At 44.2% G+C, this 140,018-nt stretch overlaps 3 protein-coding genes across 8 annotated transcripts; 2 read left to right on the top strand and 1 right to left on the bottom strand.

Moving 5' to 3' along the window:
* Window positions 1-29,524: 29,524 nt before the first annotated feature.
* Window positions 29,525-37,613, top strand: LOC143021296 (uncharacterized). Its single transcript, XM_076178705.1, has 4 exons — window positions 29,525-31,116; window positions 36,549-36,563; window positions 36,971-37,084; window positions 37,469-37,613. Exons 1-4 carry the CDS (start codon window positions 29,525-29,527, stop codon window positions 37,611-37,613), a joined length of 1,866 nt encoding a protein of 621 aa, XP_076034820.1.
* A 10,684-nt stretch (window positions 37,614-48,297) lies between these two features.
* Window positions 48,298-62,980, top strand: pen-2 (presenilin enhancer, gamma-secretase subunit). Its single transcript, XM_076177791.1, has 3 exons — window positions 48,298-48,452; window positions 56,294-56,398; window positions 61,844-62,980. The coding sequence occupies exons 1-3, from the start codon at window positions 48,392-48,394 to the stop codon at window positions 61,981-61,983; spliced, it is 306 nt and encodes a 101-aa protein (XP_076033906.1). The 5' UTR covers window positions 48,298-48,391; the 3' UTR covers window positions 61,984-62,980.
* A 7,985-nt stretch (window positions 62,981-70,965) lies between these two features.
* Window positions 70,966-109,491, bottom strand: LOC143020898 (RNA polymerase II-associated protein 1). 6 transcript variants are annotated; one of them, XM_076177786.1, is made up of 13 exons: window positions 109,106-109,302; window positions 108,719-108,879; window positions 102,546-102,712; window positions 92,868-92,981; window positions 90,328-90,461; window positions 85,638-85,821; window positions 85,035-85,519; window positions 82,938-83,100; window positions 80,696-80,853; window positions 79,812-80,000; window positions 78,342-78,448; window positions 77,298-77,541; window positions 70,966-73,184 (listed from the first exon to the last, which is right to left on the bottom strand). In XM_076177786.1, the coding sequence occupies exons 3-13, from the start codon at window positions 102,703-102,705 to the stop codon at window positions 71,031-71,033; spliced, it is 4,092 nt and encodes a 1,363-aa protein (XP_076033901.1). In that variant the 5' UTR covers window positions 102,706-102,712; window positions 108,719-108,879; window positions 109,106-109,302; the 3' UTR covers window positions 70,966-71,030. The 6 variants fall into 6 exon arrangements, with proteins under 6 accessions (XP_076033901.1, XP_076033902.1, XP_076033904.1 ...); XM_076177787.1 differs by lacking the exons at window positions 108,719-108,879; window positions 109,106-109,302 and adding an exon at window positions 109,363-109,491; XM_076177789.1 differs by lacking the exons at window positions 108,719-108,879; window positions 109,106-109,302 and adding an exon at window positions 109,395-109,478.
* Between the last annotated feature and the right edge of the window lie 30,527 nt (window positions 109,492-140,018).

Below are 140,018 nucleotides of genomic sequence, written 5' to 3'. Positions count from 1 at the left end.
CGGGCAGTCAGGGGGACGGTATCCCTTTTAGAGGCATAAACGTCATTTGGGTGACCTTTGGGTGGCTCTGACTTGGACACCCTTGGTGTGAGGATTCCGCTGTCTACGGTGGTGTGGATCCTGTGCCACTGTGTACTTGTGGCGCAAGTTTGGATGAAATCGGTGAGCTTCGGATTTCCCCCCAAAATGCATGGGGCCCCCCCTTTGATGTTTTTTTGGTTTTGGGTCATTTTGGTGACCTCGGCCGATTTGCTTGCTATTGGAGCCACAGGTCCGGGGCGGCCTGGGATGCCCTTTAGTGCAATGGCCGGGCAGTCAGGGGGACGGTATCCCTTTTAGAGGCATAAACGTCATTTGGGTGACCTTTGGGTGGCTCTGACTTGGACACCCTTGGTGTGAGGATTCCGCTGTCTACGGTGGTGTGGATCCTGTGCCACTGTGTACTTGTGGCGCAAGTTTGGATGAAATCGGTGAGCTTCGGATTTCCCCCCAAAATGCATGGGGCCCCCCCTATGATTTTTTTTTCGTTTTGGGTCATTTTGGTGACCTCGGCCGATTTGCTTGCTATTGGAGCCACAGGTCCGGGGCGGCCTGGGATGCCCTTTAGTGCAATGGCCGGGCAGTCAGGGGGACGGTATCCGTTTTAGAGGCATAAACGTCATTTGGGTGACCTTTGGGTGGCTCTGACTTGGACACCCTTGGTGTGAGGATTCCGCTGTCTACGGTGGTGTGGATCCTGTGCCACTGTGTACTTGTGGCGCAAGTTTGGATGAAATCGGTGAGCTTCGGATTTCCCCCCAAAATGCATGGGGCCCCCCCTTTGATTTTTTTTGGGTTTTGGGTCATTTTGGTGACCTCGGCCGATTTGCTTGCTATTGGAGCCACAGGTCCGGGGCGGCCTGGGATGCCCTTTAGTGCAATGGCCGGGCAGTCAGGGGGACGGTATCCCTTTTAGAGGCATAAACGTCATTTGGGTGACCTTTGGGTGGCTCTGACTTGGACACCCTTGGTGTGAGGATTCCGCTGTCTACGGTGGTGTGGATCCTGTGCCACTGTGTACTTGTGGCGCAAGTTTGGATGAAATCGGTGAGCTTCGGATTTCCCCCCAAAATGCATGGGGCCCCCCCTTTGATTTTTTTTGGGTTTTGGGTCATTTTGGTGACCTCGGCCGATTTGCTTGCTATTGGAGCCACAGGTCCGGGGCGGCATGGGATGCCCTTTAGTGCAATGGCCGGGCAGTCAGGGGGACGGTATCCCTTTTAGAGGCATAAACGTCATTTGGGTGACCTTTGGGTGGCTCTGACTTGGACACCCTTGGTGTGAGGATTCCGCTGTCTACGGTGGTGTGGATCCTGTGCCACTGTGTACTTGTGGCGCAAGTTTGGATGAAATCGGTGAGCTTCGGATTTCCCCCCAAAATGCATGGGGCCCCCCCTTTGATGTTTTTTTGGTTTTGGGTCATTTTGGTGACCTCGGCCGATTTGCTTGCTATTGGAGCCACAGGTCCGGGGCGGCCTGGGATGCCCTTTAGTGCAATGGCCGGGCAGTCAGGGGGACGGTATCCCTTTTAGAGGCATAAACGTCATTTGGGTGACCTTTGGGTGGCTCTGACTTGGACACCCTTGGTGTGAGGATTCCGCTGTCTACGGTGGTGTGGATCCTGTGCCACTGTGTACTTGTGGCGCAAGTTTGGATGAAATCGGTGAGCTTCGGATTTCCCCCCAAAATGCATGGGGCCCCCCCTTTGATGTTTTTTTGTGTTTGGGTCATTTTGGTGACCTCGGCCGATTTGCTTGCTATTGGAGCCACAGGTCCGGGGCGGCCTGGGATGCCCTTTAGTGCAATGGCCGGGCAGTCAGGGGGACGGTATCCCTTTTAGAGGCATAAACGTCATTTGGGTGACCTTTGGGTGGCTCTGACTTGGACACCCTTGGTGTGAGGATTCCGCTGTCTACGGTGGTGTGGATCCTGTGCCACTGTGTACTTGTGGCGCAAGTTTGGATGAAATCGGTGAGCTTCGGATTTCCCCCCAAAATGCATGGGGCCCCCCCTTTGATGTTTTTTTTGTGTTTGGGTCATTTTGGTGACCTCGGCCGATTTGCTTGCTATTGGAGCCACAGGTCCGGGGCGGCCTGGGATGCCCTTTAGTGCAATGGCCGGGCAGTCAGGGGGACGGTATCCCTTTTAGAGGCATAAACGTCATTTGGGTGACCTTTGGGTGGCTCTGACTTGGACACCCTTGGTGTGAGGATTCCGCTGTCTACGGTGGTGTGGATCCTGTGCCACTGTGTACTTGTGGCGCAAGTTTGGATGAAATCGGTGAGCTTCGGATTTCCCCCCAAAATGCATGGGGCCCCCCCTTTGATGTTTTTTTGTGTTTGGGTCATTTTGGTGACCTCGGCCGATTTGCTTGCTATTGGAGCCACAGGTCCGGGGCGGCCTGGGATGCCCTTTAGTGCAATGGCCGGGCAGTCAGGGGGACGGTATCCCTTTTAGAGGCATAAACGTCATTTGGGTGACCTTTGGGTGGCTCTGACTTGGACAACCCTTGGTGTGAGGATTCCGCTGTCTACGGTGGTGTGGATCCTGTGCCACTGTGTACTTGTGGCGCAAGTTTGGATGAAATCGGTGAGCTTCGGATTTCCCCCCAAAAATGCATGGGGCCCCCCCTTTGATGTTTTTTTTGGTTTTGGGTCATTTTGGTGACCTCGGCCGATTTGCTTGCTATTGGAGCCACAGGTCCGGGGCGGCCTGGGATGCCCTTTAGTGCAATGGCCGGGCAGTCAGGGGGACGGTATCCCTTTTAGAGGCATAAACGTCATTTGGGTGACCTTTGGGTGGCTCTGACTTGGACACCCTTGGTGTGAGGATTCCGCTGTCTACGGTGGTGTGGATCCTGTGCCACTGTGTACTTGTGGCGCAAGTTTGGATGAAATCGGTGAGCTTCGGATTTCCCCCCAAAATGCATGGGGCCCCCCCTTTGATGTTTTTTTGGTTTTGGGTCATTTTGGTGACCTCGGCCGATTTGCTTGCTATTGGAGCCACAGGTCCGGGGCGGCCTGGGATGCCCTTTAGTGCAATGGCCGGGCAGTCAGGGGGACGGTATCCCTTTTAGAGGCATAAACGTCATTTGGGTGACCTTTGGGTGGCTCTGACTTGGACACCCTTGGTGTGAGGATTCCGCTGTCTACGGTGGTGTGGATCCTGTGCCACTGTGTACTTGTGGCGCAAGTTTGGATGAAATCGGTGAGCTTCGGATTTCCCCCCAAAATGCATGGGGCCCCCCCTTTGATGTTTTTTTGTGTTTGGGTCATTTTGGTGACCTCGGCCGATTTGCTTGCTATTGGAGCCACAGGTCCGGGGCGGCCTGGGATGCCCTTTAGTGCAATGGCCGGGCAGTCAGGGGGACGGTATCCCTTTTAGAGGCATAAACGTCATTTGGGTGACCTTTGGGTGGCTCTGACTTGGACACCCTTGGTGTGAGGATTCCGCTGTCTACGGTGGTGTGGATCCTGTGCCACTGTGTACTTGTGGCGCAAGTTTGGATGAAATCGGTGAGCTTCGGATTTCCCCCCAAAATGCATGGGGCCCCCCTTTGATGTTTTTTTGGTTTTGGGTCATTTTGGTGACCTCGGCCGATTTGCTTGCTATTGGAGCCACAGGTCCGGGGCGGCCTGGGATGCCCTTTAGTGCAATGGCCGGGCAGTCAGGGGGACGGTATCCCTTTTAGAGGCATAAACGTCATTTGGGTGACCTTTGGGTGGCTCTGACTTGGACACCCTTGGTGTGAGGATTCCGCTGTCTACGGTGGTGTGGATCCTGTGCCACTGTGTACTTGTGGCGCAAGTTTGGATGAAATCGGTGAGCTTCGGATTTCCCCCCAAAATGCATGGGGCCCCCCCTTTGATGTTTTTTTTGTGTTTGGGTCATTTTGGTGACCTCGGCCGATTTGCTTGCTATTGGAGCCACAGGTCCGGGGCGGCCTGGGATGCCCTTTAGTGCAATGGCCGGGCAGTCAGGGGGACGGTATCCCTTTTAGAGGCATAAACGTCATTTGGGTGACCTTTGGGTGGCTCTGACTTGGACACCCTTGGTGTGAGGATTCCGCTGTCTACGGTGGTGTGGATCCTGTGCCACTGTGTACTTGTGGCGCAAGTTTGGATGAAATCGGTGAGCTTCGGATTTCCCCCCAAAATGCATGGGGCCCCCCCTTTGATGTTTTTTTGGTTTTGGGTCATTTTGGTGACCTCGGCCGATTTGCTTGCTATTGGAGCCACAGGTCCGGGGCGGCCTGGGATGCCCTTTAGTGCAATGGCCGGGCAGTCAGGGGGACGGTATCCCTTTTAGAGGCATAAACGTCATTTGGGTGACCTTTGGGTGGCTCTGACTTGGACACCCTTGGTGTGAGGATTCCGCTGTCTACGGTGGTGTGGATCCTGTGCCACTGTGTACTTGTGGCGCAAGTTTGGATGAAATCGGTGAGCTTCGGATTTCCCCCCAAAATGCATGGGGCCCCCCCTTTGATGTTTTTTTGGTTTTGGGTCATTTTGGTGACCTCGGCCGATTTGCTTGCTATTGGAGCCACAGGTCCGGGGCGGCCTGGGATGCCCTTTAGTGCAATGGCCGGGCAGTCAGGGGGACGGTATCCCTTTTAGAGGCATAAACGTCATTTGGGTGACCTTTGGGTGGCTCTGACTTGGACACCCTTGGTGTGAGGATTCCGCTGTCTACGGTGGTGTGGATCCTGTGCCACTGTGTACTTGTGGCGCAAGTTTGGATGAAATCGGTGAGCTTCGGATTTCCCCCCAAAATGCATGGGGCCCCCCCTTTGATGTTTTTTTGGGTTTGGGTCATTTTGGTGACCTCGGCCGATTTGCTTGCTATTGGAGCCACAGGTCCGGGGCGGCCTGGGATGCCCTTTAGTGCAATGGCCGGGCAGTCAGGGGGACGGTATCCCTTTTAGAGGCATAAACGTCATTTGGGTGACCTTTGGGTGGCTCTGACTTGGACACCCTTGGTGTGAGGATTCCGCTGTCTACGGTGGTGTGGATCCTGTGCCACTGTGTACTTGTGGCGCAAGTTTGGATGAAATCGGTGAGCTTCGGATTTCCCCCCAAAATGCATGGGGCCCCCCCTTTGATGTTTTTTTGGTTTTGGGTCATTTTGGTGACCTCGGCCGATTTGCTTGCTATTGGAGCCACAGGTCCGGGGCGGCCTGGGATGCCCTTTAGTGCAATGGCCGGGCAGTCAGGGGGACGGTATCCCTTTTAGAGGCATAAACGTCATTTGGGTGACCTTTGGGTGGCTCTGACTTGGACACCCTTGGTGTGAGGATTCCGCTGTCTACGGTGGTGTGGATCCTGTGCCACTGTGTACTTGTGGCGCAAGTTTGGATGAAATCGGTGAGCTTCGGATTTCCCCCCAAAATGCATGGGGCCCCCCCTTTGATGTTTTTTTGGTTTTGGGTCATTTTGGTGACCTCGGCCGATTTGCTTGCTATTGGAGCCACAGGTCCGGGGCGGCCTGGGATGCCCTTTAGTGCAATGGCCGGGCAGTCAGGGGGACGGTATCCCTTTTAGAGGCATAAACGTCATTTGGGTGACCTTTGGGTGGCTCTGACTTGGACACCCTTGGTGTGAGGATTCCGCTGTCTACGGTGGTGTGGATCCTGTGCCACTGTGTACTTGTGGCGCAAGTTTGGATGAAATCGGTGAGCTTCGGATTTCCCCCCAAAATGCATGGGGCCCCCCCTTTGATGTTTTTTTGGTTTTGGGTCATTTTGGTGACCTCGGCCGATTTGCTTGCTATTGGAGCCACAGGTCCGGGGCGGCCTGGGATGCCCTTTAGTGCAATGGCCGGGCAGTCAGGGGGACGGTATCCCTTTTAGAGGCATAAACGTCATTTGGGTGACCTTTGGGTGGCTCTGACTTGGACACCCTTGGTGTGAGGATTCCGCTGTCTACGGTGGTGTGGATCCTGTGCCACTGTGTACTTGTGGCGCAAGTTTGGATGAAATCGGTGAGCTTCGGATTTCCCCCCAAAATGCATGGGGCCCCCCCTTTGATGTTTTTTTGGTTTTGGGTCATTTTGGTGACCTCGGCCGATTTGCTTGCTATTGGAGCCACAGGTCCGGGGCGGCCTGGGAAGCCCTTTAGTGCAATGGCCGGGCAGTCAGGGGGACGGTATCCCTTTTAGAGGCATAAACGTCATTTGGGTGACCTTTGGGTGGCTCTGACTTGGACACCCTTGGTGTGAGGATTCCGCTGTCTACGGTGGTGTGGATCCTGTGCCACTGTGTACTTGTGGCGCAAGTTTGGATGAAATCGGTGAGCTTCGGATTTCCCCCCAAAATGCATGGGGCCCCCCCTTTGATGTTTTTTTGGTTTTGGGTCATTTTGGTGACCTCGGCCGATTTACTTCCTATTGGAGCCACAGGTCCGGGGCGGCCTGGGATGCCCTTTAGTGCAATGGCCGGGCAGTCAGGGGGACGGTATCCCTTTTAGAGGCATAAACGTCATTTGGGTGACCTTTGGGTGGCTCTGACTTGGACACCCTTGGTGTGAGGATTCCGCTGTCTACGGTGGTGTGGATCCTGTGCCACTGTGTACTTGTGGCGCAAGTTTGGATGAAATCGGTGAGCTTCGGATTTCCCCCCAAAATGCATGGGGCCCCCCCTTTGATGTTTTTTTGGTTTTGGGTCATTTTGGTGACCTCGGCCGATTTGCTTGCTATTGGAGCCACAGGTCCGGGGCGGCCTGGGATGCCCTTTAGTGCAATGGCCGGGCAGTCAGGGGGACGGTATCCCTTTTAGAGGCATAAACGTCATTTGGGTGACCTTTGGGTGGCTCTGACTTGGACACCCTTGGTGTGAGGATTCCGCTGTCTACGGTGGTGTGGATCCTGTGCCACTGTGTACTTGTGGCGCAAGTTTGGATGAAATCGGTGAGCTTCGGATTTCCCCCCAAAATGCATGGGGCCCCCCCTTTGATGTTTTTTTGTGTTTGGGTCATTTTGGTGACCTCGGCCGATTTGCTTGCTATTGGAGCCACAGGTCCGGGGCGGCCTGGGATGCCCTTTAGTGCAATGGCCGGGCAGTCAGGGGGACGGTATCCCTTTTAGAGGCATAAACGTCATTTGGGTGACCTTTGGGTGGCTCTGACTTGGACACCCTTGGTGTGAGGATTCCGCTGTCTACGGTGGTGTGGATCCTGTGCCACTGTGTACTTGTGGCGCAAGTTTGGATGAAATCGGTGAGCTTCGGATTTCCCCCCAAAATGCATGGGGCCCCCCCTTTGATGTTTTTTTGGTTTTGGGTCATTTTGGTGACCTCGGCCGATTTGCTTGCTATTGGAGCCACAGGTCCGGGGCGGCCTGGGATGCCCTTTAGTGCAATGGCCGGGCAGTCAGGGGGACGGTATCCCTTTTAGAGGCATAAACGTCATTTGGGTGACCTTTGGGTGGCTCTGACTTGGACACCCTTGGTGTGAGGATTCCGCTGTCTACGGTGGTGTGGATCCTGTGCCACTGTGTACTTGTGGCGCAAGTTTGGATGAAATCGGTGAGCTTCGGATTTCCCCCCAAAATGCATGGGGCCCCCCCTTTGATGTTTTTTTGTGTTTGGGTCATTTTGGTGACCTCGGCCGATTTGCTTGCTATTGGAGCCACAGGTCCGGGGCGGCCTGGGATGCCCTTTAGTGCAATGGCCGGGCAGTCAGGGGGACGGTATCCCTTTTAGAGGCATAAACGTCATTTGGGTGACCTTTGGGTGGCTCTGACTTGGACACCCTTGGTGTGAGGATTCCGCTGTCTACGGTGGTGTGGATCCTGTGCCACTGTGTACTTGTGGCGCAAGTTTGGATGAAATCGGTGAGCTTCGGATTTCCCCCCAAAATGCATGGGGCCCCCCCTTTGATGTTTTTTTGTGTTTGGGTCATTTTGGTGACCTCGGCCGATTTGCTTGCTATTGGAGCCACAGGTCCGGGGCGGCCTGGGATGCCATCTGGTGCAATGGCCGGGCAGTCAGGGGGACGGTATCCCTTTTAGAGGCATAAACGTCATTTGGGTGACCTTTGGGTGGCTCTGACTTGGACACCCTTGGTGTGAGGATTCCGCTGTCTACGGTGGTGTGGATCCTGTGCCACTGTGTACTTGTGGCGCAAGTTTGGATGAAATCGGTGAGCTTCGGATTTCCCCCCAAAATGCATGGGGCCCCCCCTTTGATGTTTTTTTGGTTTTGGGTCATTTTGGTGACCTCGGCCGATTTGCTTGCTATTGGAGCCACAGGTCCGGGGCGGCCTGGGATGCCCTTTAGTGCAATGGCCGGGCAGTCAGGGGGACGGTATCCCTTTTAGAGGCATAAACGTCATTTGGGTGACCTTTGGGTGGCTCTGACTTGGACACCCTTGGTGTGAGGATTCCGCTGTCTACGGTGGTGTGGATCCTGTGCCACTGTGTACTTGTGGCGCAAGTTTGGATGAAATCGGTGAGCTTCGGATTTCCCCCCAAAATGCATGGGGCCCCCCCTTTGATGTTTTTTTGGTTTTGGGTCATTTTGGTGACCTCGGCCGATTTGCTTGCTATTGGAGCCACAGGTCCGGGGCGGCCTGGGATGCCCTTTAGTGCAATGGCCGGGCAGTCAGGGGGACGGTATCCCTTTTAGAGGCATAAACGTCATTTGGGTGACCTTTGGGTGGCTCTGACTTGGACACCCTTGGTGTGAGGATTCCGCTGTCTACGGTGGTGTGGATCCTGTGCCACTGTGTACTTGTGGCGCAAGTTTGGATGAAATCGGTGAGCTTCGGATTTCCCCCCAAAATGCATGGGGCCCCCCCTTTGATGTTTTTTTGGTTTTGGGTCATTTTGGTGACCTCGGCCGATTTGCTTGCTAATGGAGCCACAGGTCCGGGGCGGCCTGGGATGCCCTTTAGTGCAATGGCCGGGCAGTCAGGGGGACGGTATCCCTTTTAGAGGCATAAACGTCATTTGGGTGACCTTTGGGTGGCTCTGACTTGGACACCCTTGGTGTGAGGATTCCGCTGTCTACGGTGGTGTGGATCCTGTGCCACTGTGTACTTGTGGCGCAAGTTTGGATGAAATCGGTGAGCTTCGGATTTCCCCCCAAAATGCATGGGGCCCCCCCTTTGATGTTTTTTTGGTTTTGGGTCATTTTGGTGACCTCGGCCGATTTGCTTGCTATTGGAGCCACAGGTCCGGGGCGGCCTGGGATGCCCTTTAGTGCAATGGCCGGGCAGTCAGGGGGACGGTATCCCTTTTAGAGGCATAAACGTCATTTGGGTGACCTTTGGGTGGCTCTGACTTGGACACCCTTGGTGTGAGGATTCCGCTGTCTACGGTGGTGTGGATCCTGTGCCACTGTGTACTTGTGGCGCAAGTTTGGATGAAATCGGTGAGCTTCGGATTTCCCCCCAAAATGCATGGGGCCCCCCCTTTGATGTTTTTTTGGTTTTGGGTCATTTTGGTGACCTCGGCCGATTTGCTTGCTATTGGAGCCACAGGTCCGGGGCGGCCTGGGATGCCCTTTAGTGCAATGGCCGGGCAGTCAGGGGGACGGTATCCCTTTTAGAGGCATAAACGTCATTTGGGTGACCTTTGGGTGGCTCTGACTTGGACACCCTTGGTGTGAGGATTCCGCTGTCTACGGTGGTGTGGATCCTGTGCCACTGTGTACTTGTGGCGCAAGTTTGGATGAAATCGGTGAGCTTCGGATTTCCCCCCAAAATGCATGGGGCCCCCCCTTTGATGTTTTTTTGGTTTTGGGTCATTTTGGTGACCTCGGCCGATTTGCTTGCTATTGGAGCCACAGGTCCGGGGCGGCCTGGGATGCCCTTTAGTGCAATGGCCGGGCAGTCAGGGGGACGGTATCCCTTTTAGAGGCATAAACGTCATTTGGGTGACCTTTGGGTGGCTCTGACTTGGACACCCTTGGTGTGAGGATTCCGCTGTCTACGGTGGTGTGGATCCTGTGCCACTGTGTACTTGTGGCGCAAGTTTGGATGAAATCGGTGAGCTTCGGATTTCCCCCCAAAATGCATGGGGCCCCCCCTTTGATGTTTTTTTGGTTTTGGGTCATTTTGGTGACCTCGGCCGATTTGCTTGCTATTGGAGCCACAGGTCCGGGGCGGCCTGGGATGCCCTTTAGTGCAATGGCCGGGCAGTCAGGGGGACGGTATCCCTTTTAGAGGCATAAACGTCATTTGGGTGACCTTTGGGTGGCTCTGACTTGGACACCCTTGGTGTGAGGATTCCGCTGTCTACGGTGGTGTGGATCCTGTGCCACTGTGTACTTGTGGCGCAAGTTTGGATGAAATCGGTGAGCTTCGGATTTCCCCCCAAAATGCATGGGGCCCCCCCTTTGATGTTTTTTTGGTTTTGGGTCATTTTGGTGACCTCGGCCGATTTGCTTGCTATTGGAGCCACAGGTCCGGGGCGGCCTGGGATGCCCTTTAGTGCAATGGCCGGGCAGTCAGGGGGACGGTATCCCTTTTAGAGGCATAAACGTCATTTGGGTGACCTTTGGGTGGCTCTGACTTGGACACCCTTGGTGTGAGGATTCCGCTGTCTACGGTGGTGTGGATCCTGTGCCACTGTGTACTTGTGGCGCAAGTTTGGATGAAATCGGTGAGCTTCGGATTTCCCCCCAAAATGCATGGGGCCCCCCCTTTGATGTTTTTTTGGTTTTGGGTCATTTTGGTGACCTCGGCCGATTTGCTTGCTATTGGAGCCACAGGTCCGGGGCGGCCTGGGATGCCCTTTAGTGCAATGGCCGGGCAGTCAGGGGGACGGTATCCCTTTTAGAGGCATAAACGTCATTTGGGTGACCTTTGGGTGGCTCTGACTTGGACACCCTTGGTGTGAGGATTCCGCTGTCTACGGTGGTGTGGATCCTGTGCCACTGTGTACTTGTGGCGCAAGTTTGGATGAAATCGGTGAGCTTCGGATTTCCCCCCAAAATGCATGGGGCCCCCCCTTTGATGTTTTTTTGGTTTTGGGTCATTTTGGTGACCTCGGCCGATTTGCTTGCTATTGGAGCCACAGGTCCGGGGCGGCCTGGGATGCCCTTTAGTGCAATGGCCGGGCAGTCAGGGGGACGGTATCCCTTTTAGAGGCATAAACGTCATTTGGGTGACCTTTGGGTGGCTCTGACTTGGACACCCTTGGTGTGAGGATTCCGCTGTCTACGGTGGTGTGGATCCTGTGCCACTGTGTACTTGTGGCGCAAGTTTGGATGAAATCGGTGAGCTTCGGATTTCCCCCCAAAATGCATGGGCCCCCCTTTGATGTTTTTTTGGTTTTGGGTCATTTTGGTGACCTCGGCCGATTTGCTTGCTATTGGAGCCACAGGTCCGGGGCGGCCTGGGATGCCCTTTAGTGCAATGGCCGGGCAGTCAGGGGGACGGTATCCCTTTTAGAGGCATAAACGTCATTTGGGTGACCTTTGGGTGGCTCTGACTTGGACACCCTTGGTGTGAGGATTCCGCTGTCTACGGTGGTGTGGATCCTGTGCCACTGTGTACTTGTGGCGCAAGTTTGGATGAAATCGGTGAGCTTCGGATTTCCCCCCAAAATGCATGGGGCCCCCCCTTTGATGTTTTTTTGGTTTTGGGTCATTTTGGTGACCTCGGCCGATTTGCTTGCTATTGGAGCCACAGGTCCGGGGCGGCCTGGGATGCCCTTTAGTGCAATGGCCGGGCAGTCAGGGGGACGGTATCCCTTTTAGAGGCATAAACGTCATTTGGGTGACCTTTGGGTGGCTCTGACTTGGACACCCTTGGTGTGAGGATTCCGCTGTCTACGGTGGTGTGGATCCTGTGCCACTGTGTACTTGTGGCGCAAGTTTGGATGAAATCGGTGAGCTTCGGATTTCCCCCCAAAATGCATGGGGCCCCCCCTTTGATGTTTTTTTGGTTTTGGGTCATTTTGGTGACCTCGGCCGATTTGCTTGCTATTGGAGCCACAGGTCCGGGGCGGCCTGGGATGCCCTTTAGTGCAATGGCCGGGCAGTCAGGGGGACGGTATCCCTTTTAGAGGCATAAACGTCATTTGGGTGACCTTTGGGTGGCTCTGACTTGGACACCCTTGGTGTGAGGATTCCGCTGTCTACGGTGGTGTGGATCCTGTGCCACTGTGTACTTGTGGCGCAAGTTTGGATGAAATCGGTGAGCTTCGGATTTCCCCCCAAAATGCATGGGGCCCCCCCTTTGATGTTTTTTTGGTTTTGGGTCATTTTGGTGACCTCGGCCGATTTGCTTGCTATTGGAGCCACAGGTCCGGGGCGGCCTGGGATGCCCTTTAGTGCAATGGCCGGGCAGTCAGGGGGACGGTATCCCTTTTAGAGGCATAAACGTCATTTGGGTGACCTTTGGGTGGCTCTGACTTGGACACCCTTGGTGTGAGGATTCCGCTGTCTACGGTGGTGTGGATCCTGTGCCACTGTGTACTTGTGGCGCAAGTTTGGATGAAATCGGTGAGCTTCGGATTTCCCCCCAAAATGCATGGGGCCCCCCCTTTGATGTTTTTTTGGTTTTGGGTCATTTTGGTGACCTCGGCCGATTTGCTTGCTATTGGAGCCACAGGTCCGGGGCGGCCTGGGATGCCCTTTAGTGCAATGGCCGGGCAGTCAGGGGGACGGTATCCCTTTTAGAGGCATAAACGTCATTTGGGTGACCTTTGGGTGGCTCTGACTTGGACACCCTTGGTGTGAGGATTCCGCTGTCTACGGTGGTGTGGATCCTGTGCCACTGTGTACTTGTGGCGCAAGTTTGGATGAAATCGGTGAGCTTCGGATTTCCCCCCAAAATGCATGGGGCCCCCCCTTTGATGTTTTTTTGGTTTTGGGTCATTTTGGTGACCTCGGCCGATTTGCTTGCTATTGGAGCCACAGGTCCGGGGCGGCCTGGGATGCCCTTTAGTGCAATGGCCGGGCAGTCAGGGGGACGGTATCCCTTTTAGAGGCATAAACGTCATTTGGGTGACCTTTGGGTGGCTCTGACTTGGACACCCTTGGTGTGAGGATTCCGCTGTCTACGGTGGTGTGGATCCTGTGCCACTGTGTACTTGTGGCGCAAGTTTGGATGAAATCGGTGAGCTTCGGATTTCCCCCCAAAATGCATGGGGCCCCCCCTTTGATGTTTTTTTGGTTTTGGGTCATTTTGGTGACCTCGGCCGATTTGCTTGCTATTGGAGCCACAGGTCCGGGGCGGCCTGGGATGCCCTTTAGTGCAATGGCCGGGCAGTCAGGGGGACGGTATCCCTTTTAGAGGCATAAACGTCATTTGGGTGACCTTTGGGTGGCTCTGACTTGGACACCCTTGGTGTGAGGATTCCGCTGTCTACGGTGGTGTGGATCCTGTGCCACTGTGTACTTGTGGCGCAAGTTTGGATGAAATCGGTGAGCTTCGGATTTCCCCCCAAAATGCATGGGGCCCCCCCTTTGATGTTTTTTTGGTTTTGGGTCATTTTGGTGACCTCGGCCGATTTGCTTGCTATTGGAGCCACAGGTCCGGGGCGGCCTGGGATGCCCTTTAGTGCAATGGCCGGGCAGTCAGGGGGACGGTATCCCTTTTAGAGGCATAAACGTCATTTGGGTGACCTTTGGGTGGCTCTGACTTGGACACCCTTGGTGTGAGGATTCCGCTGTCTACGGTGGTGTGGATCCTGTGCCACTGTGTACTTGTGGCGCAAGTTTGGATGAAATCGGTGAGCTTCGGATTTCCCCCCAAAATGCATGGGGCCCCCCCTTTGATGTTTTTTTGGTTTTGGGTCATTTTGGTGACCTCGGCCGATTTGCTTGCTATTGGAGCCACAGGTCCGGGGCGGCCTGGGATGCCCTTTAGTGCAATGGCCGGGCAGTCAGGGGGACGGTATCCCTTTTAGAGGCATAAACGTCATTTGGGTGACCTTTGGGTGGCTCTGACTTGGACACCCTTGGTGTGAGGATTCCGCTGTCTACGGTGGTGTGGATCCTGTGCCACTGTGTACTTGTGGCGCAAGTTTGGATGAAATCGGTGAGCTTCGGATTTCCCCCCAAAATGCATGGGGCCCCCCCTTTGATGTTTTTTTGGTTTTGGGTCATTTTGGTGACCTCGGCCGATTTGCTTGCTATTGGAGCCACAGGTCCGGGGCGGCCTGGGATGCCCTTTAGTGCAATGGCCGGGCAGTCAGGGGGACGGTATCCCTTTTAGAGGCATAAACGTCATTTGGGTGACCTTTGGGTGGCTCTGACTTGGACACCCTTGGTGTGAGGATTCCGCTGTCTACGGTGGTGTGGATCCTGTGCCACTGTGTACTTGTGGCGCAAGTTTGGATGAAATCGGTGAGCTTCGGATTTCCCCCCAAAATGCATGGGGCCCCCCCTTTGATGTTTTTTTGGTTTTGGGTCATTTTGGTGACCTCGGCCGATTTGCTTGCTATTGGAGCCACAGGTCCGGGGCGGCCTGGGATGCCCTTTAGTGCAATGGCCGGGCAGTCAGGGGGACGGTATCCCTTTTAGAGGCATAAACGTCATTTGGGTGACCTTTGGGTGGCTCTGACTTGGACACCCTTGGTGTGAGGATTCCGCTGTCTACGGTGGTGTGGATCCTGTGCCACTGTGTACTTGTGGCGCAAGTTTGGATGAAATCGGTGAGCTTCGGATTTCCCCCCAAAATGCATGGGGCCCCCCCTTTGATGTTTTTTTGGTTTTGGGTCATTTTGGTGACCTCGGCCGATTTGCTTGCTATTGGAGCCACAGGTCCGGGGCGGCCTGGGATGCCCTTTAGTGCAATGGCCGGGCAGTCAGGGGGACGGTATCCCTTTTAGAGGCATAAACGTCATTTGGGTGACCTTTGGGTGGCTCTGACTTGGACACCCTTGGTGTGAGGATTCCGCTGTCTACGGTGGTGTGGATCCTGTGCCACTGTGTACTTGTGGCGCAAGTTTGGATGAAATCGGTGAGCTTCGGATTTCCCCCCAAAATGCATGGGGCCCCCCCTTTGATGTTTTTTTGGTTTTGGGTCATTTTGGTGACCTCGGCCGATTTGCTTGCTATTGGAGCCACAGGTCCGGGGCGGCCTGGGATGCCCTTTAGTGCAATGGCCGGGCAGTCAGGGGGACGGTATCCCTTTTAGAGGCATAAACGTCATTTGGGTGACCTTTGGGTGGCTCTGACTTGGACACCCTTGGTGTGAGGATTCCGCTGTCTACGGTGGTGTGGATCCTGTGCCACTGTGTACTTGTGGCGCAAGTTTGGATGAAATCGGTGAGCTTCGGATTTCCCCCCAAAATGCATGGGGCCCCCCCTTTGATGTTTTTTTGGTTTTGGGTCATTTTGGTGACCTCGGCCGATTTGCTTGCTATTGGAGCCACAGGTCCGGGGCGGCCTGGGATGCCCTTTAGTGCAATGGCCGGGCAGTCAGGGGGACGGTATCCCTTTTAGAGGCATAAACGTCATTTGGGTGACCTTTGGGTGGCTCTGACTTGGACACCCTTGGTGTGAGGATTCCGCTGTCTACGGTGGTGTGGATCCTGTGCCACTGTGTACTTGTGGCGCAAGTTTGGATGAAATCGGTGAGCTTCGGATTTCCCCCCAAAATGCATGGGGCCCCCCCTTTGATGTTTTTTTGGTTTTGGGTCATTTTGGTGACCTCGGCCGATTTGCTTGCTATTGGAGCCACAGGTCCGGGGCGGCCTGGGATGCCCTTTAGTGCAATGGCCGGGCAGTCAGGGGGACGGTATCCCTTTTAGAGGCATAAACGTCATTTGGGTGACCTTTGGGTGGCTCTGACTTGGACACCCTTGGTGTGAGGATTCCGCTGTCTACGGTGGTGTGGATCCTGTGCCACTGTGTACTTGTGGCGCAAGTTTGGATGAAATCGGTGAGCTTCGGATTTCCCCCCAAAATGCATGGGGCCCCCCCTTTGATGTTTTTTTGGTTTTGGGTCATTTTGGTGACCTCGGCCGATTTGCTTGCTATTGGAGCCACAGGTCCGGGGCGGCCTGGGATGCCCTTTAGTGCAATGGCCGGGCAGTCAGGGGGACGGTATCCCTTTTAGAGGCATAAACGTCATTTGGGTGACCTTTGGGTGGCTCTGACTTGGACACCCTTGGTGTGAGGATTCCGCTGTCTACGGTGGTGTGGATCCTGTGCCACTGTGTACTTGTGGCGCAAGTTTGGATGAAATCGGTGAGCTTCGGATTTCCCCCCAAAATGCATGGGGCCCCCCCTTTGATGTTTTTTTGGTTTTGGGTCATTTTGGTGACCTCGGCCGATTTGCTTGCTATTGGAGCCACAGGTCCGGGGCGGCCTGGGATGCCCTTTAGTGCAATGGCCGGGCAGTCAGGGGGACGGTATCCCTTTTAGAGGCATAAACGTCATTTGGGTGACCTTTGGGTGGCTCTGACTTGGACACCCTTGGTGTGAGGATTCCGCTGTCTACGGTGGTGTGGATCCTGTGCCACTGTGTACTTGTGGCGCAAGTTTGGATGAAATCGGTGAGCTTCGGATTTCCCCCCAAAATGCATGGGGCCCCCCCTTTGATGTTTTTTTGGTTTTGGGTCATTTTGGTGACCTCGGCCGATTTGCTTGCTATTGGAGCCACAGGTCCGGGGCGGCCTGGGATGCCCTTTAGTGCAATGGCCGGGCAGTCAGGGGGACGGTATCCCTTTTAGAGGCATAAACGTCATTTGGGTGACCTTTGGGTGGCTCTGACTTGGACACCCTTGGTGTGAGGATTCCGCTGTCTACGGTGGTGTGGATCCTGTGCCACTGTGTACTTGTGGCGCAAGTTTGGATGAAATCGGTGAGCTTCGGATTTCCCCCCAAAATGCATGGGGCCCCCCCTTTGATGTTTTTTTGGTTTTGGGTCATTTTGGTGACCTCGGCCGATTTGCTTGCTATTGGAGCCACAGGTCCGGGGCGGCCTGGGATGCCCTTTAGTGCAATGGCCGGGCAGTCAGGGGGACGGTATCCCTTTTAGAGGCATAAACGTCATTTGGGTGACCTTTGGGTGGCTCTGACTTGGACACCCTTGGTGTGAGGATTCCGCTGTCTACGGTGGTGTGGATCCTGTGCCACTGTGTACTTGTGGCGCAAGTTTGGATGAAATCGGTGAGCTTCGGATTTCCCCCCAAAATGCATGGGGCCCCCCCTTTGATGTTTTTTTGGTTTTGGGTCATTTTGGTGACCTCGGCCGATTTGCTTGCTATTGGAGCCACAGGTCCGGGGCGGCCTGGGATGCCCTTTAGTGCAATGGCCGGGCAGTCAGGGGGACGGTATCCCTTTTAGAGGCATAAACGTCATTTGGGTGACCTTTGGGTGGCTCTGACTTGGACACCCTTGGTGTGAGGATTCCGCTGTCTACGGTGGTGTGGATCCTGTGCCACTGTGTACTTGTGGCGCAAGTTTGGATGAAATCGGTGAGCTTCGGATTTCCCCCCAAAATGCATGGGGCCCCCCCTTTGATGTTTTTTTGGGTTTTGGGTCATTTTGGTGACCTCGGCCGATTTGCTTGCTATTGGAGCCACATGTCCGGTGCGGCCTGGGATGCCCTTTAGTGCAATGGCCGGGCAGTCAGGGGGACGGTATCCCTTTTAGAGGCATAAACGTCATTTGGGTGACCTTTGGGTGGCTCTGACTTGGACACCCTTGGTGTGAGGATTCCGCTGTCTACGGTGGTGTGGATCCTGTGCCACTGTGTACTTGTGGCGCAAGTTTGGATGAAATCGGTGAGCTTCGGATTTCCCCCCAAAATGCATGGGGCCCCCCCTTTGATGTTTTTTTGGTTTTGGGTCATTTTGGTGACCTCGGCCGATTTGCTTGCTATTGGAGCCACAGGTCCGGGGCGGCCTGGGATGCCCTTTAGTGCAATGGCCGGGCAGTCAGGGGGACGGTATCCCTTTTAGAGGCATAAACGTCATTTGGGTGACCTTTGGGTGGCTCTGACTTGGACACCCTTGGTGTGAGGATTCCGCTGTCTACGGTGGTGTGGATCCTGTGCCACTGTGTACTTGTGGCGCAAGTTTGGATGAAATCGGTGAGCTTCGGATTTCCCCCCAAAATGCATGGGGCCCCCCCTTTGATGTTTTTTTTGTGTTTGGGTCATTTTGGTGACCTCGGCCGATTTGCTTGCTATTGGAGCCACAGGTCCGGGGCGGCCTGGGATGCCCTTTAGTGCAATGGCCGGGCAGTCAGGGGGACGGTATCCCTTTTAGAGGCATAAACGTCATTTGGGTGACCTTTGGGTGGCTCTGACTTGGACACCCTTGGTGTGAGGATTCCGCTGTCTACGGTGGTGTGGATCCTGTGCCACTGTGTACTTGTGGCGCAAGTTTGGATGAAATCGGTGAGCTTCGGATTTCCCCCCAAAATGCATGGGGCCCCCCCTTTGATGTTTTTTTGGTTTTGGGTCATTTTGGTGACCTCGGCCGATTTGCTTGCTATTGGAGCCACAGGTCCGGGGCGGCCTGGGATGCCCTTTAGTGCAATGGCCGGGCAGTCAGGGGGACGGTATCCCTTTTAGAGGCATAAACGTCATTTGGGTGACCTTTGGGTGGCTCTGACTTGGACACCCTTGGTGTGAGGATTCCGCTGTCTACGGTGGTGTGGATCCTGTGCCACTGTGTACTTGTGGCGCAAGTTTGGATGAAATCGGTGAGCTTCGGATTTCCCCCCAAAATGCATGGGGCCCCCCCTTTGATGTTTTTTTGGTTTTGGGTCATTTTGGTGACCTCGGCCGATTTGCTTGCTATTGGAGCCACAGGTCCGGGGCGGCCTGGGATGCCCTTGAGTGCAATGGCCGGGCAGTCAGGGGGACGGTATCCCTTTTAGAGGCATAAACGTCATTTGGGTGACCTTTGGGTGGCTCTGACTTGGACACCCTTGGTGTGAGGATTCCGCTGTCTACGGTGGTGTGGATCCTGTGCCACTGTGTACTTGTGGCGCAAGTTTGGATGAAATCGGTGAGCTTCGGATTTCCCCCCAAAATGCATGGGGCCCCCCCTTTGATGTTTTTTTGGTTTTGGGTCATTTTGGTGACCTCGGCCGATTTGCTTGCTATTGGAGCCACAGGTCCGGGGCGGCCTGGGATGCCCTTTAGTGCAATGGCCGGGCAGTCAGGGGGACGGTATCCCTTTTAGAGGCATAAACGTCATTTGGGTGACCTTTGGGTGGCTCTGACTTGGACACCCTTGGTGTGAGGATTCCGCTGTCTACGGTGGTGTGGATCCTGTGCCACTGTGTACTTGTGGCGCAAGTTTGGATGAAATCGGTGAGCTTCGGATTTCCCCCCAAAAATGCATGGGGCCCCCCCTTTGATGTTTTTTTGTGTTTGGGTCATTTTGGTGACCTCGGCCGATTTGCTTGCTATTGGAGCCACAGGTCCGGGGCGGCCTGGGATGCCCTTTAGTGCAATGGCCGGGCAGTCAGGGGGACGGTATCCCTTTTAGAGGCATAAACGTCATTTGGGTGACCTTTGGGTGGCTCTGACTTGGACACCCTTGGTGTGAGGATTCCGCTGTCTACGGTGGTGTGGATCCTGTGCCACTGTGTACTTGTGGCGCAAGTTTGGATGAAATCGGTGAGCTTCGGATTTCCCCCCAAAATGCATGGGGCCCCCCCTTTGATGTTTTTTTGTGTTTGGGTCATTTTGGTGACCTCGGCCGATTTGCTTGCTATTGGAGCCACAGGTCCGGGGCGGCCTGGGATGCCCTTTAGTGCAATGGCCGGGCAGTCAGGGGGACGGTATCCCTTTTAGAGGCATAAACGTCATTTGGGTGACCTTTGGGTGGCTCTGACTTGGACACCCTTGGTGTGAGGATTCCGCTGTCTACGGTGGTGTGGATCCTGTGCCACTGTGTACTTGTGGCGCAAGTTTGGATGAAATCGGTGAGCTTCGGATTTCCCCCCAAAATGCATGGGGCCCCCCCTTTGATGTTTTTTTGGTTTTGGGTCATTTTGGTGACCTCGGCCGATTTGCTTGCTATTGGAGCCACAGGTCCGGGGCGGCCTGGGATGCCCTTTAGTGCAATGGCCGGGCAGTCAGGGGGACGGTATCCCTTTTAGAGGCATAAACGTCATTTGGGTGACCTTTGGGTGGCTCTGACTTGGACACCCTTGGTGTGAGGATTCCGCTGTCTACGGTGGTGTGGATCCTGTGCCACTGTGTACTTGTGGCGCAAGTTTGGATGAAATCGGTGAGCTTCGGATTTCCCCCCAAAATGCATGGGGCCCCCCCTTTGATGTTTTTTTGTGTTTGGGTCATTTTGGTGACCTCGGCCGATTTGCTTGCTATTGGAGCCACAGGTCCGGGGCGGCCTGGGATGCCCTTTAGTGCAATGGCCGGGCAGTCAGGGGGACGGTATCCCTTTTAGAGGCATAAACGTCATTTGGGTGACCTTTGGGTGGCTCTGACTTGGACACCCTTGGTGTGAGGATTCCGCTGTCTACGGTGGTGTGGATCCTGTGCCACTGTGTACTTGTGGCGCAAGTTTGGATGAAATCGGTGAGCTTCGGATTTCCCCCCAAAATGCATGGGGCCCCCCCTTTGATGTTTTTTTGTGTTTGGGTCATTTTGGTGACCTCGGCCGATTTGCTTGCTATTGGAGCCACAGGTCCGGGGCGGCCTGGGATGCCCTTTAGTGCAATGGCCGGGCAGTCAGGGGGACGGTATCCCTTTTAGAGGCATAAACGTCATTTGGGTGACCTTTGGGTGGCTCTGACTTGGACACCCTTGGTGTGAGGATTCCGCTGTCTACGGTGGTGTGGATCCTGTGCCACTGTGTACTTGTGGCGCAAGTTTGGATGAAATCGGTGAGCTTCGGATTTCCCCCCAAAATGCATGGGGCCCCCCCTTTGATGTTTTTTTGGTTTTGGGTCATTTTGGTGACCTCGGCCGATTAGCTTGCTATTGGAGCCACAGGTCCGGGGCGGCCTGGGATGCCCTTTAGTGCAATGGCCGGGCAGTCAGGGGGACGGTATCCCTTTTAGAGGCATAAACGTCATTTGGGTGACCTTTGGGTGGCTCTGACTTGGACACCCTTGGTGTGAGGATTCCGCTGTCTACGGTGGTGTGGATCCTGTGCCACTGTGTACTTGTGGCGCAAGTTTGGATGAAATCGGTGAGCTTCGGATTTCCCCCCAAAATGCATGGGGCCCCCCCTTTGATGTTTTTTTGGTTTTGGGTCATTTTGGTGACCTCGGCCGATTTGCTTGCTATTGGAGCCACAGGTCCGGGGCGGCCTGGGATGCCCTTTAGTGCAATGGCCGGGCAGTCAGGGGGACGGTATCCCTTTTAGAGGCATAAACGTCATTTGGGTGACCTTTGGGTGGCTCTGACTTGGACACCCTTGGTGTGAGGATTCCGCTGTCTACGGTGGTGTGGATCCTGTGCCACTGTGTACTTGTGGCGCAAGTTTGGATGAAATCGGTGAGCTTCGGATTTCCCCCCAAAATGCATGGGGCCCCCCCTTTGATGTTTTTTTGGTTTTGGGTCATTTTGGTGACCTCGGCCGATTTGCTTGCTATTGGAGCCACAGGTCCGGGGCGGCCTGGGATGCCCTTTAGTGCAATGGCCGGGCAGTCAGGGGGACGGTATCCCTTTTAGAGGCATAAACGTCATTTGGGTGACCTTTGGGTGGCTCTGACTTGGACACCCTTGGTGTGAGGATTCCGCTGTCTACGGTGGTGTGGATCCTGTGCCACTGTGTACTTGTGGCGCAAGTTTGGATGAAATCGGTGAGCTTCGGATTTCCCCCCAAAATGCATGGGGCCCCCCCTTTGATGTTTTTTTGGTTTTGGGTCATTTTGGTGACCTCGGCCGATTTGCTTGCTATTGGAGCCACAGGTCCGGGGCGGCCTGGGATGCCCTTTAGTGCAATGGCCGGGCAGTCAGGGGGACGGTATCCCTTTTAGAGGCATAAACGTCATTTGGGTGACCTTTGGGTGGCTCTGACTTGGACACCCTTGGTGTGAGGATTCCGCTGTCTACGGTGGTGTGGATCCTGTGCCACTGTGTACTTGTGGCGCAAGTTTGGATGAAATCGGTGAGCTTCGGATTTCCCCCCAAAAATGCATGGGGCCCCCCCTTTGATGTTTTTTTGGTTTTGGGTCATTTTGGTGACCTCGGCCGATTTGCTTGCTATTGGAGCCACAGGTCCGGGGCGGCCTGGGATGCCCTTTAGTGCAATGGCCGGGCAGTCAGGGGGACGGTATCCCTTTTAGAGGCATAAACGTCATTTGGGTGACCTTTGGGTGGCTCTGACTTGGACACCCTTGGTGTGAGGATTCCGCTGTCTACGGTGGTGTGGATCCTGTGCCACTGTGTACTTGTGGCGCAAGTTTGGATGAAATCGGTGAGCTTCGGATTTCCCCCCAAAATGCATGGGGCCCCCCCTTTGATGTTTTTTTGGTTTTGGGTCATTTTGGTGACCTCGGCCGATTTGCTTGCTATTGGAGCCACAGGTCCGGGGCGGCCTGGGATGCCCTTTAGTGCAATGGCCGGGCAGTCAGGGGGACGGTATCCCTTTTAGAGGCATAAACGTCATTTGGGTGACCTTTGGGTGGCTCTGACTTGGACACCCTTGGTGTGAGGATTCCGCTGTCTACGGTGGTGTGGATCCTGTGCCACTGTGTACTTGTGGCGCAAGTTTGGATGAAATCGGTGAGCTTCGGATTTCCCCCCAAAATGCATGGGGCCCCCCCTTTGATGTTTTTTTGGTTTTGGGTCATTTTGGTGACCTCGGCCGATTTGCTTGCTATTGGAGCCACAGGTCCGGGGCGGCCTGGGATGCCCTTTAGTGCAATGGCCGGGCAGTCAGGGGGACGGTATCCCTTTTAGAGGCATAAACGTCATTTGGGTGACCTTTGGGTGGCTCTGACTTGGACACCCTTGGTGTGAGGATTCCGCTGTCTACGGTGGTGTGGATCCTGTGCCACTGTGTACTTGTGGCGCAAGTTTGGATGAAATCGGTGAGCTTCGGATTTCCCCCCAAAATGCATGGGGCCCCCCCTTTGATGTTTTTTTGGTTTTGGGTCATTTTGGTGACCTCGGCCGATTTGCTTGCTATTGGAGCCACAGGTCCGGGGCGGCCTGGGATGCCCTTTAGTGCAATGGCCGGGCAGTCAGGGGGACGGTATCCCTTTTAGAGGCATAAACGTCATTTGGGTGACCTTTGGGTGGCTCTGACTTGGACACCCTTGGTGTGAGGATTCCGCTGTCTACGGTGGTGTGGATCCTGTGCCACTGTGTACTTGTGGCGCAAGTTTGGATGAAATCGGTGAGCTTCGGATTTCCCCCCAAAATGCATGGGGCCCCCCCTTTGATGTTTTTTTGGTTTTGGGTCATTTTTGTGACCTCGGCCGATTTGCTTGCTATTGGAGCCACAGGTCCGGGGCGGCCTGGGATGCCCTTTAGTGCAATGGCCGGGCAGTCAGGGGGACGGTATCCCTTTTAGAGGCATAAACGTCATTTGGGTGACCTTTGGGTGGCTCTGACTTGGACACCCTTGGTGTGAGGATTCCGCTGTCTACGGTGGTGTGGATCCTGTGCCACTGTGTACTTGTGGCGCAAGTTTGGATGAAATCGGTGAGCTTCGGATTTCCCCCCAAAATGCATGGGGCCCCCCCTTTGATGTTTTTTTGTGTTTGGGTCATTTTGGTGACCTCGGCCGATTTGCTTGCTATTGGAGCCACAGGTCCGGGGCGGCCTGGGATGCCCTTTAGTGCAATGGCCGGGCAGTCAGGGGGACGGTATCCCTTTTAGAGGCATAAACGTCATTTGGGTGACCTTTGGGTGGCTCTGACTTGGACACCCTTGGTGTGAGGATTCCGCTGTCTACGGTGGTGTGGATCCTGTGCCACTGTGTACTTGTGGCGCAAGTTTGGATGAAATCGGTGAGCTTCGGATTTCCCCCCAAAATGCATGGGGCCCCCCCTTTGATGTTTTTTTGTGTTTGGGTCATTTTGGTGACCTCGGCCGATTTGCTTGCTATTGGAGCCACAGGTCCGGGGCGGCCTGGGATGCCCTTTAGTGCAATGGCCGGGCAGTCAGGGGGACGGTATCCCTTTTAGAGGCATAAACGTCATTTGGGTGACCTTTGGGTGGCTCTGACTTGGACACCCTTGGTGTGAGGATTCCGCTGTCTACGGTGGTGTGGATCCTGTGCCACTGTGTACTTGTGGCGCAAGTTTGGATGAAATCGGTGAGCTTCGGATTTCCCCCCAAAATGCATGGGGCCCCCCCCTTTGATGTTTTTTTGGTTTTGGGTCATTTTGGTGACCTCGGCCGATTTGCTTGCTATTGGAGCCACAGGTCCGGGGCGGCCTGGGATGCCCTTTAGTGCAATGGCCGGGCAGTCAGGGGGACGGTATCCCTTTTAGAGGCATAAACGTCATTTGGGTGACCTTTGGGTGGCTCTGACTTGGACACCCTTGGTGTGAGGATTCCGCTGTCTACGGTGGTGTGGATCCTGTGCCACTGTGTACTTGTGGCGCAAGTTTGGATGAAATCGGTGAGCTTCGGATTTCCCCCCAAAATGCATGGGGCCCCCCCTTTGATGTTTTTTTGGTTTTGGGTCATTTTGGTGACCTCGGCCGATTTGCTTGCTATTGGAGCCACAGGTCCGGGGCGGCCTGGGATGCCCTTTAGTGCAATGGCCGGGCAGTCAGGGGGACGGTATCCCTTTTAGAGGCATAAACGTCATTTGGGTGACCTTTGGGTGGCTCTGACTTGGACACCCTTGGTGTGAGGATTCCGCTGTCTACGGTGGTGTGGATCCTGTGCCACTGTGTACTTGTGGCGCAAGTTTGGATGAAATCGGTGAGCTTCGGATTTCCCCCCAAAATGCATGGGGCCCCCCCTTTGATGTTTTTTTGGTTTTGGGTCATTTTGGTGACCTCGGCCGATTTGCTTGCTATTGGAGCCACAGGTCCGGGGCGGCCTGGGATGCCCTTTAGTGCAATGGCCGGGCAGTCAGGGGGACGGTATCCCTTTTAGAGGCATAAACGTCATTTGGGTGACCTTTGGGTGGCTCTGACTTGGACACCCTTGGTGTGAGGATTCCGCTGTCTACGGTGGTGTGGATCCTGTGCCACTGTGTACTTGTGGCGCAAGTTTGGATGAAATCGGTGAGCTTCGGATTTCCCCCCAAAATGCATGGGGCCCCCCCTTTGATGTTTTTTTGGTTTTGGGTCATTTTGGTGACCTCGGCCGATTTGCTTGCTATTGGAGCCACAGGTCCGGGGCGGCCTGGGATGCCCTTTAGTGCAATGGCCGGGCAGTCAGGGGGACGGTATCCCTTTTAGAGGCATAAACGTCATTTGGGTGACCTTTGGGTGGCTCTGACTTGGACACCCTTGGTGTGAGGATTCCGCTGTCTACGGTGGTGTGGATCCTGTGCCACTGTGTACTTGTGGCGCAAGTTTGGATGAAATCGGTGAGCTTCGGATTTCCCCCCAAAATGCATGGGGCCCCCCCTTTGATGTTTTTTTGGTTTTGGGTCATTTTGGTGACCTCGGCCGATTTGCTTGCTATTGGAGCCACAGGTCCGGGGCGGCCTGGGATGCCCTTTAGTGCAATGGCCGGGCAGTCAGGGGGACGGTATCCCTTTTAGAGGCATAAACGTCATTTGGGTGACCTTTGGGTGGCTCTGACTTGGACACCCTTGGTGTGAGGATTCCGCTGTCTACGGTGGTGTGGATCCTGTGCCACTGTGTACTTGTGGCGCAAGTTTGGATGAAATCGGTGAGCTTCGGATTTCCCCCCAAAATGCATGGGGCCCCCCCTTTGATGTTTTTTTGGTTTTGGGTCATTTTGGTGACCTCGGCCGATTTGCTTGCTATTGGAGCCACAGGTCCGGGGCGGCCTGGGATGCCCTTTAGTGCAATGGCCGGGCAGTCAGGGGGACGGTATCCCTTTTAGAGGCATAAACGTCATTTGGGTGACCTTTGGGTGGCTCTGACTTGGACACCCTTGGTGTGAGGATTCCGCTGTCTACGGTGGTGTGGATCCTGTGCCACTGTGTACTTGTGGCGCAAGTTTGGATGAAATCGGTGAGCTTCGGATTTCCCCCCAAAATGCATGGGGCCCCCCCTTTGATGTTTTTTTGGTTTTGGGTCATTTTGGTGACCTCGGCCGATTTGCTTGCTATTGGAGCCACAGGTCCGGGGCGGCCTGGGATGCCCTTTAGTGCAATGGCCGGGCAGTCAGGGGGACGGTATCCCTTTTAGAGGCATAAACGTCATTTGGGTGACCTTTGGGTGGCTCTGACGGGGACAGCCTTGGTGTGAGGTTTCCGCTGTGTGCGGTGAGGTGCACCCTATGACTGTGTTTACTTGTGGCGCAAGTTTGTTTGAAATGGGTGAGCTTCGGATTTCCCCCCAAAATGCATGGGGCCCCCCCTTTGATGTTTTTTTGGTTTTGGGTCATTTTGGTGACCTCGGCCGATTTGCTTGCTATTGGAGCCACAGGTCCGGGGCGGCCTGGGATGCCCTTTAGTGCAATGGCCGGGCAGTCAGGGGGACGGTATCCCTTTTAGAGGCATAAACGTCATTTGGGTGACCTTTGGGTGGCTCTGACTTGGACACCCTTGGTGTGAGGATTCCGCTGTCTACGGTGGTGTGGATCCTGTGCCACTGTGTACTTGTGGCGCAAGTTTGGATGAAATCGGTGAGCTTCGGATTTCCCCCCAAAATGCATGGGGCCCCCCTTTGATGTTTTTTTGGTTTTGGGTCATTTTGGTGACCTCGGCCGATTTGCTTGCTATTGGAGCCACAGGTCCGGGGCGGCCTGGGATGCCCTTTAGTGCAATGGCCGGGCAGTCAGGGGGACGGTATCCCTTTTAGAGGCATAAACGTCATTTGGGTGACCTTTGGGTGGCTCTGACTTGGACACCCTTGGTGTGAGGATTCCGCTGTCTACGGTGGTGTGGATCCTGTGCCACTGTGTACTTGTGGCGCAAGTTTGGATGAAATCGGTGAGCTTCGGATTTCCCCCCAAAATGCATGGGGCCCCCCCTTTGATGTTTTTTTGGTTTTGGGTCATTTTGGTGACCTCGGCCGATTTGCTTGCTATTGGAGCCACAGGTCCGGGGCGGCCTGGGATGCCCTTTAGTGCAATGGCCGGGCAGTCAGGGGGACGGTATCCCTTTTAGAGGCATAAACGTCATTTGGGTGACCTTTGGGTGGCTCTGACTTGGACACCCTTGGTGTGAGGATTCCGCTGTCTACGGTGGTGTGGATCCTGTGCCACTGTGTACTTGTGGCGCAAGTTTGGATGAAATCGGTGAGCTTCGGATTTCCCCCCAAAATGCATGGGGCCCCCCCTTTGATGTTTTTTTGGTTTTGGGTCATTTTGGTGACCTCGGCCGATTTGCTTGCTATTGGAGCCACAGGTCCGGGGCGGCCTGGGATGCCCTTTAGTGCAATGGCCGGGCAGTCAGGGGGACGGTATCCCTTTTAGAGGCATAAACGTCATTTGGGTGACCTTTGGGTGGCTCTGACTTGGACACCCTTGGTGTGAGGATTCCGCTGTCTACGGTGGTGTGGATCCTGTGCCACTGTGTACTTGTGGCGCAAGTTTGGATGAAATCGGTGAGCTTCGGATTTCCCCCCAAAATGCATGGGGCCCCCCCTTTGATGTTTTTTTGTGTTTGGGTCATTTTGGTGACCTCGGCCGATTTGCTTGCTATTGGAGCCACAGGTCCGGGGCGGCCTGGGATGCCCTTTAGTGCAATGGCCGGGCAGTCAGGGGGACGGTATCCCTTTTAGAGGCATAAACGTCATTTGGGTGACCTTTGGGTGGCTCTGACTTGGACACCCTTGGTGTGAGGATTCCGCTGTCTACGGTGGTGTGGATCCTGTGCCACTGTGTACTTGTGGCGCAAGTTTGGATGAAATCGGTGAGCTTCGGATTTCCCCCCAAAATGCATGGGGCCCCCCCTTTGATGTTTTTTTGGTTTTGGGTCATTTTGGTGCCCTCGGCCGATTTGCTTGCTATTGGAGCCACAGGTCCGGGGCGGCCTGGGATGCCCTTTAGTGCAATGGCCGGGCAGTCAGGGGGACGGTATCCCTTTTAGAGGCATAAACGTCATTTGGGTGACCTTTGGGTGGCTCTGACTTGGACACCCTTGGTGTGAGGATTCCGCTGTCTACGGTGGTGTGGATCCTGTGCCACTGTGTACTTGTGGCGCAAGTTTGGATGAAATCGGTGAGCTTCGGATTTCCCCCCAAAATGCATGGGGCCCCCCCTTTGATGTTTTTTTGTGTTTGGGTCATTTTGGTGACCTCGGCCGATTTGCTTGCTATTGGAGCCACAGGTCCGGGGCGGCCTGGGATGCCCTTTAGTGCAATGGCCGGGCAGTCAGGGGGACGGTATCCCTTTTAGAGGCATAAACGTCATTTGGGTGACCTTTGGGTGGCTCTGACTTGGACACCCTTGGTGTGAGGATTCCGCTGTCTACGGTGGTGTGGATCCTGTGCCACTGTGTACTTGTGGCGCAAGTTTGGATGAAATCGGTGAGCTTCGGATTTCCCCCCAAAATGCATGGGGCCACCCCTTTGATTTTTTTTGGTTTTTGGGTCATTTTGGTGACCTCGGCCGATTTGCTTGCTATTGGAGCCACAGGTCCGGGGCGGCCTGGGATGCCCTTTAGTGCAATGGCCGGGCAGTCAGGGGGACGGTATCCCTTTTAGAGGCATAAACGTCATTTGGGTGACCTTTGGGTGGCTCTGACTTGGACACCCTTGGTGTGAGGATTCCGCTGTCTACGGTGGTGTGGATCCTGTGCCACTGTGTACTTGTGGCGCAAGTTTGGATGAAATCGGTGAGCTTCGGATTTCCCCCCAAAATGCATGGGGCCCCCCCTTTGATGTTTTTTTGGTTTTGGGTCATTTTGGTGACCTCGGCCGATTTGCTTGCTATTGGAGCCACAGGTCCGGGGCGGCCTGGGATGCCCTTTAGTGCAATGGCCGGGCAGTCAGGGGGACGGTATCCCTTTTAGAGGCATAAACGTCATTTGGGTGACCTTTGGGTGGCTCTGACTTGGACACCCTTGGTGTGAGGATTCCGCTGTCTACGGTGGTGTGGATCCTGTGCCACTGTGTACTTGTGGCGCAAGTTTGGATGAAATCGGTGAGCTTCGGATTTCCCCCCAAAATGCATGGGGCCCCCCCCTTTGATGTTTTTTTGGTTTTGGGTCATTTTGGTGACCTCGGCCGATTTGCTTGCTATTGGAGCCACAGGTCCGGGGCGGCCTGGGATGCCCTTTAGTGCAATGGCCGGGCAGTCAGGGGGACGGTATCCCTTTTAGAGGCATAAACGTCATTTGGCACCACTTGGCGACATGGTATACTTAAAAAGTTTTATAAAATGGGTGTAAGGGGAAATATGTTGAGATTTTTAAGTTTCTTTTTATCTAATCGGTATCTCAAAGTACGAGTGGGAAACACTTTATCATCTTCCTTTTGTCAAGAGGAAGGGTCCCACAAGGTAGCGTTTTAAGCGTTACTTGTTTTGCTGTTGCTATCAATGGAATAATGAACACACTTGGCCCCCGAGTTAAAGGGTCATTATATGTTGATGACTTTGTCATATATGTTTCATCATATGATGCCCTTTCTGCATGTCATGACCTACAAAGATCTATAAATAATACATCAAAATGGGCTTTGAATAATGGTCTTAAATTTTCTACCACCAAGACTGTGGCAGTACGTTTTACCAGAGGTAGACGTCAGGAGGAAGTTCCAAATCTGATTTTAAATGGAGAAATTTTACCTTATGAGGATGAAGTTAAATTTTCAGGGTTAACATTTGACAAAAAACTAACTTGGGAAAGTCATATAGATAACCTGAAGCGAAAAGTAAGAAAATCTTTGGATATTTTGAAAGTTGTGTCCAGTTTTGATTGGGGGGCAGATAAAAAATCATTACTGCATCTTTATGATGCTTTATGTCGCTCTAAGTTGGATTATGATTGCCAAATATATTCTTCAGCATGTAAAACAAGACTGAAGGAACTGGATGTTATTCACAATATGGGTTTAAGGATCTGCTCTGGAGCATTCAGAACATCTCCTGTGGAGAGTATTTATGTAGACTGTCATCAGCTTCCTTTAGACCTTCGTCGGGAGGAGCTAGGTCTACGATATCTAGTAAGAATTAAAAGTTCTCCAGAGAATCCAACCTTCAAACTGATAAATCAGAACCTGTCAGTAAACTATAGAGCTAATACAAAGCCTCTCCATGTTCGTTCTAAAGATCAACTGGGAAATAGCAGTTTGCTTGATGAACATATTTTACCTGTTAAATATCCAGACAACCCTCCATGGCTGGTACCAGAAGTTGAACGCTGCTCAGTTAATATTGTCAAAAAGAATTCTCCTCCAGAAGTGGTTCGAGCAAAGTTCTTAGAACATGACCGACAGCATGTCAAAGATTTTAAAAATTTTACCGATGGCTCTAGATCGAATGAAGGTGTTGGTTGTGCAGTTGTCACCAGAGACCACTCGAGATTGGGACGGCTGTCCAATGCAGCGTCGTCATTCACAGCTGAACTAACAGGAATTGTCCATGCCTTAAAAGAAGCTTCATTAACCAAAGCTAAGAAATTTGTTATATACACAGATTCAAAAAGTGCCATAGATGTTGTATGCCAGTTCAATACTTCCCACCCGCTAGGACAAAAAGCACAAGAGTGGCTACAATTCATTCACTCCCGTCATAAATCTGTATGTTTTTGCTGGATCCCTTCCCATGTGGGAATAAGAGGGAATGAAATGGCTGATGAAGAAGCTAAGGAAGCTAGTAAGAAAAGCAGAATTGATGTGCGAAAATTGCCCCATTCTGATCTGTATAAACCTATCAAGTCTTACATCAGACAGAAGTGGCAGGACCGTTGGTCTGATCCTCTTCTTGCCACTAACAGGAAATATAAAAGCATTAGGCCTAACACATCATACTGGCCTTCTGTGTTCCATGCTGATAGGAGAACTGAAATAGTCCTAAGTAGGTTGAGAATGGGTCATACCCATCTGACACATAAGTTCCTGTTAGAAGGATCAGATGCACCCGAGTGTGATTGTGGCAGTCCTCTGACAATTGGTCACATTCTGATGCACTGTCAGTTGTATGCTAGAGCTCGACGTAAATATGGACTTGCTGGCAAACCCATGCCAAATCTTTTAGGGGATGACGCAGATGTAGCTGGACTTGTTAAATTTTTAAAAGAAATTAATTTGTTTTATAAGCTCTGACTTTTATGTAAATATTATCTAGATCTTACTTTATTTTATGTATTCGTTAATTCATTATCATCATATATATGAATTTAATTTTTTCAAATTTGTAAATTCATTTTGGTTTTTATCCATTCAAATTTTTAAATTCATTTTGGTTTTTATTCATTCAAATTTTTAAATTCATTTTGGTTTTTATTCATTCAAATTTTTAAATTCATTTTGATTTTTATTCATATGCATAGTCTTACTATGCAACTTATCTTTATTTTAAATTCATTCCATTAACATCTCATTAATTTCAATTTTCATAAATTCATTGTGGCGCTGAATGATCATTTTGGTCCCAGTGCCTGGCCGTCGGCCAAAAACTCATAAATCAAACAATCAATCAATCCATGGGCAGTTCTCTATAGCACTTGTACTCAGCGGTGCTCGTCCTCAGACCCATGCAGTTACTTTGCGGTCGGGCACGCCTCGGAGCCTGAGCGCCGACCCAGCCTAGGTCGACACTCGCACTAACCAGGATAAAATCCAGCAACCCACTCGAGCTTCATTCACTTCCTCATTACCATAGTCCAAGTAACATACATGCCTTGTTACATTAGTAAACCCCCCCCCCCCCGGGAGTTTTGACGCGCTACGACCGACAACGACTAGCAGCTGCACCCTACACACCACTAACGTCACCCCGACGAGGAGGTTATCGCTTCCACTGACGTCCCTCATGACCGCTTCCTCACTCGACGTACCCCCTGGGGCTAGGGGGTGTAGTAGAGAATATAGCCCCCGCCACGTCGGCTGCGTGTCGTAAGAGGCGACTAATGCCGGTCCCCGGGCGGGGCTCTTGTTTCCCCACACAGGGCTTCCTCTTAACCAAAGTTGTGTGTTTTGACGTTTATGCCTGTGGCCGGGATAGGGTGTGCCTGACTGGTGTGGGATTGCAGTGGAGGGTATCCCAGGCCTTGCCGGACCTGTGGGTGTGGTAGCGGAAAATCGGTGGTGACCAAAATGACCCAAAAGGTCAGCGATTTGGTCCAAAGTTGCGCCACAAGTAGAGGGTGGGATAGGGTGCACACCAGCGTGGGCAGCACAATCGTGAGACCAAGGGTGTGGCCGGGAGAGCCCTCCAAAGTTGGGCCTTTTGACGTTTATGCCTGTGGCAGGGATACCGTGTGCCTGACTGGTGTGCCATTGCAGTGGAGGGCATCCCAGGCCTTGTCGGACCTGTGGGGGTGGTAGCTGGAAAATCGGTGGAGATGACCAAAATGACCCATAACCGAAAAAAACTCAAAGGGGGTACCCCATGGAATTTGGGGTGAAATCCGAAGGTCAGCGATTTGGTCCAAACTTGCGCCACAAGTAGAGGGTGGGATAGGGTGCACACCAGCGTGGGCAGCACAATCGTGAGACCAAGGGTGTGGCCGGGAGAGCCCTCCAAAGTTGGGCCTTTTGACGTTTATGCCTGTGGCAGGGATACCGTGTGCCTGACTGGTGTGCCATTGCAGTGGAGGGCATCCCAGGCCTTGCCGGACCTGTGGGTGTGGTAGCTGCAAAATCGGTGGAGGTGACCAAAATGACCCAAAACCGAAAAAAAACTGGGGTGAAATCCGAACGTGAGCGATTTGGTCCACAGTTGCGCCACAAGTAGAGGGTGGGATAGGGTGCACACCAGCGTGGGCAGCACAATCGTGAGACCAAGGGTGTGGCCGAGAGAGCCCTCCAAAGTTGGACCTTTTGACGTTTATGCCTGTGGCAGGGATACCGTGTGCCTGACTGGTGTGCCATTGCAGTGGAGGGCATCCCAGGCCTTGCCGGACCTGTGGGGGTGGTAGCTGGAAAATCGGTGGTGACCAAAATGACCCAAAACCGAAGAAAAAACTGCAAGGGGACCCCATGGAATTTGGGGTGAAATCCGAAGGTCAGCGATTTGGTCCAAAGTTGCGCCACAAGTAGAGGGTGGGATAGGGTGCACACCAGCGTCGGCAGCACAATCGTGAGACCAAGGGTGTGGCCGGGAGAGCCCTCCAAAGTTGGGCCTTTTGACGTTTATGCCTGTGGCAGGGATACCGTGTGCCTGACTGGTGTGCCATTGCAGTGGAGGGCATCCCAGGCCTTGCCGGACCTGTGGGTGTCATAGCGGGTAAATCGGTGGAGGTGACCAAAATGACCCATAACCGAAAAAAAAACTGAAAGGGGGTACCCCATGGAATTTGGGGTGAAATCCGAACGTGAGCGATTTGGTCCAAAGTTGCGCCACAAGTAGAGGGTGGGATAGGGTGCACACCAGCGTGGGCAGCACAATCGTGAGACCAAGGGTGTGGCCGGGAGAGCCCTCCAAAGTTGGACCTTTTGACGTTTATGCCTGTGGCAGGGATACCGTGTGCCTGACTGGTGTGCCATTGCAGTGGAGGGCATCCCAGGCCTTGCCGGACCTGTGGGGGTGGTAGCTGGAAAATCGGTGGTGACCAAAATGACCCAAAACCGAAGAAAAAACTGCAAGGGGGTACACCATGGAATTTTTTGTGAAATCCGAACGTGAGCGATTTGGTCCAAAGTTGCGCCACAAGTAGAGGGTGGGATAGGGTGCACACCAGCGTGGGCAGCACAATCGTGAGACCAAGGGTGTGGCCGGGAGAGCCCTCCAAAGTTGTGTGTTTTGACGTTTATGCCTGTGACCGGGATACCGTGTGCCTGACTGGTGTGCCATTGCAGTGGAGGGCATCCCAGGCCTTGCCGGACCTGTGGGTGTGGTAGCTGCAAAATCGGTGGTGACCAAAATGACCCAAAACCGAAAATAAAATGCAAGGAGGTACCCCATGGAATTTGGGGTGAAATCCGAAGGTCAGCGATTTGGTCCAAAGTTGCGCCACAAGTAGAGGGTGGGATAGGGTGCACACCAGCGTGGGCAGCACAATCGTGAGACCAAGGGTGTGGCCGGGAGAGCCCTCCAAAGTTGGGCCTTTTGACGTTTATGCCTGTGGCAGGGATACCGTGTGCCTGACTGGTGTGCCATTGCAGTGGAGGGCATCCCAGGCCTTGCCGGACCTGTGGGTGTGGTAGCTGCAAAATCGGTGGAGGTGACCAAAATGACCCATAACCGAAAAAAACTCAAAGGGGGTACCCCATGGAATTTGGGGTGAAATCCGAAGGTCAGCGATTTGGTCCAAACTTGCGCCACAAGTAGAGGGTGGGATAGGGTGCACACCAGCGTGGGCAGCACAATCGTGAGACCAAGGGTGTGGCCGGGAGAGCCCTCCAAAGTTGGGCCTTTTGACGTTTATGCCTGTGGCAGGGATACCGTGTGCCTGACTGGTGTGCCATTGCAGTGGAGGGCATCCCAGGCCTTGCCGGACCTGTGGGTGTGGTAGCTGCAAAATCGGTGGAGGTGACCAAAATGACCCATAACCGAAAAAAACTCAAAGGGGGTACCCCATGGAATTTGGGGTGAAATCCGAAGGTCAGCGATTTGGTCCAAAGTTGCGCCACAAGTAGAGGGTGGGATAGGGTGCACACCAGCGTGGGCAGCACAATCGTGAGACCAAGGGTGTGTCCGGGAGAGCCCTCCAAAGTTGGGCCTTTTGACGTTTATGCCTGTGGCAGGGATACCGTGTGCCTGACTGGTGTGCCATTGCAGTGGAGGGCATCCCAGGCCTTGCCGGACCTGTGGGTGTGGTAGCGGGTAAATCGGTGGAGGTGACCAAAATGCCCCAAAACCGAAAAAAAACTGCAAGGGGACCCCATGGAATTTGGGGTGAAATCCGAAGGTCAGCGATTTGGTCCAAAGTTGCGCCACAAGTAGAGGGTGGGATAGGGTGCACACCAGCGTCGGCAGCACAATCGTGAGACCAAGGGTGTGGCCGGGAGAGCCCTCCAAAGTTGGGCCTTTTGACGTTTATGCCTGTGGCAGGGATACCGTGTGCCTGACTGGTGTGCCATTGCAGTGGAGGGCATCCCAGGCCTTGTCGGACCTGTGGGTGTCATAGCGGGTAAATCGGTGGTGACCAAAATGACCCAAAACCGAAAAAAACTGCAAGGGGGTACCCCCATGGAATTTGGGGTGAAATCCGAAGGTCAGCGATTTGGTCCAAACTTGCGCCACAAGTAGAGGGTGGGATAGGGTGCACACCAGCGTGGGCAGCACAATCGTGAGACCAAGGGTGTGGCCGGGAGAGCCCTCCAAAGTTGGGCCTTTTGACGTTTATGCCTGTGGCAGGGATACCGTGTGCCTGACTGGTGTGCCATTGCAGTGGAGGGCATCCCAGGCCTTGTCGGACCTGTGGGTGTCATAGCGGGTAAATCGGTGGTGACCAAAATGACCCAAAACCGAAAAAAACTGCAAGGGGGTACCCCATGGAATTTTTTGTGAAATCCGAACGTGAGCGATTTGGTCCAAAGTTGCGCCACAAGTAGAGGGTGGGATAGGGTGCACACCAGCGTGGGCAGCACAATCGTGAGACCAAGGGTGTGGCCGGGAGAGCCCTCCAAAGTTGGGCCTTTTGACGTTTATGCCTGTGGCAGGGATACCGTGTGCCTGACTGGTGTGCCATTGCAGTGGAGGGCATCCCAGGCCTTGCCGGACCTGTGGGTGTGGTAGCGGGTAAATCGGTGGAGGTGACCAAAATGACCCAAAACCGAAAAAAAATGCAAGGGGGTACCCCATGGAATTTGGGGTGAAATCCGAAGGTCAGCGATTTGGTCCAAACTTGCGCCACAAGTAGAGGGTGGGATAGGGTGCACACCAGCGTGGGCAGCACAATCGTGAGACCAAGGGTGTGGCCGGGAGAGCCCTCCAAAGTTGGGCCTTTTGACGTTTATGCCTGTGGCAGGGATACCGTGTGCCTGACTGGTGTGCCATTGCAGTGGAGGGCATCCCAGGCCTTGTCGGACCTGTGGGTGTCATAGCGGGTAAATCGGTGGTGACCAAAATGACCCAAAACCGAAAAAAAATGCAAGGGGGTACCCCATGGAATTTGGGGTGAAATCCGAAGGTCAGCGATTTGGTCCAAACTTGCGCCACAAGTAGAGGGTGGGATAGTGTGCACACCAGCGTCGGCAGCACAATCGTGAGACCAAGGGTGTGGCCGGGAGAGCCCTCCAAATTTGGGTCTTAATATCGCTCTTCATTATATTCATGCAGTTCCCTAACCACAATACCACATTCAGCTTTTTCACCCACAACAGACCCATGACACAAAATAATATTTATTACATTACATTTTGTCTACACTGAAATTTTACAAAGAAAGGAATATGTGACGTAATTGTGAGCTATCATATTCACATTTGTTGTAATCTAACTGTTCTATTTCAATATCAACAGGTTCATTGTTCCGAGGTCAGACGTGCTCTTTTGTCAAATCAGGGACAATAGTTTGTTACATCATAATTCTTTATCATTCTACATATTTTTTGGCGTAAGCGTTTATTGGAGTACGATTTCTTCACCATTATTTATCTTATCTACAATTTTTTTAAGATGATCGTCACGTCTGATAGATCTTATTACAGCAGTCCTTGTTAACTCTGATTCTATCATAAACACTTGGTAGATTCAGTTCCATTTTCATGATTTCTATTCTCATAGTTCTTAGACATCCTAATATTATTCTCATGCCTCGTTTTGTACTACCTCTAATGATTTGATACAAGATGCATGATAAGACACTAATGCAGTATTGTCGTAATTGAACAAAACAGAACGTTAGAGAACTTACCTGTTTGAGTTCTCTAACAAATCGTTAGAACTGAATATAAGCTTGAGGCTTCGATGGCTGTAGATCCTTGCCGAGGTTTTATTGTCCTTCTGGTGACAGGGTTAAAGCTTGTCACTGGTACCAGGGTTGAAGCTAGTCTGACGTACCGGGACTGAAAGTTAGTCTTGTTCGGCAGGAGTTCTAACGAGCCTTCAAAAAACGGTTTCGAAGCCACGGGACAACTGATACTTCAAGTAAGTTCTCAAGTTCCCGATTTGTTAATCAAATTACAACATAGGCTTAAATAATTAATAAAGAGGGAGGGGAGTTTAATAATATCAATTAAAATTACGATAGTGTGGTACGAAGTTACAGGAAAGATTCCCGATTCGAAAATTAAACAAGCTTTCGGGAAATTGCCGTAGCTCAAGGTAAACAATGCCATTCCCGTAACAACAATTACCACAGCCTCCCCAACAACAAAAAGAAAGTGTTTAAAAAATACAACACTTTCGAACAAAATTTATAACAAGTTCTTGCTTGCTAGGAACAATACTAGGTCTCTAGAGGCCAGTGCAGTCCCACGAGTTGGCCTCACAGAGGCAGGTTCCAGAGAGGCACAATCGTCTTGTAAAGAGTTAACCTCCTCTGCATCTGAGACCTCTTCAAAGGGTTCAGACTCTCTTGCCTGAACATTAGGAACCCCAGGGGATTCATCCTCAAGACGAACTCAACTCAGCATGGAGCTCTAGAGGGATTAAAAGTTTGATGTTCACTTTAATAGAGTTTCCATCAGGCTTAACGACAGAGACTGTACGTATCACGTTGTCTTGGTCAGGAAAGGTTTCCACAATACGAACTAAGGGCCAGAAGGGCCTGGTCTTGAAGGGGGGGTTTCAAAAAGGCAATATCTCCCTTTTCCCAGCTTCTAGAACTGTGATATGCAGCTCTATCCCTTTCCCTTAAGCTGACCAAGTACTCTGTCAACCATCGTTTCTTGAACTCTTCATAAAAATAATCCCTACAGTCCATAACCAAGTTGAGAAGAGAAGGGTAGTCTTCTCCTGATTCCCATTCAGGGACTTGTTCCAAGTCTCCAAACATCAAGGAAGGAATGGTCCTTCCAATAAGAAAATGATTTGGGGTAATAACATCTACCTCATTTTCACAAGAACGATAAGTTAGTGGTCTATTGTTCAAAAATTTTTGAACATCAGACAAAAGAGTGGTAATTTCTGCCAGGGAAGGAACAGACCTACCCAATACCTTATACAAACATTGTTTCACTGTCTGTATTAACCTTTCCCAAGTGGCACCATACCAAGCAGCATAAACAGGAATGGTTCTATGCTTAACAGGGGAAGTTTTAAATTTCTCTTCAAATTCAGAAGATAAAAGTTGTTCAATAACACTTACTGCTTGAACAAAAGATTTAGCGTTGTCAGAATAAACAGCAGAAGGAATTCCATACCTGTTAGCAAACCTAACAAAAGCCAAAATAAACTCAGGAGTGGACATAGTATTCACAACTTCTAAATGAACTGCTCTAGTATTGAAACATGTAAAGATAAGAATGTATATTTTAACCTTCTCTCCATTCCTGTCTCTAACCCATAAATGTCCAGTGTAGTCTACACCAGTATGGGCAAAGGGCACACTTAGATTCACCCTAGAGGCAGGTAAAGAGGAAGGAGAAGGATAATTAACTGCACGGGAATTGTATTTCCTACAAACTATACAATCCTTCAAAATGCTTAAAACAGCTTGTCTGGCCTTAAGTATCCAGAATCCGTGCATACGAAGGAAATTAAGTGTGGCTTGTAGTCCCATGTGCATAACTTGACAATGAGCAAAGAAAATTAGGATCTTAGTTAAATGATGAGATTTGGACAAGAGAAGGGGATTGACAACCTCATATTTGAGGTTAATATTATTGTCAATTCTGCCCTTGGACCTAATCAAACCATTCTTGTCCAAGAACAAGTTCATTTGACTTACCAAAGGAGGTACGTCATTAGTGTTGGAATTCTGCAAATAAGCCAATTCAGCAGGAAAGGAATCCCTTTGCATAATACTCAAATAATAAGATGCTGCCTTAACAGGGTCAGCAATTGACTTCTTGAACAGAAGGACAGCCTTAAAAATCAAAGTGTGATGAAGAAGTTTACTATAGGAAGAAAACTTAGAGACATCTATTAGAGGAGGAGTGTCAACTTGTACAACAGCAGCATTGACAATGTCTCCCTTGAAACAGGAGGGAATACATCCCAAGTGACCCTTTGGCCAAGTATGAGGAGGCCACAACAACCATTCAGGTCCATGAACCCACCAATTAAATTTTTCCTTGAACACCTTAGCACTACAAGGTCTAGTTAGGAAATCAGCCATATTATGTTCAGAAGGAACATAAGTAAAGGAAATGGGTGTGAACTTGGCCTTGAAAATTTCCAAAAGATTGGAAATTTCCTTCAATCTATTATTGACAAATATATTTTTCTTAGGAGCCTTGTTGGTCAGGATCCAAGAAAGGGCAACTTGACTATCAACAAAAAGAACCACTGATTCAACCAGTGGGGCAGACACCAGTCCTTCCTCAAAAATAGTGTTGAGGCATTTCAAAGATAGAAAAGTTGCCATAAGCTCCAAAGACGGTAAAGTTCTCTGTTTAATAGGAGCCATCTTGACCTTGGCAAACAGAAGAGAGGTATTAGACTCCTTTAATTCTCTTCCTTCTTGCCCTACATATATGGCACATCCATAGGCTTCCTTGGAAGCATCAGCAAATACAAACAATTTAATGGGAAATTCTGTACAAAAGGTTTTCCTTTTAAAGGATAGGTTATTAACCTCCCTAAAATTTTCACATAACTTGTTCCATCTAACAAGTAACTCTCTATCCAATTTCCCATCCCAATCCACCATCTTTTGGCACATCTCTCTAATAAGGATTTTTCCATGCAAGAGCACAGGAGAGAAAAATCCTAAAGGATCAAATACAGAAGACAAGGAAGACAAAACTTGTCTTTTGGTCGATGCATTTTGGTCAAGGGAAACATCCTTGATTCTCAAAGTATCATGATCCTTATAAATATAACCCAAGACTTTAACCTCCTCTTTATTGCAAACTACTTCTTGATCAAGAACAGAAAGAACAGAAGTCGAATTGGATGTCCACTCCCTGAGAGGTAAACCTCCATTGAGCATGATCTCATTAATCTTCTCGACCATTGCAGGGAGGGAACAAAGCTCGTTAGTAGTGTAGACCAAATTGTCTACATAAAATTTATCCTTTATTAAGGAGGCAGTTAGAGAGTCAGGCTGCAAAGAAAGATGGTGTTGGATAATGAAATTTAGAATGAAGCCAAAAATTATAGTATTATACCTGAAGGGTATATACTGGTCATTAATCCTCCTGAAAAAAAACAGAATCCGTTACGATCAGCCTCATCCTTCAAACGGATCTGCAAGAAGGCTTTCATAACATCAGCCAAAATTACATGATTATTGGTCCTGAAATACAACAAGAGAGAGAGAAGGTTGTTCATCAAGTCAACTCCCGGGAATGCAGCTTCATTTAAGGAAGGAGCTTTTCCTACTTTGAGAGAACAATTGAAAACTGGCCTTATTCTAGAAGTGGAAAGATCATCATCCTTCAACACATGTCTATGGGGTATAAAGATTTGTCCAGGGACTCTTTTAGTTACAGGCTCAATAATACCCAAGGCTTCCTGCTGGTCAAACACAGCTTCATAATCCTCTCTAAGCCCCTTTTGCTCAAGTTTGTCATAAACCCTTTGAGCTACAGCTAGAGATATCTTAAGGTTAGAGGGAACAAGATCCACCAAATCCTTTTTCCACGGGATCTTCACATAGTAATGTCCATTCTTGAAGGAAATGGACTGTTTAAATTCATCAATGTGTAAATTATCAATATCCAGGGTCTGTTCCTCTTTAATACCGATGGACTCTAAAGAATAGAAATTGTCAAGACCATACTCAACATTAGAATTAATAAAAACTTCCTGCAAAGGATCAAATTGAGAACTTACAGGTTCTAAACAGAAGTTGACAAGAAACCTTTCTTTGCCTAACCTTTTGGGAGGAAAATATTTAACAGCCTTACAAGACTGAGTAAGGGAAGTGCCTTTCTCAGTTTTCTTTAGAGAAACTCCATTGGTCTTGAAAGAAGAATTATAGAAAACAAGTGAATCTCCATGATATTCCTCTAAGCTATTATAAGAATCCACTCCAAGGTCAGAGTCTGGTTTTATCATCAAAGGCCTCTCCTTGCATTTGAAACTATCAACATCTTGGATTTCATTAGAGGGCATTTCAGGAATCCCCCTTATCATTCTCTTTAAGTAGAAAGGCTTCTCACTAGGAGGGATATATTGAGCCCCAGTCCCGTATGGAATGTAACCATTAGCAAGTTTGATAACCTTGCATGACGGGCTACCATACAAGGGGGCACTTTCTATTGAAAAGTTTGAGAAGTTTTGAAGAATATCATTCCCCAGAATCCCTAAAACGTTCAGTTGGTCTCCCTTCACCTTTGGAAAACTTGGCGAGACAAAAAATTGGTGATTATTCATACTAAGTAGTATAGAAGATAAGGAAGGAATTTGTAAGGACAAGTTGAATCCTTCAATGGCAAAGAACAAACTAAACAAATTCATCCCTGAAGGGAGTTTTAAGTTAGCAGTGTAGTTAAAACCTCTTTTATTCATTAGAGGTAAACCAAAGGAAGAAACTAACTTGTCCATAGGAGGACTTAAACAAGGTCCAACTTTGTCCTCTACAAATTCCTTATTAATGATAGAAAACTGTGCTCCAGTGTCCAACAAAAAGAGACATTGGGCAGTTCTCTTTCCTCTGCTAATAGGAAGGGAGACCAAAGGAACAATGGAATCTGTTGAATTATGAAAATTAAACACTTTCCCTTCAGAAAGTGGTGTCTTATAAGTCATAGGACACATGGCTCCATGGTGCTCGGGTTTGTTGCAAACAAAACATTTATAAGGCAGAGCAGCCTTTAACCCAGGGCATTCCAAAGAACCATGTCCATGATTTAGGCATCTATTGCACAGTCCTGAGATGCTCTAACTTTCCTGTGCTCAAGGGATTTATATGAAGTACACTTCGAACTAGCATGGTCGGAAGCGGGGCAAAATTTACATCTACTAATAGACTTCTTAATGGGATTAGAATTGGCCTTAAAGGAGCCATCAACTCCCTTACTGGAATCAACTGGTTTTCTCAAGGAAAGTTCCTTGAAAGGAAGGGAGCTGGTAGCAAGGCTTCTTTTAGGTTTGACTCCAAGATCATCTGATCCCATTTTGAGTCTAACCAAAACTGACTGGTAAACTTCCTTGATTTGGTTAAAATTGGGGTGATTAGAATTAGTCACCTGAGACAATTCAATAAGAAAAAATTTAGGCAATTTAATTAAAATTAATTTACTTATTAAGAGGAGGCCCTCGCTTCCTGGCCTAGTGAAATCTACCCCAATTCCCTTAAGGTCTTGTAGCTTGGAATCTACAGACCTAATGTAACTTTCAAGGTCTCCCAAGAGTGAGACCTCCGGTGCATTGATAATGGAAATCAACACCTTATCAAGAATTTCTTCCTTGTTGAAATATAACTCAAGAAGAAGGAAAGCAGTCAAAACTTGAATCATCCACTGGTAAGTTCTCTACTAAATGGAAAGCCTCCCCTCTGAGGTATCCCTTCAAATAAATTAACTTCTGACTATTAGTCAGATTGGGGATACCAGCTAAGGCATTCAGAAAACCCTTTTTAAAGTTTAAATAAGCAAAGGGATTGCAAGAATTATTCTCGAAATATTGAAGAATAATAGGAGGAAGAGGAAGTTTTACAGAAATATCAGTGGACGTGTTTAGATTTTCACCTTTTAGAGATTCAAAAACTCCCCTTAACTCTTGTCTCCGTTCCTTATACGGAGACAATTGGAGAAGAACGGACAGGCTGTCTCCATATCCCTGTCCCTTTCTTCTTCGGGGAGCAAGGCGTTAATTTCCTCGTCCAGATCTTGAATTTTTGAGAGGAAATCCTCAATCGGAATTAACACATCAAGGACAGAAATAGATAAAGAATCAGAATTCTCTTGAAGAGCCTTGAAGTCCTTCGAGATAAGCCCCTTTTTATGAGCTCTCTGTCTTCGGAGTTTTTGCAAAACTTCCGAAGCGGACCAAGGTCTAAATATACAGGTCAGACCGTTTGAATTCTTCTGCGCAGCTTCTGACGTCATTAGGCTGGGTCCATTTTCTCTTTGTGAAACACTGAAGAAAACTGTGAAACGCCAAGACAGGAACTATAATATTTTATATATTATATATCATATATATTATATATTCATATATATAGACAGGAACTATAATATTTTATATAATATTTGTCAGAATATAACTAATTGCGTGGAGCGGTGCGAGCGAAGGCAACGTCTTTCCCAAACGACGCACCAGCTTCAACTGACAGCTATAGGACCCGCCAACCCCACTTTGAACAGCCAGGTGACGTTCACGGGCCCGCTGCGCCAACTCCCTCGAAATTCGGTCGGAAGTGGTTAGACCTTATATTCTTAGATCTTGGCCATAACGACGCCAACCCAACAATTCGTTACAAATACACGAGCATAATAGTCGTGCCAAAAAACCGTCTTATGGACTAAGCACAACGAAGATAGAAATTAAGTAAAATAATTTTTATTTAAATACTAGCTTAAACCGGATAAAGGCAACAAATCAAAGAAACCACGACAATACAACAATAGTGGCCACCAAGAATAGAGAACTATTCGGAAATTTCCGAATGTTCACGAGAAAAACAAGGTACCAAAGCCGGCAAAATTTCCCGAAAGTTAACAAGGTCCTCAAACGAGGAAATTAATAAAAACCGAACAAACTCGGTATAAGAACAGGAAACCTGACCTCGTACACACACACTATCGTAACCTTAATGAAATATGTTTACATAGCGGCTTACGACACAAAAGGGGAAATAAGTTAAAAGTCGAAATCGACTACTAAAGTTAAATTTAAATTTTAAGTAAATTCTCAAATTCAGAGATGAAAAAACTAAAGCCGAGAATTCAGATTAGTTAGCAAAAACTATAGTATCATAAGACTGATCGGAATTCTCGATTTGTTAGAGAAAAAACCTATGCCATAATTAATTTATCACAAAAGCGAACGGTAGAGAACTTACCTGTTTGAGTTCTCTAACAAATCGTTAGAATAGAATATAAGTTGAGGCTTCGATGGCTGTAGATCCTTGCTGAGGTTTATTGTCCTTCAGGTGACAGGGTTAAGGCTTGTCACTGGTACCAGGGTTGAAGCTAGTCTGACGTATCGGGACTAAAAAATGTCTTGTTCAGCAGGCGTTTTTAATGAGCCTTCGAAACGGTTTCGAAGCCACGGGACAACTGATACTTAAAGCAAGTTCTCAAGTTCCCGATTTGTTAATCAAATTATAACATAGGTTTGGATAAATAATAAAGAGGAAGGGGAGTTTAATATTAATTAAAATTACAATAGTGTGGTACGAAGTTACAGGAAAGATTCCCAATTCGAAAATTAAACGAGCTTTCGGGAAATTGCCGTAGCTCAAGGTAAACAATGCCATTCCCGTAACAACAATTACCACAGCATAAACCTAAACTATTTTTAGAGTGCAGGCTATCTTTTACACAGCCTAATCACAATCCAATCTACCCTGTCAGACAGACTACTAAATTTGACTACGTTACCAGCAACCTCTCGGTTGATCAAGAATCCTACTCCACTGGATCTATAGTAGAACAGGTGGTGACCATCTTGTAATTGTATCAGGTTTTCTTCCGTTCTTCGGGCTTCGCTCAGTCCTACGATGTCCCACTTGATGTTGTCTAGTTCTTACATTAAACTCTCCAGCCTGTGGTCTTCTGAGAGACTTCTTACGTTGTAATTATAGATTTTCTTTATGTTGTTTAATGTCCAAGACTTGGATCTGCTTGGACAGTGCTTACCCACATTCAGGGGCGGATCCAGGATAAAATTTTGGGAGGGGGGCTAACCTGAATTCCTTCCTCTGAGTAGTCTGGTGTATCAGAAGTTTGAGGTATACTTAACTTAATAGTGTTTTTTTCAGATTTTTCTGTATTTTAGACATATATAATAGAATGTATATTCGTTTTACATTGTTACACGCTTGTGCTAGTCAGTGATAAGGCCAGTGGCGGCGCCAGGGGGGGCTTGGGGGGGGTTTAGCCCCCCAAAAAAGTGGCCAGCCCCCCCATTAACCCCCCCAACTGAAATGAGCAAATTGAAAAATTAAAACACTCATTGAAATAATTTTATTAAGTGGAATTTTTAATTGCCAGGGCTAAAGATTTGTCAGCCATCAGTGCTAGCCCTACCATTAACCCCCTCCCCTTCTGAAATGAGGATAATACATGTGTATTATCATATTACTATTAGCCCCCCAAAAAAATTTGCTCAGCCCCCCCCCCCCCTTAGCCTCCCCAACTAAAAATTCCTGGCGCCGCCGCTGGATAAGGCACTGGCATGCGTATACTCTCGCATAGAGAGAAATTATTACAGGATCCGTGTGTAGTGTTAGTGCACATGGACTCATGGAAGTAATAAAAAATAAAAGTAGCTTTAAAAAACATAAATACAAACAAAAACGTGTATGAACTTCTGAACCTGTTAATAAAAGTATCTAAATTACATATAACACACAGCATTGTTCATGGGATCTCACATGATGGGTCCACATCAAACGTATCAAATTTTCGTCCGATTTCGATCCTTCCGGTATTGTCTAAAGTACTTGATACCGTTATTCTAGAGCAATTGGTAGATTACCTTGAGTACCATGGGATCATTTTCGATAATCAATTTGGATTCCGTGAAAACCACTCAACATATATGCCTGTTGCTCTCTTACATGAATATATTGCAACTCGACTGATAAAAAATATGTGCCGCAGTTTTTCTAGACATTAAAAAGGCTTTTGACACAGTTGATCATAGTATTCTATTGATGAAAATGGCTGAGTACGGAATAAGAGACTTTGAACTTCAGATGTTTCAGTCATATTTATCTAATCGTAATCAAATTCTCTTATTAACGGTGTTAAATCGAGATTAATGGGTGTAAGTATGGGGGTACCTCAAGGTAGTATTCTAGGTCCTATTTTGTTTTTTATTTACATTAACGATATCTATAAAGCCTGTGGTATTCCTGAATACTTACTGTTTGCAGATGATACTTCTTGATTGATTGCTTCAACAACACAAAACAATCATATAGGTGACAATACAGGTATGTTAAACAGCCAACGAACGTGGTATATCTTCTTTCTATCCCTTTTCAGCGCAACTGAGACACAACTATGGCAACCCTACAACACGCGCAGCTCTAAACAAATAAATGGAATTAAACAAATGCCAAACGCAGGACAATGGGACCTTTGGCAGTGAGAGATATGATACCAGACACCGCCAGATCTTGTAATTCTTGCCGGAAAATAATTACTTTTTTGGACAAGTATTATAGACTTACAGAGGTATATCGTTGTACATTATTGTGTCTGAAATTTAAGTGAATTAATTTAATGGTTGCAAACGGCATATAGCATTGTTTGAGCCTCTATTTATAATTACAGATAATATTCGTAAAACAGCCTATAATTGTATCAAACCAAGCAATTTGTCATTTTCTACCGACTTCAATGGACATATACTGATATATACTTTCAACTGAATGCACTAAGCAATAGGCAAATCTATGTAATGTATAGAAAATATATTTTTGTATCGAAGACTTACTTTTTCCGGTACGATAACTAAAGCCCCCTCCACACGTACCATCACGCATCAGCGACTTGATGCAGTAGTCGTGTTGAAAACTTGTTAATAGCTTACGGACGGGCTGCATCACTGCGAATACCTTGCGCGAACAACCAGATCTCAGTCATAATTTGGCTTTCACGGAATGAGGATGTCTGCCGGCGCTCTACTCATTTAATCATTAAACCACCACAGCTTTGGAGTGTATACATTTTTCGTGCCAACATCAGACTTCTTTGATGCAATGATGGCAGTCATTTCCGAAACTGTGTTTTCAGGGTATAAAGTTTTTTGGTAATGTCTTCATTCCGCACATTACATTTTGTTAAAGAAAAGAAGTCAGCTTTCGATGTTTGTACTTTTTATATTTCTCATCTTATATTCTTTGCACTTGATATTCCAAATGGCTGGGTACTGCTTTAGTAGCTTAATGTAATGTAAGATAATAGTCTTCGTCCACTCGAAAGGCTTTGCGGAAGTTGCTTGTGCCATTGTATGAAACTAGAAGAGCGAAGCAGAGCGCGTGCTTTTTCTTCCTTTAACTGTTGACACACTGCGCAACGATTAGAAATCGGTACGCCCATGACTGCTTTCATGATGGTGCGACGTTTTTCAACTCATCGCTTCAATACATCGCGCATCAAATACTCGTACGTCCGCCACCACTGTTGTTATATTTTATCTCGCTGATTATCTTCATATACAGGACGTGACAGTGATATCCATTATTTTTCGACACTCTTAGATAAATTCCACAAACCGAAATCGACATCCTCTAATTTTTACTGCTTACACTTACTTCAGTAAAAATAATTACCTATTTTTAGTTTTATCTTATAATTAAATTAACAAAGCCTTATCACACACCAGTAAGTAAAATTTATAACATTAAGAGTCATGCTTTTAATTCTAAAAACACTTATGCAGCCATTTATGTCGTATTTTTTTTTTAATATCGGTTTCAAAATTAGCTAAGTCACCCCTTTGCCTCATGGAATGTGAGACAATTGAAAATTCTAGTGCTAATAGGAAACTACAAGCCTGACTGCGAAAGGTCCCATTCCGCCCAAATACCGCACACATGCTGTCAGTTTATTTAACCCCCGGACCTGGCAAAACATCAGAAAGTACTAAAATCGATTAAATGACATCCTTACAATGATTCATGGAAGAACAAATTTATTTTGGGGGGGCTTGAGCCCCCCCCCCCCCCGGATCCGCGCCTGCTCACATTCGGTGGCACACTGCCCGTAAGCACGAAATACAGTTTTCCATACAGATGCATAGATACCTGGATTAGCTTACAATGCCATAAATATAATAAGTGGAAATCCATGTAAGGTTCCAACTTAATCTTTAGAGTTTAGGCTAAGTAGTAAGTTGGAACTGTACATGGATTTCAGGTTAAATATGGAAAATACACGGGGTCCATCGAGCATCACTACTTTCCTGTATACTACAATTATATAGGTAAATGCTTGCATGTGAAAAGAAGAAAACAACAGTTGTACCTGAATCGTAATCTGTGCGGAATTATGGATTCAGTTGTTTTCCACTTCGGATGTAAACATTAGCAAGCTGTCAAGTGAAGTAAACAGAAAGCTACGTTGTACTTCAACATGAATATAGAAAGGCTTCCTAGTGACCAGAAACTTGTTCTGTGTCGAAAATATTACATGGGTAAGTTTAAGTTGTGTATAGGATTGCTTATTAGTCGATATATGTGTACACAAATCTGAAACATGAAAGCTGCAAAATCACACGACCTCAAGGTGAGTCAATGGATGGGCACGGTACTCCTTCAGCTACTTACTTACTTAGTGAAGTTCAGAGGTCAGTTCTCACAGCCATAGTGATCTACCGCTGCTGCCAGTTCTGCTGTCTCTCCTCACAAGGGCTAGTCGGTCTGTTATTGTGTTTGATGAGAACCTACTGATGGCGGTTTAGCTAGGTCAACATGAAAATGGAATTCCTAATAATTGACTGGGGACTCGTCTGGCACCTTCCGTAGAAACCTGTCCAGCACATGCTTGAAGCTGTCCACCGAGCATTTGGTTCTCTCTCTCACTTCTTTTGGGAGGGCGTTGACAAAATTTTGATCCTCGTGACCTAGGCTGGATGCCAGTAAGGTCCTAAGCTTCTCTGGGGCTCTTGGTGGGAGAGTTTGTCTCGCACACTTGCACCCGAGCCTTACGCTGTGATACGGCTTGATTGTCGAGGGCATAACAGTCTGCAAATTTCTTGTGACACGAGACAAATTTAACAAAGAAATAGATATAATAGAATTAGGAGAGGTCTTAACTGATAAAGTTCTCATTAAATGCTCAAAGTAAAATTTTGGTATTTATTCAGTTTTGTTCCTGGACGCAGTATAGCAATAGAAAATTAAATATTAATTTGTGAATTATAATACATGAATGTAATATGCAATTTTCTTGGTGGAAATAAAAAAAAATACCATGCTACAAGCAAATATACTAACGAACAAAGTCGCTAGCATAGGATCGGGACGCCATTTTCTCTGTTAAGTGTTTGTCATCTGCCCGGTCTAGTTAAATGTCAGTTACAAGGTGTATAGCCTCGGTACTTCTGGCAGTACCTCGCGAGGTACATATTCTTGAAGGAATGCTATGGAGCTGAAATCCATGCATTCCTTCAAGTTGCAAGAACCCTATATACCCCGCAATCTGAGAGAGTGATTGAACAGCCTGCCAACGTCTCTCATGACAACAATGATGAGGACAATCTGGATGACCTATAAATTGCAGGTACTGATTCATTAAACACAGGTTAGGTTAGGTTAGATGAATTTATCATCCTTTCATTTCTTCGATGTCAGCATCTATCATAACAAACATGGCATACCATTCGTCCGGCACGACTTCGTTACTTACGAAATCTATTTTAGGAACTTTATTGTTTTTTATTTCTGCCAAGAAAATTGCATATTACGTTGATACATTATAATTTAGAAAACTAAACTTTTACATGTAAAGTTCTCAAAATCAGTACCACTCTTGTATCATCATTATTGTATATTTTTATAATTGTTACTTCCTTTTTGTTATAACTATTACTAGATTTTTATTTACTACAGGTTCTTTCAATTTATTATTCTTTGTACATAATGAGTTATGTCAAAGATTATTATTTGTAGTAGTATGCTATACTTACAATTTTAGTACAGTGTATTTTTATAACTATAAGATTGTAAAATAGATAAATAAGTAAAATAAAAGATAATAATTCAACCAAGACATCCCAATATTTTAAAGTATTTACATGGTTTTCATATGGTCATTAGATCTGGAAAAGGATTCTGTAGACCTGTAGTATCTCCATTTCAGTATACTATGTCAAAATGTCCCCATATAAGTGATTAATTTGACAATGTTTTAGTCACGGGGGATACCTTACCAAGTATTTGGTGAAATTCTAGAATCGCATGAACATGGATATTTAAGATGAAACTTTGTCCAATAGCTCCTACACTGACCTAACCTAACGTGGTTCTATTCCAGTATCACACAAATAACAATTTTCTCTTCTTTCTGTTTTGCATCTAAAAGATCAATCTTTTTCTATGGAATAGTTATGATAGGTTAGAGTTGCTTAGGTTTGGAGCTGTTGGACAACGTAAGTTTTATGTTAAGTATCTGTGCGCCTTGCTGTGGATGTGCTGTGTCTTGCGACACTGCCTCTGACCCAGGGCAGTGGACAAGATACAGGGATGACCAGTCATCCAGGAGGTGCCAAGATAAGAGAGAGGGTGGAGGGGAGTGGAGTGTATTAGGGATGGAATGGGTGGGAATGGTTTTTATGCCTTTTTCTTTTTGGTTACCTCCCTTGTAAGGGGGAAAAAGCCTTTGGTATATGTATGTATGTATCTGTGCTTGCATGATTCTGGAATTTTACTCCCAACCTAATGTATACTAACCTAACTTAGTCATTCCATAAAATAAATAGATTTTGCAAATGCAAAAAATTAAAAAAGATTAAATGTGTGCTTGTGTGATACTGGAATAGAACCAATTTCCAGTTCAGTAATGAATTGATTTCCATGGTAAAAGTTTGGAAAATATCCTGAATCTTGTCAGGTGATAACATATACATTTATACTTGGTTAGCAATATTACTGAGCGAGTGAAAGTAGACTTTCAACATCTATATTTCTATGGCTTTGTTTTCTTACAATTTGATACTGAACCAATTTCCATGGTAAAAGTATAGGTACTTATAAAGATATATGCTAGTCTCGTAGATGCAGTTCTTACCTATATCATCCAATAGCTTTTATCATCCTGAGTATACTGAACTCCATAGATATCTACTGGAAATTAATAGTAACATCAGTAGTGATTTTTTAATATGGAGTGTCTTTTTGGGCAGGGGGCTGTGGTGCAGAGTAGCATACATGCAGGCAAAAAGAGTCATTAAGGAGTGGGTGAAATGGTCAAAGATATGAGGGAAATTACTTTTCAGTATTTTGGCAGAAATTTATTCACCAGTGCCCACAAAAAAAGAAACATTCATCCATGCTTTCTTCACCCAGGCTCTATCCCTCACAGGGTGACTAGTGTTGTCACCCATGTGCAGTATCTCCCCTCAGTGCTTTGAGTGATGAGGAAGCTGGGAATGAATAGAAAGTGATGGGACTTTTTTTCTGGGAAACATCTTTGTAATTACTACATTAGGTTAGTTAGATTAGGTGCAGGTATTTACCTAATTGTAGTATACAGGAAGGAGCAACACTATTGTGTCCCGTCTCCTACTCTCTCTCTCTCTCTCTCTCCTCTCTCTCTCTCTCTCTCTCTCTCTCTCTCTCTCTCTCTCTCTCTCTCTCTCTCTCTCTCTCTCTCTCTCTCTCTCTCTCTCTCTCCCTCTCTCTCTGTTGGCATTGCTTGTGAGATGAAGTGTGAAGGGCATGTGTTTTTCATGGTTTTGGCATAGAATTGTGTTCTTGTCATTTTCATATGTTCTGTTGGAAGCATTTTGGTTTCTAGTGCAGTGGTTTTGGTGCATCCTTTTATTACTCTCAGTGCTCCATTCTTTAGTATTAGTAAATTTTGTATGTTTGCTTAGCTAATTGTTGGAAACCATGCTATAAAGGCATATTCAAGAATGGTGCTTATGAACTCTTTACAGATGTTTAGTAGAGTTTCTTTTTGTTTCCCAAAGTCTCTGCTGGTGATGGTTTTGAGTAGGTTTGTTTTCTTGTTGATCCTCACTGAGAGGTCCATAATATGTGGACTGATTGTCTGATTGGTATCAAGTGTTATACCTAGAATTTTTGGGTTCCTTTTCAGTGGAAGGATTTGTCCATTCAACTTCTCTCTTTTTCAGTCTTTCTTTTCTCATGTGTCCTGTTTTTTCTTTTGTCATTCCTCTCTTTTCTATCTTCATTTATCTCTTGTTTTATCCTCTCTCTCTCTCTCTCTCTCTCTCTCTCTCTCTCTCTCTCTCTCTCTCTCTCTCTCTCAAAAATACCTATACTTGTAAAATTCTTATGAAGATCTATTCAGTATTTTATGTACAGGTATTTGCAGTAAAAAATTTATAACAAATTGTACTAAAAATTAGAAGTGGATGGTAAATGAAGAGTTTGTAAGGAGTTATAGTTTATGATAGGGACACATTTGCCATTTATGGAAAGTTTTTGTTTTGGGGTATTGGCTGCATGTTATTGTGGCAAAGTAGCATGCAGTTAATACTTATGGGTCTATATGGGGCACCCCTATGGACCAGAGCCACACATAATTTTGTCTGTGAAAGAGGAAACTCTGTTCATAGAGAAATGATGACACGTTTATACTACGACTGCCCCTCCGTTATGCTGTCCCCCAACCCCTTGTTACTGTCCTGTACCATTTCTCTGAGTATTCATTTCCTTTTTTTGCCTACCCTGTGGTGGGGGAAGAGAATGCTACCACCAAGTCTTTCCACTTGAGTCATAAGAGGTGACAAAAAACAGGACAGGGGATGGGATTAGGAGTCCCACTACCTGTAGCCCCAAAGGGGACATTCCTAAAAAAAAGTAAAGGCATAAGAGGGTCTGGGAGTTTTCCAACCAGTACCCTAAGGTTTGGGTCTTCTAATGTGTGTGGATGTGATACAGATGAGAGTAAAAGGGAAGAGATAGGCAGTATGTTTGTGAGAAGAAAGATGGATGTGCTGGCTTTGAGTGAAACTAAAATGAAAGGAAAGGGCGAGTGTGAGTTTGGGAGTGTAGCTGGGAGGTACTCAGGAGTGAAGAGGGGACAAGGGAGAGAAGGGGTGGCTATACTAGTAAGTGAAGAGATAAGTAAGCATGTAGTGAGGTGGAAGGAGGTTTCATCAAGGTTGATATGGATGAAGGTGAAGCTGGGAAGGGAGATGTGGGTTTTTGTAAGTGCGTATGGGCCTGGTAGTGAGAAGAGCGTAGAGGAAAGGGAGGCTTTTTGGGTAGATATAAATTAATGCATAGAGGGATTAGGGAGAAATTTCAATATAGTTGTATTTGGAGACCTTAATGCTAGGGTAGGAAATGAACTAATAGATGGAGTGATTGGGAAGTATGGAGTTCCAGGTAAAAATCGTAGTGGAGAATTGATGGTGGAGATATGTCTTGAAAGAGAGTTGACGATAGCAAATACAGTGTTTAGGAAGAAAGTCAAGCATAAGTGCACATGGGAGAGGGTGGTGGATGGAAGGGTGGCAGATATATCGTTAATGGACTATATAGTGGTGACCAGGAGTATGGTAGGAAGAGTTAAGGATGTACATGTTCTAAGGGGAGAGAGTTGGGGAATATCAGATCATTTTCTGGTGGAAGGTAAATTGAGAGTGAAGAATAGGTGGAGAAAGAGGAAAAGGGCAGAAGGTAGGGAGGTACTTAGAGTGAACTGCTTAAATCAGAGAAAAGGAGAATGAGTATAAGAAGAAGCTGAGAGAGGAGTAGGAGGGAGTGAAGGATAGAGTAGAACTAGGATTGGAGGAGGAAGGGGATTGTTTAAGAAGGAAGTCATAAGTTGTGCAAAGATGGTGTGTGGAACAAGGAGGGCAGGAGGAAATAGAAGGAAGGGTAGTGAGTGGTGACATGAGGAAGCAAAGAAGGATGTAGAAGAGAAGCAGGCATTCATAGATTGACTATAAATTAGGATGAGGGAATAGTATGAGAGGTACAAAGTAAAGAGAAGAGAAGTTAAGCAGAAGATAAAGGAAGCAAAGAGGAGAGCAGATGTGAAATGGGGTAAGAGTATGACAGAAATTTTTTGAAAGTAATAAAATGATGTTTTGGAAGGAAATTAAAAGAGGAAGAGGAGGCGAATCAAGTAGAGAAGAAAAGGTAAAAGGTGCAGATGGAGAGATGATAATGGAAGAGAAGGCAGTGAGAGGAAGGTGGGGAGAGTATTTTAGGGAGTTGCTAAATGTGAAGGAGGATAGGGAGGGAAAGGTAGTTGCAGTGGGAAATGCTAAGAAAATGAGCATGATGAGTGAGAAAAATGGAGGAGAAATAGGGAAGGATGAAGTGAAAGCAGCTGTTAAGATGATGAGAGCAGGTAAGGCACCTGGTCTGGATGGATGCCATTCAGAAAGTCTGTAGAAAGGAGGTACAGTGATGGTGGACTGGCTGGTGAGGTTATTTAATGTTTGTTTAAGAGAGGGTAGACTGCCAGAGGACTGGAGGAGTGCCTGTATGGTTCCGCTTTACAAGGGAAAGGGGGACAAGTGTGAGTGTAGTAGTTTCAGAGGGATCAGCTTGTTGAGTGTAGTTGGGAAGGCTTATGGGTGGGTCTTGATTGAGAGGATTAGGAGAGGAACAGAGGGAGTAATTGATGAGGAACAGTGTGGTTTTAGGATAGGTAGGGGTCATGTAGATCAGATTTTTGTGGTAAGACAGATATGTGAGAAAGCTATAGGAAAAGGTAAGGATGTTTTTTAGGCTCTTATGGATCTGGAAATGGCTTACGACAGGATAGGCAGGAAGGCACTGTGGGAGGTACTGCAGATATATGGGATAGGAGGAAAGCTGTTAAGAGCAATCAAGAGTTTTTACGAGAGTAGTAGAGCTTGTGTTAGGATTAGAAATGGAGAGAGTGAATGGTTTGAGGTAAAGGTGGAGCTTCGTCAGGGATGTGTTATGTCGCCCTGGCTGTTCAATCTATACATGGATGGGGTGGTGTGAGAGGTTAACCACTTCCATACGGTGACGCCTACGTAGGCTGCATGAGGAGCAAGTGGGTACTCGATGATGCCGACGTCACCATCTTGATTATATTTATTGTAGTTGTACCTACGTAATTTCGATTCTCTCTAAACTGGCTTCATCAATTTTCTATGGTTATCAAAATACACGGGTGAAAGAGAACGAACGATTGAGCACTGACTTTATTTTTTATAATGCGATTATTATGACACAACATCGCATGTCGGGCAGCTAATGCTGCCAGATGTGCGATGTGCCCTGGAGTGAAGAGGATGCAAGGGTAGTGGGACAGGGGTTGGAGATGATTAAAGAAAATGGAGAAAAATGGGAAATAAGCCAGTTGTTGTTTGCTGACGACACTGCACTTGTAGCAGGATCAGAGGGATTGAGGAAGTTAGTGACAGAGTTTGAGAAGGTGTGTGAAAGAAGGAAGCTGAAGATAAATGTGGGCAAAAGTAAGGTGATGAAATGTACAAGGGGAGAGAGTGACAGCAGGCTGGATGTGAGCATTAAGGGTGAAAGACTGGAGGAAATGGATAGTTTTAGATACTTGGGTGCAAATGTGATAGGAAAGGGAGGAGTGGGGGGTAGAGGTAGAATGTTGATTGAGAGAAGCGAGTAAATGCCTTGGTGGATTAAAAAGTGTAATGAGGAAATGAGGAGGAGAACGGATTGAAAGGGAGCTGGGAAATAGGGTTGATGAAAGAATATTAGGATGGTTTGGACACATGGAAAGAATGAGTGAAGAAAGATTAGTAAAAGAAGTGTGGAAGGCAGTGGTGGAAGGAGTGAATATGAGGGGGCATCCTAGGATGAGATGGATGGATGGGGTGAAAGGGGCATTACAAAAGAGGAATGTCTGTTGAGGAAGGATGGGAAAGGACAGAAGATAGGGGTGAATGGAGAAGGGTTGTGTATGGATGATGCTGTTATGCATGAGGGGGAGTGGGTGGGGGATGGGGGGTGAGGAAGTATGTATGAGAAAAAATTTGACGCAGCCCGAAGGGACTTCTCCCCGTCTTCTTTTCTGCATGAGGGGACGGAGAGGGGGGGGGGGGTCGCCGAATTTATGAAGCGGCCTTGCTGTGGATGTGCTGTGTCTTGTGACACTGCTTCTGACCCATGGCAGGGATGACCCATCATCCAGGAGGTGCCAAGATAAGGGAGAGAGGAGAGTGTAATATGTAGGGAATGGAATGGGTGGGAGTGGTTTCTATGCCTTTTTATTTTTGGCTACCCCCTGTGTAAGGGGGGAAAAGCTGTTGGTACATGATTATATATATGTATGTATATTTATGAATGTAATAAAATCCTTTATTATGATCTTTTCTTGCAGCTGGTTTTGCTCTCCTACCATTCATGTGGACCATCAACTTCATCTGGTTCTTCAGGGATGCATTTCTTGCCCCAAGCTTCAGTGAACAGAAACGTATTAGGTGTTGTGAGTATCAGTTAGTTCATGCAAATATAATGCTGGATGCTTTGTTTTAGAGTTGTCCTTTAGAATTTTTCTATCATAGTATTGGATAAAGAAGGGGTAGCAGTAAACTACAGTTGTCAGTCCTTTGCTGTGAAAATGCCATACTGAATTGTGTTGGCTTTGACCCAACCAGTATGATGAATTGACAGGGAGGAACCCTCCATATTTGAGGTGCTGAGAGGGGAGGGATGTTAAGTGCAAATGACTGTGTGTTGTGACTTGGCAAAAAAAAAAATATATATATATATATATACAGTACTACCTCTCATTAACGGACGTTAGTTAGCTGTGTTTTCGGTGTTTTTGGTGCTGTTGTTTAGTGCTGTGCAACCACTATGCCACCCAAAAACCACTCCAAATCAACGGATTATTCACATCAACAGACACCGTTACCCCCCTTTAGTCCGTTAATGAGAGGTAGTACTGTATATATAGTCAACTCTCAATTAATGCGAGGGTTACGTTCCTGGAGACCGTGTTAATCAAAATTGCATTAGTTGGACACTGGGAAAGTCTTGTCTATTTTGGGATTTTGTTTCTCTGAACTTGAACAAACACATTATTAATACATTTGTAGGTTACAGAAACAACAAAAACACACATTCTTTGTATTTATTTGTAGTACACAGTTATTTATTCTGTGTGTGCACATGAACAAACAAAATTAGTGTACCATTAATTGTGGGTTGGTGACACCGTCTTCTTTTTTCTTTTGGTGTAGAACAGAAAATGAGAGTTTACAATCTCTAAATTATTCATTTCTCTGTAACAATTTTTCAAGCTTTTATGACTTATAATCACAGTCCATACATTTGAAAATTAGTGTACCATTAATTGTGGGTTGGTGACAATGTTTTCTTTTTTGTTTTGGTGTAGAAACTGAGATCAAAACAGAGCGCGGGAGACTGACCGCACAGAGGCCCTTTCTTTCAGTGCTCTAATCGCCAAATTCAAATCGTGTTAAATCGAAATTGTCGTGTTATTTAAAAAATCCTTAAAAATTAATTTGTGTCTTTCTTGATTTTCTTTCCGTGTCCTCTTGTATTTCTACTATCCCATTTTATTAGATCCTCTCTATCAATAGTTTCTATGCATTTCATGATTCTATAAATAGTTATCAAGTCTCCTCTCTCTCTTCTTTGTTCTAATGTCTGTAGCTCAAGTTTTGCTAGTCTCTCTTCATATGATAGTTCTGAGAGTGTTGGTGCCAATTTTGTAATTGCTCTTTGTATTCTTTCAAGTTTTGTTATACATTTTTTGTACTTGGTGACCACATCGTCGCTGCATATTCCAATCTTGGTCTTATCAAAGTCATTAGTATTTTCTTCACCATTTCTTCGTCCAGGTATGTAAATGCCACTTTGATTGTTCTTGTTAAATTATAAGTTTCTCCAAAAATCTTGTTCATATGTTTCTCAGGGGACATATTATTCATAATAGTAACTCCCAGGTCCTTCTCATTTTCTACTTTTTTATTTCTTCTTCACCCAATTTATATGATCCCACCATTCTTTTTTTTTTTTTTTTTTTTTTTTTGCTTCTTCCAAATTCCATTATACTACACTTCTTAATATTGAATTCCATCTCCCACTTCCTACTCCATTCCCATACTTTATTGAGCTCACTCTGTAGCGACTCACAATCTTCTTCAGCGTTGACTTTTTTCAACAATTTTGTATCAGCAAAGAAGTTCATACTGTATAACTTTCAATTCCTTTATCCATATCATTAATATATATAGCAAACATTATTGGGGCCAGAACTGTTCCTTGTGGAACATCACTTATCACTTCATCCCAATTAGAGTGTTTGTCTCTTATCACCACTCATTTTTCTTTCATGCAAGAAGTCTTCCATCCACTTTAGCAGTTTGTCCCATATTCCTCCTGCAGTTTCTAATTTCTTAAGCAACTTCTTATGTGGCACCTTATCAAAAGCTTTTTTCAGGTCTAGAAATGCACAATCAGCCCATCCATCTCTCTCTTGTATTACATCTAGTAGCCTTGAATAGAAACACATTAAGTTTGTGACACATGATCCTTGTCTAAATCCAAATTGCCTTGGAGTTAGTACGTTGTTTTTTTCCAAATCCCTTACCCATCTAATTTTGATAATTCTTTCACAAATTTTAGCTATCGTACTTGTAAGAGAGACCGGTCTATAGTAGGGTCTTCCTTGTTTCCCCCTTTATATATTGATACTATATTTGCTCTTTTCCAATATTCTGGAACATTTCCTTCTTTCAATGAATTGTTTATTAGACTATTTTGTCTGTTTGTTCATTCCTGCATTCTCTCAAAATCCAGTTTGCCATTTCATCTGGACCATGTGATTTTCTGACATCGAGATTACTCAAGTGTTTCATTATTTCATTCCTTGATACTTCTATCTCTTTCATAGGGGGGACTTTCTCCTCCCATTCGATATCTCTAGGTTGTATGTTCTCCCTTGTAAACACCGATTTAAAATGCTTGTTCATAATTTCTGCCATTTCTATTTCCTCTGTGTAATCAACTCCTCCTTGTCGTAGTTTCTCTAATTCTTGTTTGTTTTTCAGTTTGTTGTTTACAAATCTGTAAAATAGTTTTGATTGATCTTTACATTTTTCTATAACATCTTTTTCGTATTCTCTCCTTTCTTCTGTGCACGCTTGTACATATTCATTTCTATAGTATATATTTTCCATTTTCAGGTCTTTTGTCTTTTTTCCATTTTATCCAAGCTTTATCCCTTTTGTCTTTTAACTCCCTACATTTTTTTTTGTACCAGTACTTTACATACTCTTTTTCTTGCTCTTGTCTTGGAACATACTCTTCCACTCCTTTATAAATTTTTGTCAAAATATTTAATTTCTCTTCTACTGTTGTTTCCTCCCTGTGTATTCTTTCTCAGCTTTTTGAAAGAATTCTCTTATTTTATAAAATTTTTGTTTTTCCATACATCAATCTTCGCTTTCTATATATATATACAGTATATATATATATATATATGTATATATATATATATATATATATATATTTTTTTTAATGTATTTTTCCTCATTTAGTTCCAGTTCAACCAATATGTGGTCACTTTTCTTATTGGTGTCTTATATTCAATCTTGTCCACTATTTCGGGTTTTGATGTGAGTATTAGGTCCAGTCTCGATGGTTCTTCCTCATTTCTATACCTAGTATTCTCTTGTATCCATTGCATCATTGTACTATAATCATATCTCTTCCCAGTAGATTTCTTTACAATTAAAGTCACCCATTATAACTATTCTTCCTCCATCTTCCATTATCTTATTTAGTGTTATCCTTGTGTCTTCTAACATATTTTTGTGTTCTTTCTCTTCCCACAAAGCCATTTTAGGTGGCTTATAATTCACTACAAACTTCCTGCTCTTCCCATCCTTGTCCTCCACTTCCATCATAATCATCTCTACTCTATTCTTTCCATATGTGACATCCCTCACATATATATCCTTCTTAGTCAGGAACATAACTCCACCCCCATGTTTTACCTCTCTGTTTCTAATCCAATAATTATATGCACCATGTCCTATACTGTTGGGTGGTAGTGGACCTTTCAATTTTGTCTACAATTCCCATTATTTCTGGTTCTTTTTCCTTCAGGTAATCATTCAGTTCATTCAAGCCTGTTATTAAGCCATCTATATTTGTGTAAGACACTTTTAATTTTCTGCTACTTCCATTGTGTTTTCTGTTTCCCTTCTGTTTTTCTCTGCTATGAACCATTTCCTCACTTTCATATTCACTACTCTTCAGTAGAATTTATCTTTTTCTGACTATTCTTTTCTCGTTTTTTTCCTTAGCTTCTAGTCTTTTTGCTTTCTCATTCTCTCTTTCCTCTTTATTCATTTCTCTTTTTATCCGTACCTGTTTATACTGATCACTTTCTGCTAGTTTCCCTGTTTTTTTTATTAGATTTCTCTGCTGTCGTTTGTGACCTGAATTTAACCTTAATTGGTCTGGTCTTATCTGTGGTGGTGATACCGACATGTGGTGCCCCCAAGGAGGTCAGTGTCTTTGATGAGCTCCTTTCACCTTATGTTCCCTGGGTCAGGTTGCAACCTATGCACTAATTGGCTGTTATGGTGCAGCTGGAGATATAGATGTGCAGGGTCTTTCTGAGAAGATTTGTATTGTGAGAGCCGACTGCAGGGAAAAGCTGATGCAGCTGGAGACAGACCTCAGCCTAGGTGTGCAGGGTCAGTCATCCCAGGGGGTTGCATTCAGCCAACTGTTGTCCTAGGGGTCTCCCACTGGGCTGCGGTGGTGCTGGGAGCTGTCACACGTCGCCAGCGAGAACAACTGCTGAACAAAGTGGATTCTGAACTCATAAAACTTTTATCAGGTTGTTTGGTGGTTAGATTAGAGAGTGTTAGTGCCTCAGGTAAGGATAGAGTGTGTATTTCCTAGGTTTTCAGTCATCAGAAAGTACCACATGGGGGGGAGAAAGAAGGATGCTTTAATATGGCATAATAGAATTGTACATTCTCTGGCATAACCTGCCATGACGACCAAACATGGCACATTCGTTACATTGCAGTTGTGATTCTCTCATCTTAGTTTTTCAGTAAGAGTAAGGTCAGTGCCTATAACTTCAGAAAGATTAGGCTTTTGAGAGATTCAGACAGGGTTACACCCCCAGTTAGTCTAGAATTTTGAAATTCTACTGTACACATACCCACTGTATCTCTAGTGACAGTTCCTTTCAGCCATGCACATGCCCTTCTTATCACTCATGAAGAGACCCTTTCCTTCTCTCCCTTTCTCTTTCTCCACTCCCCACATCCTATCTACTACACTCCCAAACTCAAACTCTCCTTTCCCTGTCAGTTTAGTTTTACTCATTGCTAAAACGTTTATCTTCATTTTTACTTACAACCTGTCACCTATCTACCTTTTTGCTCTTTCTTGTTCCACATCCCCACTCATTCGAAGACCCAGTTACTAGTTCTGGTCAGAGTCTTCTTTCTAGATTTATTTTTGCATTGACTCTTCACAGGAGAAACTTAGAGAGAGGATATTCATTCCCCATACTAAATACATTTAAGTCACTCACAATTTGTATGAGAACATGGTGGTAGCATTTGTACCTTCTACCTTACCCCTACCACCACAGACGCCTAGGAAAATGTGGCGAGTTAGGAATGGTAGATGATGAATTAAAAAGAGACAGCAAAAGTAAAAAGGAGGGATAGAGCAGCTTAGCACTCTGTGAGTTGAGAGTAGCCTCTGAGATACAGATACTGTTTGGCTCTTGTCTCTTATACTATCTTCAAAGACATTGAAATACTCATTACATGTGTAGAAGACAAATGAATGAAATCTGTATGACGGATTTAGTGATGTTGATAATTACTTTGTATTTGCATTCATTTATTGTTTTCTTTTTCAGATGTGATCATATCAGGCATTGGTTCATTGGTGTGGTTAGTAGGACTAGTGACATGGATCATAGTGTTCCAACAGCATCGCTCAGAATGGGGTGCTACAGCAGACTACATGTCTTTCATGATTCCAAGGGGCATTCCATGATTTAAAGTTTATTTTTAGTAATTAAGAACCTTAATACTATTGGAAAGTAGATATATTCACACAATTCAAACCAAAAGTATTTAAAATTTATTTTATGTTACAAGCTAGGTAAATGTACATTTTTTTTTTTTTTTCCTTTTCTTTTTCTTTTTCTTATAAGGGGGGTAGATGGTCAAGAATATGTGAAAATGTGAAAATATGAAAAGTTCTGGAAAAAGTCAGGGAGCATCATGTGACATTTAGTTATCTATAAATAGAATATCATATAAAGATTCATCTCAGTTTTATAGTTATGGGCATTTTTCCACACCCACATCCTGAGACTCAATCTTAATCAATCTTTGCCTTGAGTTGACAATGGTCCTTGAAACATCCCACAGATCTGTCTGGGAGGAAACATTGGATGCTTGTCTGTGTTGTATTTGCCTAATTGTAGTATACAGGAAAGGAGCAAACACTCCTGGGTTCCCATTTCTATGTTGCAAAAAACTACAACAAATTTTCTTAAAAAAAAAAAAAAAAATGTATCAAAATTTAATTCTAACAATTTCATACCCAAACATGCTGATTTCTTGCTCACTGCAGCCAGAGCTTTAAAAAAGGAAGATTTTATTTATGGACATGATGATACATGACTAAATTGAAGAAATATAATTTTCAATATTTATGCATAAAACTAAAAATAGAGAGGAATTTTTCATAACATCACATTCTTACAATTGAGTTCCAAGCTCATGAACACTAAAATCAATTTCAATTAAATTTATACATGATAGCCTTAGATATGCCTGATTGATTTTCTTTTTTCTTTTCTGTGTTTGGGAACAGTATTAATTGTGATCAAAGCACCATATAATTTTTATAATTTTTGAATATTTATTTTACAATGTTTTTATTTATTCTTTTCTTTAAGTTGTAGATTTTATTATTTGTGCTGAAATTAACTTGTATATTTAATTCCTGGTAAAAAGAAAAAATGCATAGCCATGACCCCTTACATACAAGTTTACTTTTCCAAACCAGCTGTCCCCATTAATGAAATAGAAATATAATTATATATATATATATATACTGTATATATATATATATATATATATATATATATATATATATATATATATATATATATATATACTGATTTCAAGCTGCATATGGAGTATTGTATCCAAATTATTATTTACTACTCTATAAGGATTTTGGATATTTTCCATTATGCTAGCATTTGTAATTATTTTAATAAAACCTTTCATAACATGTGTTGTTTAGTCTACATACCAGGTATTTAGTGATGTGTATAAAAGTAAATTACAGTTTGGAAGTGTGATTCAGCTTCATGCTTATTATTTACTCATAAATAGTAATGGTTGCACTGCACTATTGCCAGCACTTATAACTGGTACATTGGTTGGACAGTGGCTTGTGATGAGAGTAAATTTGGCAACAGTGTGTTTTTTAACACAGTAGTGTAACAGAGTGAATGGGTTGGAACAAACACCATTGTCATGACATGTTTACTATTTTCAGAATTTTCACTATATAAAGTTGTGTTTATAGATATGATATTGGTACATACACCAAAGGGTTTTTCCCCCTACATGGGGGGTAGCCAAAAAAAAAAAAGGCATAGAAACCACTCCCACCCATTCCATTTCCTATATATTCCACTCCCCTCCCTCCCTCTTATCTTGGCACCTCCTGGATGATGGGTCATCCCTGCATCCTGTCCACTGCCCTGGGTCAGAAACAGTGTCGCAAGACACAGCACATCCACAGCCGAGCTGCTTCATAAATTCAGCGACCCCCCCTCTCCGTCCCCTCATGCAGAAAAGGAGAAGACGGGGAGAAATCCCTTCGGGCTGCGTCAATTTTTTTTTCTCATACATACTACTCACCCCCCAACCCCCACCCACTCCACCTCATGCATCACAGCATCATCTATACACAACCCCTCTCCATTCACCCCTATCTTCTGTCCTCTCCGGTCCTTCCTCCACAGACATTTCTCTCTTTTTTGTAATGCCCCTTTTACCCCATCCATCCATCTCATCCTAGGATGCCCCCTCATATTCACTCCTTCCACCTCTGCCTTCCACACTTCTTTTACTAATCTTTCTTCACTCATTCTTTCCATGTGTCCAAACCATCCTAATATTATTTCATCAACCCTATCTCCCAATTCCCTTTCCACCCGTTCTCCTCCTCACCGCCTCATTTCTCACTCTATCCAGCCTAGTAACCCCTATCATACTTCTCAGACATTTCATCTCAAACACATTCAAACTCATTCTCTCTTCCTCTCTCATGTTCCATGTTTCTGCCCCATACAATGCTGTTGGTACAATCACTCCTTCTTATCCATTCCCAGATGTCTATTTCTCATTACACTTTTCAATCCACCAATGCATTTACTCGCTTCTCTCAATCTACATTCTACCTCCACCCCCCTCCTCCCTTTCCTACCACATTTGCACCCAAGTATCTAAATTATCCACTTCCAGTCTTTCACCCTTAATGCTCACTTCCAGCTCACTCCCCTTGTACATCTCATCACTTCCTCAATCCCTCCTCTGATCCTGCTACAAGCACAGTGTTGTCAGCAAACAACTGGCTCACCTCCCACTTTTCTCCATTTTCTTTAATCATCTCCAACCCCTATCCCACTACACTTGCATTCACCTCTCACACCACCCCATCAATGTAAAGATTGAATAGCCAGGTCGACATAACACATCCCTGACAAAGTCCCACCTTTACCTCAAACCATTCATTCTCTCAATTTCTAATTCTAACACAAGCTCTACTACTCTCATAAAAACTCTTGACTGCTCTTAACAGCTTTCCTCCTATCACATATATCTGCAGTACTTCCCACATTGCCTTCCTGTCTACCCTGTCATAAGCCTTTTCCAGATCCATAAAAGCCCAAAAAACATCCTTACCTTTTCCTATAGCTTTCTCACATATCTGTCTTACCACAAAAATCTTATCTACACAACACCTACCTGTCCTAATCCCACACTGTTCCTCACCAATTACTCCCTCTGTTCCTCTCCTAATCCTCTCAATCAAGACCCTCCCATAAGCCTTCCCAACTACACTCAACAAGCTGATCCCCCTGAAACTACTACACTCACACTTGTCCCCCTTTCCCTTGTAAAGCGGAACTATACAGGCACTCCTCCAGTTCTCCGGCACTCTACCCTCTCTTAAACAAACATTAACCTCACCAGCCAGTCCACCATAACTGTACCTCCTTTCTACAGACATTCTGCATGGCATCCATCCAGACCAGGTGCCTTACCTGCTCTCATCATCTTAACAGCTGCTTTCATTTCATCCTTCCCTATTTCTCCTCCATTTTCCTCACTCTCATTTTCTTAGCGCTTCCCACTACAACTACCTTTCCCTCCCTATCCTCCTTCACATTTAGCATACATACATATACCTAGGCTTTTTCCCCCTTACAAGGGAGGTAGCCAAAAAGTAAAAGGCATAAAATCATTCCCACCCATTCCATCCCTGAATACACTCCACACCCCTCCACCCTCTCTCTCATCTTAGCACCTCCTAGATGACGGGTCATCCCTGCACCTTGTCCATTGCCCTGGGTCAGAAGCAGTGTCGCAGGACACAGCACATCCACAGCAAGGCCGCTTCATTAAATCGGCGACCCCCCTCTCCATCCCCCCATGCATAAAAGGAGAAGACGGGGAGAAATCCCTTCGGGCTGCGTCAAATTTTGCTCACACATACTACCCCACCCCCCATCCCCCCACCCATTCCACCTCATGCATCACATCATCCATATACAACCATTCTCCATTCACCCCTGTCTTCTGTCCTTCCTCAACAGACATTCCCCTCTTCCCCAAAGCCCCCTTCACCCCATCCATCCACCTCATCCTAGGACGTCCCCTTATGTTCACTCCCTCCACATCTGCCTTCCATACCTCTTTTACTAGTCTTTCTTCACTCATTCTTTCCATGTGTCCAAACCATCCTAATACTCTTTCATTAACCCTATCTCCCAACTCCCTTTCCACCCCTGTTCTCCTTCTCACCTCCTCATTTCTCACTCTATCTAGCCTAGTAACCCCCATCATACTTCTCAGACACCTCATCTCAAACACATTCAAACTCCTTCTCTCTTCCTCTCTTATGTTCCATGTTTCTGCCCCATACAGTGCTGTTGTCACAATCACTCCTTCATACAGTCTCCTCTTAGCATCCATTCCCAAATGTCTATTCCCCGTCTGGGGTATTGGCTGCTTGTTATTGTGGCAAAGTAGCATGCAGTTGATACTTTAGGGTCTATATGGGGCACCCCTAGGGACCAGAGCCACACATCATTTTGTCTATGATAGAGGAAAACTGTTCATAGAGAAATGATGACACTTTTATGCTGTCCCCCAACCCCTTGCTGCTGTCCTGTACCATTTCTCTGAGTATTCATTTTCTGTGGTAGGGGAAAAGAATACTGCCACCAAGTATTTCCACTTGGATTGTAAGAGGCAAGAAGAAAGGGACGGGGATTGGGACTAGGCATCCTTCTCCTTGTAGCCCCACAGGGGACATTCCTAAAAGAAAAAAGCGAAGGCATAAGAGGGTCTGGGAGTTTTCCGACCAGCACCCTAAGGTTTGGGTCTTTTAATGTGCATGGATGTGGTACAGATGAGAGTAAAAGGGTAAAAGGGAAGAGATAGGTAGTATGTTTGTGAGAAGAAAGATGGATGTGTTGGCTTTGAGTGAAACTAAGTTGAAAGGGAAGGGTGAGTGTAAGTTTGGGAGTGTAAGTGGGAGGTTATCAGGAGTGAAGAGAGGGCGAGGGAGGGAAGGGGTGGCTATTCTAGTACGTGAAGAGATAGGTAAACGTGTAGTGGAGTGGAAGGAGGTTTACTCAAGGATAATGTGGATGAAGGTGAAACTGGGAAAGGAGATGTGGGTCTTTGTAACTGCATATGGGCCTGGCAGTTAGAAGAGTGTAGAAGAAAGGGAGGCCTTTTGGATAGATTTAAATGAGTGCATAGAGGATTTAGGGAGAAATGTCAATGTAATAGTACTGGTCTCCCAGTACTATTACATTGACATTTCATTTTGGTCACCGACACCGATTTACCCGCCATCACGCCCACAGGTCCGGCAAGGCCTGGGATGCCCTGCACTGCAATCCCACACCCGTCACCCGCACAAAATCCCTCCCACACCCATAAACGTCAAAAGGCACAACTTTCCACCCCTCTCCCCGCCACACCCTTCGCCTCAGGATTCCGCTCTCTACGGCCATGTGCACCCTGTCCCACTGTGTACTTGTGGCGCCAGTTTGGAGCAAATCCCTCACCTTCGGATTTCACCGAAAAATCCATGGGGGACCCCCTTGGAGATTTTTTCGATTTTGGGTCATTTTGGTCACCGACACCGATTTACCCGCCATCACGCCCACAGGTCCGGCAAGGCCTGGGATGCCCTGCACTGCAATCCCACACCCGTCACCCGCACAAAATCCCTCCCACACCCATAAACGTCAAAAGGCACAACTTTCCACCCCTCTCCCCGCCACACCCTTCGCCTCAGGATTCCGCTCTCTACGGCCATGTGCACCCTGTCCCACTGTGTACTTGTGGCGCCAGTTTGGAGCAAATCCCTCACCTTCGAATTTCACCGAAAAATCCATGGGGGACCCCCTTGGAGATTTTTTCGATTTTGGGTCATTTTGGTCACCGACACCGATTTACCCGCCATCACGCCCACAGGTCCGGCAAGGCCTGGGATGCCCTGCACTGCAATCCCACACCCGTCACCCGCACAAAATCCCTCCCACACCCATAAACGTCAAAAGGCACAACTTTCCACCCCTCTCCCCGCCACACCCTTCGCCTCAGGATTCCGCTCTCTACGGCCATGTGCACCCTGTCCCACTGTGTACTTGTGGCGCCAGTTTGGAGCAAATCCCTCACCTTCGGATTTCACCGAAAAATCCATGGGGGACCCCCTTGGAGATTTTTTCGATTTTGGGTCATTTTGGTCACCGACACCGATTTACCCGCCATCACGCCCACAGGTCCGGCAAGGCCTGGGATGCCCTGCACTGCAATCCCACACCCGTCACCCGCACAAAATCCCTCCCACACCCATAAACGTCAAAAGGCACAACTTTCCACCCCTCTCCCCGCCACACCCTTCGCCTCAGGATTCCGCTCTCTACGGCCATGTGCACCCTGTCCCACTGTGTACTTGTGGCGCCAGTTTGGAGCAAATCCCTCACCTTCGAATTTCACCCATGGAGATTTTTTCGATTTTGGGTCATTTTGGTCACCGACACCGATTTACCCGCCATCACGCCCACAGGTCCGGCAAGGCCTGGGATGCCCTGCACTGCAATCCCACACCCGTCACCCGCACAAAATCCCTCCCACACCCATAAACGTCAAAAGGCACAACTTTCCACCCCTCTCCCCGCCACACCCTTCGCCTCAGGATTCCGCTCTCTACGGCCATGTGCACCCTGTCCCACTGTGTACTTGTGGCGCCAGTTTGGAGCAAATCCCTCACCTTCGAATTTCACCGAAAAATCCATGGGGGACCCCCTTGGAGATTTTTTCGATTTTGGGTCATTTTGGTCACCGACACCGATTTACCCGCCATCACGCCCACAGGTCCGGCAAGGCCTGGGATGCCCTGCACTGCAATCCCACACCCGTCACCCGCACAAAATCCCTCCCACACCCATAAACGTCAAAAGGCACAACTTTCCACCCCTCTCCCCGCCACACCCTTCGCCTCAGGATTCCGCTCTCTACGGCCATGTGCACCCTGTCCCACTGTGTACTTGTGGCGCCAGTTTGGAGCAAATCCCTCACCTTTGAATTTCACCGTAGGAAAAGGTTCAATTGATGGAGTGGTTGGGAAATGTGGAGTTCCAGGAAAGAATCGTAGTGGAGAATTGATGGTGGAAATGTGTCTATAAAGAGAGTTGATGATAGCAAATACAGTGTTTCAGAAGAAAGTCAAGCATAAGTACACATGGGAGAGGGTGGTGGATGGAAGGGTGGTAGATAGAGCGTTGATGGATTATGTAGTGGTAAATAGGATTATGATAGGAAGAGTTAAGGATGTACATGTGCTAAGGGGAGAGGGTGGGGGAATATCAGATCATTTTTTGGTGGAAGGTAAGTTGAGAGTGGATGATAGATGGAGAAAGAGGAAAGGGACAAAAGGTAGGGAGGTGCTTAGAGTGAACTCTTTAAATGAAAAGGAGAAGGAGTACAAGAAGAAGCTGAAGGAGGGAGTGAAGGATAGAGTAGAGCTAGGTGTGGAGGAGGAATGGGGATGGTTCAAGGAGGGAGTCACAAAGTGTGCAAAGATGGTGCGTGGAACAAGAAGGACAGGAGGAAATACTCGTAGAAGGAAGGGTAGTGAATGGTGGGATGAGGAAATGAAGAAGGTTGTAGAAGAGAAGAAGCGAGCTTACACAGATTGGTTACAAAATAGGACGAGGGAGTCATACGAGACGTATAAAGAGAAGTAAAGAAAAAGGTAAAGGAGGCAAAGAGGAGAGCAGATGTAAAATGGGGTAAGAGTATGACAGAAAATTTTGAAAGTAATAAAAAGATATTTTGGAAAGAAATTAAGAGAGGAAGAGGAGGTGAATCAAGTAGAGAAGAAAAGGTAAAAGGTGCAGATGGAGAGATGATAATGGAGGAGAAGGCAGTAAGGGGAAGATGGGCAGAATATTTTAGGGAGTTGCTAAATGTGAAGGAGGATAGGGAGGGAAAGATAGCTGCAGTGGGAAACGCTAAGAAAATGAGAGTGATGAGTGAGGAAAATGGAGGAGAAATAGGGAAGGATGAAGTGAAGGCAGCAGTTAAGATGATGAAAGCAGGTAAGGCACCTGGTCTGGATGGATGCCATGCAGAATGTCTTAAAAAAGGAGGTACAGTGATGGTGGACTGGTTGGTGAGGTTATTTAATGTTTGCTGGAGAGAAGGTAGAGTGCTGGAGGACTGAAGAAGTGCTTGTATAGTTCCACTTTACAAGGGAAAGGGGGACAAGTGTGAGTGTAGTAGTTTCAGAGGGATTAGCTTGTTAACCCATTCAACTCCGATGACAAGATGTCTTGTCATTTGTTCAAATAAAACAAAAAAATCATAATAAAACAACAAAATGTTTGATGATCAAACAGCACCAGAAAAATATGACGTCATCAGTCCTCCTCGAGGAGGACTGATGACGTCATATTTTTCTGGTGCTGTTTGATCATCAAACATTTTGTTGTTTTATTATGATTTTTTGTTTTATTTGACCAAATGACAAGACATCTTGTCATCGGAGTTGAATGGGTTAAGTGTAGTTGGGAAGGCTTATGGGAGGATCTTGATTGAGAGGAACAGAGGGAGTAATTGATGAGGAACAGTGTGGATTTAGGACAGGTAGAGGTTGTGTAGAGCAGATTTTTGTGGTAAGACAGATATGTGAGAAAGCTATAGGAAAGGGGAAGGATGTTTTTTGGGCCTTTATGGATCTGGAAAAGGTTTGCGACAGGGTAGACAGAAAGGCACTGTGGGAGGTTATGCGGATATACGGGATAGGAGGAAAGCTTCTCGGAGCTGTCAAGAGTTTTTATGAGAGTAGTAAAGCTTGTGTCAGGATTAGAAATGGAGAGTGAGTGGTATGAGGTGAAGGTGGGACTTCATCAAGGATGAGTTATGTCACCCTGGCTGTTCATTACCGCAATACAATATAGTGAAATTTTCCGCAATAGAAAAATAGTTATGTTCCACAAAAATGAGCGCAATGTAGAGAAGTTGCAATGAGTGAAATGTGATATAAACACAGTTATCAATTCTCAAAAGTGGCCTGCTTACTCTTGGCGGTAGAATTACAAGATGGTTTGGTATGTACAAAAAATGAAATTAAATGTTACAGTGAGAAAATTACCATGCTTTACTAAACATTGGAATGCAAATTATAAAGTGTAAGGAAACATTGTTAAACATATTGTTAAACCTTTATTGCAGAATCATACAGGCTAACCTGAAAATTAATACAATTTACTCTGTGGATGGGTTATGTTTGTTATGCCATTGTGTAACATGGTGATGGGCAATAGCATACAGGAATGGTGTTGTTGATGGCTGCACAGCCATGCCCCTAATTCCTGCCTCATACTTTTGAATTATGTTAATGTTTTCCTCCTCAGGTATACGGAACTGTGTGAGAGGAATGAATTTTTCCACTTGCTGAGAGGTTAACCTTATTTGGGATAAGGCATCTGAATTTTCACCCCAAAGCCGATCTCTGTACTGTGATGGCCAATGTCGTTGTACAGGTAATATCAAAAAAAGTGCAAATGTCGAGTCCCCATAAGAGACACTTGTGAACTGGCTCATCATAGCCTTGTACCACTCAAAACAGTTTCCAAGACTGGTAAATACTTCATTTTCATTGAATGATAGTGAACCTCCTTTCTGAAGCACTTCAACCAAACAACCTTGTAGATAGGAACTAACAACATGATCCAGGAAGAAATCATTAGCAGCTAAGAAAACAAGTGACAAATGACGAATCCATCCAGTAACTGTTGTTGCGGCAAATACTGTGTCCCGGCGATGTCTCAGCAGCAAATAGGTCATCTGCAGGGACTTCCCTACATGCAGGAGTACTTCAGGACTTGACTGGTCAGATTGATTTGGTTCATTCTGCTTTTCTTGGCCAGACACAAGAGAAAGTCTGTAGCGGTTCAAGACTTGCTGGAGAGGCCAGTAAGGAGAAATTGCTAGTGGTTGTGCTAGAGTATCAATAGTGAGTCCATTAGTAAGGAAAGGAACTCCATCTCGCAACACAGCACTTGCCTTATATACTTTGGAGGGCAGAAGTCCATCCACAGCATGAGAACAGATAGAATTGATGCGAGCTGCAACTGTGTTGGTCAACTGCAATGGTGCAAGGATGGGTTGCATTATAGCTGGGGATGCTAAAGGTTCATAGTTTTCCAGTGCCATGGTACCAACACTAGCACTTAGTTCTGTTAAATCAGCTATAGATGATTTTGCATTAACAACATTTTGCAAAAGAGAACGAATCAGCTGTTCGTCTCCTGTGTGTATACATGGAAGTAGAGCCAAGGCACAACTGTGGAACAATTTTGGATTGTTGCTACCCTTTACTGAAGCTATGTAAACAATATTACACAAGCAGTTAACTTCTGATTTGCTGAGCCACTGAGCTGCAAGCTGTTTAGGTGCTGTACAAACCTTCTGTAAGTATTCCTGTAAGGAACTGTTATTGGTTAACAGGTGAACAGTTGAGACAGGTAGAGTGGGATGAAGTGTGAGTAACTGCAGTAACAACTGTGTCAGAGGCAGCATTAGAGGCCAAGGACTTGTCACTGATAATACAGGATTCACTTTCCCTCCATAGCAGATGCACCCAAGTGACCCCAGATTTCTTGGATCTCTTTGTGTACCAAACGAAAGATTGGAAAGAAGACCTGAATGCTGAATGAAACTTTCCAGAATAAGATTAAAGAAAGAAGACTGAAGGAATGGATTAAGAATTTCATTATAAATGTGTTCCACTGCTGACTGGGCTTCTACTCCACTGTAGCATTTCTGGTCCTTCCATTTGGCCAAGAAAGAAGACATAAATTGACAACAGCTTCCAATAAGCCTCAGGGATGAGAAATTCAGTGTCTGCGTACGAGCAAGCTGAACTAGCCACTTGGTCAGGCATGTTTCAACTAGAGGTGGGAGATCTTTAATGTGATCCCATGTGAGATGAGGGGATTGAAGTACATCCTCATTCTCGGCCTGACTTTGTCGTGCAGCTAATACCCGGCCAACCAAGAGAGAATGTGTTGCTGCCACATTGACAGCCCTGTACATGGTGTGAACGAGGGCAGCACCCACATCATAGTTGAATTTGTTGCTTTCTTCTTCCTGGTTTACATCCACTCTGTCTCGATAGAAGACTAACTGCTTTACCAGGTATGGAAAGAAGGATGTGACAGCCTCTTGTGCTTCAGGAAGTCCATAGGCAAGCAAGACAGACCAGAGTGCATATGCTTCCTGACTTAGTACAAGGGCTTCTTGTCGTGGCATTCCCATTGAACTTGGCTCCACACTGACATATGCCAACAAGCGTTCCATTACTAAATGATCTTTAACAAGAAGTGCAGCCAAACCACGGCCCCGGGCTGCAAGTACCTGTGAAAAAAATAAATAAATAAATAGTCTAAGGAATACATATGGATATATATTTGACTGGTATTATGTCTCATTTGAAATATTTGAACATGTACACTATGCTGATGAAAACATGAGCAAAAAGTTTTTAATTCTAAAGGAATAATAATTGATCATGCAAAAACTATACCTTCCATCTTATTTGTTCTTTTATAATACTACAGATAAGAGGGAGGGTGGAGGGGTGTGGAGTGTATTCAGGGATGGAATGGGTCGAAATGATTTTATGCCTTCTCCTTTTTGGCTACCTCCCTTGTAAGGAGGAAAAAGCCTTGGTATATGTATGTGTGTATGTACATGTAAAACATTGGGAAAATGTGAGATAAAAATGGACAAAGAAATATATATATATATATACAGTAAAACCCCGATTATTCGAAAGCGGATTATCTGAAAAATAGGATTATCCGAAATTGATTTGGATAATGCAATTAAAATTCAATTTTTTTCTATACTAAAACATTATAAAACATCAAAAACATGAAAATAAATAAAAGTAACTACATATGTACTATATTAACACATTTAAAATTGATAAGAACAGTTAAAATGAATACGTTTTAAGCGTACTACTTTGTTTAGCGTAGCGTGTGTTTGTTTGGTTTCATTGTTTACATCGTCAGTCGGCGGCAGTCGCGTCACAGAGTTCACACTGGGCAGTCGCGTTCTACCTGTGCTTCGACCTCACTTCTTTCTACATCACCATGCCGAAAGAAACCGGGAAAAGGAAGAAAGTCGTCCTTACCATACAGCAGAAGCTGGAGATATTGGACAAGCTGAAGGCGGGTCAATCGGGAACATTCATCGCCCACTAATATGGCATTGGGAATGCTACTGTTACAGACATCATGTCTTTGGCAACAGTCTGGTCCCACATTGAAGGAGTGCTTCAGTTTCTTGACCCGCGACCCAGGGACATTTCAAATAGCAATCAACTGTACCCGATGATGCAAGCAGCACTGAGTGACGTCATCGAGAACAGCTGTCTTGCACCAAACAGACTTCTATCACCTCGTTTTTTCGGCCAAGAACACCTTCGTCCACCTAGTCTTCTCGCCCTTCATCAAGTGCCTCATCCTCCTTGTCTACCTTTCATTTGGACAGTGAAGATGGAGCAATGGACGACCTTTCCTTCTGACTCCACCACCAGGAGGTGGGGAGTGGAAGGGTTGTGGAGTGATGGTGACAGAGGTGGGGAGTGGCGGAGTTGCTTTATTGTGTTCGTCAGGATAGTGGAAGATATATGTATAGAATAATATTCTTGTTCTCTGTTACGTAGAAGGTATGTACGTCAACACGAAAAAAAAAAAAATTGTGTTCCATCCATAACTTGAGACTGATGGAGAGAGAGAGAGAGAGGGGGGGGGGAGGAAGGCACAGGACACACACACACACAAAGTATGTCAACACGAAATATATTTCTGATAAATCTGGATCATCCGAAAAATCGGCTTATCCGAAAGAGGCTTCCCCCCTTTCGTTTCAGATAATCGGGGTTTTACTGTATATATATATATATATATATATATATATATATATATATATATATATATATATATATATATATATATATATATATATATATATATATATATATATATACACACACACACACATACACATTCAACCCTCGTTCATCCAGACCTTGTTAATCCTGATTTTGGTTTATCTGGACAGTGTCCAGCTAATAATTTGAGTCTGGATGGCCGACAAATGAATTCAAACACCACACACAGTGAAGATGAGGATGAGGTGCTGGTCAAGAAAGTTAAATGATCTACTCTGAGAACTTTCTCTTTTCAACAGTAGTTTTTATTAATGTATTCTGTGTATCTCTTGTTACTGTCTCCCATATCGAATTTTAATCCTTGAGATAATGCCTGGGTTTCTTATACAGAAAGTTGTCTATCTGATCAATTTTTCACAAGGTCAGTTCTTGCTACATTGTTCCATGTAATCTCCTTGCATAATTGTTCTAGCTTCCTGTCTGATCTGTCACTTTGCACCGCATTCTCTTAAGTTAGCCTTCTTAGTAAATGCTGTTATAAACCTATGTTCTCTTTACTTCACAATTCCTCTATTTCATTGGACGAGTCCTCACACGCTTCTTTTACATATATCCAGGCACTTTCATTGAACACTTTGTCACAGCTTGATAGTTGCTTTGGTGCACATTTCGGTAGAACCTGTTTTTCCCGACACCTTTCGAGGAACCATCTCTGAAGCTTGCAGCTGGCTAGTTGTCATCATCTCCTGCATTTCTATATCTGGTTTCCTTGTGTACTTACATTATATAATATAATCAATGTTGCACTTTTCATTCTCTTTTACTCTGATTAAGAATAAACACAGAAAACATGATCAAACCAGTTCATAGAATTTGGGGTTCACTCAGCTACAACTACATATATAATCAAAACGCTGATGCCAGCATCCTCATATACCCAATTACGCCTCATGATGCCTATGTTCGTGTCCTTGTATTGAAGAGGTTACTTTATATCCTTGATTTCAAATTCTCATGTTTAGATCTGAACTCTTGTATTGTTTGAGCTTGGGCAATATCACCTTCTACGCTGTTCCACATATTTATGCATCTATATGGAAAATTGTATTTCTTCACATCCTTTAGATATGTGGTCTTTCTTAATTTGTTCCCATGACCTCTTAATGCCCTCCCATCTTTAATCAAACATCTTCTGTCAATGCAATGTATCTCCATTAGACTTGAACACTTATCATATTACCACTTTCTCTTCGACCTTTCAAAGTTGGTAGACCCAGTACTTTTAGTCTTTCCATATATGGTTTATCTGCCAGGGTGGGAACCAGTCTGGTTGCTCCCCTTTGTATTCTCTCGATCTTCCTTATATCCTTCACTCTGTGTGAGGACCATACAACTGATGCAAATTCCAGTCTTGGACGTATCAGGGTTTTGAAGAGTTTTTTCATCATCTCTTCATCCATATAGTGGGATGCCAATTTAATCTTCTGCAGTAGTCCATATGTCTCCCACAATCCTGATATGTCTGTCAGGCAACAAATTGTCTTTTATCAAGCAGAAAAGGAGAAGACGGGAAGAAATCCCTTTGGGCCGAGTCAAATTTTTCTGACACATAGTCCCTCACCCCCTATCCCCCACCCATTCCACCTCATGGATCACATTATCCATATACAACCATTCTCCATTCACCCCTGTCTTCTGTCCTCTCCTGTCCTTCCTCAACAGACATTCCCCTCTTCCCCAAAGCCCCTTTCACCCCATCCATCCATTTCATCCTAGGTCGCCCCCTCATTTTCACTCCTTCCACATCTGCCTTCCACACCTCATTTACTAGTCTTTCTTCACTCATTCTTTCCATGTGTCCAAACCATCCCAATACTCTTTCATCCACCCTATCTCCCAACTCCCTTTCCACCCCCATTCTCCTCCTCACCTCCTCATTTCTCACTCTATCCAGCCTAGTAACCCCTATCATACTTCTCACACACCTCATCTCAAACACATTCAAACTCCTTCTCTCTTCCTCTCTTATGTTCCATGTTTCTGCCCCATACAGTACTGTTGAAACAATCACTCCATACAATCTCCTCTTAGCCTCCATTCCCAAATGTCAATTTCTAATTATGCCTTTTAATCCAGCAAGGCATTTACTCACTTCTCTCAATCTACATTCTACCTCCATCTCCACTCCTCCCTTTCCTGCCACATTTGCACCCAAGTACCTAAAAATATCCACTTCCTTCAGTCTCTCTCCCTTAATACTCACTTCCAGTCTGCTGCCACTTTCACCCCTTGTACATCTCATCACCTTACTTTAACCCACATTTGTTTTCAATTTCCTTCTTTCACACACTTTCCCAAACTCTGTCACTAACTTCCTCAATCCCTCCTCTGATCCTGCTACAAGCGCAGTGTCGTCCACAAACAACAGCTGGCTTATCTCCCACTTTTCTCCATTTTCTTTACCCATCTCCAAGCCCTGACCCACCACCCTTGCATTTACCTCTCACACCACCTCATCCACACCTATCAATCTAGTTGTACAGGAGAAAAAATCCATATTGTCTTACCTTGATTAATTTGAGTGCAGCTCTCAGAGGAACCCCATAAACACACTCCATTTTGTTAACATTCTGTCCTTGTAGGAGTGGTGAGAGGTCATGTGGCAGAAAGTGTTTCACCACCACCTGCAGAAGACCTGGTGTCTGTGCAACCTTCCAGGCAGCTGTCAGGGAATGACGGGTAACACGGGTCAAGATGCCCAGTACATGCACCACTGTCTCAGCTGACAACTCAATACTTTCCATCATATACCTGGCAGGAGTAAAAAAGTGCAATAAGACAAGAGGGGCACCAGCTCTAAAATAAAGACACAAGTCTTATGATTAACATCATATGACTGGCTGTGCAATGAAGTTTGCACTTTCAATACAGCAGTGGCTGCAGCACAAAACTGTTAATACAAAAATGCACCTACAACAAAGGTGACACCAAGTACAATATACTACACTGTTGCACTCACTCCTTCCAGACAACAGCACAATATCTTTTCAGTGACTTATGGACTTCACTGATAGTTGTGGCTGGTTTCCTGGGAGGCCACAGTTCTCCTGCTAGTGAGTCAGGGCTACAAATTGATTGACTGCATCAACAACACACTATTCTATTTAAACAAGTTCACTCTTTAGCTACATTCAGTTCCTTTCCTTCTACACGAAAGCTTTTCAAGGAAGCCAAAGCCAAAAATTATAGGACTGAACAAGAAAAAGAGCATTTTCTGGGGGTGAGTCTGATTTCTTGTGTTTCATGGAGAAAGAGAGAGAAAGAAACTCCTGGAGAAGAGATAGAGAAGATAAAACTGGTGGAGGGGTAATGTTTGTTGTGAAGTGAAATCTGAGTGAAGGCAAGGCAGAAGCAATCCCCCTAATAATGAGTGCAAACACAAAATAACTTATCATTGTATGACATACTGTGGGCCAGACCCTCCAGAACTCTAACACCTATAAAGTTGGCACTGCAACCTTGCCTTTAATATGTAAACTACAATGACCCTGAGGATTATAAAATCTTTATACTTAGCCAGCTTTACCACAATAAATTACCTCCTTGCTCACCTGAGTCTCACGAGTGTGTCCATACGAACCAAAGCTCTAATAATGTCTAGCTGCAAAATTTCTATGTCCTTGAGTTCCTTCTCTTCTTCCTCCAGTTCTGCCTGGGCCTGGAAAGGGGAGGAATAGCCTTTGTAGTGTTGCTGATGACACTACCTAGACACATGGGATGAGCTTTGTTTGTATTTTTTCACAACTAATGAATGAAAGATAAAAAGGAATGAAGTGCGACTGCATCCGTACTGGTAACCAAAGTGTTCCTAAAATTACATTTCAATATTCAATCCCCTGACAGCCACAGCCTAAAGAAAATAACTTCATTAGCAAATCTATGAACTTTAAGGACATAACATAAGGACTAGAAATACCCTCCTGGTTTCTGTTCAACTATGCAGTGCATTAAGTACATCTCAAAAATTATACTTGTACAGTAAATGAACATAAGTAAAAACTAAACATATGGCTACAGAACTGTACCAAACATTGTGGTAAATGTAATACTGTTGGTATGATACTGTAATCATAAGTAAAATGAACTTGTGTGCTTGTACCAATAATGTTTCTTGTCTATGGATGGGAGGTACAACATGCTATACCAACATGTTTGTTGATGATGCAAAAATCAAGAGAAGAATTAAAAACAAGGAGGGCTGTAGACTGTTGCAAAAAGATCTAAATACTATTTTTGCATGGAGCTAAAAATGGTAAATAAATTTCAATGAAGAAAAAAATATGTAAAGTACTGGAAATGGGCATTAGCAACAAAAGACCATCCTTCAACTATTTCTTGGGACGAGAACCCATTACATACATACATACATATACCAAAGGCTTTTTCCCCCTTACACGGGGGGTAGCCAAAAAGAAAAAGTCATAGAGCCATTACAAAACCAAAAGAGAAAGATTTGGGAGTCTTGGTAAATGACAACCTGTCACCTGACAGATATATCAGCAGGATTGTGGAAGACACATACGGACTGCTGCAGAAAATTAAAGTGGCTTTTCACTATGTGGATGAAGAGATGATGAAAAAACTCATTGAAACTCTGATCTGTCCAAGACTGGAATAGGCATCAGTGGTATGGTCCCCACAGAGTGAAGGATATAAGCAAGATCGAGAGATTACAGAGGGCAGTAACCACCTTGCAATAATATCACTAGCAGGCACCATTACCATCATTGGACCTACACCAATAAACATTTCAGTCAAAGCTTATTGTGTCAAATCACACTATGATAGGCACATAGATTAAAATACCCTAAAACTAAAATTCAGGAAATAATTCAAACAATTGTCAGGCAACAGACTATAAAAATTCAACTCTTCAAAGGTAACTAAACACCTATAACTCAGAGAAGAGAATGTTTAGAAAGTAAAAACTCACAAATCCAAACCCTAATTATTTAGAATAACTATGGTAACCACCATACAGTACTTTGTAAACACAGATAGTTCACCAAAAATGAGCTGACCTTTTCTTGAGCAAAGATGGCACTGGAAACACCTGGCTGTGTTCCTCCCCATGATTCCAACAGATCGAGGCAGTTTTCATCACCCTCACTGGTAAGCAGGTAGTACATGCCACGCATCGACTCCACATACACTAATGCACTTGATTCATCCAAACCAAACCTCAAGAGCAAGACCAGCCCAGCCTCCACCTGAAACAAAAACAAAGAATCTTTAAAAATTATCTATCTATTTACCAAGGGTAAAAACTATCTATCTATTTACCAAGGGCTTCTTTCCCCTTATAAAAGCAGTAGTCAGTCAAGGCATGCACCCACTCCCACCCTCTCCATTCCCATCCACCACCCATAAAAATGTACAGAATATATGAAACCATTGACCATGAGAAAGTCATTACTCGTATTAGTTTACTTGGGACTGGAGACTACTAGTGTAAGTACACAAATTCATATTTAAATTCATGAGAACAAAGATTACCTGAGCAGACTCTGCTGTGGGTATTGCATACTATAGACATACCTACACAACCCTGGTAATATAAGAGATTACACATATACACTGCCAAAATGACTAGAACATAATTATGCACATATTTATAGTGTCCATCTCTGGCTACACAGTAACATGACTACAACATATCAGGGTTGAAGAACCTCTAGAAAGAGCCTGAGAAGACACCTGGTTTCCTCAGTAACTCCAATGTCATACTCAACTGACACTAAGGGCTAGATAACAACTAGCAGAATGATAAACAAATGGCATTACAACTTCACCTGACTGTGAAATGGATTAACTGTTGTTGAGCAGCTAACAAGATGATAAGCATTAATGAAGAACCATACAATGATATATATTGCATAATAATATAATTGGTGATATTACTGACCATGAGCTGGATGATGGGCACGTCAAGACAGCCATCATAGAGACCCTCCTTGGCATTGCGGATGATGTTAGCTATAGTGCGAGTACCTACATGCCGCTGTTGCACAACAGAAGACCGCATCAAAATGAAAAGTTCATCTAAGGTGTAACCAGCTCGCCCTGGGCAATGACAAAAAAATAAATAGATAAATAAATGAATAAATAAACAAACCTGTAATATCAAAACACTTATTACATAAAGAAATAATAATATGCGTTAGATGCAGTGTTGGCCGAGCTTGTTGCAATGCTGCTCCGGTACTTCTGCAAATAGGTGGTGGCCAGTGAGGTGGGGGGAAGGGAAAGAAGATGAGGGGATGATGGCTTGTATTTACCTAATTTTAGTATACAGAAAAGAAGCAATGTTCATTGGGTCCCATCTCCTACTCCTCAATTTATCATAACTAGCCTCAAAGTCATGTACAATTCCAACTTAATCTATATCCTTAATTCCCAATGATCATATCAAGATTTGAATTCATGTATTGTTCCAACTTTCCCTTCTTCTAAACCAATTATGTATCTGCATGGAAAACTATTTCATCAAATTATTTAGACATGAAGTCTTCCTTAATCATGAGATCTCTTCTGTCAATGTGAAAAATGAGGAGGATGGTACACTATCATAAAAAGATCTGGACACTATTTTTGCATGGAGCTAAAAATGGGAAATGAAGTTCAATACAAAAAAATGCAACGTACTGAAAATGGGCAATAGTGGCAAATAGAGATATACGGACTACTGCAGAAGATAAAAAGTGATGTTTCATTATATGGATGAAGAGATAATGAAAGAATTCATCAAAACCCTGATCTGTCCAAGACTAGAATATGCAGTATGGTCCCCACACAGACATAAGCAAGATTGAAAGAATACAAAGGGCAGCAATCAAATTGGTCCCCATCCTGGCAGATAAACCAAATGAGGAAAGATTAATAGCACTGGGTCTGCCAACTTTGAAAGATCGAAGAGAAAGGTAATATGATTACAGTATTGAGGTCAGAAGAGATCTGATCAACCCATTCAACTCCGATGACAAGATGTCTTGTCATTTGGTCAAATAAAACAAAAAAATCATAATAAAACAACAAAATGTTTGATGATCAAACAGCACCAGAAAAATATGACGTCATATTTTTCTGGTGCTGTTTGATCATCAAACATTTTGTTGTTTTATTATGATTTTTTGTTTTATTTTACCAAATGACAAGACATCTTGTCATCGGAGTTGAATGGGTTAAAGGTGGGAGGGCTTTATGAGGTCACAGGAGTAAATTGGGCCCAGTTCAGAGACTTAAGTGTCACACCCTCAGGGCTGCATCTCCTGATGGGGAAGAACATGCATCTACTTCATACATAATTAAATTTCTTTTGATATCCTTCCATATCAGCACCTTGTTGATGAGGGATCATCTTTGTTTTCCACCACACTATCTGGCTCAAGAGCAATGTGGTGAGGCACAGCACTTCCACAGCAGGAACTGGTTTACCCCCACCACTTCATCATTATGCCCTCCTCCTTTCTTCATCCACAGAACATAATCTAACGAGATGAGAACACCATGCCAGGTTGCATCAGTTTCATCCCTTCACAATTTCCTGTCATTCACTACTATTTTCAACACAGATTTTCCTGCTCAAAAGACATCCCCTGTGCATCCAAGGCTCTTTTCACCTCCATCCATCCACCCCATTTTTTGTTGTCCCCTTAAGTTCACCCCATCTACTTCTGTTTTCAACTCTATTCTTACTAGTCTTTCCTCATTCTTTCCTTATGCCCAAACCACCTCAATACTTCCTCCAACACAAATAATAATAATGATAACTGTTGCCTTGAGTTTCACTAATTAGAACCCCACAATAACGATGCTTTGGGTCTCCAATATATCTTCCTAAGAAGAAACATCTGACAGCTGTCTGCACAGTATCAAGAGTGGGTCACTATGTCAGTGGTTAGCAGGAATAAGAAGATATGAGCAGTTGCTGACTGCCAGCTCTCTTTAGGTAAAACAAGAGATCAGCGAAGTTGATTTCCTGACTTTGGTCAGGAAACCAAAAGATAAGGATACTGATGGGATCTGAACATGCAGGGCAAGGAAAATATTCTATCCAATATCAATCTAGCAGGATCACTTCATGTAGGCTCCTGTTGTTGTTTTAAATACTACACAACCAACATTTATTCCAACAATGTCATACATACCAGGTTCCTCTCCATGATGATGCAGCCCCTGCTTAACTGACACTTGAGCATCATAAGGCAACAAATCTCCTTCAAAGTTGAATCGTGCAACAAAACCTTCATTACTTTTGAGTGGCTTAGGTGAAGGAATATCTGACAACCATTTCAACTTTTCTAATTCAACCTGGAATCAAAGAGAAAATAAATTTTCAGAAAATATACATATATATATATAAAAACTTACATCATCCTTTAATTCACAGATGTGAAAAGGATGTCAAGAATCAGTTTTCAGTACAGATGCATCAACTCCTGGGATACATTAGATGAAATAGCTCACACTAAAACCATAGGTAAACTCAAATCTAGGTATGACAGTTGGAGGAGAAGTGACAGAATTCCATAAAGTTTGACTTCTTCCTTATATAGCATACATACATATACCAAGGCTTTTTCCCCCTTACAAGGGAGGTAGCCAAAAAGGGAAAGGCATAAAAACACTCCCACCCATTTCATCCCTAAATACACTCCACACCCCTCCCACCCTCCCTCTCATCTGAGCACCTCCTGGATGACGGGTCATCCCTGCACCCTGCCCACCGCCCTGGGTCAGAAGCAGTGTCGCAAGACACAGCACATCCACAGCAAGGAGGTGGATGGATGGGGTGAAGGGGGCTTTGGGGAAGAGGGGAATGTCTGTTGAGGAAGGAAGGGAGAGGACGGAAGACAGAGGTGAGTGGAGAATGGTTGTATATGGATGATGTTGTGATTGCATGAGGAGGAATGGGCGGGGGGGTGGGAGGTGGGGTAGTATGTGTGAGTAAATTTTGACGCAGCCCGAAGGGATTTCTCCCCGTCCTCTCCTTATATGCAAGGGGGGACGGAGAGGGGGGGTCGCCGATTATATAGCATAATTAACTAAATATACCAGAGACATGAGATATCCATTCTTTGTTCCCATCACTTGTATACATTAATTATTACTGTAAGTTAAAACAAACACACAAATCCCAGAAGAGGAGATGCAAAAGGTTAAGGAAATTACTTAGGGAAGGACTCGGATGTAACAGACAAGATTGATAGCATGTTGTTAAGCCAGTATAAGAGGAATGGTGTACACCCAATGAAAATAAAATTCATGTCACAAGCCATGGCAAACAAGTAATAAGCAAGTCTAAGTTAGCACAAGAGGAAAAGTTAAAAAATATTTCATTTAGGAAAGATGCTAATGAAGAGAAACAAAGAAATAAAAGTTCTTAGAGGAAGCCAATGCCAAAAAGGAAAGTAAGACAAAAAAAAAAAAAAAAAAAAAAAAAAAATCGGTATTGCAAAGTAAACACTAAAAGGAAACTTAGAATATGCTAATGTTGGTGGTTTACTATTGGCCATGCTCAAAATAAAAGACTGCTTAAGGATAAACAAGCCTGATATTATTAAGTGCTGGTACAACAAAAAATGTAGTGAGGCAAAAGAGAGAAGAAACAAAGCTTGGAAAAGATGGAAAAAAAATGGGTAAGTGGCAAATATATATCAAACTAAGAAATGAATGTCACAGGGAAGAAAAAAGAAACTGAAAATTACATAATAGACAATGTAAGGACCAACTTAAATTATTCTACAGATATATAAATGGTAAATAAAAAATAAATAGGACTGTTAGCCTATTAATACAATGATGATGATGATAATATAGTTTAATATCACAAATTCCCCCTTATCAGGAGGTTAGGTGCCCCTTCCAGAGAACTTTGTAGCATGGAATTTAATGAACCATGCCTTTGGTTCAAGTTTGCCAGTGGCAGGATTTAAACCACCTTCCCCTCAACCTTCACCACAAGTAACAACACCCTAACCCACCCAACTAGTGAGCTTCCTGTTAAAAGAATAGTTAATATTATCTCATTCTCAGGTGGATCATTAACATTCTTTTGTCTCTAGATTTCCATCCTACAGTCTCACCCTGCTTCGCCCCTAGTATCCAAGGTTACAACAGTGTCAAATATCAGGGCTGGCTGGGAGAGGGTGGATACATACATCTGGTCACATTTGTACCTGCCCCTGTCTATAATGAGGATGTATTGTAAATATATCAATGAATAGATAACAATAATTATTTACCTTGTCCATATTCACCCACTTTTTGGCTTCAATGGGAGAAATAGGTAAAATACTTTCTATTTCCATCACTTCTATGTCTTCTGCAAATGAAACGGATTTTTTACGTCCAAATTTCCGCTGAGATTCTGGCTGCGATTCTGCAGAAGATTCTGTCTCCGGGTTAGGATCACTGATTTCCATGGCTTCCCCCTTGTCAAGGGTGCTACTACTGGCTTCTCCCTTGCCAGTAGTCTCCTCCATAGTAACATCACTCGTGACTTGAGCCTCTGATTCAGGAGGAACGTTAAGCGTTACCTTTTTCTTCCGCAAGGACTGGATAAACTGGATTTTTTCTGGGGAGAGCTGATTCATCAAGGCATCTCTTTCCTTCAGAATATCTTCATGGGACATACTTGACAACTTTGCCACATTTTCTTTATGAATCATTGATGCTTCCTCCTTATTTCCCAATCCCGTTTTCCCTTCCACAATGCAGCTGTAAGCACCTTAAAAGAAATAGTTTCGACTATCAAATTAAGCTCTGATACAAATAAAATCTAGATTATATGAAAATACACTCACTCACAATTCATATTTGCATTCAATTATACTCAGAATACTTACCCAGCATTTCCTGATCTGAATCTACTGACATAGTTGTATTCTGTCCAGGAGATTTCTCCTCCAAATCCCTTCCACTGTCTCTTCCATCTTTACTATCCATCATTCCCCTTTTTTCAAGATTTTGCAAGTAGAGAGATTTTTTCTTTCTACCTGGTGTGTCCTCAGTTTTTGAACCATCTGACACCTGTTGAAAATGATGAGATAGATGAAAATATAGAAAGAGAAAGAAGACAAGATGGGTGGGAGAGTACATTCTCATTAACCCCTTCCATACGGTGCCGCACACGTAGGCGTCATGGACTTAGATCTTGGTGGCAGCAGCCAATGCCAGCCGTACGACGTGTCGTAATAATACTCGCATCATAAAATATAGTCACCGCTTATATTGATCGTTCTCTCTTCACCCGTGAATTTTGATAACCATAGAAAATGCGATTACAAAAGAATTAGAAAGAATGTCATTATGGAGGGGCGACTACAATAAATATAATCAAGACGCCGATATGGCAGCCTCGCAAATACACTCGCTCCCCATGACGCCTACGTGTGCGGCACCGTATGGAAGGGGTTAATATCCAGTACTTATATCCTTGGGGATGTTGAGATGATTTGGGCATATGAAAAGAAAATGACAGGTGTAGGAAATATGAATATTGAAGTGGATGGATTGGATGAAGGGGGCTTTGAAAGCAAGAGGAATGTCTATCAAGTATGGAAGAGAGAGGGGGAAAAGATATATATTTCTTGAGTGGATGAAGGGGGCACAGGAACCAAGTAAATAAATAGTGTTTTTGTAACCATGTTGTGCAGTAAAGGTGGTAGGTGTTTGTAGGTATCCGAGTAGCATCCTTCTGGTGTAATTTTTGTTGCTGAATTCAAGAAGGGAAACGATAGAAGATAGGTGTGCATGGGAAGTATTTTTAAATGGATGAGGAACTCATGTGGCTCCAAGGGATTTTTTCTTGTCTACTCCTACTCTTTACTCATGTGGTTCTCGACTACCAATCCTGCTTCCACCAAGTCTCCATCTACATCACTCTACTGCCAACTTTTGCCACTACATAGGATTTTCAATGTGTTGTTTGAGATCTCGTCTGGTTTATATACAGTGGTACCTCTACTTACGAAAGGCTCTACATACGAAATTTTCAGGTTACGAAACACTTCTTCAGAAAAATATTGCCTCTTGTTACGAAAGAAATTTCAGGATACGAAAGGCGAAAATTTCCAAATACGCGCTGCTACTCACAGCTCCCAGAGTCCATCGAACGTAAACATACTTGTAGCATCCTGTATCTTGGTTTGAAAGTGGCATGTCCGAGCTGCTCTGCCATTGGTTATTGCCCAGCATCTTCCTGGCATCCCATTGGCTAGGAGGGACCTCTGTGTGTATGTGCATATACCCAGAATCCTCTTCGTTTTCCCGTCGGCCCACGAGGATCACCGAAGCCTCAGTCTCACACTAGCAAAATTCAGTAAAGCACGAAGTGTTCGGACAGTTTTTCGTCAGCTTTTGTTAGTGCTTATTGCAACTTTACGTGTGTGTATTAACTTTTATTCACTATGGGCCCCAAGAAAGTGATGGAGAAAAGTGGTGAGAAGAAGAAGAGAGTTGTTTTGTCCATACAAACAAAGCAAGAGATAATAGAAAAGTACGAAAAAGGGATGCGTTTGGTTGATCTCGCCAAAGAATATGGCCGTAATCCATCTACGATCGGCACGATATTAAAACAAAAGGAAGCCCTAAAAGCTACGACTCCTTCCAAAGGCCTCTCTGTCATTTCGAAGAGGAGGTCGGTTGTGAACAATGAGATGGAGAGGTTGTTACTCGTGTGGATAAAGGAGAAAGAGATAGCTGGAGACACAGTGACCGAGACCATAATTTGCGAAAAGACGACCGCCATCTTTAATGACCTCGTAAAGATGGATGCAGGCGAGGGACCTTCGGCGCAAGAACCACACCAGGAGTTTAAGGCATCGCGTGGGTGGTTCGAGAAGTTCAAAAGGAGGACTGGAATTCACTCTGTTGTTTGGCATGGCGAGGCATCTAACGCCGACCAGAAAGTGGCCGACGAATTTGTGCGAAAATTAGAACAATTGGTGATCGATGAAGGCTACGTTGCACAGCAAGTTTTTAATTGTGACGAGACTGGCCTTTTTTGGAAAAAGATGCCTCGCCGTACCTTCATCACAGTAGAAGAGAAAAAAATGCCAGGCCACAAGCTCATGAAGGACTGCCTTACACTTGCCCTTTGTGCCAATGCCAGTAGGGATTGTAAAATCAAGCCCCTGCTGGTGTACCACTCCGAAAATCCCAGAGCATTTAAGGCCCACAAAATATTAAAAGAAAAACTTCAGGTGCTATGGAGGGCCAATGCCAAGGCCTGGGTTACCAGACAATTTTTTGTCGAGTGGGTCAATTTGGTTTTTGGCCCTGCTGTTAAGAGGTACCTAGAGGAGAACAATCTCCCCATCAAGTGCCTCCTCATTCTCGATAATGCACCTGCCCACCCGCCCGGCCTTGAAGATGATATCCTGGAGGAGTTCTCATTTATTAAGGTGCTGTACCTCCCACCAACCACCACCTCTATCCTCCAGCCCATGGACCAACAAGTCATTTCGAACTTCAAGAAACTCTACACAAAACACTTGTTCAAGAGGTGTTTCAACATCACTGAAAACACCCAGCTTACCCTTCGTGAGTTTTGGAAGCAGCACTTCGATATTGTTGTTTGCCTCAAGATAATCGTCATGGCTTGGCAGGAGGTGACCAGGCGTTCCCTTAATGTGGCTTGGAGAAAGCTGTGGCCCAATGCTATTGCCCCACGAGATTTTGAGGGGTTCGAGGTGGAGTTGGAGGGTAAAGTTGAGCCTGAAGTTGACGAAATTGTTTCGCTGGGAAAGTGCATGGGGCTTGAGGTGAATGACGAGGACATCGACGAGTTGATTCAGGAGCACCACGAGGAGCTTTTGACGGAGGAGCTGAGGGAGTTGGAGGCGATGCAACACACGGCAATGCAGGAGGAGTTCAGTAAAGACGAAGAGGACGCAGCCATTATTCCGACGGCCCGAATAAAAGACATTTTAGGAAAATTCTATGAATTTTCGGAATTTGTTGAAAAGAATCACCCAGAAAAAGTGTTCACTGGTCGGGCTATCGCTCACTATGATGATGTTTGCCTTGCACATTTTCGAAAGATTGTTAAAAGCCGACAAAAGCAAATGACCTTGGATCGGTTCTTTACAAAACGTCAGGCAAAAAACATGATAGCAGTTAAAACAAGAGAAAAATTAAATGCAAAAAAGAAAAAAAAATTATTCTTTACATTATGTACAACTCTCATTTTTATGTTTATTGTGCAGTAATTTAATTCTAACATGTATTTGTTACAGGTTTTGATGCATTTTTGTAATTTATATAAAAAAATTATGTCCGATTTTTAAGGGGCTTGGAACCGATTAGGGCATTTATAGGGTAAAAAGCGTTTCTACTTACGAAATTTTCACGTTACGAAACGATTTCCAGTACGAATTAATTTCGTGAGTAGAGGTACCACTGTATTTCTCAAGTGGCTGAGGGTAGAGAGGTTCACCTTTTAATAAAGTGATGGTGATAAGTTAGTTTTAGCTGTCAGAATCTGCTGTCTTGCCGCATTTCCTCCGACCCAAGCAAGTGTGGCATGGGAAAGAGATGACTCAAGTGGGAACACTCAGTGACAGTATTCTTTCTCCCCTACCATAGGGCCCAGCTAGAAGTAGTGAATATTAAATAATATTAGCCCAATATCTATGTGGACTTTTTTAACAGTAGCATAGCAGGAAGGCAGTCAAGTTTCTGAGATGGTACAGGCAAAAATAAAGTTATTTTTGCTTACAGAAATATATTATTTTTCAATTGTTCTTTAGTATGATAAATAAAATTTCGACTGGAATACAAAAAATAACTTTATGTAGTGGATACTTTGGTACCCTCCCCCTCCCCCCAATTTAATATACGCAATTTTCTTTTATTTAATGATGCCTCTCTGTTCTTATATATCACATGAATTAAGTACTACTTGTACAATATTTTCCATTAATGGCCTATCAACAACTCATCCATCCACCACCCTTTCCCATGTATACTTAAGCTTGGCTTTCTTTTTAAACACTGAGTTTTATATCCTAAACTTCCTGTCTAAACCCATTTCCAATATCATCTCTCCACCACAATTCTTACCTGGCATCCGAAACCTCCCTACTTATCCCTTTACTGGACCATCCTCTACTCTAGAATTGAGATTTCCTGACACAATTGCATTCACATTCCTCCCAAAACTCTCTAAAAATATTCAAATCTATCCAAAAAGCCTCCTTTCCTCTTCACTTTTCTCACTACCACATCCATATGCCCTCACAAAAATCCACATCTCCCATCCCAGATTTTTGGGAAGTCTTTCATCTAAGTATGGTGGTGGTAAAATTGAACAGAAAGTGAGGAGCATTTGGTAGGAGGTGCCATCACCTTTACCCTATGCACATGACTGTGGGGGCAAATAACAAGTACTGCTAGAAATCAGAGAGAAATGTGGCACTCAAACCTATGACTATAAAGATACGAGACCTGCATGCATTTAAATGTGCCACTAGTGCACAAAGACTGAGTGGTTGCATATAAAACAGTGAAATACATAATATGAGCTGGACCAACCTTAGTATTGATACTGAAGGGTACAACAGCACCCTTAGGGGTTGCCTCTGGAGTCCATGTATGCAAGTCGAGGTCTGTCAGAGGTGGAACTTCTCGTGCCACTACCTGACTGATTACTGCAGCTGGACTGCCAACTAGAACATAAAAGTCCTAGTTAAATCTTCCCTAATAATGATCAACATAGTTATAATTATAATTAGTATGCATTATTCATCAATAAAAATGTAATTAGCTTGATCAAAATGTTGCAGAACTGTACATCCAATACTTTTTTGGTATTGAATGAAGCAATGACCACAACATGTACCTATATGTATATTAATTTGTACACATCAGCAATATAACATTCCTTTTCAAAATAATAAAATAATCTTTTCTATATATAGTACAACATGCATTACCTGAAGTTAAAAGTACATTTTAGCTGATTTTACTAGATTTTTTTTCCCAAAACTGTTTAACACCTTTCATACTGATTTATGAAGCGCGAGTGTATCAACATCTTGATTATATTTCTTTTGTAGTTGTAGCTGAGTGGCCCCCATATTCTGTGAACTGGCTTGATTATATTTTCTGTGGTTATTAACCTCTTCGATATGATGACACCTACATAGGCATCAAGAGGTACGAGTGGGTATACAAGGATGCTGACGTTGGCATATTGTTTATATTTATTTTGTAGTTGTAGCTGAGTGACCCCGAATTCTGTGAATTGGTTTGATCACATTTTCTGTGTTTAGTATTACTCAGAGTGAAAAAGAACGAATAATATAGCGGTGACTTCATATTTTATAATCCAAGTAGTGTGATGCATTATACATTAGACATTCAATGCTGCACGCAAGAATTTGACTCGTACTAAAGAGGTTAACATTCAGCTGTAACTTTATATTTAATAAGAGTGTTGTGATGCATCATCAAATCATCATGTATTAGGCAGCAAATGCTGTGCACGAGAATTTGACTTGTATTGAAAGGTTAATATACATATATCAAGGCTTTTTCCCCCTTACAAGGGAGATAGCCAAAAAGAAAAAGGCATAAAATCATTCCCACCCAGAGGTTAATATAATTTAAGTAAAAACCTGTAAAAGATTTAAGTAAAAAAAAACCGTCATCCAGGAGGTGCCAAGATAAGAGGGAGGGAGGAGGGTGGAGGGGAGTGGAATATATAGGAAATGGAATGGGTGGGAGTGGTTTCTATGCCTTTTTCTCTTTGGCTACCCCCTGTGTAGGAGGAAAAAGCCTATGGTATAAGTATGTATGTATGTATGTAAAAACAATATCCAACAATGTATACACATACACACACAAAAATGAGCAATAGCAGCAAAAGACCATCCTTGAACTATTCCTCGGGAAGAAAACCCATAATAAAGGAAAATGTGAGAATGATTTGGGAGTGTTGATAAAAGAGCCTCTCACCAGGATTATGCTGAAGAGGATTAAAGCAGTTTTTCACTATATGGATGAAGAGATAATGAAAAAACTCATTGAAACCCTGATCCATCCAAGACTGTAACATGTGTTAGTGGTATGGTCCCCACATAGAGTGAAGAATATAACCAAGACAAAGGGCAGTGACCAATTTGGTCTCCGGCCTGGCTTATAAACTATTTGAGGAAAGGCTAGCACTGGGTCTGCCAACTTTGAAAAATCGAAGAGAAAGAGGTGATATGATTACAGGATTCAGGTCACTAAAGGGGAAAGATTGCATTGACAGATCTCTTGATTAATGCTATGGATGTGCTGTGTCTTTGTGACACTGCTTTTGACCCAGGGCAGTGGACAAGATGCAGGGATGACCCATCATCCAGGAGGTGCTAAGATAAGAGGGAGGGAAGAAAGTAGAGGGGAGTGGAGTATATAAGGGATGGAATGGGTGGGAGTGGTTTCCATGCCTTTGTTTTTTTGGCTACCTCCCATGTAAGGGGGAAGAATGCTTTGTTAAATGTATGTAAAAACACAATTCTCACAGACAGAGCTTCAGCTAGCATTGAACCTAATACAATTCTTGGCCATACCCTACCACCAATACATAAATCTGAATCTAAGCTAAACACTACTAATGAGGTCATTTAAGATGTTTTTGATGTGGTTACCACACAACACTTAAAGCATTCTAATGCAGGTTATGCAACACAACAAATGACATCCACTCTGGCAGGCTGCCTTAAATTTGATCATTCATATATTCATAAAATATACAACATTGTCAGCATACACATGTATGGTCAGTGCATACCTTGGGTGAAAGAATTCTGGCCAGATTCTAAAGTTGGCCTCCATAACTTTGCCATTACCCGGGAAGAGGCCAAACACAGAGTATGGGAGTCCAATATATTTTACGTTTCGCCCAGCAGGGCTTCTTCAGAAGAAGCCCTGCTGGGCGAAATGTAAAATATATTGGACTCCCATACTCTGCGTTTGGCCTCTTCCCTACAGAGCTGTTGCAGTCATTGCTGCTTTTACTCACTTGCCATTACCCATTGACATGGAAGGCTAAAAAACAAACAAACAACAACAGGGAAATTCCTCACCTGTCTCCACAAGGACAGTGTGGTCAACAATACCCTGTTTCTTCCTCTTTTGTGTACCCTGTTGAACCCCCTGGGAAGTCTGACCATCACGGCCTGAGGGTCTCTTTGAAGAACCTGGAGAAAAATATTAACATAATTACCATCGATAACAATCATCAATTTATCAATCTGTTGCCCCAGGAGACCTACAGCTCCCAGGTAACTGGCAACATAATAATAATAACAAATTTATTTGGCAAAGAATCAATATACATGAAGTGCAGATAATGACAAGAACACATAGTTCAAAATAATAACTGCAAATTGCCGAGGATAACAGCCTGACACACAAATCACTGAAAGATAAAATATTGCAATGTTGTCTGCATATAGCTAGTGTGGGGCAGTGCAAGATGAGGTGATCAGTATCCTCTGTGTGATGGTGCACCTAAGCCAGTGTTTCTTTAGCCAGGCCTATTCTGTGTTGGTATCACCTTTGTGTACTTGATGGCGAACTAAACACAAGAATGTTAGTACAAGTTTTGCTTCTCTTGGGAGGGTTTTTTCTGTGGCACTGATGTCTAGGGGTGTTTGATGGAGTAGGAAGTTTGGAGGTCGGTCTTGAATGTATTGTGTAATACAGGTAGTAAATTGTTGTATATGTTAGAATACCATGCTTTTTTACACTGAAGGTGGTTGAACTGGTATGATGTAATGAGATGAGAACTGTGTAGTTATCTATGGGGAAGATTTTGGTTTCTATCAGTATTGACTGCATAATAATATGCAGCCAATACTTTATGAACTGTTTTGGGGCACCCCTACAGACCAATCACACATCATTCATCTATCTTAAAGCTTAACCCCTTCCATACAATAATGCCAACATTGGTGTCGAAGAGCTGTGAGTGGGTATACAAGGATGCCGACATCAGCATCTTGATTATGTTTATTTTGTAGTTGTAGCTGAGTGATCCCCATATTCTGTGAATTGGCTTGATCACATTTTCTATGGTTATCAACATTCAAGGTGAAAGAGAATGAGAAATAAAGCTGTAACTTTATACACTATAATGCATGTATTGTGATTTGTCATTAAATCATCATACATCAGGCAGCCAATGCTGCATTCGAGAATTCGACTCATATTGAAGAGGTATCTTCTCATTTAGGAATCACGATACTTTTCCAATACTGCTCTCCCTCATTTATGCTGCCCCCCTGAACATGTACTTTACCACTTCTATGACTGTACCTCTTCCTGATTCCCTGTGGTGGTGGGGAGAATTATATCATGTTTCTCACGCATGTCATAAAGGGCAAATAAATGGAACACAATGACAGGACAAAGGATCCACCACCCTATATTTTTCTCAATCTTGTAGCAGGATCGGAGAAAGGATTAAGGCGTCCAAAAGGAGGAAGTTGAGGGCTAATGTGGGTAAAAGCAAGGTAATGAAATGTACAAGGGGAGAGGATGGCAGCAATTTGGAAGTGAGTATTAAGGGAGAGAGGCTGGAAGAAGTGGATAGCTTTAGATACTTGGGGGCACATGTTGCATGAAAGGGAGGACTGGAGGTGGAGGTAGAATGTAGACTGAAAGAAGCATGTAAATGCCTTGGGGGACTAAAAAGTATAATAATAGATATTTGGGAATGGATGCTAGGAGATTGCATGAAGGGGTGATTGTGCTGACAGCACTGTAAGGGGCAGAAACATGGAACATAAGAGAGGAAGAGTTTAAATGTGTTTAAGAAGTATGGTAGGGATTACTAGGCTGGATAGAGTGAGAAATGAGGTGAGAAGAAGAGCTGGACCAGAAAATGGGTTGGGAGATAGGGTTAATGAAAGAGTATTGGGATGGTTTGAACACATGAAAAGAATGAGAGAAGAAAGATTAGTAAAAGAAGTGTGGAAGGCAAAGGGGGATGTAGTGAACAGGAGGGGCGACAGGATAAGATGGATGGGGTGAAAGGTGAAAGGGGCGTTGAGAAAGAGGGGGATGTCTGTTGAGGAAAGAAAGAAGAAGACAGAAGATAGAGGTGAGTGGAGAATGGTTGTATATGGAGTGGGTATGGGATGGGGGATTAGGGAGTGGTTATGTGTGAATGATATTTTGACGCAGCCCTGTTTTCTCTTTTTTCTGTATGAGGGGATGGAGAGGAGGTTTGCCAATTAAGTGAAGCAACTTTGCTGTGGATGTGCTGTGTCTTGCTACATTCCTTCTGACCCAGGACAGTGGGTGAGATGCAGGGATGACCCATCATCCAGGAGGAGCCAAGAAAAGAAGGAGGGAGGGAGGAATGATGAATGGGAGTGGAGTGGGTGGGGATAAATGGGAGTGGAGTGGGTGGGGACAAATTGACTTTAGCTACTTCCCTTGTAAGGGGAAAAAAATCCTTGGTATATGTACTTCTAACCCTTCAAATTGCTAATTTCAGCCAGTCTAATATGGTAACCCTGGAGAGGATAGAGGAGAGTTGAGCATCATTACAAGTGGATGAAATCAAGGGAGGATGAAAGGGTGGATCATCCTGGGTGGCACATTACCAGAGACATGCTCAGGTCATGAAAATTGTATTTGGGTTAGCACTATATGGATATCTCTCTATAAAGTATGAAAAGCATTTCATTCTTAAGGTGCAGCTGTTGCACTGAAAAATCTGTAACACAAATAATTTATCTATTTCTCCTACGCATACTTTTATCCAACTTTAGCAGTAGAAAGTTTATTATAGGAATGCACATATGATGATATTTTACACAATTTTTTCTTAAGCAAAGATGAGCAGAAACAGTAGCCTTGTAAAGTTGCATGATCATGATACTCATTGATGTCAGATGTTAACAAATGCGCTATGTTTATTGTTGTTGTTTTACACCACTGGCTTTTCTAGTAGCTTCTACATACCATTACATACACCTTGTGTCATGCAGGGTTTACTAGCAATATGTTTATATTCGGCTCTACCCACATTTTGCACTGCTCCTCACCGAGTTATACGTGGAAACTCCACTCTGTTTACCTTGGGCATCAACTATAGGTATCTTGGAGGGCACCAGGCAGACTAGTTCACTTCACACTCTACCTAGAGTCTTGAGCTCAAATTTGTATTCCTTCACTGTTTGCTCCAATTTGTGTTCAACCTTCACTGCCGTGAACTATTGGCTGCTACACTCTTTTATACAGGTTGGTTTCTCTAACATGCTTTAGACATGAAACCCATGCTTAAACACTGCTATCATCAACCCCTTTTCTAAACACATCTCCAACATCATCTCTCCACTAAAATTTTTACCTACCATCCCTAACCTCCCTACTATATCTATTGGCTCATTCTTTACACTAGCATTGAGATCCCACAGGGAGGGAAGAAGGGGTGGTGAATGGGAATGGAGTGCGTGGGGATGAAATGGGTGGGAGTGGAATTATGTCTTTTGACTGGATACCTCCCTTGTAAGGGAAAAAAGCCCTTAGTATATGTATATAGGTATATTTAGATTTCAATTCATGTACTGTTCCAGCTTTGGCTATATCACCTAAACTATTCCAAGTTTTTATGCATCTATAAGGAAAATGTATTTCATCACATCCTTTAGACATATGGCCTTTCTTAATTTGTTTCCATGCCTAAGATGAGATGGATGGATGGGGTAAAAGGGACATTGGGAAAGAGGGGAATGTCTGTTGAGGAAGGACGTGAGAAGACAGAAGACAGGGGTGAATGAAGAATGGTTGTGTATGGATTATGCTGTGATGCATGAGGGGGAGTGGGTGGGGAACTGTGGGTGAGGGAGTATGCGTGAGAAATAAATTAATGCAGCCCGAAGGGATTTCTCTCCATCTTCTCCTATTCTGCATGAGGGGATGGGGGGTTGCCAATTTAATGAAGCGACCTTGCTGTGGATGTGCTGTGTCTTGCAACACTGTTTCTGACCCAGTGCAGTGGGCAAGATACAGGGATGACCCATCATCCAGGAGGTGCCAAGATAAAAGGGAGGGAAGAGGGTGGAGGGGAGTGGAGTATGTTAGGGATGGAATGGGTGGAAGTGGTTTTTATGCCTTTGTTTTTTGGCTACCTCCCTTGTAAGGGGGAAAAAGCCTTTGGTATATGTATGTATGTTTGATTAAGAGATCTCTTCTGTTAGTTAAGTCTTTCTTTTCTATTTTTCATAGTTGGTTGACCCAGTGCTTCTAGTCTTTACCTCGTAAGGTTTATATGCCAGGTTAGGGGCCAGTTTGGTTGCTGCCCATTGTGTTCTCTTGCATATACAGTGAGTCCTCCTTATACGGTAATTCTTTATCCAGTAAATTCACAGTGTGTTTGAGATGAGGTGTCTGAGAAGTATGGTGGGGGTTACTAGGCTGGATAGAGTGAGAAATGAGGAGGTGAGGAGGAGAACAGGGGTGAAAAAGGATTTGGGAGATAGGGTTGATGAAAGAATATTAGGATGGTTTGGACACATGGAAAGAATGAGTGAAGAAAGACTAGTAAAAGAGGTATGGAAGGCAGATGTGGAGGGAGTGAACATGAGGGGACGTCCTAGGATGAGGTGGATGGATGGGGTGAAGGGGGCTTTGGGGAAGAGGGGAATGTCTGTTGAGGAAGGAAGGGAGAGGACGGAAGACAGAGGTGAGTGGAGAATGGTTGTATATGGATGATGTTGTGACTGCATGAGGAGAAATGGGCAAGGGGTGGGGTAGTATGTGTGAGTAAATTTTGACGCAGCCCGAAGGGATTTTCTCCCCGTCCTCGCCTTATATGCAAAGGGGGACGGAGAGGGGGGGTCGCCGATTAAATGAAGCGGCCTTGCTGTGGATGTACTGTGTCTTGCGACACTGCTTCTGACCCAGGGCGGTGGGCAGGGTGCAGGGATGACCCGTCATCCAGGAGGTGCTCAGATGAGAGGAAGGGTGGGAGGGGTGTGGAGTGTATTTGGGGATGTAATGGGTGGGAGTGTTTTTGTGCCTTTCCCTTTTTGGCTACCTCCCTTGGAAGGGGGAAAAAGCCTTGGTATATGTATGTATGTACTACCCACGATTCTATTTACGGTAAGAAAAATTCACAGATACGGTATCTGCTAGATATTTTGAAGAGGAAAGAGCAGGGAGAAGGTACATCTGCCATATCCTATTATTACATGTTTTAATGGGCTCGGTATACGGTAATTTCAATTTGTGGTAAGGTTTTCAGGAACGCATATGTACCGTATAACGAGGACTTATTATATTCTTCATTCTGTGTGGGGATCACACTACTGGCACATATTCTAGTCTTAGATGGATCATGGTTTCAATGAGTTTTTTCATGATCTCTTAATCCATATAGTGAAAAGACACTTTTTCCCTTTGGCTACTTAATTAGGGGAGACAATTTTTCCCCTGCAATGACCATTTTCCTCCCAAAAAATCAAAGTCATCGAAAACAAAGTCATCGTATGTCCATCAAATGTGCTATCCCTGGGTAATGTCTGAAATTTAAGATTATGGCAATAATTTTCATGTTAAGTAGAAATTGAGATTCTCATGGATCTTCTTCATTTTTTGTTCAAAAAAGTACCATGAGAAAATGGGGAAATTTGTCTTTGTTATTTACAGATTCTGCTTACTTGCACCCAGTGTACTTCAAAACACATGTATCTGCTTGTATGAATCCATAAAGTTTGTAAGACCTAGCAGTGAATGGTTAATATAATTAGAAATATGCATACAATGCACCCATATAGGAATACACACTATAGTCTACACTTTTAGGATTCGTACAAACAGCATACTTACAACTTCGTAATAATTTCTTTGGTACAATGGACAATACAAAAACCAAATCAATAACCTTTGGCCATGTTTTGGAAAGAACTTTTGAAATACTTGATATGAGGTACAGGGAAGTCCATTACACCTCTTAGTTTTATGTGGTTATCAGTCCTCACATTTTGTAATTTTGATCAAACTGGTTTTACACCAATATTTCCACCTCTAGAAGTTGAAAATGAAACAGTCTCATCTTCGCTGTCCAGATCATCATCAATTATTATCACTGTCCTCAAACTGTTCCACAGTTTCTGACTCTTCAGAAGCCAAAATCTCTTCTATTTCTTCCTGTGTCTATGGGAGCCAATCTTCCTTGTATTACCACTCATCTCTATACATACATACATTTACCAAGGCTTTTTCCCCCTTACAAGGGAGGTAGCCAAAAAGAAAAAGGCATAAAATCATTCCCACCCATTCCATCCCTGAATACACTCCACACCCCTCCACCCTCCCTCCCATTTTAGCACCTCCTGGATGACGGGTCATCCCTGCACCTTGTCCACTGCCCTGGGTCAGAAGCAGTGTCACAAGACACAGCACATCCACAGCAAGGCCACTTCATTAAATCGGCAACCCCCCTCTCCGTCCCCCCCATGCATAAAAGGAGAAGATGGGGAGAAATCCCTTCGGGCTGCATCAAATTGTGCTCACATTTACTACCTCACCCCCCATCCCCCCACCCATTCCACCTCATACATCACAACATCGTCCATATACAACCATTCTCCATTCACCCGTCTTCTGTCCTCTCCCGTCCTTCCTCAACAGACATTCCCCTCTTCCCCAAAGCCCCCTTCACCCCATCCATCCACCTCATCCTAGGACGTCCCCTCATGTTCACTCCCTCCACATCTGCCTTCCATACCTCTTTTACTAGTCTTTCTTCACTCATTTTTTCCATGTGTCCAAACCATTCTAATACTCTTTCATCAACCCTATCTCCCAACTCCCTTTCCACCCGTTCTCCTCCTCACCTCCTCATTTCTCATTCTATCTAGCCTAGTAACCCCCATCATACTTCTCACACACCTCATCTCAAACACATTCAAACTCCTTCTCTCTTCCTCTCTTATGTTCCATGTTTCTGCAACCATACAGTGCTGTCGGCACAATCACTCCTTCATACAGTTTCCTATTAGCATCCATTCCCAAATGTCTATTCCTTATTACACTTTTTAATCCACCAAGGCATTTACTCACTTCTCTCAATCTACATTCTACCTCCACCTTCACTCCACCTTTCCCTGCCACATTTGCACCCAAGTATCTAAAACTATCCACTTCCTCCAGTCGCTCTCCCTTAATGCTCACTTCCAGTCTACTGCCAATTTCACCCCTTGTACATCTCATCACCTTACTTTTACCCACATTTATCTTCAGCTTTCTTCTATCACACACTCTCCAAACCTTTGTCACCAACTTCCTCAATCCCTCCTCCGATCCTGCCACAAGCGCAGTGTCGTCCACAAACAACAGCTGGCTCACCTCCCACTTTTCTCAATTTTCTTATAGTAACAATAATAATGAGCTCATGATAGTACAGTACAGTTTTTGCCTCACTAGTTCTGGTCACATGCATTTTACATATCATCATAGTATTTCATGTCATTCTTACTTCATATCATGCATATTTTCTTCTACACACTTCTATTACATCAACGTTAACTATAACAAATGGAACTTACTTGAGAAAATATGTGAAACTTATAGACAAATACATTTGTTTACACTTGTGTGATCATCTGATCAGTCAGGTGATACTCAAATATATGACAAATTTCAAGCATCACAACACCACAACATGTTTCTATTTATACTCCAAAGCCTCTATATTATGTTTATATGCTGTATTCATGAGTGCATAAAATTGGCCAAAATGAGCAATTCCTGTGACACCCACAGTGGTCACACTCATATTATGTATTATCATACTATTTCTCCACATTTCAATATCATAATATGGGTATTTTCTTCTACAGATACTGGCATTCTATCACAGCTGTCCTAATACTGTAAAAATAGTGAATCTAATCCAAACTAAATGAGGTGCACAGTAGCATATGTATGATGGTGTGTAACACTGCCCCAGGTGGCCCAGCCTGTGTATGCAGCACCATGCTTTCTGGGTTGCTATGGCAATGGTGGACACGTGGAGGAGTATTATTGCCAAGATGATGAGTGATGAGTTGAACTACATCTATGCAAGTAGTAATTTTAATTTGAGCATGTGGCATTTTTGCAATTTAGCAGCTTATGGGAACTATGTTTTGAAGTGCATTTTTGGAATCTATGTAGCCAAAGGGTTGATCTTTTGCAGCAGTCCATACATCTCTCACAATCCTGCTGATATGTCTGTCTGGTGACAGGTTGTCTACTATCATGATGGATTTTTTTTTTCCTTTTAGTTGGTTGTGCATGTTTAACCACTTCAGTACAAATCAAATTCTTGCGTACAGCATCAGTTGCCATATGTATGATTCATCACACTACTAGTATTATAAAACAAAGTCACTGCTGTATTACTCATTCTCATTTAATCCAAGTAATAATAAACACAGAAAATGTGGTCAAACCAGTTGAATGAATCTAGGGTAACTCATGTGCAACTACAAAAACATATATATATATATACAGACGCTCCTCAACTTACGTTTTATTTACGTTCCGAACGGCCGAACGTAATGTGAAAATGAACATAAGTTGTTACTGTACGTTCCAGTAATGTATGACCGTTCATACTGTACTATACATCCATATATTCTATTACCGTATCTTAATCTTATAAAACACCCCTAAATCATTAATTATAAACATAACATTGTAAAATGATAACATTAATTTCAAATTAAATTCAAGCAACATAAAGTGAGATGGTGGAGGAGGAGGAGGAGGAGGAGGAGGCAAGGCGCGTTCAGTCTGTCGTTTGTGCCATGTAAACAAGGGACGCAGTGTCATGCGTAAGTATCGTTTGAACGTCTCGTACTACAGAGAGCGCGCTAAACTCAAAAATTCACTCAAAAAAAATTTTACAATTTTTTTTTACAGTCAGTTCAAACATAAAATCGAAAAAACGTAAAACGAATGAACATAAGTAGAGGAGCGTCTGTAATCAAGACTCTGATGCTAGCATCCTCGTGTACCCACTTGCACCTCGTGATGCCTACGTAGGCATCATCGTACCGAAGTGGTTAATGATGTGGGAAAGATTGGTGGGTTTGCATAAAACTGAATGCCTAGCATTTTCATGTGTTGTTCTATGGGAAGGGTTTTGGTTTGTGTGAGCAGATGTTCTATTCAGGTGGCTTTAATGCATCTGGTTATTATTCTTGATTATTTTTTTCTTTTTTTGGTCTTTGATTTCTTGATTATTGGGAACCGAGTTATGGGGGCATAATCCATTTCACCACAATGATCATGTACTAGCACTGAAATGTGACACTGGGTTGCCATGAATATATGACACATGTAAAACAGAACTGCCAAAAATTGTCAGGAAAAGCACCATGATGCTTTTCTTGAAGAAATGTCTAGCACTTCCCAGGCATCAAACCCAGACCTCCCATGACTGAAGTAGGAATGGGCTCCACAATACTGACAACAGTCAATATTTCTTTCCAGAGAGACATATGGGAGGGCCAAGGGACTTCCAGTCATTGAAGCTCTGTGTGGTGTATGCCAAAGTACATTACATGCTGGGATATATATCTTTTATTTGGGGAAAAACATAATTGAATCACTAATATCCCAAAATGATGAACAAATTTCAACAGATTCATTATTCCAAACCTGAGGTCAAAAGGTGGCAAATTATTGGGGACTAACTCATATTCCACGAATAAATACCCCTCCTTCAACAATAGCGTTCTTTTGTTTCTTCAACTCACCTGGTGCACTCCCAGGAGTGGCACTCTGTGTGCACTTTTCCCCTTTTTGGTTCTTCTTGACCAACTTGACTGATGGTGTAAAAGAGCCTTGAGATAAAAGCTCAGCCTCCTGTTTAATCAGGTCCTCATCAGTCTCCCGGGCATGTGGACGCTGGAGCATTCTATAACTAAAGGAAATCAATATTGAATAAATAAAAGTACACATACATTAATTACACAACAAATATCTTAATTTGACAAACCTAAGGACACATCAATTATAGCCAATCCCATATATCTACAAAGCCTCCCACAGTGCCATCCTATTTACTCTGTCATAACCTTTTCCCAAATCCAAAAAGGCCCAAAAAACATCTTTACCTTTTCCTAAGTCTTTCTCACATATCTGTCTTACCACAAAAATTGGACCCATGCAACCCCAACCTTTCCTAAACCCACAATGTTATTCATCAATTACTCCTCATTCCTCTCCTAATCCTCTCAATTAACCACTTCATGCCGGGCCAAAATCTCGCGGGTAGCATTAGCTACCAGACGTACAATATTGCGTCATAATACTCGCACTATAAAAAATAAAGTCACCGCTGTATTGATCGTTCTCTCTTTCACCCATGAATTTTGATAACCATAGAAAATATGATGAAGCCAGATTACAGAGTATGGGGGTCACGCAGGTACAACTACAATAAATATAATCAAGACGCCGATATGGCAGCCTCGCGTACCCACTTGCTCCTCATGACGCCTATGTAGACGTCACTGTATGGAAGGGGTTAAAACCCTCCTATATGCCCCAACCACACTCAACAAACTAATCTTCCTAATACTCACATTCACCCCCTTTTCTCTTCTAAAGCAAAACTATACAGGCAATGGGTTTCCACTCTTTGTCATTTTTTTAAGGACTTTTCATGACCCATTCTTGCACTTTTTCAGGACCCAGGTACAAAAGTTCCTGGACATTTTATATAGCCAAGCACTTGCAAAAATAACCAGAAAATGTCATTTAAGGGCAGTGAACCTGAAGAACAACATCATGTCCACTGTCAGTCACATCACAGATGATTTTTTTTTTCCAATTGATTAAATAAAAATGCATGAAATTATTTTATTTTGGTGGAAAATATATCAAATTAATTATTTTTTCATGACTTTTTGACAATTTTTAAAGAATTTAAGGACTTTTCAGGAATGGATTTTTATAATACAAAAATTCATGACTTTTTAGGTTTTTAAGGACCAGTAAAAACCCTGAGGCACTCCTCCAGCACGCTACCCTCCTATTAGGCAGTTGTCCTCATAGCGTCACCACAACCTAATGCGGCCGACCTCATACAATGTCCCCTGGAAAAACCAACTTGTGCACTTGGTCGGAGTAGTCCCTGTCTGTTGTTGTTGTTGTTGTTCCCTATACTGTCTGTTCGAGCAGTCCCGTCTCCCCTGTCTGTAGTGAGGTATGGCTCCAGCATGACGGCTTCCAGCACCACTGCAACCCCATCGGCCCAATGACCCACCCTGGATTTGCACGATCTGTTTTGTGGACACAAGTATCACCACCAACTCCCTCCTAAAGACAGCACCACTGAAACCCAATCAATCTAAATCTGAACAGGTAACAAATCCATGGTTATAGTAGTTAACATGTACACCCCCCCACCCCAAATCATTCCCAACAGTTACAAACAACTTTAGGTCTAACCTCAAACAACTCACCACCATCCCCAACCTTATCCTGGGTGGTGATTTCAACCCTAAGTCGTCTGCCTGGTATGACACCACCACCAACATGGACAGACAGCTTGATTTCCAGACAACTTGACTCAGAGATCATCATGAACAACACCCATAATCACACACATATCCCCCATCAAGCCCTCTACACCCACTCCTCTCCTGACATCACCTTCTGTTCCTCTTGTTTAACCCTAACAACCTCTTGGAAAGTGGTTGGAGCCCTCAGATTCGATCACCTTACAATCACCACCACCACCAAAACACAATACACCCCAGTTTGTCACAAACACACACCAATTACAAAAGAATATACTGGGAAGCTTTCACTGATGAGACAGAATAACATTTTGAGACAATGAACAGTACACCAATCAAAGGCATAGGCACTGTACACACCTTCAACATAACCATACAAAATGTGACACTGCTTCTGCCCCAGGGCAGTGGACAAGATGCAGAGATGACCCATCATCCAGGAGGTGCCAAGATAAGAGGGAGGAAAGAGGGTAGAGGGGAGTGGAGTCTGTAGGGGGTGGAATGGGTGGGAGTGGTTTCTATGCCTTTGTTTTTTGGCTACCTCCCTTGTAAGGGGGAAAAAGCCTTGGTATATGTATGTATGTGGCTCATATCCTGGGTACTCTGCAGAGTGCAGCAATTTTTTAAGTTTTATTTAATATAATTTTGTGCCACAATGACAACTTGAGCATTGCATTATACACTGTTAAATAGCTGAATAAATGCTGTATTACAGTGTACTGTATTCACATAATCATCATAAAGATTATGGGAGAAGAATGCCTATTCATCACTAAATTTCTGAGAATTTTCTTTACTCATTTTACTTCCTGAGCATTAAACTATACTCCATTTGAGAGAATTGGACATTCTAAATATAATTTTCATGTGTTATAACACAGTACAATTCAAACGAAAAGACAGAGTGAAAAACAGACTAATCATTTTGAAGCCAAGAAGAAATTAGAGATAATTATAGGAAGTAGTAACGATGTGATTTCTTGCTTGTGGACTTGCTGAATGAAAGTGCTCTGAGCACATTAGAATGTGATCTGTGAAGTATTGAACAAACAGCAACAGCATGCTTGTGGCTACAGTTTTGTTTCATGCATTACAGAAAATGTGCACGGGGGGGGGGGGGGGGGATTGATCTAATCCAAGTTACAAATTAATACACAGCTTTGACAACATCCCATTCTCAAAGTCTTTAGCTGAATACAAATAACCAGGGGCTACTCTCTAAACATGTGTAAGCCCAATCATTGGAGAACAACTCTGAAAGGCAACTGGTTTCAGAGTCAGAATAATAGACATATGGATTGCACTCCCTGAGAGCATTGGTATAGCACCCTCAATGGCCAAGTTCAAAGCCCAGTATAATACACACATAAAATTGACCAAAGAATTGGCTGAATAGTCTAAGAGGTGAGGAACCAAGCAAGAAGACCTCTTCTTATTTTCCCACTATCTCTTAATTAGGTAAATTAAATTTGATATGTACTGCTCTCTTACAAGGAGTAGGAAAAAAAAAAATATATATAATAACAGCTATGCAGACCATCTCATCGAGAAAGTCATACAGAAAAAACTGGACCAGTTTGCAGACTCGACCCAGTTGCCCACCCCTCCCAAGGAGAAAATCACCGTTTACCACCATAATTCTTTTCATGACCGGTACCGCGAGGAGTGTGATGCCCTTAGGAATATCATCAAGAGAGGAGTCACCCCAACCAACAGAAATGCCATCATAGACTTGAGAATACTCTGCAAACCTAACCTCATTAGTTCCCTGATTATGAGGAATAGCACGGCGCCCAGGGCCCCGAGTGAGGCTACCACCAATGTTGTATACAAATTTTCATGTCAGGAGGGCCGCTGCGACGGCTCCAGCACATACATTGGCAGGACCTCCTCTACACTGCGGCGTCGCCTACAATCCCATAGAAACCAGGGATCAATTTTCCAGCATTTCACTGAAACACACAACATGAAGCCTCCTCTACAGAAGCTGCTAGACCAAACGGACATTCTTCACAAGGAGTCTGCCTTCAGGAAGCTGCAGATTGCAGAAGCAGTATCCATTACTTGCCAGCGCCCTACCATCAACATACAGCAAGCTGCCGATTTTATTCTCCCTTCCGCGCGCCCTGTAAAGAATAACCCCCTCCAGGAACAACAAGCCTTTAGACAGCAGCAGCCCCGCGAACAAATGAAACATGTCCAGCTAGTTAATCAGCGCCTAGGACCAGTAACCAGAGCAGCAGCAAATCAGGCCAGAGCTTCTAGACAAAATACCACCCTCTTGGCTCCCGGACAAAATCCCACCCTCTTAGCTCCCAGACAAAATCCCACCCTCTTGACTCCCAGACAAAATCCCACCCTCTTGAACCCTAGACAAAATCCCACCCTCTTGGCTCCTAGACAAAATCCCACCCCCTTGGCTTCCAGACAAAATCCCACCCCCTTGGCTTCCAGACAAAATCCCACCCCCTTGGCTCCCAGACAAAATCCCACTCCCTTGGCTCCCGGACAAAATCCCATACTGCACCTCTCAGCCAATGAGAGGCCAGTATTCCGTCTGAGCTAGGCAGGCTGAGCCTTATAAGCCCGCCCATCCAACTAGCGGTCATTATTCGTTGGAAGACCTTCAGTATAGCAGAGCATCCTACAAAGCAGTCCTCACCCTGAAGACGCCTCACGACGAGGCGAAAAACTATAGTTTCGGTGGAGTCAATAGTTGTTCAATACTATTACTATGCAAAAATATATCAGTTGGCATACACTGTGTATATTCTTTTGAGAGTCATGAATGACTACTTCCAGTCCCTCTCAGTTGCTAATAGGAAAGTATTCTCCAGATTAAAGAATACAGTCTTGAAGATTGTTAAAGCAACTAGTGCAGTTGATTTCAACCAGAATTGTCTTAGAGAAAACCTGTGCCCCAGAAATATATATATATATATATATATATATATATATATATATATATATATAGAGGTTGGGATATATTTGGTTAGGAGCTATTGGTAAATTTTCAGAAGTGTACACCTACGCGATCTAACATTAGAAAATTAAATATTACTTTTGAAAATCATAATACATCAATGTAATATACATTTTTCTTGGCAGAAATCAATAACAGAAGAAGTTGCTAAAACTGATATACTGTACTTATAAATACAGTGGTAGCTGCTCCTTGAGATGCCATATTTGTTTTGATAGATGTGGGGGTTGAAGAGATTGTAGTAGGATAAATTTGTCTGTTCTAAACTAACCCACCTAACCTATACAGCAGAAGTATTTAAAATACAGCTGGATGCCTTCCAACAAGAAATAGAAGACACACGACTCAGTGACGCAATTGGTAGAGTCCTCGACTGTCATTCCGGCAGTCCGGGTTCGAATCCTGCCCAGAGCTGAAATGATTTCAGTATCACTGCTCTTCGAGTCGTTACTCCAACTCTCATGGGCAGGGAGTTAGGGGTGTGTGTGCGTCTAAGGTCACAGCATTACCCATAGATTGGTCATATGAGCTCTGAGTTCTCTTCCGAGAGGGAAATATCTATCGAATTTGAGTCCAGCATGTGATCCAAAAGACCAGGGTGAATACACCTCCCACACCATCCTATAGTAATACCTGGCCCCACTACAACAAGCTGGCACATCATATACCACTTCACTGGAGGCAACACAGCCAAGGAGGAAGCAGCAGCACCAGTTCCTGTAGCTGAGACAAAGACGCCAAGATCTCCATAAGGTAACATAAGGTAAGGTAGCCTACATTTGGTAATCCAGTACCAGTAATTCTAGAGATAATCGGGGTCATCATTGTCTTCTTCAACCTCTAAATCTATCAAAACAAAGATGACGTCACAAGGAGTCACCACAGCTCTATTCACTTGTGTATCACTCTTGGCAACTTTTTCTGTTGTTAATTTTTGCTAAGAAAAACATACATTACATTGATGTATTATAATTTACAATATTATGATCTAATCTTCTATTACTATATCATGTAGGTGTGCACTTCTAAAAAAATACTGAACTATTGAACAAAGTTTCATAATACATGTGTGATTCTGGAATTTTACCAAATTACCAATGCGATGGAGTAAAGCAAAATTAGGTAAAATATAAATATTCAATACTGCTAAGAATTAAAGACCACTGGTAAAAAGAATTACCCTAATCTTCATGATTCCAAATATATCTACACTTTACTGGTAAAATTACAGTCACTCAAGCACAGATGGTCAACATGAATTTTTTCCAATAGCTTCTAACCTTATCTAAAGTAACCATTCCATAGAAAAATAAATATAAATTGCAAACAAGAAAAGTGTCAAGTGATATATGTTTCCATGATACTGGAATAAAACCACTTTATTCCCAGCATTTACAATTCCACCAGAACAAAAGTATACCTTAGGAACACTGGCAAGCCACTGGCTGAACCAAAGAAAGCTTACAAAGTCTGCCCACAACGTTGAACAACTGCCTACTGCGCCACCATCACAAGCATGTTGATTGTGCCAATTGAGGTGTATTAACTTTGAATTGGCACTTCAAAACATCACCTGTGATTCTAAAATTCAAACAATAGACAGTTCTCTTAGACAACACTCATTCCTAACAAGATGTTGGTAATATATACTAAAATCATGGATATATTGTGAGCACACTGATTGGTTGTAATATGTTATATGTCCAACTTAACCACTCAAGTTTTTGTCGATGACGTTAGGATACACATTACTAGCATTACAACAATAATTATGGTCTTGACAAACATCCTTCCCTACTTCACACACCTTGTCCCTTGACAAAGTTGCCTATGCGATCAACAACAACTGGATTTTTTTAAACATATGTTCCTGTGATCAAGATCTTCTCGTACATCACTGACATCTACCTTCTTTCTGCTACGGTACGGTTTGTTTTTGTATTGTTGTTGATACAATGACTAGACTACACGATCTTCGAATCGCTTCGAAACAGTAAGTTGAAACGAATAATGACTCGTATAATCTATCATATTTCGAAACATTCCAGCAATTAACATACTCACACGGAATTTTACATGAATTTGAGTTTAGGTACGTTAGAAAATCAGAGAATAGGAGACGGGACGAGATCCATCGAGCGTTACTCCTTTCCTGTATACTACAATCAGGTAAACACACACACACACACACACACACACACACACACACACACACACACACACACATATATATATATATATATATATATATATATATATATATATATATATATATATATATATATATATATATATATGTTGAGACTGTGACAAGTTGAAAAAGGTGGAAAAAGAGAGTCACGGGTCTCGTTCCGGGTTTATTCCTGACCGGTTTCGCTTGTAGTTCTGAAGAAGCTACAAACGAAGCCGGTCAGGAATAAACTCGGACCGAGACCCGTGACTCTCCTTTTCCACCTTTTTCACACACACACACACACGCGCGCGCGCACACACACGCACACACACACACACACACACACACACACGGTGGCGCAGTTGGTAGAACGCTGAGCTGCCACGAAAGTGGCCCGCAGCTCCTGGTTCGAATCCTGCCCAGGGCCGAAATTATTTCGGTACTGCTGCGCTCCGGGTCGTTACTCTGACTCTCGTGGGCGGGGAGTTGGGTGTGTGTGTGTGTGAAAGGTCATAGCATTACCCATAGATCGGACCTACGAGCTCTGAGCTCTCTTCCGGGAGGGAAATAGCTGTCGATCACGAGTCCAACACGTGATCCAAAGACCAAGTGAATACACACACACACACATATATATATATATATATATATATATATATATATATGTGTGTGTGTGTGTGTATGCGTGTGTGTGTGTGTGTATTCACCTACTAAGTATTTCAGCGGCTTTGACCCATCGTTTTTCGCTCATATTTCCGAAATAATCATTCACATCAGCATGGTATATTAGCACAGCCTAATTCACACCCGGCCATAATTTTTGACGTTATATAGTGTATTCACAAGTGTATTTAATTACGGTGTTTACTCTTGATATTGTGTGTGTCGTAGCCGACACCCGTGAAGTAAATCGAACAAGTGAAGTTGGGATACACGAGGTAGTTTGTGATGACGTCACGACTTCACCTGTTCGATTTACTTCACGGGTGTCGGCTACGACACACTTAATATCAAGAGTAAACGCCGTAATTAAATACACTTGTAAATACACTCTAACGTCAAAAATTATGGCCGGGTGTGAATTAGGCTGTGCTAATATATTATACTGATGTGAATGGTTATTTCGGAAATATGAGCGAAAAACGATTGGTCAAAGCCGCTGAAATACTTAGTAGTTGTATTTTACGGGAAGGGGAGCTATGCTCGTGTGTCCCATCTTCATATCTCGTTTTATCTAATATGTTTTTAGATTCGTTTTTTTTTTCACACACTACCTTCTCATCTAACTTGTTCCAAACGTATATTACCCTATGGGGAACGCTGTTCTTTTTTTTTTTTTTTTTTTTTAGGTCTCTTCTCTAACTGTCTTGATTTTCTTTCCATGTCTTCTTGTATCTCTACTATCCCATTTTATTATATCCTCTCTATCAATAGTTTCTATGCCTTTCATGATTCTATAAATAGTTATCAAGTCTCCTCTCACCTCTTCTTTGCTCTAATGTCTGTAGCTCAAGTTTTGCTAGTCTCTCTTCATATGATAGTTCTGAGAGTGTTGGTGCCAATTTCGTAATTCCTCTTTGTATTCTTTCAAGTTTTGTTATACATTTTTTTGTACTTCATAGTGACCACGTCGTCGCTGCATACTCCAATCTTGGTCTTATCAAAGTGACTAGTATTTTCTTCACCATTTCTTTGTCCAGGTATGTAAATGCCACTTTGATTGTTCTTATTAAATTATAAGTTTCTCCAAAAATCTTGTTTACATGTTTCTCAGGGGACATATTATTCATAATAATGACTCCCAGGTCCTTCTCATGTTCTACTTTTTTATTTCTTCTTCTCCCAATTTATATGATCACACTTTTCTTTTTTGCTTTTTCCAAATTCCATTATACTACACTTCTTAATATTGAATTCCATCTCCCACTTCCTACTCCATTCCCATACTTTATTGAGATCACTCTGTAGCGACTCACTATCTTCTACAGCGTTCACTTTTTTCAACAATTTTGCATCTTATCAAAAGCTTTTTTCAGGTCTAGAAATGCACAATCAGCCCATCCATCTCTTTCTTGTATTACATCTATTAGCCTTGAATAGAAACACATTAAGTTTGTGACGCATGATCGTCCTTGTCTAAATCCAAATTGCCTTGGATTTAGTACATTGTTTTTTCCAGATGCCTTACCCATCTAGTTTTGATGATTCTTTCACAGATTTTAGCTATCGTACTTGTAAGAGAGACCGGTCTATAGTTAGTAGGGTCTTCCTTGTTCCCCCCTTTAGATATTGGTACTATATTTGCTCTTTTCCAATCTTCTGGAACTTTTCCTTCATTCAATGAACTGCTTATTAGACTATGTATTTTGTTTGTTAGTTCATTCCTGCATTCTCTCAAAATCCAGTTTGCCACCCCCTTGTTTTACCTCTCTGTTTCTAATCCAATAATCATATGCACCATGTCCTACACTGTTGGGTGGTAGTGGACCTTTCAATTTTGTCTCTACAATTCCCATTATGTCCGGTTCTTTTTCCTTCAGGTAATCATTCAGTTCGTTCAAGCCTGTTATTAAGCCATCTATATTTGTGTAAGACACTTTTAATTTTCTGCTATTTCCATTGTGTTTTCTGTTTCCCTTCTGTTTTTCTCTGCTATGAACCATTTCCTCACTTTCGTATTCACTACTCTCCAATAGAATTTCTCTTTTTCTGACTGTTCTTTTCTCGTTTTTTTTCCTTAGCTTCTAGTCTTTTTGTTTTCTCATCCTCTCTTTCCTCTTTATTCATTTCTATTTTTATCCATACCTGTTTATATTGATCACTGTCTGCTAGTTTCCATGTTTTTGCTAAGATATTTTTTGCTGTCATTTATGACCTGAATTTAACCTTAATTGGTCTGGTTTTATCTGTATTGCATTCCCCTAGTCTATATATTTCTTCTATTTGTTTCCCTGTTTCTGGTTCATCTTCTTGAACCACTTCTAATATCTTATTTACTTTTTCCTTTTCCTCCTTTATTCTTGTAGTCCTATTTGGATTAAACCTCTCTTCCATCCCTAATATAATTATACATTTCTTTTTATCCGCTAAGTCTCTTACTATATTCTCCTTCTCCCTCATCACTTTAATAACTGCATCCTTAGTTTGTTCTTTCATCTGCTGTTCCACTACACCTCTAAATTAAATTTTATTGTTCCCTTGTACTTTTTTCCAACCTCTTACCTCTTTTGCTATGGACTCTTTATTCTCTTTATTATTCCTCTTTAATCACTCATTCTCATCCTTTACTTCTCTTAACTGTCTTTTTAATTCTTCTATTTTTTTTTAGTTAGATTTTGATTCCCCTTCTTTAGTTCTTCCAGTTTATCAACTCTTTGGGTAACTAGCGTTAATTGGTTAAACCTAACCTCCCATGTTTCGTTCATTTTTTTTTTTTTTTTTAAGTTTCTCCTCTAGATTTACTAGTCGGGGGAGGTTGTCATTTCCTCCCTCATTAAATCCATGGAAATAATTATCTTCTTCCATTGCGCTGCGCTGCTCTTATCTATTTTTCTAATTTTTACATTTTTACTAATCTCTTCGACTTCACCACTGTCGTCTGCCCCTTTCTTATTGACATGCCGTCTGACTTCCTGGGCCCTTTCGTCCCCTTCCTCATTTCCTTCCATTTTCCTCAGTAATCCCTCCCCTTCTCATTTTTCTTCACCTTCCCACTACACCACGAGCTCTCCCCTTCCCTATTAATACAACACAGGTACTCCCTCGTCGTTGAGATCCACGAAAATTGTAGATTTTTCAGGAGTCCAAAGTCTGTCACTTCGACCGACGTGAGTGTGTGTGTGTGTGTGTGTGTGTGTGTGTGTGTGTGTGTGTGTGTGTGTGTGTGTGTGTGTGTGTGTGTGTGTATTTACCTAGTTGTATTTACCTAGTTGTATTTTACGGGAAGGGGAGCTATGCTCGTGGGGTCCCGTCTTCATATCTCATTTTATCTAAACTATTTTTAAATTCATGTATTGTTTTTGCACACACCACTTTCTCATCTAACTTGTTCCAACTGTTTATTACTCTGTGAGGAAAGTTGTTCTTTTTCAAGTCTCTTCTATAGCTGTCTTTTTTATTTTCTTTCCGTGTCCTCTTGTATTTCTGTTATCCCATTTAATCAGATTCTCTCTATCAGTAATTTCTATGCCTTTCATGATTCTGTAAATAGCTATCAAATCTCCTCTCTCTCTTCTTTGCTCTAGTGTCTGTAGTTCAAGCTTTTCTAGTCTCTCTTCATATGATAGTTTTGAGAGCGTTGGTGCCAGTTTTGTAATTGCTCTTTGTATTCTTTCAAGTTTTTTTTATACATTTTTTTGTACTTGGTGACCATATCGTTGCTGCATATTCCAATCTTGGTCTTATCAGGGTGATTAGGATTTTCTTCACCATTTCTTCATCCAGGTATGTAAATGCCACTTTGATTGTTCTTATCAAATTATAAGTTTCTCCAAAAATCTTATTTATATGTTTCTCAGGTGACATATTATTCATAACAATGACTCCCAGGTCCTTCTCATTTTCTACTTTTTTATTCCTTCTTCTCCCAATTTATATGCTCCTGTTATTCTGTTTTTGCTTTTTCCAAATTCCATTATACTACACTTTTTTGTATTGAACTCCATCTCCCACTTCCTACTCCATTCCTGTACTATATTTAGATCTCTCTGTAGTGATTCACAATCTTCTTCAGTTTCCACTCTTTTCAGTAGTTTTGCATCATCTGCAAAGAAGCTCATATAGCTTTCTATTCCTTCATCCATATCATTAATATATATAGCAAACATTATTGGGGCCAGAACTGTTCCCTGCGGAACACCGCTTATTACTTCATCCCATTTTGAGTGCTGGTTTCTTATCACTACTCTCATTTTTCTTTCTTGCAAAAAGTCTTCCATCCAATTTAGTAGTTTTCCCTGTATTCCTCCTTCAGTTTCTAATTTCTTAAGCAACTTCTTATGTGGTACTTTGTCAAAAGCTTTCTTTAGGTCTAGAAATGCACAGTCCGCCCATCCATCTCTTTCTTGTATTATATCTATTAGCCTTGAATAGAAACATATTAAATTGGTGACGCATGATCGTCCTTGTCTGAATCCAAATTGCCTTGGATTTAACACTTTTTTTTTTTTTTTTTCTAAATATTTTACCCATCTACTTTTGATAATTCTTTCACAAATTTTTGCTATTGTACTTGTTAGAGAGACTGGTCTATAGTTTGTAGGTTCTTCTTTATTTCCTCCTTTATATATAGGTACTATATTTGCTTTTTTCCAATCTTCTGGAACTTTTCCTTCTTTCACGGAGCTGTTTAGTATGCTATGTATTTTGTCTGCCAGTTCATTCCTGCATTCTTTCAGAATCCAGTTTGCTATATCATCTGGTCCATGCGATTTTCTGACATCAAGATTACTCAAGTGTGTCAATATTTCATTCTTTGTTACTTCTACAGTATTTCTTCCATAGGGGGGACTTTCTCTTTCCATTCAATCTCTTCAGGTTGTATGTTCTCCCTTGTAAACACTGATTTAAAATGTTTGTTCATAATTTCCGCCATTTCCATTTCCTCTTAATTTCTCCAAGTCTTGTTTGTTTTTCAGTTTATTGTTTACAAATCTGTAGAATAGTTTTGGTTGATCTTTACACTTTTCTATGACATCTTTTTCATATTTTCTCTTTTCCTGTCTGCACGTTTGTACATATTCATTTCTATAACCGGTATATATTTTCCATTTTTCAGGTCTTCTGTCTTTTTTCCATCTGGTCCAGGCTTTGTCTCTTTTGTCTTTTAGCTCCCTACAACTTTTGTTGTACCAGCATTTTACATATTCTTTTTCTTGTTTTTGTCTTGGGACATACTTTTCCACTCCTTTTTTGTAAATTTTTGTCAAAATATTCCATTTCTCTTCCACTGTTGTTTCTTCTTTGTATATTTCTTCCCAGTTTTCTTGTTGAAAGAATTCTCTTATTTTATCAAAGTTTGTTTTTTCATACATCATTCTTCCTTTTCTATATTGCTCATTTCTTTTCATATATTTTTCTTCATTAAGTTCCAGTTCAATCAATATGTGGTCACTTTTACTTATTGGTGTTTTATATTCAATCTTGTCCACTATTCTAGGTTCAGATGTAATTATTAAGTTTAGTCTCGATGGTTCTTCTTCATTTCTATACCTGGTGTTCTCCTGTATCCATTGTGTCATTGTATGGTCAGTAATCATCTCAAGTAGAGCGTTTCCCCATGAGCCGTCTCCACCCTTTACTGTCATCTCTTCCCAGCAGATTTCTTTGCAATTAAAGTCGCCCATTATAACTATTCTTCCTCCATCTTCCATTATTTTATTTAATGTTATCTTTGTGTCCTCTAACATACTTTTATGTTCACTCTCCTCCCATGAGGCTGTTTTCGGAGGGACATAATTTATCACAAATTTTCTGCTCTTTTTATCTCTGTCTTCCACTTCTATCATAATCATCTCTACTGTATTCTTTCCATATATGACACCCTTCACGTTTATATCCTTCTTAGTCAGGAACATAACTCCACCCCCTTGCTTTTTCTCTGTTTTTAATCCAATAATTATATGCATCATGTCCTACACTGTTGGGTGGTAGTGGGCCTTTTAATTTTGTTTCTACAATTCCTATTATGTCCTGTTCTTTTTCTTTCAAATAATCATTCAGCTCATTCAATCCTGTTATTAATCCATCTATATTTGTGTAAGACACTCTTAGTTTTCTGTCACTTCCATTGTGTTCTCTGTTTCCCTTTTGTTTTTCTCTTGTATGTCGAACTGCCTTAGTTTCATATTCACTACTCTCCAATAGAATCTCTCTTTCTCTGACTCCGTTCTGTTCTCGTTTTTTTTTCTTAGCTTCAAGTCTTTTCTGCTTTTCTTCCTCTCTTTGCTCTTTATTCATTTCCCTTTTTATCCATACCTTTTTATATTGTTCACTTGTTGCTAGTTTCCCTGTTTTGGATAAGATATTCTCTGCCGTCGTTTGTGACCTGAATTTAATCTTAATTGGTCTGGTCTTATCTTTACTATACTTTCCGAGCCTGAATTTTTCCTCAATTTCCTTCATAATTTCTGGTTCATCTTCCTGAACTAATTTTAGTAAACTGCTTACTTTTTCATTTTCCTCATTGGTTCTTGAGGTTCTATCTGGGTTATGTTTCTCTTCCATTCCTAATATAATTATACATTTCTTTTTGTCAGCTAAGTCTCTTACTATATTCTCCTTCTGTCTCATCACTTTAATAACTGAGTCTTCAGTTTGTTCTCTCATTTGCTGTTTAATTATATCAGTACATGCAACTTTACTGTTTTCTTTTATCGACTTCCATCCCTCTCTGTTTTCTTTACTATTCCTCTTCAATTCCTCATTCTCCACCTTTACTTCTTTTAACTGTCTTTTCAGGTTTTCTATTTCATCAGTTAAGTTTTTGTTCGCCTTCTCTAGTTCTTCCAATTTTTCAACTCTTTGTAGAATGTTGTTAACATGACCGAACCTACGCTCCAAGTCCTCGATCATCTTATCGACCTTCTCTTCTAGTCTTGTCAGTCGGGGGGGGGGTTGTGTCCCCCCCACCCTCTTTAAATCCCTGGAAAATATTCTCATCACTTTCTACTGTATTGCTCTTATCTATACTTCTAATCTTTACATTTTTATTAGACATTTCATCGTCGTCGGGGGGCCGTTTGTTTACCTTTCGCCTGTCTGCCTGGGCCAAGTCTACTCCTTCCTCATTTCCTTCCATTTCCCTCAGTAATCCCTCCCCTTCTCCTCTTTCCCTACTTTCCTACTACTCCACGAGCAATTTCCCCCCCACCCTGTAAATACAATAGGCACTTCTCTTTGCGTTGGGATCCACAAAACTTCAATTTTCTTCAGAACGTCTTCTAAGCCGTCCGTTCGTTGAAGTGTGTGTGTGTGTGTGTGTGTCTGTGTGTGTGTGTGTAATTCACCTTGGTCTTTGGATCACGTGTTGGACTCATGATCAACAGCTATTTCCCTCCTGGAAGAGAGCTCAGAGCTCGTATGACCGATCTATGGGTAATGCTATGTGTGTGTGTGTGTGTGTGTGTGTGTGTGTGTGTGTGTGTGTGTGTGTGTGTGTGTGTGTGTGTGTGTGTGTGTGTGTGTGTGTGTGTGTGTGTGTGTGTGTGTGTGTGTGTGTGTGTGTGTGTGTGTGTGTGTGTGTGTGTGTGTGTGTGTGTGTTTATCTAGTTGTATTTACCTAGTTGTATTATACGGGAAGGGAGCTATGCTCGTAGTGACCCGTCTTTGTATCTCTCAGCATCAAGTTTTTTCTTAAAATCTTGTATAGTGTGTGTGTGTGTCTATGTGTGTGTGTATTTATCTAGTTGTATTATACGGGAAGGGGAGCTATACTCGTACTGACCCGTCTTTGTATCTCGCAACACCTAGTTTGTTTTTAGATTCTTGATTGGTGTTTCCACACTTGTTTTGTCCAATTTGTTCCAGACATTGACCACTCTGTGTGGATTTTTCTTTCAGATCTCTTCCTTTTTTTGAGTTTCTTGTCATGTCTCCTTGTTTTTCTTCTATCCCACTTTAGTAATTCTTCTCTGCCAAGGACTTCCATGCCTTTCATGATTCTGTAAATGGCCAATAGATCGTCTCTTTCTCTTCTTTGTTCCAGGGTTGGTAGTTCCAGTTTAGACAACCTTTGTTCGTATGTCAATTCTGAGAGAGTGTGTTTGTGTGTATGTGTATGTGTGTGCGTGAGTGTGCGCGCGCGTGTGTGTGTGTGTGTGTGTGTGTATGTGTGTGTGTGTGTGTGTGTGTGTGTGTGTGTGTGTGTGTGTGTGTGTGTGTGTGTGTGCGTGTGTGTGTGTGTGTGTGTGCGCGCGCGAGTGTGCGTGTGTGTATGTGTGTGTGGGTGAGTGTGCGTGTGCGTGTGTGTGTGTGTGTGTGTGTGTGTGTGTGTGTGTGTGTGTGTGTGTGTGTGTGTGTGTGTGTAAGGGATGAATGTGAAGAAAAAGACAGCAAAACACACGACAAATAGTAATCATATTCATTGCAATGGGAGTGTCACTACATAAGTTTCTATGTGCGACTGGCTAGGAGGAAGACAATCCTGATAGAATTCCAGCGCCCGTGCTACCGACGAGTAAGGCCAGACGGGCGGAGGTATCTGCAGCTAGTCCTAAGTGGGCGTCGTGAGCGTGGGATCCCACGGGGTCGCTACCGCAGGCGTCGGGTTTGCTGGCACCAGAGTGGCGGTAAGCCGGGGACCCTTCGGAGAGTCTTCTGTGCAGTGGGTGTGGCGCGGCGACCTACGGCTCTCACCCTGGGGCGTCGCGTCGTCGCGCAGATCCTCGTCGGAAACTCCGGGGGATCCACGGTCGGCTTTGGGTCTGACCCGGCAGCAACACAGGACTTATAGACAGGGGATTTTAGGTCTGGCCCGGCAGCAGGACAGGACTTATAGACAAAGAGGAAGATGTCAGGCCAGGCGGCAAATCGTAGACTCCCCTCGAGAGGCCGTTTTTTGTCCTTTCTATACCAGCTGGAGCAGGAGGCGGGGGGGGGGGGAGGTTGCACCCGGCACGCTCTGGGCTGGGTGCAGATATTGCGGTCGCGCGGCTGACCTTTCCGTCTGCTAGGTGAATTTCCTCGCCGCTGCCGCACAATATACATACACACACACACACACACACACACACACACACACACACACACACACACACACATATATATATATATATATATATATATACTGTATATATATATATATATATATATATATATATATATATGTGTGTGTGTGTGTGTGTGTGTGTGTGTGTGTGTGTGTGTGTGTGTGTGTGTGTGTGTGTGTGTGTGTGTGTGTGTGTGTTGGACTCGTGATCGACAGCTATTTCCCTCCCGGAAGAGAGCTCAGAGCTCGTATGACCGATCTATGGGTAATGCTATGACCTCACACGCACACACACACCCAACTCCCCACCCACGAGAGTTGGAGTAACGACTCGAAGCGCAGCGATACTGAAATAATTTCAGCCCTGGGCAGGATTCGAAACAGGTACCGCCTGTACCGCCATACTGATAGTCTGGGACTCTACCAACCGCGCCACCGTGTGTGTGTGTACCAAAGTACCAATATCAAATACTGATAGTGGAAGAGAAAAAATTGAGACCAATGTGAAATAAATGAAACCAAACTGACAGGTTAGTCGGAGAGCCAACGTCCAGGCCCCCACACAAACATTTCATGACATGTTAACGGCAGAATTAGGAATACCACAACGTGGCCTACGTTGCTCACCGCAAACTAGGTGCACATTTAGAGATAGGGGAAGGGATAGAGGTCTAGAATTGCCCATCCATACTAATAAGTAGGTATTCGCGTGTTTTTTTTTTTTTTTTTTTTTTTTTTTTTTTTTTTTTTTTTTTTTTTTTTTTTTTTTTTTTTTTTTTTTTGTTTTTTTACGGTCAGTGGACACCGCGTGAGTATCACACTCGCCTTAATCTGAAGAGGCTATTAATCAATATGTATATTTTCTGAGCCAAAATTATGTGTTCATGCTACGTCTATTGGACCCTGGTTCGAGATTCTTTGTTAGTTACAATTAAAATCAAGTGAATGAAGAGTTAATAATATTCAAATGAAAGAGATTTTTTTTATAATTGTATCATAGCCACCATTACACTGCAGATGATTTTGGTTGCTGCCTTTTGTATGTTTTCGTTCCTTTCGATTTTACTGATACCTTCGTTTGAATAAGGCAACCTTATCATCACTGCGTATTCCAGTCTGGGTCGTATCAAATTTTCTATGATTTTTTCTATCATGCCCTCATCAATCCGTATAGTGAAATACCATTCTTATATTTTTCAACACATCGTGTGTGTGTGCGGGAGAAGAGCAATGCTCGTAGTGACCCACAGTTGTATCTTTCCGCATCCAGTTCTTTCTTAAAATCATATACATTTTTAGCACTCACTGTTTTCTCTTTTAATTTATGCCATGTATCTATTACTCTGTGTGGAAAGCTGTTCTTTTTCAAATCTCTTCTGTAACTCCTTTTTGAGTTTCTTCTCGATTCCTCTTGTGTTTCTTCTGTCCCATTTAAGTAGATCATCCCTATCAAGGATTTCCATCCCTTTCATAATTTTGTAGATGGTTATCAAATCGCCTCTTTCTCTTCTTTGCTCCAGAGTTAGTAAGTTTAGTTTGTGTGTGTGTGTGTGTGTGTGTGTGTGTGTGTGTGTGTGTGTTTACCTGATCATAGTATACAGGAAAGGCTCAACGTTTGTTCGGTCCTGTTTCCTATTCTCCACTTGATCATTCCTATCCTCATTCATATATGTAGCCAAGCCCTTTCTTACTTAATTATTGTATATATTTATTGTATATGTATCTCCTTTATTGTATATGTCATACTTCATTATTATACATGAGTACTTAATATCAACATATATCTATTGTAAATGTTTTGTATAAGTAAGCCTATGTAGTCATTACAATATAAGTGCCCTATACATAATTATATAACCGAATATATATACGTCATTAGGCGTACGCTAAACGCGTATGCGTCTATGCCAATTGTACACGTCGTAGAATTAAGGAACTAAATATATGTTACCCTTAACCATTTTGCATGCATATTCATCATTATATATAATTGTTCTCTTGTTGCTGTATATTTCTATGTATATACCTAGATATGTTAGTATGTATTGTTTTGCTCAATCTTTTTCCCGCTTAGCAACAATGTAACAGAAAGTAGGCCACAGGCGCGTCTTATGCCCAGCTAGGCCCCCCAAGCATTCGCTTGTGACAGATCACTTCCTGTCTTACTTGTGTGTAGATCTCCGCAATAAACTCCTACCAAAATACTGCGTGTTTGGCACTTACCACATATACAGTTCAATCTTAATCTACAGAAGGCCTACCCTTGATTTCCAACTATCATGTTTAAATTGGAAATCGTGTATCGTTCAAGCTCGTTCTATATACTCTTCTAAGCTATGCCAAGTATTTATGCATCTATATGGAAAATTGTATTTCTTCACATCCTTTTGACATGTAGTCTTCCTTGATTTGTCATTTTGAACTCTTAAAGTTTATCCTTAATCAAGAGATCTCTTTTCTCAATGTAACCTTTCCCTTTTAGTGACCAGAATACTGTAACCATATTATCTCTTTCTGTTCGATTTTTCAAAGTTGACGGACCCGGTGTATATATCTAATTCACATAATATACCAATATGTATATGTATATGTATATGTATATATATATATATATATATATATATATATATATATATATATATATATATCTCTTTTTTCAACCACGTTAACTCCAGAGTGCGTCGGAGATGAGTTCGAGTTTTTGGCTTCACTACGTATCAGTTTCCGCATATGTCTCCGTCGAGCGCATTGTCAGTCTCGAGCGTGATGCCATGGAATGAAAGTGAAAAAGTTAATGTGGTTGAAAAAATAATAATATCTACACTGGGGGTCATTCAGTGCGCGCGCGCGCGTGTGTGTGTGTGTGTGTGTGTGTGTGGATGTATATGTATGTATATATATGTATATGTATATATATATATATATACATATATATATATATATATATATATATACCAAGAGCTTTTCCTTCTTATAAGGGAGGTAGTCAAGTCAAAGGCACGAACCTACTCTCATTCCACTCCCGTCCACTGCACTTTCCTCGCTCTCATCTTAGCTCCTCATGGGTCGGAAGCAATGTAGCAAGCCAGTGCACCCACAGCAAGGCCGCTTCACTTAATCGATGACACCCCCCCCCTCCGTCCCCTTGTGTAGAAAAAGAGAAGACGGGGAGAAATCCCTTCGGGCTGCGTCAAAATATTATTTACACATAAGTACCCCATCTCCCTCTCTTCCCTTCCTTGCATAACAGTATCATCTATACACAGTCACCCTTCACTCATTCCTATCTCCTGCCTTTTCCCCTTTCTTGATCAACAGACATTCCTCTCTTGCTCAACGCCCCCTTCATCCCATCCATCCATCTCATCCGCGGTCGTCCCTTTAAGTTCGCTCCATCCACCTCTGCCTTCCACACCTCTTTTACTAATATTTCTTCACTCATTCATCCCATGTGTCCAAACCATTCCAATAATCTTTTATCAGCCCTATCTGCCATTTCCTTTTCCACTCCCAATCTCTTCCTCACTTTCTCGTTTCTCACACTATCCAAGCCTAGTAACTCCTACCATACTTCTCAGACATTTCATCTCAAACACATATAAAAATTTCCTCTTTGCCTCTCTTAAATTCCAAGTTTCTGCCCCATACAATGCCGTCGGCACAATCACCCCTTCCTATAATCTCCTCTTTGCTTCCATTCCCAAATGTCTCTTTCTCATAACAGTTTTTAATCCCCCAACGCATTTACTTACTTCTCTCAATCTACAATTTACCTCCACTCCTCCCTTCCCTGCCACATGCGAACCCAAATACCTAAAACTATTCACTTCCTCCAGCCTCTCTCCTTTTAGACTTTCAACTCACTGCCATCCTCCCTTGTACACCTCATCACCTTACATTTACTCACATTTATCTTCAACTTTTCCCTATCGCATACCTCCCCAAACTCTGTCACCAACTCCCTTAAACCCTCCTCTGATCCTGCCACAAGCGCAGTGTCATCAACAAACAACAACTGGTTTACCTCCCACTTTTCTCCATTTTCTTTAACCATTTCCAATTCCCTAGCCATTGCTCTCGTCTTTACCTCCCGCACCACCCCTTCCATGTACACATTGAACAACCATGACGCAGCCCCACCTTTAACTCAAACCATTCGCTCTCTTCATTTCTAATTCTAACGCAGGCTCTATTATTCTTGTAAAAATTCTTGACTATCCTAACAGCTTTCCCCCAATTTCATATATCTGCAGAACTTGGTATATAGGAGAGGAACAACGCTCGTTAGATCCTGTCTCCTACTCTGCAATCTTTATATTTTTAAACCTGATTCTTTGTTTCCCTCACTTTCCTTAAAAATATATTTTTGTGAAGACAGATTGGGATTTTTTCTTTCTTTCTTTGCTAGATTGGAGATTTTTCATTGTCTCCATCTCTTCCACAGGCCACCAGACAGAGTCGTCTACCAAAACCCCAAACTGTGCTCCCGATCACCTGCTCTGCCTGCCTGCCTGCATGCTTACCTGCCTGCATGCATGCTTACCTGCCTGCATGCATGCTTACCTGCCTGTCTGCCTGCCTACACTCTGACATTAGAATTTCTTGCTAGGACAGTTACAAACAAAATTGCATATGTAATAAACTTTGGCGATAGATAGACCCATCCCACAATCCTACAGTTTCATCCCCTATATCTCTTGACGTTTCACCACATTTCTACAAAGAGTAGCAACAAAAATCTGATTTTTTTTTTGTCTAAAATTATTATTATTATTATTTAATTCAGATCAACAAAATCAAACGATTGATAACAGAGTTGCCGACACCAATTTGAATGGCAGTTGAAACAGTGTCTTAATTACCGGTGTTTATAGTGTATTTGGCCAAGTATCATTGTCAGAGTTGGGTTGGATTTTTATTTTAACTAATGAACTTAATCGAATCTAAACGACATCAGCACTAAAACGCTCAGACGAATTTCAATCACCTTGGAGTTGCACTTTCCGCCCCATCTCTACAAGCTGTATCAACGAGATACTCAGAAATTTATCTTAAAATTATTCTAATTTTGGCTATTATAATTCAGATAATTCAAATAAAATCCTTGATAACAATATATAGTTGCCAACAATAATTTAAATTGAAAAATGGGCGTTAATGAATCTATGCCCGTGCGCTCCGTTTATAAACAGTGTCTTAATTACTGGTGTTAACATTGTAATTGGCCAACTATCAGGGTCAGACGAAGGCTGGGTTTTTATTTCAACTAAGTAAATCTAAATGACAGAAATGAAACGCTAAGACAACTTAAAATAGCCCGATGGCATGAACGACACAATCGTTACAATTCATCTTCGCTAGCTCATCATCTTCACAAACGGATGTAGAACAGCGTCGTTATCGGCAACGGTGGACCGCCATATGAGTAAGAGTGATCACTAAAACAGTAGGACCGTTATAAACATGCAAAATTGCTGACGGAATGGCTGAGCGTAGCCCGTGCCGTGTTTTTAATTGCGTGAGCTGCTCGAGAAATGTGTGATCACGGAACGTGCTGTGCTCAGGCAAATCTTGTCCATATAATACCGGCAGCCGACCCCACTCTCAAGACATCGATTAGACTGGCTTAACCGATGTCTTGAGAGTGGTGTCGGATTTTTATTTCAACTTAAGTAAATCCAAATGACACCAGAACGGAAATGCTCAGATGATTTAGAGAGGGGAAGGGCGGAACTGCCTTGTGTTACGGAGCGGATCCATGACAATACCTCCGCCCAAAATACCTCCAGCCAAAATCCCACACCCAAAATACCTCCTAAACCACCCATAATACCTCCATGCAAATGATAAGTGTTATGATAAGGACATTCGGGAATGATATTGTAAATAATACGTAGAGTATGGAATCCTATAGAAAGTATCAGAGGACTTTTTCATTCAGGATTATGGTAGTATGGTAGATCAAAGGAGTAATCAATTCTATATAGAAATTGTTAATCAAAGGAATCAGACAAAAAAAATGATCAAAGGAATAATTAATTCTATATAGAAAAATGTAATCAAAGGAATCAGACAAAACAATATAACGACTTCAGTTTACATGTTCAAATCAAATAATGTATTTTACTCTATATAATGTATTTTACCCTATATCAGTATCTGGTCGCCATCTGTAATGGCATATAGTAATTAAGCCGATTTTCAAAAATAAAATAAATAAATAAAATAAAATAAGATACCTCTGACTCCAATTACTATATTCCAATTACTATATGCCATTGCAAATGGCGACCAGGTACTGATAAAGGGTAAAATACATTATCTGATTTAACTTCTGATATTAAGGACCATTGTATCCAACTTATTAAACAATTACCTATGGGTGAACATGTGAACGGAAGTCGTTGTATTGTTTTGTCTGATTTCTTTGAATAAATTTTCTATAGAAATAATTATTCCTTTGATCAATTGTTTTGTCTGATTCTTTTTATTAACAATTTCTATATAGAATTGATTATTCCTTTGTTCTACCATACTACCATCATCCTGAATGAAAAAGTCCTCTAATGATACTTTCTATAGGATTCTATACTCAACATATTGTTTACAATATTATTCCCAAATGTCCTTATCATAACACTTATCATTTGCATGGATGATTTGAGATCGTTAATTATAATTACGCCGAGATCCTTTTCACTATTCACTTTTGTTAACGAATTTCCAAATAACTTGTAATCGTACTTACTGTTATTTTTACCTATGTGCATTACCTTGCATTTACTTGTGTTAAATTTCATTAGCCACCTTTCAGACCATTGCTATAATTCATCTAAATCTTCATTCCACAAATTATCATTATTCCAATAAACTTGACAATTTAAGATCATAACCTTCTAAGCAGTACAAACAGCACAATATGCATGGATGTATTTTGGGCATTTTTGGAGGTATTCTGGGTGGAGGTATTTTGGGTGTGGGATTTTGGCCGGAGGTATTTTGGGCGCCTTCCTTACGGAGCTGCCTAGTGTAGGCCAAGATCTAAGAATATAAGGTCTAACCACTTCCGACCGAATTTCGAGGGAGTTGGCGCAGCGGGCCCGTGAACGTCACCTGGCTGTTCAAAGTGGGGTTAGCGGGTCCTATAGCTGTCAGTTGAAGCTGGTCCGTCGTTCGAAAATGACGTCGCCTTCGCTCACACCGCTCCACGAATTAGTTATATTCTGACAAATATTATATAAAATATATATATAAATATATATAAAATATTATAGTTCCTGTCTATATATATGAATATATATGATATATAATATATAAAATATTATAGTTCCTGTCTTCCTTGGCGTTTCACAGTTTTCTTCAGTGTATCACAAAGAGAAAATGGACTCAGCCAAATGACGTCAGAAGCTGCGCAGAAGAATGTAAACGGTCTGACCTGTATATTTAGACCTTGGTGTAGGCCTTATGGTCTCTTGTAGTCTCCTTCATTCTTACGTTCTTATCTAGTACTAGATACCATTTACACCCCTCGTCATATGTGGAGAACATTATCCGAATATGTGACCTATTAAGAGCAAGTGAAGATCTTACAAAGTAAAAACAACTGTTAGTGTGTGATTTTATCTTTGGCAATATATTGTGGGAAGAAGATTGAGTTCCAAATGGCTCCCAGGGATATGGTCAGTCAAATAATTTCCTTAACACCTTAAACGACAATTATCGGCTGAAAGAAACCTGCACAGCGAAGCTATAGTGATAATCCCATACCACACTCCTGGTCATATGGCCATTTCCCGAAGGTTGAGTGTGGTTTGAATTTTCCGCCAAAATCATCGGAAATTTAAAATTCCCGGCTCTGTGCAGGCATGCGCATTGTCAACCCCACCTCCCCCTCCCTATCCCCTCCCTTCTTACCCGGCTAGCTCGAGCCGGGCGTCGCGTCACTTAGATCGCGGAAACGGGACAGAGTGGTTAACTCGCTGCCCACATGGGAGCAGGCGGTCCCGTTTCCTACTGGTTAATCGTCTGTTAGTTTTATCGCTTTCCGCTTGGCTGCTGGTTTGTCCCATTCTTCGACTTTGATTTTATACGAGCACAATCCGTCCCCGTCTTCGAGCCGTCCCTGGTAAACAACCCGGGTCCTCTCGGAGGACAGGGGACGTGTCTTATGGTACGGAGTGTGGCGCCCCCCAGGGTCATCAGGCCTCTCGGCAGCGCCATACCTCCGACCATCATCGGTCCTCTATTGCCTCACGGTTTGTATCAGGCCCTAGGCGTAGACTTTGACCATATACGATCGCAATCTGTCCCCGTCTTCAGGCCGTCCGTGGTAAGAACCCGGGCTTCTCGGAAGACAGGGGGACGTGTCTTATGGTACGGAGTGTGGCGCCCCCCAGGGTCATCAGGCCTCTCGGCAGCGCCATACCTCCGACCATCATCGGATCTCTATTGCCTCACGGTTTGTATCAGGCCCTAGGCGTAGACTTTGACCATATACGATCGCAATACGTCCACGTCTCCAGGCCGTCCGTGGTAAGAACCCGGGCCTCTTTGAAGACAGGGGGACGTGTCTTATGGTACGGAGTGTGGCGCCCCCCAGGGTCATCAGGCCTCTCGGCAGCGCCATACCTCCGACCATCATCGGTCCTCTATTGCCTCACGGTTTGTATCAGGCCCTAGGCGTAGACTTTGACCATATACGATCGCAATACATCCCCGTCTCCAGGCCGTCCGTGGTAAGAACCCGGGCCTCTTTGAAGACAGGGGGACGTGTCTTATGGTACGGAGTGTGGCGCCCCCCAGGGTCATCAGGCCTCTCGGCAGCGCCATACCTCCGACCATAATCGGTCCTCTATTGCCTCACGGTTTGTATCAGGCCCTAGGCGTAGACTTTGACCATATACGATCGCAATACGTCCCCGTCTCCAGGCCGTCCGTGGTAAGAACCCGGGCCTCTTTGAAGACAGGGGGACGTGTCTTATGGTACGGAGTGTGGCGCCCCCCAGGGTCATCAGGCCTCTCGGCAGCCCCATACCTCCGGTCATCAATGGTCCTCTAACAGCCTCATAGCTTGCTTCGTCAGGCCCTAGGCGTAGACTTTGACCTTATACGATCGTAATCCGTTCCCCATACGTCTTCGGGTCGTCCGCGGTAAGAACCCGGGCCTCTTTGAAGACAGGGGGACGTGTCCTATGGTACGGAGGGGGTGCCCCCGAGGGTCATCAGGCCTCTCGGCAGCCCCATACATCCGACCAATAATGGTCCTCTAACGCCTTAATGGCTCCCTTTGTGAGGCCCTAGGCGTAGACTTTGACCTTTTCCACTCGTAATCCGTTCCCCATACGTCTTCGAGTCGTCCGTGGTAAGAATCCGGGCCTCTCGGAGGACAAGGGGACGTGTCCTATGATACGGAGGGTGACGCCCCGAGGGTCATCAGGCCTCGGCAGCCCCATACCTTCGACCAATAATGGTCCTTTAACGCCTTATAACTTGCTTTGTCAGGCCCTAGGCGTAGACTTTGACCTTTTCCACTCGTACTCCGTTTCCCATACGTCCTCGAGTCGTCCGTGGTAAGAACCCGGGCCTCTTGGAGGACAAGGGGACGTGTCTTATGATACGGAGGGTGGCTCCCCGAGGATCATCAGGCCTCGGCAGCCCCATACCTCCGAGCTTCAATGGTCTTCTAACGCCTCACGGCACCACCCTCCTTCCAGGTTTCTTAAGCAAAAAAAAAAAAAAAAAAAAAAAAAATCACCACCCAGCCCTTCTCATGAGCCACAGCCAACCTCTTATCAACTTCACTTGGCTTGAGTTTAAAGATGACTTACCTGATGTTCCACCCCCAAGTAAAACACAAAAGAACTTTAGACTTAGGGAGTCTAGTGTTAGTTAAAATGAGTATAAATTAGTTCAAAGAAACTACAATCATTTAGTGTAATGAGAAGAGGAAAATCAGTTTTAAATAGTACAGTTTAAGTTGGCGAAAATTGATAGGTATTACATAAATAAAATGCCTTGACCTTGAAAAAAAAAAAAAACAGGTCGAAATGGACATGACTTCTCCTATTCAACTTAAGCTAATCTGTAGTCATGATGGTCAAGAATTTTACCATGTTAAACTAATTCAACGCCCACTGTGACTCAGGTCGACATGAACATGACTTTTCCTATTCAACTTAATTTAATCTACAGTCATGATGGTCGAGAATTTTACCATGTTAAAATTAATTTCGACGCTCACTGTGACTTAGGTCGAAATGAACATGACTTTTCCTATTCAACTTAAGCTAATCTGTAGTCATGATGGTCAAGAATTTTACCATGTTAAACTAATTCAACGCCCACTGTGACTCAGGTCAACATGAACATGACTTTTCCTATTCAACTTAATTTAATCTACAGTCATGATGGTCGAGAATTTTACCATGTTAAAATAAATTTCGACGCTCACTGTGACTTAGGTCGAAATGAACATGACTTTTCCTATTCAACTTAAGCTAATCTGTAGTCATGATGGTCAAGAATTTTACCATGTTAAACTAATTCAACGCCCACTGTGACTCAGGTCAACATGAACATGACTTTTCCTATTCAACTTAATTTAATCTACAGTCATGATGGTCGAGAATTTTACCATGTTAAAATAAATTTCGACGCTCACTGTGACTTAGGTCGAAATGAACATGACTTTTCCTATTCAACTTAATTTAATCTACAGTCATGATGGTCCAGAATTTTACCATGTCAAAATTTATTTCAACGCTCACTGTGACTCAGTGATGTCACGGTATGGTAAGATGACGTCATTATGTGATAAATTGACGTCACCATGTAGTCCTATGACGTCAATTTGTGTCCCTGTGACGTCACGAGACGATCCTATGGCGCCATGATCAATCCGGTGACGTCACAGTATAATCACATGATGTCACTAGGTATTAAACATATAGAAGTCCGCTTGTGGGTGATGAGACGTCACAAATTGCCATAGCACACTATTGGATGAAGACGCTCGCCACGGGCTTCGAGGACTTCCCGCGGGAAGACTTGGGGTGAGTTGGATACATACCGAGGGTCCAGGCCCGTCTTCGTGGGAGACGCTCAGGGAACGTCTTCACCCAGGACGAAGCCTCTTGACTAACGCCCACGGACGAGGTCGCTCGGAAACGAACTTGGCCTCGCATACTCCCTTTCGGTTTCTCGCTTACCCCGAGGATCTTCACGAAACTAGTGAGAGTGGTAGGCGTACGTTGGACGGAAGCAAGCGTCTCCACACTCATGTTCCTAGACGGCTAGTTGATGCATTTGCCCACCGGGGAGGGTGCATCGGCCGACATCTCAGTGGCTCTGAGTGTGTTGGCGGACGTGGAGTTCGGGGTGGACTGGGACGGGTCTGCCCTTGCTCCCACACAGAGACTTTATTGGCTCGGGATTGAGTGGGACACAGTCAGCGTCCTTCGGGTGCTCCCCTGCGCCAAAAGAGCGTGCTTCTCTCACACGTCCTCCCTCCTTCGGTGGCGGGGGGGGGGTTGCCTCAACTTCGCGACCCCGGCCCTTCCACTGAGCCGCTTGGGGCGCCGACGGCTGGTACGGGAGGTCGACAGGAGCATACTGCTTCTCCCGCGTGACCTGCCCGGGCCGATACCCTCAGCACTCCACAGGTTGTTGCGTCCCTGGCTTCGGTCGGGGACCCTACGCCGGTCGCTCTATCCAGGTTTCAAGAGATCTACGTAGTGTAGCAACTACGCCCACAAGTGTTCGAGTCGTTCTCCCTCCGCTACGGCACCCCAGAGGTGGACCTGTTTGCCTCCCCAAACACGACCCAGCTCCCCCTTTACCTCACCTGCATCCAAAGGACACGCACAGGAGGCCCAGACGCCTTCACGGAGGACTGGAACAGCTGGAGGTACGTATTCATTTTCCTCCTCCAGCGACACTAGTCTTCCTGAAGGTGATGCAGACCCTCAGATCCTTCAAGGGTCAGGTCCTCCTGATAGCTCCCTACTGGCCAACCCAGCCGTGGTTCGGGGAGCAAATGAGATGGGGCCCTTCTCCCCTTCTACTGGGGTCAGCCTGCCTAGCCAACAGCCTTACCGCGCCTCTCCAAGCGTCACTCCAACTTGATAATTGGAGTTTCTACGGGGAGCTCTCAGCCAACTCTTCTCTACAGAGGCAGCAGACAAGATGCTCAGAGCTCACCTTCCGTCCTCAGTGCGGCAGTGTGGGTCCTGCTGACGGAGATTCCGGAACTGCCTTCGGAGACGCGCGATGGTGACCATCTCCGCCAGCATGGTCCCGGACTTCCTGACTTGGCTGGCTACCTCCACCAACTCTTGCCTCACTATACAACCCTCACTGATCCGCTACGCTTTGGCATGAACATCCGAGTGCCACAGAGGGCGTGAACCCTCCTAATGAAGGGGATCAGCGCCTCGAGAGAGCCGAGACATCAACCGGTCCTGGCCTGGTCCTTGCATCGTGTTCTGCAGTACCTGGCGTTCGAAAGGGCCATTATGGAGGAAGAACACTTTCCTCGACGCGTCGCCTTTCTGCTCGCCTTGACTACGGACTACAGGGCTTCACAGCTGGCGGCAATCACCCGCCACCCGTCCGTCTCCAAACTGGAGGAGGACAGCTTGGCTTTAACCCTCTCTCCATCACCAACATTCCTGGCCAGGAACGGCCGAGCGGACGACATGATCGGCCCTCTCAGAATACAATCCTTCCGGGAGGGAGGACGCCCACATCCACTGCGCCCGGTCCGTGCGTTCGAAGACTACGTGGACCACACGGAAGAGATTTCTGAGGATCATCTCTTCTACAACTCGAAATTTAGGATTCCCCTAACCCCGAGGTCCCGGGCGCACCTGCCCTTCCGTTTTTTGGGAGAGAGCCGACCCGGGCCATGCCCCGCACGCCCACAGCATCAGGGACTTTGTGGCATCGCTGGAGTTTCTCCGGCGGGACCTAGGGACTGGACATCGACGACTCCCTTGGGGACACGGTGTCTCTACCACTCGGTCGCCCCTGTCCCATGTGTCGCCATGGAAACGGCTCCACCCCTCTCATCTCAAAAAAGTGGAGGGGGCAAAGGGCGACCGAGGAGTGGGGAGGGGCCAGGAACCGTTGAACAGGATACAAATTTCGTATAATTTACGCATTGTGTGAACAGTGCAATGTTGTGCATGTCACATTCTTCGGCGTGGGTACTTGACGTTTCTTTCTCCCCTCTACTGAGTGATAAAATGAATAAGTGATTCAGGCTTCACCTCTCCTCCCACCTGTCCTCGTCTCATGCATAGCTTCGCTGTGCAGGTTTCTTTCAGCCGATAATATTTCTTTGTCGCGGCTCGTGCCGCTTAAATTCTTCTTATCGGCTTAAGAAACCTGCACAGATTTAGGGTCCCTCCCTCCTCCCACAGGCGAAGCCTTCATTTCTCATTGAAGTGACGCGACGCCCGGCTCGAGCTAGCCGGGTAAGAAGGGAGGGGATAGGGAGGGGGAGGTGGGGTCGACAATGCGCATGCCTGCACAGAGCCGGGAATTTTAAATTTCCGATGATTTTGGCGGAAAATTCAAACCACACTCAACCTTCGGGAAATGGCCATATGACCAGGAGTGTGGTATGGGATTATCGCTATAGCTTCGCTGTGCAGGTTTCTTAAGCCGATAAGAAGAATTTAAGCGGCACGAGCCGCGACAAAGAAATATTTTTGGACACAGAACATAACCAAATGGACTCACCTAAAGGATACCAACAACTCAACAAGACTCGACCTGATTTTCACAAGAACCGACACAGATACATGGCACCACTGGGCTTGAGCAAACATGTTGTTATTTGTTTCACGGTGACTGCAGATTCTAGACCCAAAGAATACTCGAGATTCTCTCCAAAACTGAATTATCACAAACCGGTCATAGAGAAAATGAGACAACTATTTGATCAAGTTGATTAGGGGGACATAATGTCCCCCTAATCAACTTGATCAAATAGTTGTCTCATTTTCTCTATGACCGGTTTTGTTTAACAAAACTGTAAGCGAGAAGTGGGGCGCATTTATTGAACATTATATCAGAATTATCAAAATATGTGTACCAATGTACAAAAACAGAACAGGGTGTAGTAAACCCAAATGGATGAACAGGAAACTTAACATGTTAATAAAAAGGAAACAGGAAGCATGGATGAAATATAGGGAGAGAAAGACTACAACACATCGAGAACAGTACAACAATGCTTAGAAATGTGGCAACGAAGGAAGTGAGAACAGCAAAATATGTATACGAGAAGAAAGTAGCAGCAGATGCATAAAGAAATACAAGGCACATTTGGTCCTTTGTTACGTCGAAAACTACAACCAAAGACACCATAACCAGACTTGAGACCCACACGGGCGACCTAAATGAAGATGACGATATAATTGCCCAAGAGATGAATATGGCATGTATGTGAGGGGAGATGCCGGTCAACCATCATTGGATCCAGACTCTAACTTTCCAAGGACCTAAGCTGCAAGGTATCGTAATAACAAGGGAGGGTGTTAAGAAAAAACTTAAGGAGCTAGATGGTAACAAAGCTCAAAGACCAGAGGGAGTGTCACCTTATGTACTCAAGGAATGTGCAGAAATTCTGTACGACCCAATTTTGGACATATTTAAAACTTCACCAGAGACCGGTGTGGTCCAAATAACTGGAGGAGAGAAAATATATCTTCTATTTTCAAGAAAAACAGTAAAATAGAACCCCTAATAGACCTGTCTCACTAACGTTGTGTCGAAGCTGATAGAAATCATAATTCGAGAGACTAGTAGATCTAACAATAATAACCTCATTGTTGGAAAAGAGCGCGGTTTCAGGAATAAGAAGAGCTGCCTGATCAAGATGCTTTATATTGATGACCTGGCGAATGCAGTGAGGGAATATGCAGTGACATAAATTATTTAGACTGCGATTTTTTTTTTAATATATATATATAGAGTTCCTCATAGAAGACTTCTCACCAAACTAAAAGCAATGGGCATGGATGGCAGAATTTTGACGTGGATCAAGAACTTCCTTGAGAGGTACCATCGCGTGAAAATCGGAAATGCAAGATCAGATTGGCTACCAGTTGTAAGTGGAGTCCCACAGGAATCGGTGCTGGGCCCAATTCTGTTCCTCGCGTACATAAACGATCTTGTGAAAAACCTGGAATCATCTGTCAGTTTGTTTGTGGATGATGAAAAAAATCTACAGGAACATCAGGACGGAAGCCGATATAGATGCTTATACTCGACTTCTTCAAGACTCTCACCATCAATTACAATATCTTTACTTTTAACTTTCGTGTTGAACATTACTTTGGTTATATTCCTTCTTCAAGACTCTCACCATCAATTACAATCTCTTTACTTTTAACTTTCGTGTTGAACATTACTTGGTTTTACTCTTATTCATTATTAAACCTACTTTGAGACTTTCCTTGTTTAGATCACTCAGCATATCATGCAAGTCTTCTGCTCTTTCTGAAATAAGAATAATGTCATCCGCAAATCTTAGGTGGTTCAAATATTCGTCATTATTTTTTCAACCTTTCTTTTCCCAACTCAATCTTCTGAAAATATCTTCCAAGTAGCTGTAAGTAGTTTGGGTGAAATTGTATCGCCTTGCCGTACTCCTTTCTCGAGCTTGATTTTTTCTGTATCTTTATGTAGTCTAATTATAACGGTACATTTCGCATAAATCTTTTCTAAAACTTACGATTTGTTCGTTTGTGCCCTGATTGCATAGTGAGTTTATTATTGTTATTTGTTCTACCGAGTCAAAGGCCTTCTCGTAATCTACATAAGCTAAACACAGAGGTATATTGTATTCTGTCGTTTTCTCGATTAGTTGGTTTATCTCCTGGAAATGGTGTAGAGTCGAATATCCGCATCTAAAGCCTGCCTGTTCTCTCGGTTGTTTTCCATCTAAAACTTGACTTAGTTTATTTGTAAGGATCTTGGATAATACTTTATATACATTTGATAGAAAGTTAATTGGTCGATAGTTACTAAGGTCCTTCTGGTCACCTATTTTATAAAGCAAAATCACTATAGCATTGCACCACGCATCAGGAACGCTTTCTTGATGTAAGCACTGGGTGTACAACTGTTGGACAATTAGAGCTTCTAGACAGCGTAATCTACCTATTTACCTTTTCATCTACCGCTTCTACAACACAGAACGTGTACAAGACGCACATGCATATTGCAGCACCAGGAAGCAGAGCGATATTGTAGTCGCGCCCTCACGGCACCACAAGGGTCAAGCCCACGGTCAAGTCTTTTGGTCATTATCAAAGGGCGTGACCTCTCAACACACGCAGCTGGGGCACCAACCCTGACGCCTGCCAAGCATGACATTACCACTCAAGAATAAATATTCCTTGGAGCTATTTTCTCCTGTCCAAACTCGGTCACATTGTACAAATATCACAAAACGATGTATCATCTCTTTCCCTTGCTTGCATATAAATTTAACCCTGTATAAATATCCACCATGGCTGTCGATACCTGCAACTTTCGTTGTCACAAAGCTTCCCAGTAAGAAGTTATGTGACCAGGAAAGAGTACGAGCGCAGGCCCTACAAGGCGTCCGCGCACTGTCGAGACCTGGAACGGCGGTCTATTACACGGATGGCTCCGTAGACCCCAACAGGCCTCGCAGTGCAGGGGCTGCTTTTGTGACGGATGGTTTGACCTACGGCAGGAGAGTATCTGATCATGCGTCCACTCTCCAAGCTGAGGCCATAGCGGTCCAAGGAGCGTTAGAGTATGCTCTAATATCTCGAGCTGGTCCTGTGGTGATCCACACGGATTCACAGTCTTTGCTAGGCAGTTTAGAATCGATACAGCCCAGCGACAATGTACGCCTACTGACCTCCATCCTAGCACTCCTGCTGAAGCTGCATCAGCAAGGCAGGAGTGTTACGCTCAACTGGGTGCCAAGCCACGTTGGCGTCCCAGGAAATGAGCTAGCCGACGCCGCGGCTGAAGCGGCGCGCAAAAGACCCGAAGTCGATGTTGTCGTCCCTCTCAGCAGAAATCAGTTGCGCCTACGCACCAGGGCTCTGAATCAGGTACAACGGTTCCTTCAGCACAGACTGGAGGCAGAGGTGTCAGAGAGGGCAAGGTGGTACAGGGCAGTCACAGACTATGAGCCCCTTGTACTTCCTCGCTCCACACCAAGAAAAGTGGAAAATCTGCTCTTCCGTCTGCGGCTGGAGGACCGTTGTTTCTGGGAAATAAAGAATAACTCCACTCCTGAAGAAAGAAGATGCAGTCATTGCAGCCACCCCGAAGCCAACCTGAACCACTACCTCAAGCATTGCCCCGCAACTGCTTTTCTGAGGAGAGGGCCTCCGACAACATCTGAGGGTCTTGTGCGTCGCCTATGCCGCCACCTTAGCGATTACGAACTGCGTCGGCTGGTGGAGTGTCAGCCCCCCCTCTAGATTTATAAATTGTATTATACATGTCATGAAGGGTGACTGGATGTGCATACATATTTCATATAGGTATGCACATCCAACAAATGTGTGAGTGGGCGTGGCCAAAACCACGCACACTCGCACATTTAATCACCCCCCCCCTTCTCTCTTTAAATTACTCATTGATTAACTCACTATTCTTTGTAAAAACCGTTACATCATGTAGGGTGCGTTCACTGAGATGTGCATACGTACTTCATGTACGTATGCACATCTTGTGAATGTATGAGTGTGTGTGGCTGGGCCCACACACACTCATATGTACAATCACCCACCAAACGGGCTCACACCTAAAGCCCGTGGGAGCCTATCTCCCAAATTATACACACACACACTGCGAGACCCTTGTACTTCCTCGCTCCACACCTAGAAAAGTGGAAACTCTGCTCTTCCGTCTGCGGCTGGAGGACCGTTGTTTCTGGCAAATCAAGACGAACCCCACACCAGAAGAAAAAAGATGCCATCATTGCCGCCACCCTGAAGCCACCCTTGACCACTACCTCAAGCATTGCCCCGCAACTGCTTTTCTGAGGAGAGGGCCTCCGACAACATCTGAGGGTCTTGTGCGCCGCCTATGCAGCCACTTAAGTCCGTTTGAACTGCGTCGGCTGGTGGAGTGTCAGCCCCCCCTTTAATAATTATTATATATACAAGTCTCTGTTCGGAAGGGTGAATTCATAGCGATGTGCATACGTATATTGCATACGTATGCACATCTAATGTATGTATGAGTGTGTGTGACCAAGGCCACACACGCTCATACATTGAATCACCCCCCCTTTAATTTCAATATATATGCTTATTGTCCGGAAGGGTGTATTCACGATGATGTGCATACGTATATTGCATACGTATGCACATCTAATGTATGTATGAGTGTGTGTGGCCAAGGTCACACACACTCATACATTGGATCACCCCCCCCTTTTCTTACATTATATACACCAAGATGTCACCACCTACCATCATATTCAGTTATATTGAGAAGGGTGCATTCACGGAGATGTGTATGCGCATTCTTATGCGTGTGCACATCTTGTGAATGTATGAGTGTGTGTGGCTGGGCCCACACACACTCGTATGTACAATCACCCACCAAACGGGCTCACACCTAAAGCCCGTGGGAGCCTCTCTCCCAAATTATACACACACACACTGCGAGAGCGGGGGAAATTTTACATAATAAACGACAGAAGAACCAACCATTGTCTCGCCTCCATAAAGCCGCTCACCATCTTCAAGCCACAGCTACCTAACTTCAATGTGTTGACTTGAACCTCCAAGCAACACAACTGAGCTAATCTAATATGAACTAATTTTCCTGCATCTATCAACAGATCTATCGATATACCATCTTCCCCGGGTGTTTTTCCTCGTTTCATAGTTTTTAGATCAAATTCTACTTCCTTTGTAATCTCTGATACACTACAAACGTCTACACATGAATTTATCGACCCAACTACGGTCTTCGACAAGTAAAGCTCTTGGTAAAATTCTTCTACTCTTTTTACCAAACTGTCCCTGCATTTAATGATTTCTCCATTTCTATCTTTCAAACATATCTTTTGCTGCCTTCCTAAACCATGCCTGAGTTCGGTCCCTTTAATACTCTTACCTTTCCGAATAGTTTCCTCTATTTCATCCATGTTTCTCTTTCTTTTCTCGAATTTCTGTCTTCTATTGATAAGCTTGTTCAGTGCTACTCTTTCTATTTTGTCTCTCCTCCTTTTAATCTGCATGGTCCTTCTTCTTTTAATTAGGTCATTTGTAGCTAATGATATTCACTAAATTCAAATTCAAATCTTCCACAGTATCCTCGTTTGTTCTTAGAGCTTCAAATCCATTTCTAATTTCTAACTGGAATTTCTTATTATTATCCTTAACCTTTGCAGGGCTGATTTTCTTTTTCAAAATTATTTTATTTCTCTCCACTCTGAAATTGAATTTAGCTGTGCAACTTACCATTCTATGGTCACTACCTATGTTTACTTTATTTATGACCGTAACATTGTTAATGTTTTTGTTTTCATCTCCTAATATGAAGTCTATTTCGTTCTTTGTTGTTCCATTTGGACTTCTCAACGTCTATTTACGACCTACACGCTTTTGGAAGAAAATGTTCATTATCCTCATGTTGTAGTTCTCTCCAAACTTCTCAATGCACGTCTCATCTCCCATCTTCTTTCCCACTTTAGCATTAAAGTCTCCTATTACCAACGTGTACTGTACTTACTTTTTTCTTAATCCATTACCTGACTTAAATCATCATAGAAGGACTCAATTTCATCGTCTGAACTCTGTGAAGTTGGTGCATAAACCTGAACTATTTTTAGAGTATACCTTTTACACAGCCTAATCACAATCCAAGCTACCCTGTCAGACAAACTACTGAATTTGACTACGTTACCAGCAACTTCTCGGTTGATCAAGAATCCTACTCCACTAGATCTTTCTTTATCCTTACCTCTATAGTAGAACAGGTGGTGAACATCTTGTAATTGTATCAGCTTTTCTTCCGCTCTTCGGACTTCGCTCAGTCCTACGATATCCAACTTGATGTTGTCTAGTTCTCCTGTAGTGACGTGATGCATCCTACGACCCGTCACACACTAATCAAAGAAATCTTCGGAGCTAGCCTTTCCAAGTTCCTGTAGTTGGCAAGCGTAGTTCGCAAGGGTGTCCCTGCCAGCCAGCGGTCAGCCAATCAGGAACTTGGAAAGCTCCTCACGTTCCCTCCAGCCTCCTTTAAAAGGTCGGCGTTTCGCCGAGATGGGCAGAACAGTACGCCGGGGGTTAGGATTACCAACGGCGTTGGTGATCCTAGCCCCGTTGGTAATCCTAACCCCCGGCGTCAAGCGCTGCCCTCCAAGCTCCCGTCCAGTTCTCCTAAGCCACGACAACAAATAAGCCCCTAATCGCTCGCAATTCGCCCGGTGGCAATAGCCCTCTTTTATACACTACTATCTTTTCATTTTCTAACAGACATTCTTCCCCTCCCACAAAACCCGATCCCGCGCAAGCGAGGTGGTCTTTTCTTGGAATCCAGAATCCAGAACAGTACCGACCAGACCGACCAGCGGACAAACTACATCTCCTCGTCCAGTGTTCTAGCTGTCCCATCGAGCCTCGCCGTCATCATCTGCTACCGCCTCGCTGACGTTAGGCTCCACGTCCAGCTACAACCATAAGCTCCACTAGGCTGTGGCCTTAGTCCGAGCTTCACCTATATTTCTCATGTGACACTTCTAGTGTCGCACCTTGTGGCTAATTACCAAAAGAAAGAGATTAGATATTTTGTGTTGGTTTTCATTTGTCCTGGCGTTGTTCC

Source organism: Oratosquilla oratoria, chromosome 41 (assembly GCF_046742065.1).
Source record: "Oratosquilla oratoria isolate Oo_2021 chromosome 41, ASM4674206v1, whole genome shotgun sequence".
NCBI lineage: Eukaryota > Metazoa > Arthropoda > Malacostraca > Stomatopoda > Squillidae > Oratosquilla > Oratosquilla oratoria.
The sequence above is the reverse complement of the archived record's forward strand: the minus strand, read 5'-3'. Positions and strand labels throughout refer to the sequence as shown.

Coding starts and splice junctions, on each gene's coding strand:
- LOC143021296 (XM_076178705.1), top strand. CDS start 29,525: ATGAACACACTTGGCCCCCGAGTTAAAGGGTCATTATATGTTGATGAC. Junction 37,085..37,468: donor AGGGTTGAAGCTAGTCTGAC/GTACCGGGACTG, acceptor CTTGCTTGCTAG/GAACAATACTAGGTCTCTAG.
- pen-2 (XM_076177791.1), top strand. CDS start 48,392: ATGAATATAGAAAGGCTTCCTAGTGACCAGAAACTTGTTCTGTGTCGA. Junction 48,453..56,293: donor GTGTCGAAAATATTACATGG/GTAAGTTTAAGT, acceptor CTTTTCTTGCAG/CTGGTTTTGCTCTCCTACCA. Junction 56,399..61,843: donor ACAGAAACGTATTAGGTGTT/GTGAGTATCAGT, acceptor TTTCTTTTTCAG/ATGTGATCATATCAGGCATT.
- LOC143020898 (XM_076177787.1), bottom strand. CDS start 102,705: ATGCTCCAGCGTCCACATGCCCGGGAGACTGATGAGGACCTGATTAAA. Junction 92,982..102,545: donor CACTCCTGGGAGTGCACCAG/GTGAGTTGAAGA, acceptor ATTTTTCTCCAG/GTTCTTCAAAGAGACCCTCA. Junction 80,854..82,937: donor TCATCATGGAGAGGAACCTG/GTATGTATGACA, acceptor GTCATTGCCCAG/GGCGAGCTGGTTACACCTTA.